Source organism: Scleropages formosus, chromosome 24, assembly GCF_900964775.1.
Source record: "Scleropages formosus chromosome 24, fSclFor1.1, whole genome shotgun sequence".
Lineage (NCBI taxonomy): Eukaryota > Metazoa > Chordata > Actinopteri > Osteoglossiformes > Osteoglossidae > Scleropages > Scleropages formosus.
This window is the reverse complement of record NC_041829.1, coordinates 15,000,969-15,144,142: the sequence shown is the minus strand read 5'-3', so window position 1 is coordinate 15,144,142 and position 143,174 is coordinate 15,000,969. Positions and strand designations below refer to the sequence as shown.

The 143,174-nt window shown below is 45.6% G+C and overlaps 5 protein-coding genes across 10 annotated transcripts; 1 reads left to right on the top strand and 4 right to left on the bottom strand.

Moving 5' to 3' along the window:
- Window positions 1–38,102: 38,102 nt before the first annotated feature.
- Window positions 38,103–43,782, bottom strand: mmp21 (matrix metallopeptidase 21). The gene is made up of 7 exons (XM_018760893.2): window positions 43,630–43,782; window positions 42,177–42,909; window positions 41,691–41,830; window positions 41,348–41,489; window positions 39,280–39,537; window positions 38,961–39,133; window positions 38,103–38,494 (listed from the first exon to the last, which is right to left on the bottom strand). Exons 1-7 carry the CDS (start codon window positions 43,780–43,782, stop codon window positions 38,189–38,191), a joined length of 1,905 nt encoding a protein of 634 aa, XP_018616409.2. The 3' UTR covers window positions 38,103–38,188.
- Window positions 43,783–44,644: 862 nt separating this feature from the next.
- uros (uroporphyrinogen III synthase) lies at window positions 44,645–52,717 on the bottom strand. 4 transcript variants are annotated; one of them, XM_018760858.2, is made up of 11 exons: window positions 52,677–52,717; window positions 52,231–52,264; window positions 51,790–51,873; window positions 50,960–51,043; window positions 50,746–50,842; window positions 48,325–48,399; window positions 46,790–46,864; window positions 46,473–46,556; window positions 46,194–46,279; window positions 45,529–45,627; window positions 44,645–45,061 (listed from the first exon to the last, which is right to left on the bottom strand). In XM_018760858.2, exons 3-11 carry the CDS (start codon window positions 51,850–51,852, stop codon window positions 44,939–44,941), a joined length of 786 nt encoding a protein of 261 aa, XP_018616374.1. In that variant the 5' UTR covers window positions 51,853–51,873; window positions 52,231–52,264; window positions 52,677–52,717; the 3' UTR covers window positions 44,645–44,938. The 4 variants fall into 4 exon arrangements, with proteins under 4 accessions (XP_018616374.1, XP_018616376.1, XP_018616375.1 ...); XM_018760860.2 differs by having other exon boundaries at window positions 52,241–52,264; window positions 52,677–52,714; XM_018760859.2 differs by lacking the exon at window positions 52,677–52,717 and adding an exon at window positions 52,620–52,651.
- A 302-nt stretch (window positions 52,718–53,019) lies between these two features.
- On the top strand, window positions 53,020–56,791 carry bccip (BRCA2 and CDKN1A interacting protein). 2 transcript variants are annotated; one of them, XM_018761259.2, is made up of 7 exons: window positions 53,020–53,216; window positions 53,319–53,393; window positions 54,217–54,297; window positions 54,521–54,616; window positions 54,796–54,983; window positions 55,711–55,879; window positions 56,368–56,511. In XM_018761259.2, the coding sequence occupies exons 1-7, from the start codon at window positions 53,094–53,096 to the stop codon at window positions 56,395–56,397; spliced, it is 762 nt and encodes a 253-aa protein (XP_018616775.2). In that variant the 5' UTR covers window positions 53,020–53,093; the 3' UTR covers window positions 56,398–56,511. The 2 variants fall into 2 exon arrangements, with proteins under 2 accessions (XP_018616775.2, XP_018616774.2); XM_018761258.2 differs by having other exon boundaries at window positions 53,023–53,216; window positions 56,429–56,791.
- An 85-nt stretch (window positions 56,792–56,876) lies between these two features.
- dhx32a (DEAH (Asp-Glu-Ala-His) box polypeptide 32a) lies at window positions 56,877–68,591 on the bottom strand. The gene is made up of 11 exons (XM_029248834.1): window positions 67,869–68,591; window positions 65,988–66,181; window positions 64,288–64,660; window positions 63,476–63,712; window positions 63,033–63,126; window positions 62,556–62,705; window positions 60,632–60,823; window positions 60,386–60,526; window positions 59,732–59,922; window positions 58,726–58,916; window positions 56,877–57,447 (listed from the first exon to the last, which is right to left on the bottom strand). The coding sequence occupies exons 1-11, from the start codon at window positions 68,154–68,156 to the stop codon at window positions 57,252–57,254; spliced, it is 2,247 nt and encodes a 748-aa protein (XP_029104667.1). The 5' UTR covers window positions 68,157–68,591; the 3' UTR covers window positions 56,877–57,251.
- A 1,976-nt stretch (window positions 68,592–70,567) lies between these two features.
- adam12a (ADAM metallopeptidase domain 12a) lies at window positions 70,568–142,754 on the bottom strand. 2 transcript variants are annotated; one of them, XR_003797310.1, is made up of 24 exons: window positions 142,247–142,754; window positions 128,595–128,701; window positions 126,749–126,822; window positions 104,527–104,605; window positions 101,996–102,072; window positions 100,754–100,940; window positions 98,654–98,719; window positions 97,354–97,425; window positions 96,578–96,747; window positions 96,132–96,216; window positions 93,645–93,793; window positions 87,069–87,246; window positions 84,786–84,875; window positions 84,445–84,640; window positions 83,871–83,979; window positions 83,018–83,216; window positions 82,700–82,777; window positions 80,059–80,167; window positions 79,525–79,663; window positions 79,243–79,351; window positions 78,258–78,497; window positions 73,173–73,339; window positions 72,633–72,871; window positions 70,568–72,486 (listed from the first exon to the last, which is right to left on the bottom strand). XR_003797310.1 is itself a non-coding variant. In XM_029248768.1 (23 exons), the coding sequence occupies exons 1-23, from the start codon at window positions 142,350–142,352 to the stop codon at window positions 72,802–72,804; spliced, it is 2,856 nt and encodes a 951-aa protein (XP_029104601.1). In that variant the 5' UTR covers window positions 142,353–142,754; the 3' UTR covers window positions 70,568–72,801. The 2 variants fall into 2 exon arrangements, 1 of the variants encoding a protein (XP_029104601.1); XM_029248768.1 differs by having other exon boundaries at window positions 70,568–72,871.
- Between the last annotated feature and the right edge of the window lie 420 nt (window positions 142,755–143,174).

Genomic DNA, 143,174 nt, shown 5'->3' with positions numbered 1-143,174 from the left:
AGCAGGACCTGGTGAAACCTGCCGTGTTACCGCACCCCTTCGGCTGGGATTCTTCTGCTGGAATTCAGAAGTGTGTGCTGAAGTTGTGACTTGTCACTATGACAGCATCCCCATCCCAGGGTCGCGGCAATGTCACACGATGAAGAGATTTATGGGAGGGAGTGTCTGAGCCATCAGCCAAACGGGACCGTCAGCGGGTTCCATCCGAAAGGAGCAGACCCCAGGAACAAGCGGTCTTCTGCCCCACTCTCTTGCGTGTAGTTTAAGGAATGGAATAGTGACGGATTTACGAGTAGAGATAATGCAGCTTCGCATAAAGATGACGCTTTTTATAGGCCCTCCAGTCACCTTCAGACGGGGAAAGAATCTCGAGTCTCTTATATCACATCATATATGTAGTGTCTTATAGCACTGTTCGTATTTGGCTTCTTGCTTTCACATTTACATTTATTCATTTAGCAGACGCTTTTCTCCAAAGCGACATACATCTCACAGAAAAAAACAATTTTCTGCACTATTCTTCTGGATACCAGATGACACAGTCCCTGTGGTCCGCTGACAATACATGACAGCATAGCAAATATTGTTTATGACAGCTGTGAACCATTTTAACCCACCCATCCATCCATCCATCCATCCATCCAATCGATCAATCAACCAGTCTATCTATCTATCTATCTATCTATCTATCTATCTATCTATCTATCTATCTGTTTGGTTGTTACATTTATTTACCAAATAGTCACACTAAGATTTCTTTCACTTTTTCAAGTGAGTGCTACCCAAGAAGGCAACCTAAGAAAATGTTTAAAATGTGTCCAATTATTGTAAGGGTTGTACAGTATATATTAACAAAAATGTACACGAGTGTTCCATCAATGCACCTTAGTTAAGTTCATCATTTCTGCCTTCTCGACCTCTGTAGTAGAGTATTTGGAAAACCCCGTAGAATCTGCCCAAGAGTGACTATAATAATTCAGTGAAGGCTCATATCCATAACAGTCTCAGAGAGAGAGTGTTTCCATCATGTGTATGTGCCTTTACTAAATTAAAGGCTGCACTTTGTGTGTCAGTGCCCCGCTCTGTTTCCGCACCCGTCGCGTGTATGGAAAGATATACTTCAATAAGCTTAAGCTAACTAATAAGCTTAAGCTTCCCCACAGAAACCCCGTTCATTGTCAAAACCCACCTTATATGCCATATAGCGCACAACCTGCACACCGTGCTGCATCGCCATGGCGCAACAAATTATTTTATTTGTTCACTGTTCTGTGAATTTCTTCAAGGGATCTACTACATAATGCAATATCAATGCACAACAACGTCTGATACAAAGAGTTATTACGGACAGCATGTGTGAAGCTCGAAAAAACTCCCACTGCTGGCTTTACATTTTCCCTCACTTCGCACGTGCCAGATTCATAGACTTCGTACCGAGACTGCAACGATAACAACTGCTAATTGCGCCGTATTTCTAGGCAGTTTCAGGGGATTTCATGTCATTCTGAAAATGAGCATTAATACAATGTGCTTAAAATGCTACCAAATCATTTAAAAAGGTGTCGTGAAATACTTATGTAGGTGTTGCGAAAAAGCCCAGATGTTCTCGAGTCTCAAAATATGGATCCGCTGTGTTTCTCGGAGAAAACCCGACGGGTCTTTTCGAAATTATGCTCTTTGGATATTTAGGGCAGCGTCAGATTAAGTAAAACAAGTTCCAAAATTTCTGATATCATCTGATGTCTCCGGGCAAATTCCAAATTGACAATAAGTCGTAATGCATTTGCAAAAGTGAGAACACCAACGCAAAAAAAAAAAGGCACTGAAAGCAAGAAAACAGTAAACGAATTGAAAACAGGACATCCATAAGCCTTTCGATACATCCGGCCCTTGTCTGCCTGAGTTTAATATTTTGCCCGCATGCTGCAGATAACTCTGTTTATTCCAATATCTTCATAGCTCCTTGAAAGTGTCTCTCCTATTGGCAGGGAGGACACCAGAGACCTAACATAGCGAATTCTGGTGCACCGAGTGCTATTCTTAATCTGTGAAATTGGATAGATTTAACTTTGCTACCTAATGGGATTAAATTGTAGAGGCTGCAGTTCGGCTGGGAAGGGTTTCTGAGTGAAAGGAGCCGATACGGATGTCACGGTATTAGGGGGCCTCCTCGTGCCCGGGGAGCCTAGTAGAGCCGGCGATAGGCCGGGCGCCGCCTTGTCAGCCGAGCGCAGGTCTTTCGCAGGGAGCGCGCGGGAGTCTCCCGGAGAGTCCGAGTCGCACCCGGGTGAGCCCGCGTCCGGCTTCGCTCCGTTTCCAGGAGCGCTGCGTGGGCCGGGGGATGGTCAGCCAAAGCAGGGCTTGGGGTACGGCCAGCAAGCGGGAAGAGAAGCGTTCCGCACACCCGTCCAGGTGAGAGAACCAAAATACACAAACAAGGCCCGTTTGTGAAGGTGTCCCCCTCGCAGAAGGATTTTTGCTCTGAAGCTGTGTGGATGGATGCCTGCTGTACTTAAGAGATCTGCCTGAGCCAAACGGGGGCTATAACAAGACCTTCTATTCTCTCTCCTACACATGGACGGGAAGTCAGTTGTTACGCCACCTGCGGGATACGACACGCTTTTCGGCTGTCTGTACCGTACCGACGTGGCGCATTTACGCTGATTCTTTCAGCTGATGCTTTTCTCCAGCCTAAACCCTACAATTACAGTCCCTACCTACAGTTATTTACCCATTTATACAGCTGGGCTATTTTACTGGAGCAGTTTTAGGGTAAGTACCTCGCTCAGGGGTTCTACAGCAATAGATGGGATTCGAACCTGCGACCTTCAGATCCAAAGGATCAAGCTGCCCCATTTTTGGATCAGTGCAGCATGTGAGTGTCGCCAAAGGCAGGAGGTCAGCCTCTCCTGGAGATGAGAGCAGCATTGAGACTGAGAGTCAGCAGGTGCTGAGTTTGAGACTTTGGCATTTTAAGTTCTTAGCGTTTTGAGGGAGCAACACGAAAGCGATCGAAACCCTCCCCCCCCAAAGAGAGGCAGCTAATCGCAATTTTTCAACAATCGGAGCAGTTGCATCACCCATTGCTCCCGAACATCTTCCTCTCGGCTGTTGCGAAAGCCGAGAGGTGCGCGGACGAAGCGCCACTAGAATATTCTCGCGGGCTCTGGCCAGCAACAGCCTCGAGTCATCAGAGGGAGGCCTCTCTCCAACGTCTGGAAGAATGGAAATATTCTCGGAGAAAATAGAACATCCTCCCACATGTCTAGAAAAGGGTGTTTTAATGATTGCACAAGATATGAAACATGTTTTTGCATATTTATGATACATTAGTGTTCACCCCGGGAGACAGCTGTGACCAAATTTCTTGCTTATGATTCACTAAGCAGCGTTGCAACATAGGTGAACGGAGATGAGTCCAGGTTCATTAAGCAGTCTCCCTGGCATTATGCGTTTAATTAATTAAGTAAAGCAACCTGAGGGTAAAGGGGTAGCTCAATACATACAGGGCAGGCCAATCAGCAGCCGTTCATTAGGAAACCAGACACCACGGGGAAAGAGGTGGCGCGAAAGAAGCCTAACAAACCGTGATGCAACCTGGTCACGTCAAGCCAAAAAAGTGGGAAAAACCTTTTTGAACCAAAGCACAGTTAGGCGGCATGGCGGAATCATCCTACGGAAGGAGGTGGGATTTGAACCTGCGACCTCTGAGCCCGGAGGCCGTCCTTTGAGGTGACTTGGAGACTATGTGTTAGCGAACGAGCGTGGGATTACCTTGCGATGGACTGGTGCCACATCTCCAAGACGTACCCTGAATCACGCCCTGCTTTTCCGGGATAGGCTCCGGCCCACCGCAACCCTGCAATGGACAAGCGGTTATTGGCAATGAATGAAGGAATTTTTCAATAAATCTACCCTGTAAGGCAGCAAGTTTTGGGTTGCCTGTGTTTTTTTGCTTTCAAAAGTGGGTGCTGCTGAAGTTAAATACCACAGGTGGGAGTTGAGGACAAATCAATATTTAGATTTTTCAACGCATTGACTACTCTTTAGAATGAAATCGGAGACCTTGAACACAACACGGCCCCACAGAGCACTCCCGAAACAACGAGTTCCGCTGCCCGCTTGGATAATTGAGGCCATAATGGAGAGACTGTCCCATTTTCTTTTGTTATAGCCCGTGGGTTTGGAGGGTGGCAGCGTGGGGGGGCTGTATGTGCGACACCCTCAGCATCGCAACCTACATTTTCCCCCTCCAAACATGCGACGGGTCTGAAACGTGAACGCAATCTGTTCCCCGCGACAGGACCGCGTTTCCATTACGAGTGCTGATGCCGGAGATTCCCCGCTGGTCCTTAATTGTCCCGCACAGTTTGTTTATTTCTGTGTTCTGTTGTTGACTGAGAGCACATAAATTACCGCTAAGCAAACATGTAGACACAGGAAAAATTAAATAAACAAATCATAAAACAAAAGGAAGCTCCTTCTGAGCTCCAGTAGATGCAGCCGTTCTTATCTCCAGGCTGTGCGGAGAATAATTTTTTCATGTCGCCACATTGCATTCTTTAATAATACACTTAGTCAGGCTGAATGGCATTTTGTTTAATATGAATGTTTTATCAGTTAGATTCATAAGGATGTGTGTGTGTGTGTGTGTGTGTGTGTGTGTGTGTGTGTGTGCGCTAGCGTGTGATGGGGGAGTAAAATGTTTTAGTTAGTTTTTTATTCTCCGGAGGATGAACCATCGCCATCCTTATCATGTGTGCATCTGCAATGTAAATTAAATTGAACAAGGGCACTGCATTAAGATGCAAATTAAAGGCCTTCCAAAACCATTCAAATAATAACAGCGGATGGAGACCAAGGGGGTGTTTTGAAAAGTATTGAAGTTTTGCCTCAATGCTTTTATGAGCCCTCATAACAATTTTCCCTGATAATTTGCACAATATTTATAATACGTTTTGTCAACACGTTGATTAGATATATTAGTTGTCTCTCGTTAAAAAAAAAAAGAAAGGAAGAAATTCCACTTCCAGTATTAATCTGTGCCGCTAATGCAGATTTTGAGTCACAGGAGGAATTATTTGTGTTCGAGAACTTCTGTTTAGCCTTAATGCAGGCAACGGCCCGTTCCACTTAAGACTCTATTAAGGATTAAAACTTTGCGTTTGTGAAGCGTAGGGACCTGATGTTTCTGTGTTGTTCAACTGCTCATCCGAGGCTTTTACTGAAATTACCTTGCACAACAGACCGTTTTAAACAATCTAGCCGTGCAAACAGCTGGAGCTATTTTCGGCGAAACGGACCAGGCGAATGCTCGAGATTGTGCTCGCGGTCTGAAACAATGAAGTCACGGTGATGGGATCGGCTCCTCGAGCATCTTCAGAGCCTCCGCCGCTCTGCAACTTTAGTAAATCCAGGCACGTGTCTGATGTTATGATGACAAGACAATATTTTGCATTGATTTTCTCGGTCAACTTTTCAATTTGTGTCGTGTGCTTCTAGAATCAGGTGTAGCGGGGAAGGAACGAGTTGGGAACGAAACCACGGGACCTAATATTGTAAGTTGCCTTGGAGAAAGACATCAGCGAAACAACGGCATGTTACAGTAAGCATTTGCCGCAGAGAGTTACGTAAAGCAAACTTAGATTTATTCATTTAGTTGACACTCTTCTCCAGTGTTACGGTTACAATTATTTACCTATTTATACAGCTGGGTAATTATTTTTTTGACTGGAGCGCTTGAGGGTAAGTACCTTGCTCAAGGGTACTACAATGGGAGGTGGGGATCAGACCTTGAACTTTTGGATTTGAAGGCAGCAGCTGTAACCACTACACTACCATTTCTGCCGAAAGCTTCCAACTGGTATGTTGACAAGGTCAAGCAGGGCAATGCCAGGCACAGAAAGATCTCGAATTCTGGGTTTCGCAAATGTCGGGATGCTCTCGCACCACCGGCCGACATCCCGGAAGCGAGAGCTTAAGCCCGAGGAAGCAGATTTAACGTCGCGCTTGCCATACCCGTCTCTGCCTGTCGCACGGTGGGGGGTCTCAGAGAATCTCCCTCTCTGCACTCCCGCAACCCTTTTGGTTACATCGTCGCAGTTGTTGCAGGTTTGCAAGTAATGCTGTTTATTCTTGAATATCCAGAAGGTCTCGAGCTGAGAGTTATTGTAACGGGAGGTGCCACGAAAGATGGCAAAGCTGTTGGAATATCGGCGCGGTGCGGCTGTGAGTGTGGCTTTCTCCCCGACAACACAAATCTCGAGATTATAAAGCACTCCCATGCATTTGCATGACTTAATTACTGCAACACTCTGAATCTTCTCGATAATTACGGCCCGATTAAAGAGACAATCAAATCGCCCCGTGAACTGAAGTTAGACAGATGGATATTTTCAATTGGACTTTTTTGCCAGGAGGCCCTGTAATTTCATTAAATCCGACATAATCCTGTTTGGTACCGAGTTGCTCCGCCGACTCTTGTGCAAACTTTGTCTTTTTGGGCAATTTTCTTTGCAGTCTAGCGCAGGACACCAGGTACTTTTACAGCTGCTTTTTGTTATTCCTCAGCCAACAATTCACAAAGCGACTCAAGACTTCACTGCAGTACAGCTGTACATTCATCCTGCGTCAGCATCGGTTTATTCATTTGTACTAATTTTTCTAATGATGCTTTTCACGGCGATGCACTTCACTGCTTATTCTTTGCAGGAGTTGATTTTGTTATTGGTCTAATGAAGAGCACAGGAGGGAACAGTCCACTGACAAATGTGCACACATATAGAGCGAGGGCTCACCATCAAAAGGGTACAATTTATTGCAGCTATGATCACATAGCGCTTTCTGATAAGTTCCGGAAGGGTCTCCAACATTCCAGAATTTATCAGGATTGTCATGCAAATCAAATGTCAGTTTTTCAGGTCAAAAGTAAACATTTCAGTCATCCACATATTTATGGAGGGAGATTCTGGTGTTGTAAACAGGATTAAAATACATTTCTTTGCCAAATGTGTAAGAGCAATTAGCCTACCCATCAAAACATCATGAAAAAAGGAGTTTGAGTTGTGATTTAACAAGACAATAGTTGAAAATCAGAACAGCATTCTAATGTTTTTGTGAAAGGTTTCTTGGATAGATGTGTTTACCCCCCTCCAGCAGGGAATAATTTGCATTCGGGTTCACTTGGCTTTTCTTTTCATTTCCTCCGAAAAATCACCCTGTGACAACTTGTAAGTTAAAATGCACCTCACTAAATAAAGCCCGATTTTACATTTGCATCAAGGCCGGAAACCTCTCCTCATATGAAGCTAAATCAGATGTTTGTTTAATTATCTTAATGGACAGAATAATTTTATCTCACTAATGCGCTTTTTTCTGGCATAAATTTCAAATCAAGTCATTCCATGCTTATGAAGCAGCCATGCGGTATGGTATGAAAACAAGAACACAATAATTGTATAAAACTGAGATGGTTAAAAAAAAAAAAAAAAGCCCACTCAGATTCCGGGGCACCTTTGTTTGTGAACAATCTGCAGCAAAGTGTAAAAGAAAAATGAATTAGAAAAAGTGCACTTTCATGAAGTAATGGTTATCATTTTGGAGCAGAACAAAAACTGCACTCTGTTGTGTGTTTTTCCATCCCAAAGAAAGTTTTTTAACAGCTGACAGGGGAACATGAATGATTTGATTTCAAATAAAACGTGATACGTAAAATACTGTCTCCCCGTGTCCCGAGCCACTGCTCTGCACGTGTGTCCTGAGTGTGTGTTTTTTCTCTCTCCAGCTTCATCTCCAGTGTTCAGACGCGGCTGGAAGTAATACTTAATCAACCGGTTCACCCCAGCCAGGCCCCTTCGCTCATCTATTTCTGCTCGCTTGGTGGTCCCGCGCACGAAAGGCAAAGCTCGGAGGTTCTCGGTTCTGGGTCCGTTGTGGTGGAATGACCTTCCCCTGTCACTCAGAACTGCGGAAACTCTGTCTACTTTCAATAAGGGTCTGAAAACTCACCTTTTCCAGATCCACTTCACCCAAGATCTCTCCAGATCATTTACAGTGTAACTGTTCACGCATCGTAACTCCAGAAGCATCCCTAGATACAACCTTTATTCAGCCACTACTCCGGCATTGTATTTGCTTGTTTGTGTGTCTTATAATATTAAAAAAGAAAAAAACAAAATTGGTGGGAGAGTATCAGGATTTGTCTATCCTGTGTTTTATGCACCTACTCGAACGATGAACATCGGTGCAGCAAGTGGTAGTTAATGAACTAGGTCTGCTTGAGACTCATGTCTGCAGCTATGTCTCCTTCCCTTAATGTAAAGCATAAATTCTGCCTTTGCCGAGATGTACGTCGCTTTGGACAAAAGTGTCTGCTAAATGAATAAATGTAAATGTAAATACCACGTGGCAGTTTTGGGTTGATAGTTGATCTGAGTCAGGAGAACGCCACATGAGCAGAAAAAAAAAAAAACATCTGATAATCTCACTGCGCTCCTTCTCACATAAATGTCTACATATGCCCTTGGCAGAAAGAAAGAAGAAAAGGAAAAAAAAAAAATAGCAAAGTCACTATAATATCGGTGATTCTGCCGTGTCCTTGTGACTTGAGTGAAATATTTTGCCCCGGCGAGAGGATGAGATCACTTTAGCGAGCGTCATAGATATATCTCTCAGTTAATCGACCTGGGAAAAAATATTGCATAATCGTTTAATCTGAAATAAACTCCGCGTGAACTTGTTAGCCTCGTAAATTTAAGATAAGGCCGACACTTTCGGGTGCGCTTCTCGGGGCTGTGCTTTGCGATGCATCCGCAGAGAACAACGCAAGTTTTATCAACAGGGAAAACGAATGGAACAAAATAATGGTAGAGGCAGTAAATACTGATATAGCTTGGAGGGAAACGAGAAGCATAATGAGCTGATAATTACAGGATTTATCAAAGGATGTTAATTGTGATATGATGTAAAAAAAATGTACTCTCTTATCAAAGCCCACCTTTTCTTGTCTTACTCAAGTATTGCGTCGTTGATGGAGTAGCCCTTAATGATCAGCTTAGTGGGTTCCCTTTCTTGGAAATAAACAACGGAACGTTTATTTGAACTGTGTGTGGTGCTAATAAGGGCTGCATTTTTTTTCTTTCCTTATTTTCATATTATAATTATTAATAATTTATTCTAATGATAGGCAAGACTTTGAGCGACTCAGTTTGGTCATTTGCAGAACCTAGTCTCGAGTCATCCAAGTAGGCGGGATCCTAGCGGCATTTTATGGTTATGCAGAGACATGACCCTGCGGAGGTCATAAAAAGCAAAACGGATGCACTCGGAGTGTTTTTAAGAAGCGTTTCGCAGATATGAATGAGACAAGGAGAACTTCCACTTCGGGACAGGTGACCGCGCGAACTGGAAGACTAAACGTCCGAATTACGAACAATTCAACTCGCTCCCAAGGAAGTACGTCTAATTGCACATTAATCCAGATGAGCTACAAAGCAAAGAAAGAGCGACGGCGCCGAAATGAAAGCTCTTCAGGACGATTCAAGGCAGCAAGTGCAGCTGCACGAGTGTGAATATTGAGTTTGGGGGTTGTGTTTAATTGTAGCACGTGGACACTGTGTTATTTAGTGGAAAGGCCTCAATTACAGACGTGGTGAGGGTTAACCACCATGCAGTGGACTGGAACCGATGCAATGTGCCCCGAATGAACTAATCACAGTGTGCCATACAAGAAGGGTGCAAATGGGTGAAAGCCACCGACGGGGTAGAGTGCAAAGGGGAGGTGTCAGAGGCTAATGGCCTGGAAAATGCGGCTGACAAGCAGGGAGCCGTGTGGGCACTAACGCGCGGTGAGAGCGCCTGCAATGTAAACGCCACCGACGCCAGACTGACTTCTGGACTCGAAAGACCATAAATGGTGAGGGATCGCAATCGGTAAAGTGTCTATCTATCTATCTATCTATCCGTCCATCCATCCATCCATCTATTTTGTTGGGTGAGCAACTTGGACAAGGAAGGAAATCATTACCAGCCACTACAGCTGCCAGGTGCTCCAGATGCAGAATGAGCAATAATGAGAAACAGAAAAGAAAAGGCAAGAAACCTGGAAAAATACGTTATCGGTGTAATCGGAAGGATCTCGGGAAGTGCTGTTCTTGTACTCAAAGCGCCCGAGTTCATATCCTTACCCCTACTGTAGCATCGATGATTAAGGGACTTCTACTGAACTGAGAGTAAGAATTACCCAGCTGTAAAAACAGGTAAATAACTGTAAGCAGCAGAACATAAAAACCTAACATTGCAAGTAACTTAGGCAAAAAGCATCTGCCAAATGAATGAATAATAGTTTAGTATTTTAATTTGACCATTGTTATCCAGTATTATCCGGAACTGTAAGAAATCCATATTCTTTTCTTCGTTAAACTGGCCTGTGGGCAGTTTTAAGTGAATAAGTGTAAAAAAATTGGTTTGAAACAGTGTCTCTTCACGGTAAAATACAGCTCAGCTGTAAGTGTGGGCTATGTGGGGACAACGCCTACTGGTAGTCCCTGCCCCCCTTGTGTGGGGGGTTCAGACGACTCCCGAGGGACTGTCTAAGGCAGGCAGACACAACACGGCAAAACCCCCCCTCCACCCCCCTCCCCCCCCCGAGCCCCACCCAAGCGTTCAGGACACAGCATGTGCATCCCAAAAAAGAACCCTCTGCACGGAAAGAGACGCCAGCCCACAGTTCCCCACAACATTAGCATTCAGATAAAAATAAAATGTCGGGATTCCTTCAGAACCAATACAGAGCTTCTTCACCATAGTAAACCAGTCACTGATACCTCTGATGGTCCTTCAAATAAAGGGCAAAGATGTTAGTAGTTATTACCTTTGTTTATTTCAAATGTAAGTGTCCATAAGCATAAAACATCATAAAGTACATGATATAATGTGTCACGCACTGTCCACACGTTGACAAGCATTTGAAATATTACGTTTCTGCACAAACGTGGTATTTTACATGTCGGATTTGTCCACTAGCGAAAGGCCAAGAGTTTTCCATGGCGCATTTCCCTTCCACGACACGCCACGTTATTTGTGAGCTTCAGCATGCTGAGGTCCCAGGGCTGCCCCAGGATGACCCGCTCGTATTGACTTCAGCCCCGGCAACGAGGGGTTCGGGTCATTAACGGGAGGTGGCGAAACCACGTGGCTCAACCTCACCGAATAGCTGCTCCCTCCTTCTAAACCCGCCACCCCCACGTTTAACGAACGATGTCAGCTATTATATTATTATAGCGAGAACAAGGTTATGAAACGGCCTTTGTGCGAAGAGTCGCACAAGTGTGGGGGAACGCGAGGTTTAAATCGGTCGTCGTTTTATTCGTAAAGAAAGGCGAGGAAAAACAGAAGGAGGAAGATGATACCCCTGTTGTAGCCGTTAGTCTTGGCACCAAAGCAAACAATGAAATTCTATATAATGCGCCGAGAATTTACAAAGCCATTGCCATGGCAACTCGGCTTTTCAATCATATCTTTAATGAATAGGTAATGACAGGAACAAAACATCCAAGACTTCATTACTTTAGCGATGCTCCGAAATGAAAATAAACCACAGAGCAGCTTTGATAGACGCCAGACTCGTTCGCGGCCGCGATGATCCAGATTTTTCGCCTATTGTGTTTATGCAAGCGGGGTGCGCTGAAAGACGGCCAGCCCCCCCCCCCGTGGTCAGGTGACTCCTCACTTTGCGTTTTGGGGGGTGGGGGTGGGGGTTTCAGCTGGGAGTTCACCCTCCTTCTTCCTCTCCCTTTCAAAGATGAAACCAGTACAAGTTTATTTGCCTACCTAATTGGAGCTCTCTATCAGCTAATCCGCTGGGATCCTCTTTTTTATCTTAATGAAAAGACAAGGTGATGAAAGACCCGCTTCGAAGGAAAATTAGACTAAGTGCCTGTTTAAATAAAAATAAGGTTTAATTAGCAATGAAAATGTGACATTTTGCTTCTGAAAGCCGCCCAGATATTCTGAAGCTCTACCAGGGGGACCAGCTGTCCTTCAAAGAGCTTCGCTGCAATGGAGGTTCGGAGGGACGCCTTCAGGGACCAGGAGGACACCGGGAGGGTTTGCGCCGCTGTGACGTGATAGGCGCAGCCTCGGAACCAGTCGCGGCGACGGAAATCCACTCGTTTAACGGGAACTTCGCTCCATTTTCACAGCATTTCATCAACTCACCAGTTTACTTTGCGGAGCGTAGCGTACACGCCTTACTGTATTACGGCATTTTGGGGAAAAAAACTGGTTATTAAGAGCATCTCACTTTTGTAATCCTCTTGCTACCTGAATGGTGCACCCATTAGTCAGAGTCATTCGGTCAAAATCGATCTCCTTAACGTGCCGAGGACGGCTGTCGGTCACCTGAAAATGGAACAGATTTGCGCCTCCTTGCCGTAGATGCAGCAAATTCCCACTTACGTGTGTCACTTTGGGCACGGAGGTTTGCAGATGAAGCGGAAACATTTATTCTGCGGACACGGGAATCTGGACTTTCTCCCGGCCTGCCGAGCGGACGACGACACGCGTTCTACGCAAATGCAAACCAAAGGACGGGTTGCAAATGATCGGATCCCCTTGGAAATGGCACGGTGATGATTTCACATTCCACATGTCTGTGTAATTGGACAGCTTGTCCTTGTTCGGGGTGCCTGTCAGCGGAAATGAGACGTGCTTTAAGACACGTCAAATATGAATTCGTGCATCTCGCCGCAGCGTAATTTACACAAGCCGTGGTGCCCTCATTATAACAATAACCTTTGTGATCTGACTGTTTTGTGAGCGGTAATGATGTGCACGGCATCCCGAACCTGATTTCTAATCTGTGCGATGGGGGTCCAGTCGGTGAGGTATCAAAGTGCTTCTTGTTTTCCTTCATCAGAACGCTGACGTTGCCCCCCCCCCCCATCCCCCAGTGGCCTTCCAAAGACCCCCCCCCTTTACCCTCCCCTTATACATGTTGCATAATTAGGCAGAATTTACTGAAAGCCGGGCAGAACACGTTTCCGTGGAAAGACCCCCAGGGCGCGCAGCTTTGGATCTCCCAGCAGAACCCCATCATCCCTCCATCGGCAGGGGAGTCTCTTTGCAAACAGAACTCTTTCCACTCGGGCCTTTAAATGAAGGCTTATTTCATAAACCCAAAGCAACCCCCGGTGCTTGACAGTTTGACACCTCATCACCATTTACAAAGCTGAATATTTGCACAAGTAGTTTAAAAATGAGATGATCCCCCCCTTCGGACTTCAAAACTGGAAACTGTTAACCTTTTGGTCTCCAAAATGTGGGCTTTCAAAATACAAGCCAGATTTTAGAGAAATCTTATTTACAGCGCTGCTTTAGCAAAAAAAAAAAAAAAAATCCGTTTTGCTTTTGCAACTATTGAATAATATGATTGGGTGAGACTTGTCAGATATGGCATCCAGAGCTTCCTGAATTCGTGTTCCCCAAACGTTTGTCGTTTTTGTGGCCTCTGTTCATTAATCGCAATGAAGGTGTCGGATGTTACGCTAGCGGCCTTTTGTAAATAACCCCAGTGGCATTAAGACACAGAGAGGAACTGATAATTCCTCGACCAGTTGTGAGGGGGCAGCGATGTAAAGTGGACATGAGCAGAAGAGAGTGGAGATGAATGGAGCAACTCGGTGAAAACTGCAAAGGTGAAAACTGGAGGTCTGGATGTATGATTCCCCGAACCCCATAGAGTCATTTCTTCTGTAATCTTCTCCAAATTCAGAGAAGGTCTAATCAATTGCTAAAGTGTCACATTTTAGATTCCTAGTTCTGTGTGTTTCAGTTAGAGGGACCCTTTTTATTCCGCTGTCGATTGACAAATTCTGTTCTTTGCCATAAACCATGCAGAGATACATATTTCAGCAGAATTACAGAACTGAGTTAAAGGCAGAAGAGAAAATGGTTAATTAGATCACCGGATTTGTGAACGATGACAGAAAGTCTGCCAGTAAAATTGTGTTAAATTACCATGTGTGCTTTACGTTAAATATACTGTAGCTCCTTTAGTTGAATCAAGAAAAGGACAGAACAAAGCTGAATGGGAACGTCGGTCTGATTTATGGACTTTTGCTATTAGATACATGTATGTTGGAGTAGAGCGGTGGGGCTTGAACGTCTCCTTGGTTGCCCTTGAACTTCCCATGAACTGAATTCATTAGGACCCTGTTACCACCGAGATTAAGATCTTGTCATGTCAGGGGGCAGCAGGAGCGCAGCTGAAGAGGCATCAAGAGCTCCAAGCATCCTTTAGCTATAGTGCTCATCCAAAACTGCTGGATTTCCATGAATACAGTGAAGGGCTTTTGTTTCACCATTGCTGTCAAATAGCAGACTAACTATCGAAGTGCTACATACTTTTCCATTTACTCACCACCCTAACAACCAAAAAGACTGTAGCAAAGAGATTAGGTTTGTTTCCATTGAGTTTCTACCTCTGGTTTAACATGCAGTGCTGAAATAATTATGCAAATCACATGAGGTCGTTCCTTGCTGGTTGCTCATGGACCTCATGGATGTGTCATGAGGAGATGTGTGCAAGTGCCCAAAGCCAGGAAGGACAATGCACGACTACCTCCACCTCTTTGTCCGCCAAGATCTCCTGAAGTCTATGAGCTCCGTCTCTTTACATGAGCTCAGTCAAGTTACATGATCTACAATCAACCGACATGGGCAGAACCGGTAAAAGAGGGAATTGGGATTTGCACTTCTGCATCGTCTCTCTGTTACATCTAACAGAAAACATAGAACATGCTTATTTGAGTTCTGCTTGGAGACCAAATTAGCAGCTTCGAAGAATGCACACTCAAAGCTAAGTGTGCCTCAAAATAAATTTCAATTTTGTTTATTGAGTAATTTATTTCCGTATTGTTTTAATAATTGAATAAAGCTAAACCGGCAACGGTGGTGCAGCAGGTAACAGTGTCAGAGGTGTAGCTGCCGTTTCGATCAGGGTGTGTAGGGTTTGCACGTTCTCCCGGTTTTCAAACCCAAGGGGTACGTGGAAGAAGGTAGTTGTAAACCACTTGCATACTCTCCCTTACCATGAAAACAATGTAATTAGTCTCTATGAGTGGAATGAGACATGATTGCTCTACTTAAAGGAGCTGAAACGAAAACCAGCGAGACTTCTGCATTAGAGCGAGAGTAAACTTGTGCTACAGAAACTACTGCGACTCCATCCTCAGCCCTTCAGAGTTGTAGAAAGTTTGCAGAGGACACTGCAGTGCAAAAAGAATTTGAGTGAATCTTTTTCCACTCCGAAACTGCATCTGAAGGTGACCCAAGATGAGCGTTCTGTAAATTCTAGCAGACTCTCACTGGCTTAATGGGGCATTTTAGCACTGGAATCGTTTTAAAGCTCTTTTTTCAAACGGCAGCTTGTTATATTTCTGGAGAAAAAACGTAAGGGAGTAAATTTAACACAGATACTATAGGTGCAAGTAATTTTTAATGGCAGGATCTTTTCAACGACAGGCGTGTGGTACCTGCCAGACAGATGTGTAGGGCTTTCTTCTGCAGTTTTGGGGGAAAAAAGTGAGAATGTAACAGAGGAAAGAAATAAAGTAAGACAGGTGCAGAAGAAAAAACTTCTAGTGGTCCAATCCAACTGACTGCCCTCCTGGGCATGCACTATATACAGCCACGGAAAAATTTTAGTGTCGTGGATGGACTAACCGAGATCTCCACCAGCCCCCAACCACCACGTTCTCAGAAATGGCAAACATTTCCAGGAGTTTGACCTATTGCTAGATTACTCGACTTTCTGCATTTTATCCCTCCCTCTCTACACAAACCAATTTCATGCATGGGGCTTTGTCCAGTAGCGCTACCTGAGACGAGCACTTGTACAACTATCGCACTCCACCCTGCCTGAAGCATAGCAGCTCCTTTCTGTTTGCCAGTCCACAACAGTACGGTCATGACTCAGGGACGACCGCGGTGAAAAGCGGCTGACAGGACATCTACATTTAAGGTTACCTTACATATAAGAGTCAAATCGAACTCCTGACAACCACTCAAGGAAGGAACTGATGGGGTTGGCAAGTGTCTTCTTCCATGTATGTCTCTAGGGTGTAGACATGGAGTGAAACAATCAAGCTCCGTCCACCTTCAGCTTGATTCGAACCCACCGCCAAGTTGCTACGGAGCTGTGAGGCTCCAGCCTTTACCTGCTCCGCCATTGCATCCCAAGACCAAGAATACATTTGACTCACATGCTAACCTCATCTCAATGGCCATCCACTGACAATATGAAAATAATGTGGGGGGCCCTAAATCCCCAACCCCCATCTCTCTAACCTAGAGAAAAGTTCACAGAACAAGGCCGTCAAGTTCTAATTCAGCACAAGGGTTGATTACAGCGGCCCTGACAGCCTGCAATTGGCAGTACGAGGCTCTTGCAGGCGTCACTGCCATTTACAGCCGACTGCGCAGCAATGTCAGACAGATTTAGGATTCCTTCCAGCAGTCCGCACTTTATTGATAAGCAGAATGGATTTTTTATTCCACCCCAAACCGAGATTGTGGAGCCGAGCGCCACCCCCGGCCTCCTCCCTGTTCTTCGCAGCCAATCAATAAGCCACCAGGGCGACGGAGACGACGTTAACACAAACGCTCAGACAGCCGCAAACGCGCCGTGCCTTTCCCAGGCACATGCGGTGTCGGTGTCAGCCTAAATTTCTCAGTCTGCCATCAAAGGCCGTTCCAGTTCCACTGCACGCTGGATTCGATCAAACCACACATTTAGCATAAAAGTGGAGCATTGCGTTATACTTGAGCGCACATGCACCCTTAAACACTCGCTATTATCAAAAAGGCATTCAAGGCACATGTTTTTTTTTTTTTCCCCCCTCCAAAATACTTTAAATAGTGACCTAAATGGGAAAACGCCAAAAGTACGATTTTACTTCCAGCAAGATTTATAGCCTATTCAACAGTCAAAATGCAAAAGGGAAATATTCAAAAGGAATGCGTGTTTGTGGGAAGCAAACATGCCCCAAACTAAATTTCAAAGATTGTTTTAGGATCCAATCCTTTAAGGCAGAAATGCTACAATGATGATTGAACCGAGGTTAGCTTTTCACAGACACCCTCCTTTATTTGACATAAAATGCATGCACCATACGGAGGAGGCCGTAACATAAAGCAATTTTCCTGCCACTGATATACATTCAGACATTTCTGCGGTGACATTTGTAATAAATGAGCAATGAAAGGCAATAATTTTGAGGGTCTTTTTTGAATTATATTCTTAAGATAGTCCCCAGACAATGTTCCCCCCTCTCCTGAACCCCACAGAAAGCAAACTGATTAATAGGTAAGCACTTGCACATCTGCTGTAGTTTGGCATTTCCATTCCGTGTATTCAGAATGCTTATTAGCATCACTTTTACATTATATTATTTGTATTCAAAAGTGGTTTCCGATACCAAGCGATGAAGGAACATATGAATAGAGTGTTCTTGAGTTCAGTAAAAGTCTGAACAGTGGTAATGTATATAAAAATCCATCCATCCATCATCCATCCATCATCCATCCATCCATCCATCCATCCATCCATCCACCCATCTTCTAAACCTTACTCTGGGATGGGTAATGGTGGAAGAGGCCAAGCAGGGCATACCTTATTTCCCTTTCCATGACAACAGTCTCCACCTCAGACTTGTCCATCCGTGACATTTGTATTATAAAGACAAATGACATAAAAACTGCAAATATCAACTGTAAATCACCCATTGAACTTGGTCCCAAAGGCCAAATAAAATGTTAGAACCAAGAAGGACCTTCACCACACTTAAAATGTGCTCCAAAAATTACTCATGTGCCCTTCGTATAAAAATAGCCGCACACACAGTCATTACATTCATTTGTGTTTCACTACTTAAAATAAAAAGCATTTCAATCAACATCCTAAATTGCCTCTAAATTCAACAGGTTGTCATCTGGCCACTGCGGGTAGGGTCGGGTCACTGGCTGTGGTATTTGTTACGGTGCTGATTTATGATACGTTCATTATAAGGTCTTTTAAAGCGAAGTTACTGTTTGCTTTTCGTCCCTGTAAACTTCAGTTCCAGAGAAGAGCACTTGTGTCAAACATCACACCAATGCTTTTGACAGTAAGATAAACATGTTTACATATTCGTGGAGTAATTTCTTTTCTTTTTCCATGCATCACCCTGTCATTGTGATATATTACATTTACGTTTATTTATTTAGCAGGCAATATTATTCTGACAAAGAAATTATCAATATATTCTTTCCCTGCTTTCCCCTCCTTGTATGTCTTGAATCACTGAAACACCGACCATTACAGCCAAAAGGATGATCAGAATATTTGCTGTGCGTTTACACCGATAGAACAGTTACGAGGTGTACGGTTTACTTTTTAGACCGATTAAAGCCTCAGTTGAAAATACATCCAATCGCAATTTTTTTTCTCACAGATGGTATCGTAGGGGCGAACGTTCACGACTTTCCGAACTTCACGACGCAGTGGATTCTTGAATTTCTCCGTAAAGGATCTGGATATAATGACAGGGGTTAGTGAAGATGAAAGGTCGTTGGAACGTCTACGCTAAATGCGTTGTGTTCCTGGCACATTCATACGGTAAAAAGCCAATTCAGTTCAGTGTTCTCACACACCCCCAGCAGCGTGCGGAGGGCTCCTGGGCCGCGCTCTCGGAACAAACAGCGGTCTTGCTGTCGACCGGTGAAGCGGGGCCTTATTCGTGGGGGGGGGGGGGGAGATACGGTTCATCACAAGGTAACCGACAACGAGACAAAGAGAACGAGGATAACTCCTTGTGCACATGACCTACAGCGTTTAACTGCTTCTAAAAGTGCGCTGTTCCATAGCGAGTTTAAACTGTACCTTGCTTGCTCACTTTCATTTCGCTTATTTTTAAAGCAATTATAAACAACAGCATTCATTACGTTATTTAGCAGGCGCTTTTCTCAAAAGAACGCTCTACAGCATTATCAGCCCATAGCTTATTCACCCAAGGTGACTTACACTGTTATATACACTGCTGACAATGAGTTACTCATCCGTACATCAGTGAAACACACTCTCTCGCTCACACATTGCAGCGGAACCCGAACAACACGTCTTTGGACTGTGGGAGGAAACCAGAGCACCCACGCGGACGACATCGCAAACTCCGCACAGACTGAGCGGAGATTGAACCCGCACCAAGGCACCGTGAGACAGCGGCGCTACTCGCTGTGCCGCTGTCTCACCTGGTGCACTAAAGGGACCTGTGTCACATTCATACCATGTGCTTTGCCTGTGGAAACTTGTTCACGCATTTGCATGATGCTTTTCTCCAAAGCAAGCTGTGATGTTAAACCACCTACGGTTACTTACCTGTTTATACAGCTGGGCTGATTTTTTTTTTTTTTAACTTCAGCAATTTAGGATAATTACCGCACTCAAAGGTACTGTAGAAGTAGGAAGGAATCAAATCAGCAACCTTCAGATCCAGTGGCAGCAGTGCTTTCAGGTGCCATGAGGCGGCACGGTGGTGCAGCGGGTAGTGCCGGTACCTCACAGCTCCTGGGCTTTGGCTCTGATTCACATTCAGTTTGTGAAGAGTGTGCACGTTCTTCACGTTTGCGTGGGCTTCCTCTTTGCGCTCTGGTTTCCTCCCACAGTCCAAAAGCATTAGTTTCAGGTGAATTTGTGATTCCAAATCACCCTTAAAGTGTGAGTGAACGAGTGTGTGTCACTACGTTTTCCACACCTGGGTCTTTCAGCTACAGTACTGTGTGTCCTGTCCAGTCCTCTGTTTGCCCTGTTGGACACCCTGGGGGTCCTTGAGAAGACTTTTGGGCCTTTCAGTCGTTTGCGCCAAGTGTGTGTTTTACTACTTTGAAGTCCCATCGTCCTTTTTCTCCGTCTGTTCTTCACGGTCCCTGATGTGTGTGTGTGTTCAGCTAAGGTACCGTAGTCAGGATAAGCAGGTGAAGCCAACACCCCCCCCCCCCCCCATCTTAAATCAGCACCTTGTGACTTGTATAAGCCATCAGTGCTCGGGTGGGCCAAGCATCTTCGATGTACCACACTGAGCCCAAACATTTTCCCATCCTGGAAAAAACATCCAACAAAGGCTTTCAGTAAAGTGACATCTGATTAAAGCTGCCCCACCCCCGTGGGACCCCTTTTGTGGTCTGATGCGCTTAAGAAAAGAAACGGGTCCAAGAAACAGCATGACTCTAAATAGGTAACATTCACACTAATGGATCAGTGTGCGCCGCTGCAGAGTGAGTCACAGCTGGTGAATATGTACACACCAAGAGTGCTGCTATTGTCTTTCTGTGTGCGTAAGCAGCCTCCAGTATACACCTGTGTGTGTGTGTGTGTGCGCGCGTATATATATATGCTGAATGCGGCATCTGAAGAAAACGAATGGTTTCGTCAGCTGCCGACCGAACCGTGTAACTGACATGTACACTTTGAATACAGATTGATAATGAGAAAACAAACGGCGGCTTAAGCAAACCGTTCTGCGCGCAGAATGTCACATCAATTCAGTTATCATTATCTCCTTTCCTTCCTGCCAACTCCTTTTCTCCAGAGCAACGTTTTCCTAATTTTTGCCGGTTTATACAAGCAGGGTATTTTCATACAGCAGTTACGGTTTAGTGCCGTTCTCAAAGGTACCAAAGAAGGGTCCTTCCTTCACGACTTTCTTGGACCGGGAACCTCCAGCACTTGCAATGCTGCTGAGAGCAGGTGTGTCAATGAGAGGTTTTCCTTGCGTCACGGCACCCCCACCCCCCCACCACACCCCAACCCAACCCAACCATCATCCAACCGCTGAGTCTCGTGTGTTTGTCTTGGCAACAAGGCCCGCATGTTTCCTGTCCGGCATCATTCCTGGGAAGCCACGAGTGGGACGCCGATAGACCTCCCCCCCTTCGCTTGAGGTTGTCACTCACGCTGACATCACCGACCGCATCGTAGGCTCAAATCTTATACCAAGGGTCAAAGGTCGTCCTGGGTGCTCGGTTGGGCCTCTTCTGCATCAGCGCCGTTCCACCGCAGAAGGCGAGTCTCTCGCTGTAGAAGCCGAACCACCTGTCGCCACTATCAGCATAAACATCGGCACAGATATTCTTGAGATGTTCATTATTTAAATCAATGCACATATAGACAGAGTTCAATTCATTTCAGTGACAATTATGAGGCAGAAAACTGAGCAAAGCATTTTTTTCCCCCCAGAAACCCATACTATCATGACCTGAACGATATTTTCATAATTACAATTTTTTTTTTAGTTATATATATTTTACGGTGGAAATGTACAGAAATGTAATGTACAGAACAAAATCCATTAGAGAGATATGATGCAGGTCACATTTTAAACTTCCTAGCAGAAGAGATACAGACACATGAGTCAGATGCATAATTCCGGAAGGAGCTCTCCTTTACACCATGGCAATAACGTATACGTTTCCGTGACAAGCATGTAAAAGAAAACCTGCATGCATTTCATACTCTTGGATTTAGCAAGTACACAAAAATCAACTTTGGTTAGTGATCTTTCAATAGTTCACTGAAAACTCTTCCAATAAACCTGTATCCTATCGCGAATTTTAAACCAGTTAATCAGTAAATGAAATGAATATAAAACATGTTCATGTTTCTTTTCTCCAAAGCAACTTCCAACGAACTCTATGTAGTGTTAGCAGGCCGCACACCTTATTCACCACGGTGACTTACACTGCAAGATACACTACTTATGATGGGTTACTCATCCATACATGGGTGGAACACACTCTCTGTGTCACTCACACACTATGGGGGAACTGAACAGCATGTTTTTGGAGTGTGGGAGGAAACCAGAGCACCTGAAGACTTACACTGCTAGATATACTACTTACACTGGGTCCCTCATCCATACATCAGTGGAACACACACACTCTCTCTGTCACTCACACACTATTCGGGAACCTGAACAGCATGTCTTTGGAGTACGGGAGGAAACCAGAGCACCCAGAGAAACACCACATAGACAGAGGGAGAACATGCAAACTGCACACAGACTGAGTGGGGATCAAACCCACAACCTCCCGCCCCACCCAGGGGCTGTGAGACAGCAGCGCTACTCGTTGCACCGCCTGTTGATTCTTTCTAGTGCCATTTAACCACCAGGCGCTGCAGGTCTCGTCCGTGGCTGAGTTTACCACAGATTCGCAGCGTTTTCCAAGTACAGCAGTTCCTCGGTCCACTTCGGCACACCTTCCACATCTCGGCTCGCGCTTCGCACGACTTCCGCGATCCGGCTATAATTTGTCGCAAAGCGAGCAGGGAAAAACGGCGCACACGCAAACTCGAAGTGCTGCTTATCCCTGCGACACTTAAGATTGACAACAACAAACAGTTTTTTTTTCCCCCAGGTAAGTGTTTGATGATAAACCTTTTGAAACGCTGACGTGAATAGGAAAGCGGGCCCACTTTGTCGGCGCTGAGGGAAGCGCTCGGTGTTTTCTCTGCTAATCCCGACTTGTCCGCGAGGCGAGTGGCGGTGCGTAAGCCCCACTTAAGGCCCCCCGTCAACAAGCGTGCGCGAGCGCGCCTCCGAGAGCGCATTCACCCGTCAACTTCGAACCCGAAGCCGAATCCGCCTTTCAGGAGAGGCTGAATTCCACGCTGATTACTGTGGATAAAATGCAGATCCGCATCCATAGGGCTCCGCGGTGAAATCACAGTCTAATTCAGCCCTCAATGCCTCCATTCAGAGCCAAGAGAGATGGAGAAAAGTACCAAAGTGCATTCTGTTAAAAGGAATCTTTCATCGCCCGTTTTCAGACCGAGTCAAAAAACGCTGAAGATCTGTCAGCCTTCCCCTTCGCCGGGGAAATAAACTGTATTTTCATCCTGTCAATAGTGTGCAGAATGCAGTCTGAGTATGTTTTCTCTCGCTGAATCACAGCTCCGAACAATAACTTATAATGCCCAATTTAGGGGCCCCTTGAACTAGATTATAGCGGCATTAGTGTAAAAAAGAAAGGAAAAAACTGCCGAACAGAGATTGATCTCAGCAATATGGCTCCAGGTATGGTTTCCGAGCTGTAAAGCGCATCACCGAGTGGCTGCAAACATGTATATGGATCAAATTACCTTAGTTTAAGCCATATATCAGTTATCAGTGCTCATAAAGCAGTAGTTTTGGCAGTCGGTAACATGCTATATAATTACCTGCAGCCCTCCTAAATTAGTCAGATAGATGAAGCATAAAATTAGTGCCATATGTTCCCCACTCCTGCTTTGCATCAAAACGACGGCAGTCTATTAAACATAGGTTAGGGACACCCGATGCACTGGAAAGAGGGTAGCCGGCTGCGGATTAATGAAGTTCCTGCGCAAGAGGTGACGTTTAGAAGAACTAAACTGGAAACGCGAGGCATTACGGCAGCGGGACGAGGAGAGCGTGCACGGGATGGCCTGTTGCGCACCCTGGCCCGGGAAGCGGGTATGAGCCATCCATCATCCTGCTGATACGTGCAAAATATGTGTAAGAAAAGGTAGATGTGGATGTTGTCAGGATCAGGTTCTTGGCTCTTCGTGGGGACAGGCAGCACGGGTTAGGGATGCCAGGATGTGACGGGGAACAGGTTTACAGGATCAGAAATACTTTATTCAGCTATTCAAAGACCATTAACACAAAGCTGGTCACTTTCTATATACCTGTTAAACCACAACCCATATTCTTTTTTTTTTTTATTTTGCAAGAATTTTTTTTTTTCTGTTATGATGTACAGCGGACGCTCCTTATAAACGTGTACTTAACTCTAGTGTCCAACATTCTGATACATAAAAGCTGACAACTGACCAGCGTCATAATTCTAATGAGTTTTGGGAGATCTGCTCATCTTTTGGGAACTTCTTAGACAATCCATTCAGATTTGGCTTGGAAATGCAGTATATAAGTATATAAAATAAAAAATTTTAAAATTAAAAAAAAAAAACTCTCCCAGTGGTGATGTACCTCTATACTTCTGCTCAATGAAGCCATGGGATTTGTTCTCCACTCAATTCCTGTTCAAGAGGAATTTAGTTTAAATCATTCATTGCCTACAGAGTTGTTCCCCCTGCTGGTGAAAATAGGGAATGACAAGTGGAAGCTGCTATTCCACCTCTACTGTTTTTGTCCTCCCAGGTACCTTATATGAAAAAGAAATAATGTTTCCAGTAATATATATAGTATATATAGACACATGCTATCTTTTTCCTTTTCCACATTTGACATGTTATCATACAAGAGTTCCTGAAAGTGACACTGTTTAAAAGTGTAGATCAGAACACACACACACTTTCTGAACCGCTTGTCCCATACGGGGTCACGGAGCCTAACCCAGAAACGGGGGGCGTAAGGCCGGAGGGGGAGGGGACGCACCCAGGACGGGACGCCAGTCCGCCGCAAGGCACCCCAAGCGGAACTTGAACCCTAGACCCACCGGAGAGGAGGACCCGGTCCAACCCACTGCGCCACCGCACCCCCTCCTAGACCGCAAGAGAAAAGGGGAAATCATAGAGTCACTTACATTCTTTGACATTTTAAAAATATTCCTAGGTAGAAAATGTTGCGACAGCAGTACAATGAATGTGTTGATAAACTTCAAAACACTCTTTTAGTAATTAAACCGGACAAGATGGCACAGCATCCACCTGCCTGGAGAAGGCATTAATATCATTGAGCAATACCCCTGATCTTATTATTCACCGAAAAGCACGACGGCATTAAATCCCGAGCCTCGAAGGGCACGTACCCCGAATGAGATTGAATTTCAACAGCAGACATGCGAGAGGCTCTGGGGCAAACGGATGGGCTGCAGTCCGCTGTAAGTTTGCCGGAATATAACTGTCAGTGCGGCGTCGCAGCCGAGCAAATGAAATGAAGGCGAACGTTATATCTGGATGAGTCTCTCCATGGAAACTGATCAATAACCCCCGGAGTAATGTGATTGTTTCCATTCCCGAGCCTTTTTCTGCACGCTGGAACCCAGAAGAAATCCATCTTTCTTTTTTTTTGACCAACAGGAAAACTGTGTGGCGAGAGAGGAGTGGATTCCACTTATTTTCAGAGGTAAGGCCTCGGGGCAAAGGATGTGGGCTTGAGTACACATTAATAAGAAAGAGCTCTGATGAAGGAGGACTCTGCTCTCGCAGGAATGGTTTGCAGCCCCGGCCCTTTGATTTTGCACAGTCCTTCTACATACATAAACACGCATTCATTTGCATTTACATTCATTGCTTTATCAACCGACATTCATCAAAGCCTCTCGCACTGATTTTTTTGTTTTCATTTAAGGTCAGTTTTAGTTTCACTGACCATATAATTGTACCAACGTTCGATGATTAATTACCTTCACGGAAGCATCGTCGCCACCGCCATCGTCCCGCTCATCATTCTTCTCATTGTTGCAGTTACTATGTTTTCCAGCCAATGACCTTATCCAGTGTGACAAACTGGCTGATATTAATTACAGATCCTGACTGTAGCTAATATTCAGTCCTTATTAAATTACGCTGCCCCTAAACCTCCAAGAAGAGCACAAAATGCACAAGGCGCGGCAAAATATGTATTAACAGACCCAACGCAAAACAGAAAACCGGTGCTATTAATTGCCTTTGAATAAATTAAGATATGATTCTGTAAATATAACCTTTTCGAAAAGCTCTCAGGAAGAGTGAAAGCTGCAGAATTAAACGTTAGGAAATTATCACAAATTCGGATGTGTATTTAGATGTACCTTCATTCCTTTTCCCCCCAGGGGAAAACAAACAGCAGCATATCCAGAGGTATTATGAAAAACATGCAGAAGTGCTGTATATGCTACATTGTACTTATTATCGATTTGCTTATGTGGTCTACTGTTATGTAACCAGCGCATTAACTTTTAAATCTGTGAAAATTTAACAAACCACCGCATGCTCCTTTAGATCTGTGGAACTTCACAAAAACACTACATTTTCTCTCTACATTTCAGATCCAGGGCTTTGCCAAGCTCTGCGTCACAGCGCCAAAGTTCATGCAGAGTTCCGAGCGTCCGCGTGAGCCGCGGCGAGTTCCGGCGGCCCGGGTCAGAGGGACGTCATTTAGCCGCTTTAACGGGTAACTTATACCAAACTGCGTGCTGTCGATTTTTCACACCAGTTTTGGGCATCTTGAGATTTTTCTGTTAAAAGGTGCCGTGTGGGTTGTTATCAGTGATGCTGCTGCTCGGTTCCAGCAGGCGAGGAGAGAACCAGCTGAGAAATACAGAAATAGAAATTCCGAAACGGCGTTATCTAACATCCACCTTGCTCGTACACCAAGGTTGTGCCAAACGCTTGAACATTCTTCCCGTTCCTCCTGAATAAAAATCGCCATGTTCTTTGGCAGTAGCCGGAATATATTTAGTATGCGACTCCCAGGCACGGTCTTCTGTGAACATCAGTGGGACTGGAGAGATGAAGACTCTCTCCATATTGACAGATCCTATGAAAAACACACACAGCTGTGGCCACATTGCCCTGCTATTCATAACCGTGGGGATAAAAAGTTCAGGATGGATGGATGGATGCATGGATGGATGGATAGATGGATGACTCTGATTTTAACTGCAGGATGAAGCAGCCAACATGAAGGTCCACAGATGGTACTGTGTCTGGTCTCATATTCAGCACGTCTTTCTTGCACTCATCTAGTTTATGAACACGAAATCTAAGTACAAACTAAGACACGCTGAGCAAAATAGAGAGGTGCATTTTAACGTGACAGGTTGAGTAGCGCAGCTGTGCTAAACGTCTGGCGATTTCAGTTTAGTTACTTTTTCACCTGACACTTTGAGTGGAGGTAAATGACTGCGATTTTCCCAGGGGTAAATCAAGGTACCCAAGTATCTCGATCAAGGGTATTACAGCAGGAGCAGGGACCTGAACGTGGGTCCCTTTGATTGTGAGGCAAGAGCTCTAACCACTACGCCACCTGCTGACCATTGAGAATGCTAAGTTTCTCACCTCTTCCAAACTTCTACACCTGCAACTTGGGCCGATAACTTATATTAGAGCAAACATGAGGACAGGAGGCATCACGTTTAATTCATACCCAAAAAACTGATGAAATGCAAAATTTGTATTCCTCTGCATGCAATTCAGATGCATCTTGGGAAGCTGCTTTCACCGTGAGGTCATCGTACGGTCTGGATGTATCTCTCAATGCATTTGACCCCCTTCACTTGTCCCTGGTTGGTAACACTGCAACCGATACGAACAATCAGCTCACAGCCCAATGGTTTTCATCTCATCATCAGATTGCTTACGTTTCCGTTTATTTATGTAGCCAACGCTTTCCTCCACAGCGACTTACAGCACTGAGCCACTTTCAGGTATTTACCCATTGATTCAACTGGTGAACTTTTACTGGACCAATTCAGGGTAAGCACTTTGCTCAAGGGTACTACAGCAGGAGGTGGGATTCAAAGCTGGGTCCTTTGTGTCCAAATGTGATGATTCTAACCACTATGCCACCTGCTGGTCGTTTCATGACAGCGCACGCCCATGAACCTTTGTTTGCACACACTCTATTTTCAGACAATGGCGTTTGAAGACATGGTTCTACAATGTTCTTGTTTTTTCTTCATTGTTACCGACAGGTCCGAGGTCAGCAAGGTATCCTATTGCACAAATCATTCCTAATGTGAGGAACCGGACAACACCTCTGCTTTCGTCATCTTTGACATCGCAGCAACATCTCAGCCACCGCAGTAGGTATGGCGGTGCTGAACATAGGAGAACAAGAATCCTCTCAGCATTCTCAATCTCTTCCCTCCACTGCCTCCCATTCCGTAACTCTGCTTGTAATTGATTTTTTCCTAAATTTATTAATAATCTGGGGGTGCATTTAAAGCTTAAAGCTGGTCATTTGAAGCCCACGTAATCTCATAGATAATGTTAATAGATGTGTGAGTCCCCAGCAGCAATGCACTTAGTGCCAAATCAATTTTTTTTTTTTTAACTTGAGAATTCAGCGAAAAAAACACTAATTGTAATTAGATATGTCCACCCTGCATTTAGTCAGTGTTTTGCGTGTGATGCTAATAGGAGATCTCCAGGTCCTACTAACTGCGCTGTAACTAAGGCTCAACGGTGGTGAAATTAACCACTGTGTCTGAAAATTCAGCTAATCACAGCAGGTACCAAAGCGAAGATCTCATGTCTCGCCAAGTCTGTCCGCCGCTTACAGTGTCCCCAGCCTAGAGGCAGTTCTTGACCACCAGCACATTGAGGGCATGCAGGTTAAAGGGAACCTACCTAGTCTTCACTACAAAATGTAATGCCTTGGACCAAGGCTGCGCGGTGCCAATCCCTCCAAGTGGTTTCTGGGTAAAGATCCTCCCCACGGGCCACGAACTGACCGAGAGATGGACACAGCCTCTCGTCTTGAACCACGGCAGGTCACTTCGGCACGCGGCCACAGATTAAAAGTGGATATGCGACCCTGACTAAAACGTAGAGAAAGGGCTCCCGGTGAAGCCCCCCTCCCGCCTTCCCAGACACCCAGAGCTCCTTGAGCTACTGCATTTTTCATGGCTTCATAAAGCATTACAGGCTCTGTAACAGCAGAACACACTATCGCAACATCAAACCCCCCTGCTCGGATGTCTGTTTGAATCAGTGCCCGGATCGTAAAATATAAAGCATGTGCATTCATTAATCAAACAAGCGATGTATTAGCATTTTAAACCTTGAGATCAAAAATCACTCGCTCGTGGCACTGCATTTTTATAGCCTCTAAATGTAAAATCAAACGTATCCACAGGGTGTCAACATGAATTATTTTTCATTAAATTATTTAAGTCATTCATTTATTGAAGTCAGTCCTTGTTTAATTAGACTCACCATATCAGATGCTCCGGAGCCGTTTCGTGCCCCAGCGCAGGTTATCATGAATGGAATACGGACAGTCTCTGCCTCTGCTTTTGGAGAGAGCGGATGGCTGTTTCTTTAAACCCTCATGTACTTGAGCATTGTTACATATTTCAGTGTTTCCGAGGTGCGTGTTTACATGCCGGAGAGCTCCTTCATTTGCATTTAAGAGGTGCCTTGGAAGGAGACAAACCCACACAGGAAAATATTCTTGGAGAGTTAAGATTATAATTACTGGACTAATTGAACCCTGAGATCTGCGTGGGCCTTCTGAGGTTCCGCTCCGGTTTTTGCGGGTCATTAATGGAATAAAATCCATTCCAAGGCAATTGTCCTGCGGCGGCTTGGGAGAAATGATAACCTTGGTTGGCTTTTATAGACATGTCAGAAATGCACGACTTTTTGCATTTCTTTCAATTCCTGTAAGGCCATATTTTCAACTGTTCTTCATCGTTGCACCTTCTACCTGCTCAGGGTCTTTATACAATGTAGTCATGTGCCCAGCATCAATGGAGGAGACTCAGTCCTATTTGATGGCCTTTAGCCTGTACTTTGGATATATTCCTGCCTTTCTGCATGAGGAAACTCAACACAGTGTAGGCAATGAAATATTTTATAATAAAAAAAAAAAAAAATCATATGCAAGTAGAAAATGACCATATTTCAGCATACTATAACAATAATTATACACAAAGAACGGAGTGACATCAAATCAGCATTGATTTCTGGTCAGTTTCACTGATCAGTGGACTTCAGCATTGAGTCGACATCGATTGCGGCTGGGTCGCTCGGCTTCAGATTTATTGGAAAAGCTTATTTCGAATAAACATTGATTTTTGGTTTCGTTTTGTCGGTCTGAAAATTACTTGAAAAGCTGACATTTAATTAGTATTGATATTTAAGTGGGTTTCTGAAGTCAATGCTGTTTTGATTTCTGGTCTTACTGGCTGAAAATAATTTTGTTTATGCCAAATTTCTTCAACTTAGAAAATATGGAAATTGCTGCAGTTGCGTGAATTCAAAGTCATCATTATCACAAATGGTACTGTTTCTGCATTCCAAGAATGTATTCCCAATTTAAAATGTGCTGCTCTTTGTGCAAGGTCAGAATGAAAATCACACATGCATTAATAAATAAATTATCTTTAATTAACAGGTGTGCAACAATATTCCGAGATATCCAAGCTACTAATTAAACGCAACTACAAGTTTAGCACGAATTGCCCTAGGAAGTACAGACAATATTTCAAGCTTAAATACTTGAACGATAACGAGTTAAATCACTTTGGATGGGACCTTTGTTTAAACCCAGTAATAATGGTAAAAAGGGAATGGAAAGGAGTCGAATGTTTGTTATACATCTATGTCAAATATGTGTGTGATATGGGCTGATAATATTGGGTTTTTGGCACCCCTAGGCAAGAATCAATCCAGCACCCATAAATTTCTCTCTCTAAATAAATTAAGGTACACATACATACATCTAGAAGACACTTTTTCCTTTACATATAGATGTATACCAATCAGGGGGCGCAGTGAGTTGGCCCAGGTCCCGCTCTCCGGTGGGTTTGGGGTTCGGGTCCTGCTTGGGGTGCCTTGTGATGGACTGGCGTCCCGTCTTGGGTGTGTCCCCTCCTCCTCCAGCCTTACACTCTGTGTTGCGGGTTAGGATCTAGCTCCCCGCAATCCCGTATGGGACAAGCGGTTTGGTGTGTGTGAGAGAATCACGAAGAAAAGTAAAAACAATTTGAAGTATAAACAAAATCTGTTTTTCATGTAATTGCAATAACATGTACAGTATGTGAACATTAGATATGCTGAAAACACAAATTTATTCTTTAACAAGTGAAAACAGACAAACATTTTCAAGACTGAAGCTGGATAAGGGAATAAACAAAAATCTGCTCTTTACTGTGCAGATAGGGTGTCAACGTGCTATACCCTGTTTACACACACACACACATTTTCGGAACCACTCGTCCCAAGCAGGGTCACGGGGAACCGGAGCCTACCTGGCAACACAGGGCATAAGGCCAGAGGGGGAGGGGACACACCCAGGACAGGACGCCAGTCCATCGCAAGGCACCCCAAGTGGGACTCGAACCCCAGACCCACTGAAGAGCAGGACCCGGTCCAACCCACTGCTCCACCGCGCCCCCCACCCTGTTTACATGATACATAAAACAAGTCTTCAGTTTTGCAAAAAACATTTTTTGCAAAAAAAAGTTTTACTAAGCAAGGATTTATTCATTTTTTTCCCCCAAGACTACAATTATTTTTTGGTTTTACTAGCAAAATTTGGTGCCCCCGACTTTTGGCACCCATAGGCGATTGGCTAGTTCACCCAATTATACGTGTTACACGTGTTTGACGCGTTCCTTGCCTCCTATAAATAAACATTTATTTACTGACTCTCCTGCTTATCTTGGCCAGGAATAGATCATAAAATTAAAGTTGTATGAGCATTTTCAGCACTATTGAAATCCTTTGTGGCAGGATTAAAATCAGTGTTAATGGTGATGGCAGGTTCAGCGTTGGTGACCTACGCGGCAGTGAATGCGATTACACGGCGCTAAAGAACCCGTGTCCTGGTATTACTACAACAGTGGCCTGATTTAGTTGTTTATTCATACTCGGCAATTTTTGTGATGCAACTCCATGAAAGTTCACAGGACTTTGTTGTCTAAACCTTCCAGCAATATGTTCCACCAGTAATTTCTGACATTGTAGGGATTTCATACATGGATATTCAGTCTCCAGGTCTAGTTTGCCACTCCCAGTGTGTTCGGGAAGCTGTGTGTTCCTGCGGACAAGGCTTCTGCCACCAAAGCACAGCGAAGCCCTTGGCAAGGTCTGCGTACCACCACATGGCGCTCAGCATTTCCTGATACTGACATCACATAAATAGATCACATCACACATCTGAAAAAAAAAAAAAAATGGAGGTAAATATTCAGTTTAGATTTTTGGTACCTCTTTAGTGGAGTTTCATGCATATTCATGTTTTTTGTATTATGTCATTCAGTTGTGGAGATGCCAGAGGAAGGATTTCTCTGGTAAAATAAACTTTTGTGTTTCTCTTGTCTTGTGTAGCCATGACCTCTTCAACTATGTGTGCATCCTCTACCTGGGGGCAGTAGGTGGCATAGTTAGAGCCATCACCTTGCACTCAAAGGACTGAAATTTGAATCTCTCCTTCTACTGTAGGGTCCTTGACTGAGGTACTTACCCTGCATTAAACCCAATTCTTCATTCTTGTACTTCACTAACTCATCCCAATTCATGTACTCACAAGTGTCTGCTCCTCTCTCTCCTTTCCCTGAGATGCCTTAAAGTCTTGGAACATCACTTCTCTGGTGTGGCCCACAGTAACACCAGTGTACTGCTGCCCCCTGAACAGGTGGTCACCCATTGCTTGGGTCTGTTGATAGCCAACAACAACTACCAGGTTCTGCAGCTGGAGTCCATACCTACCTACCAATAACTAAAGAATCAACAACAATGGGTGTGGACAACAGCTTCAGCATCCTTGGATGATAGGGCCAGCATTTAGACATTGTAGTCTTTTGACTGGATACATCACAGATTCATTACCGCAATAGAATGTCCAGGAATGGAGAGCACTGGTTCAGATGGTCACCAAGCTTGACAGTCAGACTACAAACATTTCACCTCCAATTAAAGTGATATCATCAGTACTTCACTCATGTAAGGCTTATTTGAATGTCAGTCTTTATATTGGGTCTGGAAGCCGGAACCCTCCTTGGCTTCGATTTGATTGGCTGATTTGAGTTGACCTTGAGCGTTTGGATCCTATTCTACTTTCTGCTTGGCTGATCACTGGAGCTGTAACCAGTTCTAAGCCTGATTTAACCTAATTAACCTGATTAATTAACCTGATTTATTAATGAACCTGATTACACCCTACCCGTTTAGTTTTTGGTTCACGTTGGGTGGTCCTTTGGTACTGGTACTCACTACTTGCACTTAGAAGGGGGGCGGTGAGTGGTGTAGCAGGCTTGGCTGGGTCCTGCTCTCTGGGGTTCGAGTCCTGCTTGGGTCGCTTTGTGACAATCTGGCGTCCTGTCCAGGGTGTGTCCCCTGCTCCTCCAGCCTTGTGTTGCTGGGTTAGGCTTTGGCTTGTCAGGACAAGTGGTTTCAGACTGTATGTGTACTTGTACTTGTCCCCAAGTCATTTATTTTTCTGACATTTTCTGCAAGTGGGACTTTTTTGTTTTCCTCACCTCGACTGCCATCTGATTTATCCTCATTGTTAGCTATGTCTGTCCACTTAGTAAACGAATGATCCCCGGGATTAATGGCTGCCCATGAATATCTGTATTGGACCATTCCCTTCTCTGCTTTAGCACTCACTGGAACTATATTCAGGACATTGTGTTGCTCTAGTGAGAAGAGCAGTCTATAAAAATAAACTGAACTGAAACAGAATGGAATAACTCTACTAAAACTACCTCACCATGTAAATAACTTAGTGTATGAAGGTAACATTTCAAGTCACCTTACATTTATTTATTTACGTGACACTTTTCACCAAAGCAACTTACAATGTTAAGCTATTTACAGTTATTTACCCACTTACATAACTGGACAAATTTATTGGAGCAATTTAGGATAAGTACCTTGCTCAAGGGTACTAAAGCCAGAGGTGGGGATTAAAGTTGCAACTGTTGGATCTTAAGGCAGTAGCTCTAACCACTATGCCACCAGCCATCCCTCACACCTCCCAAAGAAGTCAGCTAAATAATGGTTATTAGTAAATCATTTCTCATGTATAGTACATAAAAAGGTAAGTGATGTATGGAAAGGAAAGGCATGTGCAGCGCATTCTCTCCTGTTTTCGCTGTAGTCTTCAACGCCTCCTACAAATGACCAAGTAATACCTTGGTCTCATGACAGGAGATGTGACACTGGACAGAGACTTCTAGCTCATCTGGCTGATGATATTCCCTGCCGCTGTAGAGCACCGTGGACTATAGCAACGTGTTTCGGAAGAGCGAACGATGTAATCGAGCAGCAGACAGAAGAGTTCAGGTTCACATTGTCTAAAGGCTTAAGTGGCAGCACAGTGCTGCAATCTTTCTTTTGGTGTGTAGGGTAAGTAATGATGTCACTCTGAGGGTGAGTGAATGAAGACACAACCTCCCATCGCCCCCACCCCGAGCAAATATCCAACACTCTGGAGCACTGGCTCCAATAGTTTTCCAGCTTTCCTCACGCCTTTGAAGAAGTCAGAAGTGAGTTAAATGGGTTTGATCAAGACAGTAAGGTGAGTCCGGCAGTCCCTTCACCAACTGGACGGGGTCTTTTAGAAGCGTCAGTTGAAAAGCTGTGCAATACAGCATCTGCTGGTTTTGATGTACTATGGTGACTCCCAAGTCACATCTCGGAACAAAAGAAACGTTGTGGTGCGAAGTGAGCGTCTGGACTCCGCTTTAAAAAAAAAGAAAAGCGTCTGCTAGGCAACTGTGTAATCCAGTGTGTCACGGTACGGACAGAGCTGGTTGAATTAGCGCTACGTCTGCGGCGTGGGATGTGTTGGATTGCGGTGCAGCCACAGCATGCCGTGAAAGACGAAAACCGGGCATGGGAAATGCATCGTGGGCCATGAAAAACAATGTTGCGGGCGGGGGGGGAGCTCGGCACGGCTCAGCCTGGCAGCGCTTAATGGGAGCTCTGCGTTGGGAAGAAATCAGGTAGAAGGTACTGGAGCCTGCTGTTTGCAGTGGGCTGCACAGTATCAGCATGGGGGGTGCTATTAAGCATCAAAAGTGTTTGGTTACTCATTCCTTTTAAAAGGGCTGTTTGGCAGTGATATAAAAAGTGTCATGACTGAAGTTGCCGAGTGTTTTAAAAATTATTACAGCAGGAGACAACGTGACAAAAACATGTTTGAGATCATTTATCTAACTTACACTTGCTACCGATAAACACAATGACTGCTGGAATGTAGTTTGATTATGTAGTACTAGTATAACTAATATAATGTAATTATGGTGGGGGCACAATGGTGCAATGGGTTTGGCTGGGTCCTGCTCTCTGGTGGGTCTGGGGTTCGAGTCCTGCTTGGGGTGCCTTGCGATGGACTGGCTTCCCATCCTGGATGTGTCCCCTCCCCCTCCAGCCTTACGCCTTGTGTTGCCGGGTTAGGCTCCAGTTTGATGCAACCCCGCATGGGACAAGCAGCTTCAGCTGCTGTGTGTATAATTATGTTGTAGTATTCACATCTGTAATTTTGTGGGTAATCGACATTGTGTCATTATTTAATTTCTTAGTGAAGGCTTTTATCTCAATTCATATATCATTTTACACAGCTGGAGTAAATCAGATTCATCTACCTTTCTTCAGGGTAAAACAACAGGGTCTTAAATTAATAAGTCAAATATATCCATCAAAAAGATACCTTTTTATTTAGCCACATATTTATTAATTTATTCTTCTTTTTCTCCCAGCTCACTTACAGTGTTATACTTGTTTACTAACATACTCACAGTTATTTATCCATTTTTACAACTGGGTATTTTTTAGATCAATTCAGGGTAAGTGCTTTGCTCAAGGGTACAACAGAAAGAGAGGGGGCTGAAATCCAAGCCCTCGAAGGCCAAGGTTATGGCTCTAAGCGCTATACTACCTGCCTGCTGCCCAGCTACTGTACCTCCTTTATTACTGTTATTTCTATATATACCATACCGCAAAGTCATGATGGGCATTGTTACACAGTGGTACAGAGGCAAACGGATGGGTCTGAGCCCCAGACTGCCGGTTAGGACCATCATGAGAGCCACAGACCCCCTGCTGAGAGTGCCGTAGGCTCAGGTTTCCAGGTCATAACCTTGCTTCCTCCTGTGTTGAGTTTGAAGAAGTTCCCATCTGCTGATGCCAGACTGTTTACCGTTCTCCTGTCGGCAGTTTCTTCTCTCTTCTACCGATATTAAGCTCCGATAAAAACAAAAGGTTTTTTTCTGCTTTTCTCCTTTAGCTGAAGCACATCATGCAATTGCCAGACTACGTATTTATCTCACATTTTTCACCGATTTCTGTGCGCATGGTTTTTGTTTCCAGAGAAGGGTTCAGGGTATCCATGATGCTGGGCTGTTACAGTTCGTGCAGTGAGAATATTCCCCCTAGAGTTTCGGAAACATGTACTCTCATCTGGGTGCAGTCCTTCGAGCTGCACCATGAGGAAGGAAAGCCACATATGAGTCTGAGTTGATCGGCCCTTTCTGCTCATCAGTTAATCACCCCAAAATCCCAAGGCTTCTGTTGGACACTGCTTGCAACACATCAGTTGTGATAATATCTCTTGTCTTCATTGCACCAGAGAACTGTGATACATCAGCAGAAACATCTGCCATTTTTTTCCCATGGGGAAATCTTGTTGAACCTATCAAGGAATAGCAGGAGATGAGATTAATGTGACATTTGGAGGGAACTGGGCCAAAGTTTAAACTCGATTTCAAGCTGCTTTTTCAGCGGGAAGATTGTTAGGGAAATTTTCTACTTAACTCTACATGCTTGTCTTTCCCTGTTTTGTTGATCAGAGTCAAATGTCGACTCAGTCAAGATCTTGGTTGGAACCACTGTCCAGCTGGGAATGAATAAATGAATGATTCGTTGGATGGATGGTTGACTTGGGGTCTGTGGGGGTTTAGGATATCTGTTACCTTCTTTGCACATCCAACCTCCCTAGACTAGAAGTGGCTTCATTGTGTGAATATTTAGTACGATATTCCTCTAAAACGTTCTACAGCGCTCTTCCCCGAACCCGAGGGCCATCTGACCCACCAGACGGAGTGCTCGGACGGCGCTCCGTTGTCATGACAACACCCTCAGTCAGGTTTCCCTCACCTGCACCTCCTGTCTCCCCCCCAAAGCACACAAACCTCTCTCTGAACTGAGAAAAGCACACATTTCCCTGCCAGTAGCTACATTGTGTGAGGACAAAACAATGTTGATTAAAGGTTTTTGTTCCTTTTTTGTGAAATATATTTATATATATTCCTGTCTAAGCACGACAGATTTCAGATCACGCTGAAATGAACACCTATATCCTTTCAGAATAATTAATTTTAAAAGAAAAAAAATCTAATCTCACCTATGCAGCAGTGGAAAGAAAATATATTTCTCTCATACTTCTCATCAAACCAGGTAATAACCAGGCATGAACAGGTAAAATGTCAAAGGCTGTGTAAAAAACATCATTAAATTATTTATTGAAATGTTAAATATATCTGAATTTTAAATGAACAACTGGCATTTTTATGACACATAATATATGTGTCAACTGAAAATATAGTTTTACTGTTTGCATACATTGCAAACTGGTCAATTTAAAACATAAAAGAAAAAGAATAAATAGGACACAAAGGGTTTAAGCTTGACTTGTGAAAACAAGTGAAATAGCTTGACATTTCATGAAATACTCACTAAAAATTTAACTGACAACTAGTAAAAAAAACAAATCTTAATTAAGCACAAAGATATAGGGTTTGACAGGTTTGCTGTAACATTTTAAAAAATCTAATTCTGTTCTTCGTTAGTTTTTCATCACGCAGATGAAGAAACATATTCCCACATATACTCCAGTGTGCCAATAGGCACTTGTCTTAAATTTCTGTGCTGCAAATTCATTACCACTGTATGAGTCACTGCCCAAATTATCCAGCTAACCAATTAATCAGTTACTGTCCTTCATGGCTGCAAACATGTCTAATGAAAAGATGAAAATGATATTCTGAGCCACAGCCTCACAATTTAAAATTATATCCAGATTCATATTCATCGGATGTTGGACATCTTCCTCGAATTTCTACTAAATATTTCATTGGGCCCTGCTGGCTCAACAACAGAAAAATCTGAGCACCATTAGCATCTGAGTAACAATTAAGACTTTTCACTGAAAAACTGGTTTATTCCACAGGTAACCTAAAAGCTTTGTCAGGTTTAAGTATCTAAGAACTACCTAGCAGCTGGTGTGAAGGTCATGGGAAAGATGAAGCTGCGAATCTGCATCTGTTGGTGAAATGCACTTTCGTTTTACACCGTTTCGGAGAAAAGCATCTGCTGAATGAACGAATGTAAATGTCAGGAAACGGAGGTCTCGATCTGAAGATATTAATGAAGAATGAAGAGCTGGCCTAGAGTCATGGTCTGTAGTTTAACAGATGACCGCAGCAAGGGTTGGTCTTCAAACTCTCTGTCCTCCTCCTATGCTGACATCTTGAGAGCAGAATCGTGCACGTTGCAGATGTCAAACCATTGCTGGTCCACCTGCTGGCCAGGCAGCACACCGTTGCGGGGCAGGGAGGGATGGAGCCAGCGGTCTCGGCTGCTCACCAGCCTCCAGAAGTGGACGCCTTTCAGCAGGAAGACCGCGTTGTGGGTGTAGGAGAAGTAGGATGCGTCCAGGTATCCGCCGGGATGGTCGCCACGTTTCACCGCAGGAAACACTTCTGAGATTCTCTGTGGGAAGCCACTCGCCACAGCGTTGGTCACCACATCGAAACTGTACACCTGCAGGAAATGGTGTGCTTTTCATAATCCTTCTCGCACAAGGAAACCAACTTCACCACACAAATGGCAGAATCCACGTAAAACGAACCACCAAGACGAACTACACATCGGTGCAGCAGGAAATTCAGGGGAAGCAGGTAGCTAATGGTTAGTGTTGTTGTCCGACACCCAAAGACCCCAGGTTCCCCCAGAGTGTCCGTGATCAAGGTAAAGTTAGTTAAAGGTTACCCATCTATAGATGGGAAAGTAACTGAAAGTAGCTGAGTACACAAAACTAACCCTCTAATTCACTTTGAAGAAGAGTGTCACATAATAATAATAATTATTGTTCAGACTAAAATAAGAACATATACTGTGATCACAGGCGATTCATCTTGCGTATTCTGTGCTGCTCCTCATCAGGTCTCAATCTGCGGTGACTGATAGTTTCTCCTCATGTTAAACCTCTAATGACTGAAGCACTTACATTCATGCCCTTGAAGAAGTAGATATGAGAGTTCCTCCTGTCAAAGAAGGCGGTGTCAATGGGACTCGGGACGCCGGGGAAGCCCTCAGAGATTAGCCTCGGATATTTACGTCCCTCGGAATCCTCCGCGTACGCCTGGTCGTTTTCGCTGTCATACCTCCAGTACCGAGTGCCTGTCGCAACCAAGAATACATGTGGGTAAGAAAGGTTAAAGGTTGAGAGAGATGTCTCTGTGGTGAGGAGATGCCGTTTCTGACAGTGCCGTAATTTGATCATTCCTCAATCATCCCTCACGACCCGGGATGGAAGCTGCACTCACCTTTGAAGAAATACACGGCATCAAGTGTCCAAGTCCACACATGGACATAGGCGTCCACCCCGGAGGCTGGGATTCCATGCCAGCCCACCCGCACTGCCACGGGGTCTCCGTACCGTGTCCGGTTGCTCCGGTTCTCATAGAGCCAATACCAGCCGTCCCGCATGAAGTAGGTGTTGAATCGGATGACGATCTCGCCATAGGCGGTCCGTTCCCTCCTGATCCAGTCAAACACCGTGCTGAAGCGGCCTTTGCACCCACCTGTTGCGAAGGCACGCGGGCTTTCAATTTAGCAGTGAAGATGAATGCACAGCTGAACAACATACCACATTTGTTTTTACTGACAAATTAATAACTGCGAAGAGCTGAGCTATTCTAATGACTACATCGTTGTTTAATTCCTTAACTGCAAACACCAGCTAAGCGTTCAGTCAGACAGTCACTTCCCCTGAATTTTTATACCACTGCACAAAATGAATTTTCATGAATATCTGGCGAGATCCTGAAGTGTAAAACTACTATGGATCATGATGCACTCACTTATTTTCATAGCAACTTGTGAAAAGGTTACTGCTTGGACAGACTTTTGTTATTAGACAATGGTAAACACAGGATAGGATAGGATAGGATAGGATAGGATAGCTACTTTATTCATACATACAACAGCTTAACGAATGACACATAACAACAAGGTTCAAATAACACATGAGGAAACAGAAACAAAGTAGATAATTACAAATTACAGTTATGTTAAGACAATTAAGCGCAACAACTTTAAGGACAGGAAGTGGGTGTGGTGGTGCAGTGGGTTTGACCGGGTCCTGCTCTGTAGTGGGTCTGGGGTTTGAGTCCCGCTTGGGGTGCCCTGTGATGGACTGGATGGGTGTGACCCCTCCCCCTCCAGCCAATGCCCAGTGTTGCCGGGTTAGGCTCCGGTTCACCACGACCCTGCTTGGGACAAGCGGCTTCAGACAATGTGTGTGTGTTTGTGAACTTTAAGGGCGAAAGGCACCTCCCTGCTCTTCTGCGTTGAAGACCCTAGACGGACATTATGGAGGGAGATGGCTGTTGGTTGGACGGACCGCAAAAGCACCTCTTTGTACAGTGGAATAATCCTGTGGCTAAAGGAGCTCAAGAGGATCGCTTGTGGAGGGGATGTGAGCCAATGTCCATATGGATACTGACTTCCTCCACATCCTGATCTCTGCCATTGCCTCCATGGAGTTGGGGGTCAGACCCACAACAGAACCCACTTTCTTCACGGGGTTGCTGAGGCTGCAGGTCCTCCGAGACTGAAAGTTCGATTTATGGTTAAGGTTCTATGAGCTAGCAGAAAGTGGAGCAACTACATGGACCCGGTACCTGATCCGTGCAAATTCAGCTTAATGAAGACCAACTAGTGGCTGGGAGGGTAACTAAGGAAAGGGCTGAAAAGGCAGACTGAGGGTAGAGCCTTGAGCAGAGAGGAGAGGAAGCGGCGAAACACTGCACTAGACTGCCCTAAGTTTGCCGTTTGCCATCTTTGAGCATCATTTTTCTGTTTCTCCAGAAAGGGGTGTCATCCTCAGTTTTAGTTACCATTTTTTAATCAAAACCTGTATTTTGGAAAGCCCAGTGTTTCGAGTTTTGTCATGTTCCATTCCCAGAAGGCCACGGGTCCTTAAGAGCTAATGATAGATGTGGGCACATGAGACTGACGAGCTGGAATACATTTCCGTGACACTTGCACACTCTTAAAAAATAGCTTCGCTATCATCATTTATGCAGAAGTCTGTGCTGAAATATGAAATATGAGGAAATACAGCATACGGTACTGGAACACCTTCCACGAACAGGTGGACCAGCCTGTCGATTCACTTTCACGCTGCCTTATTTGACAGGTGTCACAGCAGGCAAAGACAGATAAGGAAACCCTTTGTCACCCCCCTCATTTTGGCAAGGTCAAGTGGTCGAGATGCATTTCAAAGAAGCCACTGCTGTCTATATTTTGAGACATGCTGTCTGTCTGCGTGTCCCTTGTGTGTCTGAGAGAGATCCTCTCCCGTACAGGGAATACTGAGGAACGTCTTACCGTACAGCTGCTGTATGGCCTTTCTGTCGAGCCAGTCGAGCTCAAAGCTGGAGTCTTGCGGCAAGTAGCTGGGCTGCATGATCGAGCCGGGCCTGTAGATGTGCGGCAGGCCAAGGACATGGCCGATCTCGTGCACGGCCACCTGGAAGAAGGAAATCAAGCAGATATAAGCGATGCCCGAGGTCACGCATTTCTTCTCACACTTGCTCAGCAGCTCTTCAGCATTTAGTCACTGCCTAGTATTTACTCGGCGCCTCTGTTGGGCGATGAGTCAGGAGTTCTGTTCTGAATGAAGCCGGTTCCTCTGTAAGGAATCTGCTCGCTTAAACTATCTCGGAGTCACCTTAAGCAGGCTGATCCCGGTGCCAGCATTGAGGCCGGTGAAGTGTTCATCGTCATCAAAGTGTATATCTCCAAGGAACCACGCGTGTGCAAATTCTTGCCCGGCACCGTCGAAAGTCTGAGCGCAGCCCAGGTGCCGACCTGCGCGACACACACGGGTTTATTTATTTACTTGACACGTGCCTCCAAAGCAGTTTACAATGTTAGGTTTGCATGGTAAGCTGCTTACAATTTTTTGTCCGTTTACACAGCCGGGCAACTTTTACTCGATCAGTTCAGAGTTAGTACCTTGCTCAAGGCTGAGATTGAAACCTATGTTCTTGGAGGGCGAGAGCCCTAACTACCAGGCTACGTGCTGCCCCGTTCGATATTGCTTAGTGAATTCCCAACACAAATGTCAGTCTTTCCACCTGCAGTCAGAGCTGTCACCTCAATCCCTGTGTCAGCTGTCAGCTCCCAACGGCACCATTAGTGCCGACCGGCGCACCTGTTCCGAAACCCAGCTTGATGTCGATTTCCTCCAGAGGCGAGTGTGTGTCCTCGGCAAACTCCAGCGGGGACACCTCACTCCACATCCTGAAAGCGAGCTTAAAGATGTACTTCTGGTCATCGATGGACAGCTGGCTGCTGTAGCCCTCGCCAATAAGCCTCCATGTGAGCACCTTCTTGGAGAAAGCCATCAGCCCCAGTTCGTCGCCCGTTGACCTTCTCGGCCTGCTCTTGGACAACAGCATCGCAAGGTGGCGCTTTTTACGGGAACGATTCGCATTTGGGGACTCTTGGTCATGGATGCGGCTTGCGGTGTCGTTGGCGGTATCACGAGCTGCGCTGTCAGCTGTGCTCTCAGTGCTGGTACGGGCTGTGATGGGACTTGGAGCCCAAAGGGTGGGATTCTGTGTCGAGGTGGGGCCGGTGGGAGACCCCCGGTCCGAGACCCCACATCTGGGCTTGTTCATGGCAGCCTTAGTGGCATCATCAAACACACCTGTGACAGGCAGGCCAGACATCATCTGAAACTCCTTGAGCGCCGAGATAAAGTTTGAGCTTTCGGTGGGATTATCGCTCTCGCTGCCTCTCCGAGATGAGGAGGTCCCTTCGTGAATCAAAGGCACGGTGTCCTTGACATCAGGGCTCTCGTCACTCAGAAATTCTGCTTCTTCGGGCAGATTCTGCTCGTCCCATTTGTCTGACTTTAAGAAACCATACTTTGAGAGAAATTGCTGGAAAGACAAATTGGCAGGAGTAAAGAGGACAGTAGTAGTGTGTGTAGCTAGAAAACCTTGAAGACAAGAAATTATGCAGGAATTTAGCATTTCATATACGTGCATTCCGCGAGCGAGTGAGTGAGTGAGTGTGCGTGATTGCCCTGCAGTGTAGAGGCGCCCCATCCAGGGTGTACCCTAATGTTTCGGTGATGATGGCTGACGGTGATGATTGCGGACAACCGGAACGCTGAATTGGACAAGTGGTTATTGACAACGGTTGGCTGTACGGATGGATATTCCGTACCTTAAAAACGGAAATATAGAGTGTGTGGTTTTGATTATGGAAAAGTAGAACACCTCTATCCTCTCCACTGAGAAAGGTTAATGGAACTGTGATTAGTGTCTACAAGTTGATGACTTCTCTTCACCTAAAATGAAATTACGATGATAATGAAAAAAGCACATCGGTGATAACATTTTTCAGAATCGTTCCTCTTTTTTTAGCCGGCACTGAATGATAAAAGGGGTATGGTTCAAAGGGTGAAATTTTTAAACAGGCTACATGGAAAAACACATTTTTATACAAACATAAAAAACTTTAACATACACGATGTGTAACTGTGAACCATTTTATTATACAAGTAAGCCTACCGACCCCCTGAATGTTACGTAGCTGGATCACTAGCTTAGTACTGGTTCTTTTCCACTAGTTTAGTGGGAACAGTGAGGACTTACCCATGCAGTGTCCTTGTCCACCACCAGGTCGGCGTGGTGGTGCAGGGTCATGTCCACATCAGCGTGGTCTCTGCTGTGAAAGACCTTCTCTGCCCCAGCGGAGCCTGTGTTCACGAACAGAAAGAGGACCGTCAGCTGAATTGATGTCAGCATCGTCGTGGTTCATCGAGACCTGGCTCTGGGGGAGTCTTCCTGCTCTCAGAAAAGGCTCTGTCTGAAATAATGGCACAAGGGCGCACATTTATTTGATCTCCAAAGGAGACCACACCTCTGGGGAAAAGTCAGCACTTGCTAGGTACCTGAAAATGCACTGGCTTTTTTTTTTGCCCGGAGCCTATTGCTTACCTTCTCCAAAGGCATCACGGTTTGGTGCGAAAACCCCTGTACACCTGTACTCGTTTTAAGATTACAATAGGAAGCCTACTGCATTTCAGAAGTAAACATCAATTGTTTCCACTGCACTGAACTCACACTGTGTCATTATTTTCTATCCCATTATGAGATTTGTTTGAGCTTATTGTACTTCTGTTGTATTCTTTGTCATATAGTGAATATGTGAACACAAGTACAGGTCTACTAAGAGTAAAACAAAGGCAATGTTGTCACTTTAACCTTTATATTTATGATTAGGTGAAGAATTTTTGCACAGCCCATAGTGTGACAGTGCAATAAATATGATTTTATATCGTGCCACAGATGTTTAATGTGTCGATGATTTGTAGATGTAGTTAAATGCACTTTGACTTGTGCGTTGCTTTGAAGAAATGCATCTATTCAATGAATAAATGTAAATTTAGATTCTCTCATGTTTCATTATAGCATAATATGCTGCTTTGGAAAACATTTAAAGTATGTTAAATTGTGTATTAACAGTTAACGTATTTCATACATGCATTACTATGCATCTTTGAATAACACTTGGTCTCAGATAGGAGCTTTTGAAAACGCTGATGTTATTTACACACTTATCTATCACTGTTTGCTTGGTGCTACACTGAGGAGACACACAAAGTGAAATAAAAATAAAACTGTGTTCTTTATTATTACATATGAATACACAGATTCCAAAAGCAAATGCACAGTGAACATTCACAATAATCCAATGTCCAATGACATTATACTGTATATTTCAAGCACTATGTCCTTCGGCAAATATCTAACATATCAGAATACATATTAATAGAGTCTACACATGTCCAATTGACTTTACTGTGGATCTGACAAGGTACATCTTTCATGGTATACAGAGAAACAAATACCCATGAAAGGAAGGTCTGGGACAAAGAGTGTTAGACGGAGTCCTATGCTATCACTGCAGTGACCGTGCGATTCCCTCAGCCAGGTGTTGAGCTGTGGGCTTTGCTGCAGAACAGTTCACCTCCAGCCCCTCCGCAGCAATGGCATCTGCTGTCGTGGGTCCAATGGCTGCAAACTTTGTCAAGAAACGGTTTCACTCTCAAACGCTCAGGACACACAAACAACATCAATGGCATTCAGCACCTCATTGGAAATACTTATTGATTATTACATAGTAAAACTACATAAGTACTATCATTTTTCTCCTTTTTGGTAAAAGCATTCTGTGGCAGTTTATTATAATTTTTATATTTTTATATATATATATATATATATATATATATATATATATATATATATATTTTATTTTATAATAATTTCTGTTTTTCCAAGTGCTATGACAGAAGAATGAGATGATCCAAAAATCATTACGTGGAAAGGTTAACTATCTCATGAGGGTAGTAAGAGTCGCTTGTCTGTGAATGCTAGTAGTTTCCAACTTTCACTTTATCTTTACATACAATATAGAACTGACCGATATGCAGTCAGGCTGTTCTGACAGTGTCCAAAGCAAGGCTTATCCAGGTTTTCGGCAGCTTGTACCTTAATGTGATTCAACTTTGGACCTGAGAGTCTCCGTATGGTCTCTAGGCAAAATTTGACCCCTGAGGGGCTGAAGAATGCGATGCTTGCTGGAACACCCTGTGTTTTCAGGAAGAAAATGACAGCGGAAACAGAGAAAGGCTCAGACCAAAAAAAAAAAACATCTTAACCTGTTTGTGTACAAATATGACTCCTTAGATTTTACAGAAAGAATTTCACAAAAAAACATTACCGTTTCCTTCATCTGTCACTTTTGACCAAAGTCACTTACAGTATTAGGTTTATATACTTGCAATTATTTACCCATTTGTCCATAAAACATATTCTCAAGGTTACTCTATGCACCACAACTTTTATGCATAAAGCATAAAAATGCATATAATTTATTTTAAGCATAATATAAGTTCATGACAAAAACACTGGCACTCAAGCCGTGCGATTTTGGAAAAAACTAAATTCATAGCTCTGGCTTTGCAAAACCCACAGTGCGCACACCGCTTCTGAGCCACAAAATGTGGTACAAATACCTTATGTAGCTGATATTCGGTACAGTGTGGTGTGTTTGTGTAGCTTAGCGTCACCAGAAGAAGTGTACGTCATTGGGGTAATACAGGAACAACAGGGATCAAGTACTCTAATGATGGACCTGACGTGGACCATCCTACCTGGTCTGTGAAATAGTCTGTCAGGTGTTTCTCCAGCTCAGGATGTTCAACTGTCTGATAAACAGTCAGAGTTTCCAGAGGCACACCTGGGGAAGAAAGGCAGGAGTCACAACACATCCCAGTTGGATGACCTCTACTTATAGCGCTGTCAATATCGCAGACACATTGAAACTGGCAGAAACATATTCAAAGAGGACTAAATTTGTCACTGTTCCCAAGCAATGTGTCAGGAAACAGCAGTCTTCCTGAAGGAAAAGCAACAAAGCTATAAAGAATTACCATTTTCTTTCAATGTAGTGGGCAGGACTTCTCTTTTGAGCGATCCACATGGAAAGAAGAGTGGCAGCTTACGGCAGTTCTCCTCTGAATTGACAACATGGACACAACAGTCTTAACAGCGGAGAGCACACTGCTGTGCATGTTGACTGATGTGACCCAGTATACAATACACCTGTATGTCATGCTATACAAAATACATCTACCAGTCACTGGTTTAGTTGAGTAAAGCACAGTAAAATCAATTCAAACTTCAAGATATTATGATAAATAGCATATATAGTCTTACAACATGCAGCAAGTGTAACATGTCTACATACTTTCAAGTATAAAGCGTGAAAGTACAGTCGCTGTTCCAGAATCCTCTCCTTGTGGGTTCAGACCCAGGTTTCGCACTAGGAAACACATTTACCATGAATAATTAAACATTTCATAAGAACATGTCTAATGAATAAAAGAAAATAAAGCAGATGCACACAGTTATTCTTGATGATATTCATGATATTCTTTTGCCATGACGTCTTGAAATCCAGATTTCTTAAAAGTTATTTTGGATGAAAGCGTCAGCTAGGGCAACTCCAGCGAACCAAAAAAAAAAAAAAAAAATCACTCAGATTGTAAGAAAACACATTACATTAACTTCTCATTAAAAACCAGCAGGGACACGCTTATTAAATATCTCTTTCAGGTATCGAGCCGAATTAAATTGAATTTAGCCCTAATACCCTTTCAGTGCTTTAATTAGTAATCAAAGAGAATAACTATTAAGTGATTTAGTAACAGTTGTCTAGAGGAGAGAAAAACAGTGAACCAATGCGAGTGCCGAAGGACATAAACAGCTATTTGTCATAGTGTGTGTGTGTGTGTGTGTGTGTGTGTGTGTGTGTGTGTGTGTGTGTGTGTGTGTGTGTGTGTGTGTGTGTGTGTGTGTGTGTGTGTGTACACGTACAGACCACTTGTCTGGCTGCAAGTCGGGTAACACACGGAGCCTTGACAGTAAACTGCCACCTGTGGAGAGCTGACTTCCAGCTTCACTCAAGTGGGTGGAAATTGCCAAGATCTCAATGAGGAGTTAGTGAGCAAATGTATTAAAGACCCAAATATCAGGGACCTGCGACTCCTGCAATGGGGTGTGAGAAGTGTGTGTGCTGGGGAGAACACTTCCTTATCTGAGGCAGATCAAAGACTGAACAGCTGCAGAGCTGTATGCTGGAGCCTCAAGTTCTCGACTTTAACTTCTGTCTCCGATCATGCAACCAATTTATCCCTCAAGGAAAATTTTACAAACTTTCTGCAACGTTTTGCAATCGAGGATAGCATGAAAGTCTACGAACAACATGGAGACGCTGATATTCCCATTTGGACTTGGATTTTTGCACTGACGCATTCTTAGTTACCCATTACTGTAGGTAAGGGTAGGGTAGCTGTTGTTGAGCCAAAGTCGACAACTGGTGACCACATTCAGGGTATAGATGGGGTCTACCATTGCCGCCTTCTGTGCATTTCTTTTGACTGTGGGAGAAAACCCAGAAGTTGCTGTGAGGAAACAGTGTTACCTGTTGTGCCACCTGCTGAGAAGCTTCCTATTATTGACAGAGAAGAGTCTTCTTGCAATATACACCACATGACCTTTGATGCTAGTGGATGCAACACCATCCTGCCTCTCCTCCAGCTTGTCATAATGCTTATTATCATGGACCCCTGCCCATAATTTTCTCAGCTCCTGCTACCTACTATTTCTGAGAAAGGAGAGGGCTCTATAAAAATAAAATGAATTGAAAAAAGGAAAAAAAAAAAAAAACACCACACACTCAAACCCGCACCAAGGGATTAGATGAAAAAAGCTGGAACCAACCCAAAGCAGCAGTTGCCTTCCCAACAACATAGACAGACTTGGAATTCCATTTGTCCTTCACAAAACTGTTCCACTCTGCAAAAAATAAATAAATAAATAAAAAACAAAAAACATTACGTAACATTAATATAAAAATGCACTACTGAAACAGCATATTGATTCTGGAGAATTTGCTTCATTAGATAATTTTAACTACAATGCCTGTAATTTATCTATGAAGAAACTGTACATAATAAAATTTGTGAGGGTAAAATAAAATTGCATAAGATACGTATAAGAAGATATGACACTCCCTTGGGTTTCACTGAGACTAGAGCAAGAAATTTCCCCCGCAGTCAGCATTTTCAGCCTTCATTAAGATATAATGCAATAATAATACCTAATTAAACCACAACAATAATACTTAACACTAACAGTGAGGCATAACTTCCAGATCTAAAATGAATTACTGATTACACATTTCTGAAAAGGCAAATTCAGAAATACATAGCCATAACATGATTGAACAACTGTCTTGCACAACTTTCCCTAACTGTTTAGTTATATTTGGGTAATTCTTATTTCAACAAGGTGCACTGTGAAATGGAAGCGTAATGAGTTTACATAAATTTACATATATTTACACACATTAATCCTAATATGTCAGGAAGTACACAATTTGACAGCGGTGCGGTTTGTCGGAAAAGGGGATGGACTGTTTCAATTCAATTCAAATGTGATGCAAAAGCTTGTTGTCACGAGGAAACAACGGAATTGTTTGAGAGTGCATTTTTAAGATAAGCAACGATGTTCAGTGCTGAAACAAACCACAGAAGCAAATGGGTGAAAAACAGCTCCGTCTCTATTTTTCACGTTGTCTTGATTCTCTTCTTTCCAAGCAAGCTGTGGCAGTGTGAAGAGCACAATAAATAACTCAGGTGTTCATTTACAAGGCGAAATCAACCCTAAAAAAACACCTCTGCCAGCCTTTACTGATAGGAACACTTTGAACACAAACTGCGAGCTGCTCTTGAAAGGAAACCTACAGTGCAGTGAGCGTAGCCAAATTGTACTGACAACTCTGGAGAAAAGAAAGGTAATTTGAGTTAATCGTCATGAAGGTGCTGATGAGAAAGAAACCAACACAACCAGACATGTGTGATCATCAATTTACATCAGTACAGAAACAGCACAGAGCCAGAGTTGTGAGATTTCATCACGAAGCCGCCAAGCGGAGTTAACAAATGACACTGGCATTTACTGAAGGATCACAGAAAAGATAAAAATTATCGCTGTATTTTTCATATGGCAACAAGTGGAGTGGACAGAGAATTTTCATTCACATCTTTATGCAAATAATCTTTTTGAACTTACCACCCTAAGCAAAAAATGCATATAAAAATTCTCAACTTCACACAGAAATTGTAGTATTAATGGCAACTCATACAAACTATTCCTGAAAATCTCTGCCTTTTGATTAAAATATTTTACACATAAAATCTGTATAACTAGGTTAATAAAGTATCTCTACTGACAGTTCCCTGAGGTTTTGCTTTTAAGATGGTACATGCCTCTGTGTTATGACGACTGTAAATATTTAATGTTTACATCTTAAGAATTACACACCCAATTTAGTTTTTTTCTATCAGCAAAATAATAATAAACATATACAGTATTTAGAATCACATGCAAGAACCAATTAAGGGAGACAGGAATATAATCATATTACACTATAGCAAGCAAGAAATTCAGTGAGACTATAAAATGCCTTACAACAGAATCGTGCCGCACAAAGCTCAATGGTCCGAGAAGGTGAAAAATTGGAATCCTAGGTTAGAAAATTGTTATAAAGTGCAATTAAGAAGATGAATGTGTTATAACATCCCTATAATTAAACACACATCAGCAGCTTGTGGCACAGCCATTAAGAGTCAAAACACCACTGGTTCAAATCCTCCCGCCTACTGCAGTACCCTTGATCAAGGTAATTATCCTAAACTAATACAGTAAAGATTATTGAGCCATACAAATGGGTAAATAACTGAAAGTAGCACAGGGAAGCTTAAAAAGTGTAACCTGAAACAAATAAAATAATTGGGTTTCTATTATTGATTTTATGACAGCAGTTTTTCAAAGTGATATCATGTCTACTGCGTTCAGCACAAAGAGAGCTAAAGAGAAACTCATTATGGTTATACAGCATAAGAAAAATTGTGTACTGACTGAAATGTAGTTGATGCTGACATCTATGGGAAATTCACAGCCAATGCAATTTTCACACAACGATTCACTTGCTTGTCATAGAGGCGCCACATCACAGATCCTGTTAAGGCAGTGAGTGTGTCTTCAGTGTGTTTAAACAACTTCAGTCACATTCCTTGTCCAGCTCTAGTGTTCTATATGTGTTGCGGTAAGTGTATTCCATACAGATTGTCCACTTACTCTCAGTTTTATTGGCAGATTCCAGGCACATGCTCACAGCTTCCACTGCCCGTGGACTGGTGAAGATAAGCCCCGCATATTCTTCTGGCTGACGGAGCTGAGTGTACATGAAGAGAAGGGTCTGCAGACATCAGCCAGCTTCAGCTCACTTTGGCTGAAGAGAAAACACTTATAAAGGAATTTGGTCCGACATGAACGAGAGACGAAATGTTACCTTTTCCCAGAGTCTCTCGAGGGACACAAATTTGAAGGACAGCACTGGAATCAGGGTTGCTTTATGTCCAAATGACCCCAGCTCCTAAAATACCAAGTAAAAAGGTCATTATCACACACAGGAGCATACATACATACATTTACAATACGTTTACATTTATTCATTTAGCAGACACTTTTCTCCAAAGAGGAAAATACAATGAGTGCATTACATCAACAGAAGAAGAGACTTGGATGCAGACACGCAATTCTAAAGTACACTTAATTTGTCACATTCCACCTTATGAACCAGTATACATCACATGAGTAGCATATACTCTTAATACTGAAAAATTCCAAAATGCTAATATTATTGAACAATGGAAATAATGCTTAAAATTTGACAATATAAGAGAGCTACAACTGCCTGTCGAATGAATTAAAAAAACCCATCTCAGATACTCAGCGCACGACCTACACATAATATGAATCTTAAAAGCATTAAGCATACTATAAACGTATTGATTTATATTTGTACGATTTATAAAGAAACTTGCTTCTAATGACTTGCACAATAAAAAACATATAATAGGACAGTGGGAAGTCTAGAGGTTAGGGCTTCCATCTTCTAACCTTCAGGACCCGTGGTCAAGGTACTTACCCTAAATTCACACTGTAAGAATGGTCCACTATATAAATGTACCCATTTTTATATATATTTACCCATAAATGTTAACCAACTGCAAAAAAACCGATAAACATTAAGTCACCTTGGACAAAGGTATAAGGCACGTAAAAATCAACAGTACCGTGCCGTCATCAAAAAATAACTGAGATTTAATTTACAGCTACCTTGACGTAAGGGTCAGGACCAGAATCATCCTCTCTTGGTTCCTTTAACAGCAGGACATTCATCTTGACATTAGACACAGTACGCTGTAGAAAAAGATGAAAATAACTTGTTTTATTCTGAAAGGACTCTTAAGGAGGAAAATGAACGCCCCGCGTCCTGTCGAGAGCGTTGGGGGGGTTTACAGGGTTCAGAAGAACAGCAGGAGGGTGATCCAGGTTACACCCAGCCTGCAACCCTCTGATAGCCAAGGGTGTCATGGGGACACTGTAACATTGTAGCACTACTTACATTAAATACAATGTGTCATGCGGACAGTAGTAACATTGTAGCACTACTTACATTAAATACAATGTGTCATGCGGACAGTAGTAACATTGTAGCACTACTTACATTAAATACAAACAAAGTGGCATGGGGACAGTAACTGTAGGAACACTTACATAAAATTACCTGACTTTACTATCCACGTTATACCTGGGAAAAGAAGGAAAAAATAGGGAGCTCGGGGCATGATAATAATACACACAATGGGAACAGTCATTATTTAAAGCTGCTTTAATTTAAAGTTTAAATGGCATAAAATGCGCCTTTGCACGCCAAAAAGAGCAAATAATGAATAAAGAAAAATTTAAAAAGTAAGTAAACGAATAGTTTGTTGTAATTTTTGTTACTACAGCATTTTAATAAGAAAAAAGACATGTCATGTGACTGACAACTCAAGTTATGAAAACATGATGATTCTAACTGTGTCACGCAACAACCACTTAAAGAATGAGTATTTGTCCATATGATATGAGTCATTTCTATATATTATTACGTTTCAGCATACAAAGAAACGGAGCTCATTTCGCTGCACGAACACAAACTTAATAGGAAAACACTCTACCGAAGGCGCTGCGGTGCAGCTACAAATCTCCACTGAACTCGGAAGCTGAAACTGGGCAGCTCCATTAGCGTTGCCACAAAGTGAACACTTTCACTTTAATAAAAAAAATAAACCACAGCGAATACATAATGAAATTGTGCTTCATTTAATATTAACGTGTCTTAACTGTTTCGCACGAATACATATATCCATGTTTTGATTAATATTTCTGTGACCCCTTTTTAACGAAATGGTTCATGCCGAGGGACATTGACGAAAAGGCGGCCATTGCGGCTCTGCGAAAGAGCGGAATCGACTTGATGATGTAGGAACGATTTGAGCCAATATGGCGGACAAACGTTCTCAGTTACAGGGTTTGTCGTCATTGTGACCTTTGCCCTCCGTGCCGCGCTACGCGTGTCGCGTGTGTTAGGCAGCATGGCTTCATCGGCGAAGCGGCGAGCTGTGGGACTTGGGGAGAATCCGGAGGAGGGAGACGGGGAGTCTTCGACAGAGGAGTTCGACGAGGAGAGCGAGGAGTCTGAGGAGGACATCAACGAAGTAAGTTCCCGAAAAGCCTCCGGCCTTGGCTGTACGTAGCTAGTTGGTAGTTATAAATGAGTTGTTTTTCACTGTTGATGCGACGTGTCGTGTTCTGTACAGGAGGTAACTGTGGATTTCGAGGCCCACACCATCTCGGACAACCATTTCAGTGGGATAAGGAAACTGCTGCAACAGGTGAGTAAGTCCATGCTAACAGTGACATATTCATGATTAGCTGACGCACTCAAAGCGACTTATTTAGTTACAATTTTCCGGTTTATAATAATAATTCTACTGGAACAAAAAGGTAAAGTACTCTCAGGTTCTCGAGCTTGAGGTGGGATTCGAACCCGCGACGCTACCAGCTCAGCTGCCCCGGCTTCACATCTCTAAAAGTGTGATGTACAACGGAAATTCGCTTAGATTTTCATCATAAAATTCATAAAATTTTCATTTTAATAGACAATTTGGATGACCCAAATTCCATAACTTTCTATTAGCTGTTTTCATATTGCGGGGAATCATGTGCCCATTCAGGTGGGGAGTTTAATAAAGTTGGTGTGTCGGTTATCCCAGAATGCTTTGCGTCTAAATGTCGGAAGTATTAGCGTTTGGTATTTTACTTTATTGAATTAATTTTTCTGTTTTAAAAAGCTTTGTCTGTTTTAACACAACATATTGCGTTCACTAGCTGTTTTGAAATATTATTTAGATGTTGCGCTTGTTCTAGGGTGGCAACCGTCAGTCAGAAGTGTTGACAAAATAATTTGTGCTGGGAGAAGTTATGTGGTTGGGAGATATTTTCTTTTACATAGACTAAAACAGTATTATTATTGTGTTTTAGTTGGCAGCAGCTGGTAGTGTTGTGGTTAGAGCTGCTGCCTTTGGACCCCAAGGTTTGAATCCCACCTCCAGCTGCAGTACCCTTGAGCAAGGTACTTGCCCTATTGTGTTTTAGTTGATTTGTTGAACTAGTGAAACCATCCTTAACCCAATTATGTATTCTTTATTTTAACAGCTGTTTCTGAAGGCCAGCGTTGATGTTTCAGAGCTGGCTGATATCATCATACAGCAGAACCATATTGGCAGTGTGGTCAAGGTATGATTACCAATTCACAGTATGTGCTGGGTTTGAGATTCGAGATTGTCACATTGATTCGTTTTTAAGAGAATTTGGTGTTTGTGTGATTTCAGGGTGAGAACACTAATTATCATGTTTTAGTTTTCTAGTTGAGCTTGTTGCTGTACAGCTGATTAACCGAAACGGTAGAAAATGTGTTACCCGGGCTTTGCTGTCTCATTATTTACGCATTTTCCCTCAGCAAGCAGAGATACCAGAGGACAGTGATGATGATGATGATGATGATCCAGATGAAGTTTTTGGATTCATCAGCTTGGTCAACCTCACTGAAAGAAAGGTATGGTGGAAAAAAATTTGCTTCATGAAATGGTAGAATTTTTTTTTTTTTTTTTTTTTGTATCCAACAATCCAGTGTAGTCCTGTACAGTGTTAAGTGTAGCTCGGTGAGTACTGCTGTATTTTTGAGTTAGTTTTCTGTAGCTCACTGCTAAATGAATGGCCTCTGTGTTCCATCAGGGTGTTCCATGTGTGGAGCAGGTGAAGGAGCTTCTCCTGAGCCAGTGTGAGAAGGTGTGTGCCCAAAGTGTCACAGAAGAGCTGGAGAAGCTCCTGAACAACACTGACAGACCAGTGGGCTTGCTGCTGTGTGAGCGCTTTATCAACGTGCCACCACAAATCGCCCTGCCACTGTACAAGCAGCTGCGGTGAGAGCACTCATCTGCCCTAACATAATTAGTTTCCCTCCCTTCATCTGAATGCATTCACTGCAGGTGAACATATATAGATATTAATATATATTCAGATATAGTCATGAGAATGTTGAGCTTCTGAACCTTTCCCTCCAGAGAAGATGCTGTAGTTGATCTGAATGATGGGATGCTGACACACTCAGATTTAATCAGATGTAACAATGTAGCGCAGTCCTTCAACAAAATCCTCCAAAGTGGCATTATCATTATGATAGTTGTAATAACATCCCCCGTTGTTTCATTATTTTAGCTTGCACGCTATTATCTGCCCAGTTCTGGTGTTTATTCAGTGTGCTTCAGCATTCAGCGCTCATGTGGTCACGTGGACTTGTAATCTGTTTATGCAACCATGCCCCATAGAATTAGGTCAGGCCCTGACAGCTGGGCCTCCTTGCATGTAGGTTCTGAAAAAGCTCTTCGAAGTGTTTATAAAATGAGATCTTGTTTTTCCATTTGCTCACTTATCGTGTTGCATAGCGCACACTTATCTAAAGCAACATACAGTAATGTAACCATTTATATGGCTTGCTATTTTACTGGAGCACTACAGTGGTAATCACCTTGGTCAAGGGTAATAACAGCAGGAGATGGAAATGGGTCCTCAACCAACAGCCCTCCAGTAACAAGACCATGTCCTTAAGTCATGCATACCTCCTGCTCCCAACAATGTCGTTTAATACAGAGAGGAAATAGCTGAAGCCCAGAGGACCAATAAGCCCAGCGGGAAGTGCCACTACTTCCTCATGATCAGCAAGACCTGCATGGCAGCCAAGAAGAGCAGTTCCAAGAAAGCTGGAAAACAAGAGGAGGAACTGATGTTCTCCAACGCCGAGGAAGAGTTCTTCTGCGAGGTACTCTCGCACTGAGTACGCTGCACCTCACAGTGTTCCATTTGGATGTCAGCCCTTTGTCTTTTCTTGCTTTAACATTTTTCTATGACAATGTGTTTATTCCATGTTCCGTTTCAAAACCCTGTTTGAGTAGTTCAGCACATACAACTATGAATTTTGCAACATCGGAACATTATTGGTGCTCTTCTGCCACACTTTACCAGGAGGACTTGGCTGCTGGGAGCACCCCTCTCCAACCTAGCTATGTGTTTACAGCCTCCTGGTTACTGTCAGGAAAGACATCCCCCTCCATCAGTTAGCTTTCCTGCATTACACCCATCGGGGGGGGGGTCATTGTCTAAGTTGTAACAGAAATGGGTTCTTCTGGTCTGATACAAGATCATAAGCGAAAAAATTTTCTCTATTCCAATATTATGCCCATCCTCATGTTACCAAACGTATTGGCCATAAAATTATATTTTTTTGAAATCTGATTTTTCACATTACAGAATCATTGTTCACCTACGGGACTAAAGTAATAAGAACCTAAATGGAGTCTTGCAATTGCAGCAATCCACCCTGAAGTTCAACTACTCGGTCCAGGAAGAGGCCGACTCCTGTCTGGGTGGACGCTGGTCTTTCGACGACGTCCCCATGAAGCCATTCCGCACAGTGATGTTAATCCCCACGGACCGGATGGGCACCATTATGGAAAAACTCAAGGAGTACCTGACTGTGTGAAATTTGGATGCACAATTGAAGAAGCCCATCACGTTGTTTGCTTTGTGGCACCCATTATGGACAGACTGAGCATCTTGTAACTGGGAAGGGTGCAGGAACTCATGCCATTGGCTGTCATTTGAAATTATAAGTATCTATGAACTTCACATGTTTGTATGTAAAATATTAAATTCTTGGACAAGATATTCTTATTTCTAAACTACCTTAATTTCTGTCTTCAAAGGTGATTTTTATGTGTGTGGCACCATTATAACTAGGCATTGTAAACTTCAATATTCACAATTGCAATGATTAGTGAATCCCACACCTAATCCTTTAAGTTGATCATATCCTTTCAAGGCATAACTGAAATAATTTATTTCTCCATAAAGCACATACTGAATATATTACAGGCGTGTCAAATTGTTTTTGATAGTCATTTCACTATTAAATGTCAAATTTGGGAACATTGACCAAACGCAAGGTGAGAGGGGGAGAAAGGCTTATTGTATTATCCGCACACATGACCCGTTATGTGAGTCTTAGTAATAAACCTTAAATATGATCAATATCTAATGTTAATTTTTATCTACTACACAGACTGATGTAGAAAATGCTGTCTGACAGCCGCGCCATACTGTGTTACCGTGGGAACAGCGGACCACCAACACTTTCACTGTATGATGCATCGCTCGTGGGATTGGCTGGCTTCGCAGTCACCATGCGGTTCGCTGGCAAGTGCGTGTGTCTTCTGTTTCTTTTCTTTGCAGTGCATGGACCCAGTATGGTCCAGGATGTGCTGTAGAAGGTCTTTGCTCTCGCTGGAGGGCAGGTTGTAGAAGAAATACTGTGGCACCATCTGAATGAAGCTTCGAAGAAGAAAACCCAACAAAAAGTCATTTTTGTACGAATAATACACACCAAAAAGTTTTAATACACTGTAGTTTCTTTACTGGTGCACTGGTAATTTTCAGTGAGTTCTAAGCTGGGAACCCAGGTTTGAGTGCTTCACTAGCCATCTGGCAAACACAAACTGACCAGCTGGGCGCCTATAGGGCTGCATATGGAATCAAGCGAACAGCACTCTCCTAGCGCATGATGTCACCTGATAAAGCTTGCAGTGCGCGGAGGAACATGGGCCCAGGAATACAGGCTCACATCTTCTCTTATGTCACTGCATGCTGCCTAGCTCAAGTGCTATATTTCACAAGTGGACTTAGAAATGTAAAGTGTCTAGGTTCTCGCTTTTGGCCTTGATGTGATGGCATGAGCTCCCTGTCTCCCTCAGAACTGCTGTGTCCCCATGAGCATTCAAGAATGGTCTCAAAACACATTTCTGACTCGTTTCTTTCCTGGTTGCCTGACTGCTACATAAACGTACATCTGTCATGATCATCAGCATCAGGTGCCAACGAAAAGTGCACTTTACTCTTAGCTGCACATTGCTGTGAAGAAAATCACGTGCCGAACTTCACACAAGGCACGTATTATGGTTCCCGAGATTCTTCAGCAACAGACCCGTCCAGCCGAGCTGTTGGTGCTGCCTTTTGTCCATCAGCAATGTGCCATCTGTCCTCACATTGTTGTGTTTGTCTGGGTGCGGTATACAGCTAGTGCACCGGATTCGTTACACCATCCATACCTTGTTGTACCCATGCTGCCGTAGCCCAGTGCAATTTCCTTTGTTATCAATAAAGCATCTGCCTACACTTAAATGTAAGAAATGGGCAACTGGCTACAACTAAACTAGGAGTGCATAGAACCAGTAAAAACACTATACTATGCCATCAAATTGGAATGCGGTCCTTGCACTCTTGTGAATCCTGACCTACTTTCATTAATTCGGGAAACCTTCTCCGGTTGTCCATAAACAAATCCAGTCCACCAGACCACAAATCTCCCTCACTGCTCTATGACTGCTAATCTTTTGCTAAGAGTTGCAATGCAGGATTACCGAACTCCCGGCCATCACGTTAAAACGAGTGCGTATGTATTGGGTTACGAAAACATGTTTACAGAAGACTGGAGCTACCGTCTCTTTCGCTGGACTTTCTCACGCTTTGGAGATATCTGAGCCAGATCCATCAAAGTATCTGAGCGGTAGCTTATTGTTTTCATTCAGAACGGGTGCGAGGCGGCTGACTTACACCTGGGGGGATATCTCCGAGACGGTGCGCACGCGGTTGTTCTCAGACAGGCTGTATTCGTGGAACAGCACCCACTCAGGGAGCCCCAGCTTCTGCGCCTCCGTGCCGTAACTGGACAGCGGGTGCAGATGCGCCACGTGCTTATGTGTGAGCATGAAGTAGTTTCCCGATCCGTCCACGTCCCTCGCGATCTGGACGCAAGCAAGAAGACAAGGTTCTCTTAGAAGAACTGTGCAGGACACCAGGAGTTTCAGGACTAACAAAGAACAGTGTCTGTAGCCTCTGGATCATTTTCCCTCCAAAAATTAAATACGATTGCAAACTTTTGCTAAACACAATATAAAACTAGCACTTGTGACAGGGTTTAAGAGACAGGAGTAACCCTATTTTGGAACAGCAAGCTCATATATCTACCAAACAGTAGCATGGAAGATAAGACCCAAAGCCAAGCCCCATCTCCTAGCCTGTGAGACAAGGCTTGTTGAGGAAAAATGAGCACCAGGTACAGCAAGTTACCCCAACCAGGAGTCATGGTGAAGGAGACCAAGTTTTTTGCTTTTTTTAATTATAATTCAGAGGTATTTCTTAGTCTTTTGGTATTGACTTAAAAAATATGGGACAGAAGTCTTTTTAATAGGAGGGTGCAATGGGTTTGGCCGGTGCCCACTGTGTGGCAGGTCTGGGGTTCGAGCCCTGCTTGGGGTGCCTTGCGACGGACTGGCGCCCCATCCGGGATGTGTCCCCTCCTTCTTCAGCCTTGCGCCCCGTGTTGCCGGGTCAGGCTCCCGCTCGCTGCGACCCCGCTCGGGACAAGCGGTTGTTGACGTTGGTCGGTTGGTCTTTTTAATACCAGAAGTCCACACACTGCCACCCCATATCTGATCACAGCCCAGACCAGACATGCCCGGGCAGATCAAAAACGGCTTTCGCCAAACAAAAACCTATTGTTGACGTTCCACAAAAGCACATGAGGAGTCACCGCCCTTCCCATTTCCATGTACCTTACCTGCATGAAGAATCCTGCAAGCAGAGCCCTCTTTATGTTGAGGGTATTGCTTTTCGTCCCAAAGGAAGGCTCCGAGATGGGAAGCTCAATTCTCCTCAGTATGTCTATCAGCTCGGACCTGATGGCTTCGGCCGTCCGCAAGGCTGAGTAACTGAGGAAATAATCCTGACACCACTTCTCAAGGCATAAATCTGCAAGAAAAGGGGATTAAAAGTATAAATGAATGAAAGTGGCAATGTGAGCAAGTTGCACAGATCTTTACTGAACCGTGAAATTAGTATTCTGTGGGATAGTAACCTGGAGTTACCCTAATCTGGTCACATGCAACAAAAACATGAGTCATTTGTTTAATTAATGTACTAAGGAGGTTTATATCGTTTCATACCTGACTCATTTACTCTTCTGGTTAATACAGAGAAAATTCACATTAAATGGTTCAAGGGTACAACAGCAGTATCCCAGAGGATTTGAAACAGCAGCTTTTTGGTTGTGTGTCCACCTTCAGTACTACATTTCCCAGGTTGTCTACAATAGTCTAGAAGATTCTGTTCACACTGGAACAAGGTGTCTTGCAATGAAGAGGCGTCTGTATCGGGGTCTAATTTGTTCACGTAGTATATGATCCTCAGGCACCATTCCGGACCCAACACTCACATGGCTCACGTTGGCTGCGCTTGAAGGCATTGTAGATGTTGACCAGGGTGAAGTGATCTCCCTCGGGATGCTGGAACTTCAGGTGGCACTGCGCGGCTTCCTGCCTGCTACCGATGGGCGGCTCTAGGAAGCAGCCGGGGGCTGAAGGAGACCCAACTGACTATATTAGCACAAAGTCCACCACCACCGTTTTATGACACGCTTTGGATACCCTACAGATATCGAGGGTCAACGGGGCTTGCTTGCCTGTGAGCATCGCCGCTATGGTCACCACCTCGTTTACACAGTCAAACTCGCAGGAAGCCAACACGGTCTTGGCCATCTGCGGGTCCAGGGGGAACTCGGAGATTATGATCCCGATCTCGGACAGGTTCCCATCGTTGTCCAAAGCCGCCAGGTAATCCAGCTCCTCCAAAGCCTGCATGAGGCCCTCAGGATCTGCAGCGAAGAAGATGGTTGCGTTTCACGTATAAGTCTGGTCTCAGCTCTGAGCTTGCAGAAACGGCTTCGAACCCTCAATGCCTGACCTCAGCTTGAATTAATCTGTGCCACCGTACAAAGCCAAATGCAGTTTTACTCCTCTCGCACGTTTCTTAAGTCTTCACACCTACACTCTAGAACCATAGCATCTTGGAAGCGGACACTAAAACTGGATCTCAAGAGCAGGACAGATTACAGAAGTAGCCTTTTCTTTCTATTATGTTCACATATAAAACATCATTCCCTCTCAAGAATAATCTTATTTAGCAATGAGAGAGAATTACACAAGCATAACTCCAAAGTTCAGCTGGATCAAGGAACAAAACCAAAGAAGCACAATTACTTCCATCATTCCTGGTGATCCTGGTACTGGTAGCATTTGTTTTGTGGTAAGCGGAAGCTTTACAACCCAGGAACACCCAGCAATGACACGACTCATGTGCAGTGTTAGAGCGACCAGCAAATCCCAGTGTAAAACTGTCCTAGACAAGCAGCACGCACCACACGTCCAAGGAGCTCGTGCACTACGGCACCACCCTGGCCAAACTCGGAGCAAAACATTCCTGCTTCCTGCTCGTTACGGCAAAGGGGCTGACGAAGCAAACGGCGGGCTCTCTAATGAGCCGGCCTTCCTCGTTCCATCCTCCGCGGCACGGCAAACATAGGGCTACGCGAGGGCTGAACCGCAACGCTGGCGTTTCCCACGCGGGGAGCCGCCCGCCCGGCGGGGTGCTGTCAGCTCGGGTAAAGCACGGCTCACCGAGCCCAAAGATGACCGATCCGGGCCCATCTGCAACGCGCACCGCTTCCAAGCGATCCTCCGCTGACCCCTCCCAGTTCCCCTCCAACACCACAAACAAGCACTACTGTACAAGTACAGAGTCTGGGGGGGATTTCGCTGTTCCAGGACTCAGCAACATTTTATCTTATTTATCACTAGTGCTGTTAATTATTTTTCATGAATATCTAATCACATACAGTACAGAAATTTGTTCTATGAAGACATCTGAGGGCACCGCATAGTGGCACAGCGGGTAGTACTGGGTGTAGGTTCAAGTCCAGTTCACTCTGCGTGGACTTGGCACGTTCTTCCTGCGTCTGCTGGGATTTCTTCCCACAGCCCAAAGGCATGCGTTTCCGGTGAACGCACGACTCAAAAAAAAAACAATGAAGGAAATTTTATGTGAGTGAATGAGTGTGTTGCCTGGTCCTGTGATAGACCGGCATCCCGTCCAGGGTGTACCCTGCCTTATGGCCTATGCTTCTGGAATAGGTACCAGACCACCACAACCCTGCATTGGATAAGCAGGTACTGAGAATGGATGGAAGCTGTTTTTTGAGTTTGCTTGTTTGTTTTTACCCATCCATCTATCCATCGCCTTTGTATTAGTTTAATGAAGAGCACAAGGTCCCAGCAACATACAGGTAGAGACAGATCAGGTAGAAATGACAAATATGTCTACAAACACAGAGTGATGGCTCAAAGTCAGAAGGTTCCAATGATTAATTCACAGGTTCGATCACACAGCACTTTCTAATAACCTCCGGAAGGGTGTCCAGACATTCAGGAATTCATTAAAATTCTAACGCAAATCAAATGTCTGCTTTTCCGGTGCGGGAAATCGAAACACTTCAATCATTCACACGCATGCATTTATTTATAGAGCGGGATCTGGGTTGGATCACTTACCTGGGCGGTCGATGAAGTCACACTGGCCAAGGCCCGCTATCTCCATCCTCTTCAGGAACAGCACGGTGGATGTGATGTTGGACTCCAGGATCCGGGGAGTTATTTCTTCAGGCAGAGGGGTCTCCTCGGAGTACAGACAGAAACACTTTCCTGGGGTAAACAAGAGAGCACATGAACACGGAGACCAGTGTCTATCAAGCTTACTTAGGGAAATGCACTTGGAGCAGGTAACCAAATGCAGTAGGATGCCACATTTAACTTTAAACAAGAGGTTGATTTACAGGTGCCATTCAACACACGTATTCCGATAATATTTCTGGCTATTGCTCACGAAATTGTTCAAATGATTTAAACGAGAACGCAAAACGCTTGTCAAATTCAGCAGAATTAAAAAAAAAAAAAAAAAAAACACGTTACGAGACAGACCTTAGTGATCTGGAGACGTTTAAACGGAAACGCTTAAAGGGGGCAGCCCACCTGTCGATCCCATCAGCTGCTTGCGGATCTCCGCCTGGCACTTGCTGATGGGTCGCATCACTGCGGAGTTCCCTCTGATACGTGGGTTGTACACCTAGACGGAGGAGACGAGATTGGTTTAAGGGGCTTTGGACTAAACCTCTCCGCAAAACGAGAACGACCACCTTCCCTGGGTAACGTGCAGTAATGACTCATTTGGTTCAGCAGTTATTTCCCAGTAAGTGTTTAACTGTGCTTGAGTTTATATCCATGACTTGTGCACCGACTGGCTAACCTAAAAATGGCCCATATAAAGAACCGAGTGAGGAGAAAAACTGCAACGCGCATCCGAAGGGCAGGTGATGCGACCTGTTCCTGTGCCGCGCACTTTGCGACACGCTGCGGTGCACGTGGTGAACTTCACCGCACAGCTACGGAGCGAAGGTAAACCGTGCCACACTCACGTATCTCTTCTCAACCCCCGGGTCGATGACGAAGTTAACCGAGCCCAGGGCCCAGAAGAGATCCTCCCCGTGACTGGAGGTGAGGAAGACTCTCCTGGTGCCTCCCATCTCCTCCCCAGGAAGCGGCAACCCGCCAACCTGTCCTGGAAACAGGGCCACGGGCACCAGCCCCTGCAGACTCCTCCCGGGGAGCCCGGCACCCTCCTGCAGAAGAATGTTGTGGGCACAGTCGATCTCCTGCGGAAGAGAGCACAAGGTCGCTCGTTCACACCCGTGACCCCCATCCTCGGTCCTCTCAAGCTGCCGTCCACGCAGCGCGTCGGTGTACGCGCGCATTGCGGAGCACGCGTGTATCGAGTCGAGGGGTTCATCGCCCGGAGGCTGATGATCCCGAGCAGGGCCGTCCGCACCCTACCGGTGGCGTTTCTCCCATTAAGCTGACGGGAAACCCCTGCAGACACCGGCTCGGCTCGAGCTCAGCGGACCCCAATTTGCCCGCAAATTTTGTAACAGAATTCACATTTACATTCACGCATTTAGCAGATGCTGCTCTCTAAAATACGGGGGGTGTAGTGGCGCAGCGGGATTGGCCTGCACCTGCTCTCCGGTTGGTCTGGGGTTCGAGTCCCGCTTGGGGTGCCTTGTGAGGGACTGGTGTCCTGTCCTGGGTGTGTCCCCTCCCCCTCCAGCTTTATGCCCTGAGTTGCCGGGTTAGGCTCCGGTTCCCCATGACCCCATATGGGACAAGCTGTGTGTGTGTGTGTGTGTGTGTGTGTGTGTGTGTGTGTGTGGCAGGGGTGGTTTCACTATACCTGCGAGGAGGCCAGAAAGACAATGATGTTGCCATTCTCCTCAGAGCGGTGGATCTCGAGCACCAGGCGCAGCGCGGCACAAAAGTAGTCCTTGGGGCCGCCGTTGCTGTAGACCACTTCGGCCGGGGGCGCGTCCTCGAGCCGCAGCAGAGGGGCGCCGCCGAGACGGGCGAGCAGCTTCGTGGGGACGTGCGGCGCCGTCAAAACCACTACCCGCAGCTCGGGCCTCTGCGGCAGGACGGCTCTGAGGAGCCCCAGCAGAACGTCCGTGCTCACGGTGCGCTCGTGGGCTTGGTCGATCACCAGCACCCCGTAGCGCTCCAGCAAGGGGTCTGACATCATCTCCCTGAGCAACACGTCATCTGTGCAGTACCTGTGGCGATTGGGGAGGAGTATAAGAAGATCTCTGGAAATATTGAGGAAACTACCAAACCCATGTCCCCAAGCGTGTGAAATAATTTAAAAAATCACTGAATGTCCTCTATAAGGTACATGAGGAGCATGTGCAGTGGGAGAAGCGATTCGAAATATACGTCCTCTACAGCGGACGGTGCTCCAATCTCGGCCTTTCTAATGCCCTCCGCTGACTTGATTGGTTTAATGTATATTTACTCCTTAAGCTGGCACTTTTCTCCAAACTGACTTTTAGCTCGAGGGTACTGCAACAGCAGGTGAGATTTAAACCGGCGGCCTTCACGTCCGAATACAGCGGCTCCGACGCCGTTAAGTCACGTCATCGTAAGAACGTAATCGTACGTACCATTTCTTGAAAACCACCGTTGCGCGATGGACTTTTTAGACATATGGCACAAAGAACAATTATCCCTTAGAAAATAAACCCACCCGACACTGACTGCACAAATATAGTAATTAAACAGGAGGAACCAGCCAAACCTTAATCCCTGTACAGTGGGTCTGACCTGAGCTCCGCAATATTTGAGACACAAGCTAATTTTTTCATATTTCTTGAAATAATAACGTGATACGTGTCCCCCATCAGGCACCCTGACTCTGTGTCCGCTTTTATTCGGCCAAGGAAGAGCCTGCGATCACCAAAGACTATTTAAACGGCTCCTCGGCCCGATCGGCGCTTTAATACGCTTTTTCTTGTTCTCCCTGTGGCCCCTCGGCCATTGTGTCTGCTTTCTTTGTCCTTTGCCCCGACCCTAACCGATACTGGTGCCGGGGGGGGGGGGGGGGGGTGACATACGGCTGAAGGGCCCCCCCCCCAAAAGTGCGCAGCTGCGCAACGCACCCTCACAGCCCTTTGATGCCTATTCTTCTCTAGGACACATGGCTCCATCAGAAAGAAAGTTGCTGGGGGTGGGGGAGGGGGAGGGACCAGTGGTTACTGCAAGCCGCAGTATTTACCCCCCACAGTCACGGGACTGAGCAGGCTTTCGTACCAACCCTGTGGGTAGTTTGCCTAACACATCAGTTTTCCCAGAGCTCCTTAGTTCCGCACTTTGCAAAATACCCGACAGCACAGATAAGCACCGGGACCGTAAAAACCATACGATCGGCGCAGGGCTCCTCCTGCAACCAGGGAGCGTTTGGTGGCCTCATTCTTTGTGCACTGTACGCTAGATAATGCGTGCGAATCACATTTTACAAAAAAAAAATTTTTTTTTTAAAAAAAAGTAACATAAGAAAGATGAGAGCATCCTGCGTCTGCAGCAGGTGCGCTTCGGAAGTCGCACCTGAGCACGGTGTCTCCGGAGCAGCAGGTCTCCAGGGGGATGCTGTAGCCCACTTCGTGTCCGATGTTGACGTCCATCTCGTCGGCCACGCGCAGAGCCAGGTCCACGGCCAGCTGCCGGTGCGTCTGCGTGCACGCCACCACGCCGTGCCGGTACTGCGCCGAAAGGCAGTACTCGGCGCACCACTCCGGTATCTGGAGGTCGGCAGCCAAATTAGTTTGGCACGGAACGCAAAATTTCAATATTTCCCAAACACCTTTTTTTTTTTTTTTTTCCTCCCCCTCCCCTCCAAGATTAATTTCGGACGCTTCCCGAGGAAACAACAAGTGGATGTAATTGCTGCGGATTACGAACAATGCTCTCAGGAGCGGCACGGCTGAGCGCTTCTCATTACGTACATAATGCAACCGTACTGCAAAATCGTTCCGGCGGTTAATGACAGCTTCTGTGCGTCGGGAGCTTATCGACGGGAGGCTCTCTAAAACCCATCTCGTGCGGTGAACAGCTGGACCTTTGTGCCGTCCGGCTGCGGGCCCTGGAAACGCTGCCTTGTCACAGAGAGCGAGAGGAGCAGCTGCTCATCTGCTTATCTTCCCATGATTTCCTGAACACCACGGTATACTTCTGAACAAACACACATTGTACATTTCAACATTAATCCCAGGGTCATATTGCCATAATAAAAACCACGAAGAGCTCCGTCTTATAAAAAAATGGAAACAATTCACGTAATTCATGACGACGAACATTCCAAAAATGTTTCCAACTGACCACCTTTATTAAATTGTGGGAAATTGCGGAGCGGGCAGCGTCTGCCTCCTGATTCAGAAACACGTGTCAGTAGAAAGAAACCAAACTTCCAGGCTGGGGCTGCTTGCCTATAGAAAAAGGAGTGAGCGAGCAATGAAATAATGGACTGATGGACACAAGCAGGGCAGCCCGACTTAAGTTTGCAAGAGGAACATAAAAGCAAAGCACTTTGCATGACCTGAATAATAAGGTCTACTCATAACCAGGAGTAATACTATACAGGCCTCTGTGTAAAATGACGGTAAAGTAATACTCCCTTCCTGGAGCCTATATTTAGTGCCTTTTCAAAGCCTGACAGCTGCAGTTCAGGCAGAGACATTTAAGGCAGGTCTGTCCCACTTTCAACTGTAAAGCAACGGGAAAAACAGCTTCAGCTACCTGTTGGACATTGTTTTCTGAAAAAAAATGGATTCATAATGCATATATAATGTCAAGATTTGAGAGCAGTGCCAGAGCAGGAAGAAGGCTGTCTCACATCAGCTGGGTGGTGCGAAAGGACGTGGGTTCGATCCCCGCTCAGCCTGTGTGGAGTTTGCACGTTCTCCCCGCGTCTGTGTGGGTTTCCTCTGGGTGCTCTGGTTTCCTCCCACAGTCCAAAGACATGCTGTTCAGGTTCCCCCGTAGTGTGTGAGCGACAGAGAGAGAGCGTGTGTGTTCCACTGATGTATGGATGTGACACCCAGTGTAAGTAGTGTACCTAGCAGTGTAAGTCACCATGGTGAATAAGGTGTGTGGGTGGGTAACACTACATGGAGTTCACTGGAAGTTGCTTTGGAGATGAAAGATGTACTGAAGATCAATTGCTGTCCGAGGAAGCAGTGGCGGATGCCCAGCCCCCAGGTGCGGAGTTTGCAGGTTGTCTGCGCGCTCAAACTTTGCGCACTTCATCCTTCCTAGTTAATCCGCGCGCTGTCACGGATTAGGAAATCTGTCATCCAGTCTCCCCAGCAACACGCCGACCATGACACGACATGCTGCTGAGGAATCATGGATTCTGTAAATCCCTGGGTGGGAATATTAACAGGTCAGGTGCCGAGGCGAGGCGAGGAGGGCCATCGCAGGAAAACCCACCTGAGAACTTTTCCCACTCTTGGCCGCACCGGACACCATGATGACCTGATGGTGGAGCAACGCGTCCAGGAACTCGGAGCGCACCTTCCACACCGGGAGGCTCTTCCTTTCTTTCAGTAGCTTGTAGTATCTGGATGAGTAAGGCAGTCCATCGAACTGATTGAGCTCCAGCTCGTCCCCGAAGTCGAGAACCTCGTCCAGCGCTTCTTCGTCGTCGTCATCATCATCATCATGATCATCTACCCCGGCTTCGGAACACGGCGGATCCCGCGACGCGCACTCGGCCATGGCGGCGGCGGCGCGGCTCACTCTCTCTCTCTCTCTCACACACACACACACACACACACACACACACACACACACACACACACACACAGAGAGAGAGAGAGCTGCACTCCGTTAACTAGTGGAGAGGAGCGCGGGGCTCTTCATCCCCACAGACGGGACACGACCCTAGAAATCGCGCACATCCACGCAAAACCCGCCCCGCAGCCGACGATTAAACTTTACTTTTAAAGCACCCGAACGAAAACGCGCTCTTAGAAGAATAAAGAAAAAAAACCCAAAGTAAAGCGTCCGATATTTTCTCCACACAAGAAGAAGTTGTTATAAATATGTGTCGCTCTTCCCTTTCGCTTCCCAGCGCACGACTTGCTTGCGCCCCTCCCGCCCGCTCGGCCGTCGGGACTATTGTGTCCCTCGGTGCGGTCATGTGGCCCTTTAATCCCATTATAATCCCGCGCGGGACGTCGTTCGGAGGGGGGGAGGGGTGACGCTGACGCTGACGCTGACGCTGACGGGGAGCGACAGCGCGTGGGACAGCGCGTGCGACGTGCGGCTCCCTCACGCCGCCAGCCTCTTGGATATAATGACATATAAGAGCAAAAAGTGTCTATCACATATACTCCTCCTCCTCCTCCTCCATTTATTAACTTGTACACAGTAAAACAGCGCCGCGTGTCAAACTAGTCAAACTGCGCTTTTCAGTTTTTGCTTCAAAGACGACTTTTCTTGAATTGCGCGACAATGTTACACATCATCATGGAGCGAAAGCTCGCTCGTCTGTACTGTACGGCCACGTGGAGAAAGAGAGTATCACACATTCTAATTCCCTTCTTGCGGGATATTCCGTGGCCTTTTTTTTTACTGCATTGCTGATAATATTAGTAAAAAGTAAATAAAAGAAAGGAAGAGTTTGTCAGAAATACACAACAAAGCAGCTGTGCCTTTTGTGAGAAGACAATATCACGCGCAAACGCGTTTGAAGTGGATCGCGGTGACACGACATTTGTGTTTCCTGCTCTTAATATAATGTAAGAGTTATTTTTTCAGCTTTGAACGCCTTGCGGTGAAGTGGTGGACTGTTTACACTTGTGTTTTGGTCCGTGTGTGAAAACACACTCATTTATACACGTTCTCTCATCGCGGACAGTCCGCGCGTAGCGACCTCTAGTGGCGTCTCACTGCACTGCCACGCATGTCCGAGAGCTTTAGCAGTGGGTCCACTGAGATTTATTATTAATCTTTATTGGGCTTGGCATGTTTGTTCAAGGCAGCTTACAATGCCGGCTAATCAACTTTGAAATTATTTACCCATTTATGTAACAGGGTACTTACTGGAGCAGGGCAGTGTAAATACATTTATTCTTGTAGCTGTTACGATGTTGAGCTCCCTACAATTACATTTATTCATTTAGCAGACAACAGCAATTATTTATCCATTTACACACCTGGGTGATTTTACTGGAGCAATTTAGGGTAAGGACCTTCATCAAGTGTACCGCAGCTTGAGGTGGGATTCGAACCTGTGATCTTCAGGGCTAAAGGCAGCAGCTCTAACTATTACCAGCTGCCCTAACAGCTACTGCCCCAAGATTTCAAGTTGACCCTAATTGCTACACTCGTTGCTGATTTATACTTAGTAGGAATTATATTATTTTTTATAAAGGTCTTTAATAAACATGTGATAAAGAAGAGCAAAGGGCATTAGGTCAACCTCACTTTTGTATGGAAGAGGTAGGTTTCAGACCCTCTCGCACTATTTACTGTATACAAACTAGTAACAAATATTAAAAACTGGACACTGTGTAAGAGCAAAGGTAAGTAAAGCAACAGTGTCAATAACCGAGCCTTTTTGGGACATTCTAGAGGCCATGTAGAATTCCCAAAAAATATTAACTATGTATACTAAAAAAAATGTTTTTTTAAATCACATTTTGGAAATGTTAGAAGTAACAGTAACCTAGAAGACAAAGTGTGGCAAAAATAGAGCAAAAGATTCCTATTTATATAAATTAATACAAATTAACAGTGTTAATTTGCCAAATACGTATTTTTTGACATAATCTATTGTTAAATTATATAATGCCAAAGTCCATTATACAAAACAATGTTAGATCCTTCCTGTTTGTTGTCACAGAGTCAACTGATAAGTGAGAGAAATAAAAGAGGGAAAAACATTAATCTTTACCTGTTATCCCTTTGTGAGAAAACTCACATTATCCTCTTTAAGACAAAATTTATGTTTGTTGACAGTGAAACATACATACCAGATAATAAAACAGATTTCAGTAACTTTTATAGATTAAAATTATTGTCACCATGTCAGCATTTCAGTTCTGGTATTTGGTATCTCTTCAGCATTGTAACTGGGGAATTGATGTACACCAAAGACGTCTTAGATAAGTATGCATCTAGTTTATTGAACGAAGAATATTTTGCACATTGTTGTGTTCGCCTGCAACACTATAAAGAGAATTACAAAAAAAAAAAAGACAGAACAATCACACAGATAAACGTAAACTGGTGATAGGGTTCATACACGGTCTGTAACATGGGTTTTGAATATCATAGTAAACAAACGCATATGTCTGGAACGTGTTATCAAAAAGGTGGTGCGAACTTTACTGACAGTGGTGCTGAACAGTTTAATTTTTATGCTTCACAGGAAAGTCCTAAAAGTACAAAAGGAGAATTTTTTTTTTATGCAAAAAAATTTTTTTTTTTTTTTTCTTTTTTTTTTGCAGAACAGCTTTCCTCCAGTACAGGTCCCGGTTCCCAGCTTTATTTACACAAGGCAAAGCTATATTATAGAATAAGCGTACAATATTCTGCAGAAAAAGTGAACTGTTAAAGACATACACACTGTAAAAAAATTAAAGCTAAAGAACAAAATGACACTGTTATAAATGGCCCAGACTCTCAGTTCTGGGGAATATCTTCTCAAAGGCCATCGGTTAAAGAGTTTGATGGGAAAAATCCCAGATAAAGTGAGCTCACTTCAAGTTCAAGAGCACTAAGTAATCTGTCAAGTATGTAATTCATTGTCTCCGGAAAGCGTTCTTTCTTCCTTCCTGCATCCAGAGGTGTCTCGGACCACACGTGCCAAGGACGCAGCGCTTGGCAGATGCGTCTTAATGTGGGTCTTATGCAGCAGCGGAGTGTGTCCGTACGAGGCGGCCGAACGCTCGACTCCGTTCGTCCCCCAGGGCTGCTCGGCACGGTGGCAGGATCTCCTAACGGTCCCCGCTGGCTCTGCAGGTACCACGGTTACAGATCTCAAGGCTCTGCAGGTAGCGCGGCTAAAGATCACGGGGCTCAGCGAGAATTCCAGTCTGAGAAAAAATCTGCAGATAAAGTCGGCTGCGAGCGTGGAGAAACCCGCAGGAACCGGACGGCGGTATCAGTCGAAGTGTTTGATTTTGCGGCCCACGTTTAAGTCTAAAATAAACAATCGGGGAGCTCATCAAGACTTTGCCCACGGGGGTCTGGAATATTTAAATGAATATATTATTAAATCGAAATGGCCGCGCTCTGATGGGCCTCAGATGTATTTCCAGAAAGCCGAGGTTCCCCTTGAAGGGCGCATTTCGCCAAGATGCACCCTGGGCTCCGACCGCGGTTAAACGAACTGGCCGGAGGGGACCGAGTCTTCCTTACAGCGGCTGTCATCATCCGTCATCATCACTCATCATCCTTCAAGCCTGTGAAGCACCTGCCGCTTATGTGAGGCTCACGTTCTTTTCTGACCATCTGGAGAGGCTGGGAATCGCTTGTGCGACCGGGTTGGTCTGGCTGGGTTTCCCGACCGTTTGGGTGTGTTTCACGAACTACCGCCACAGTGAAAACGTCATGGTTGAAATCGTATTGCATACCCAGTCATCATATACATGCGGTATATGTGTCGGCAAACCTGTGCCGTACCAGTTGGAGGACTGCGCTGTTATCCGCCGCCAATCACTTCTTCTGTCTCAGTCATTAGGTATGAAACTGTGTGTTTTGTTCCCGTAAGCACATGTCCCACATCTCATAGGGGAAACAAAGCTGGGCCTGTATTCTAACCCATCTGTGGTGCAGATCCAGTGCCGATATTCCGTATAGCGGTTGTTCGCATAAAGTTTCTACACGGTGCCCCAGGAAGGTTGCTTCCCTACGTTTCCCTTTAAATTTCCCGTAACGGCGTGCGTGTTTCGTCATCGCGCCTTCACAGCATTCAGGGAGGGGTGTTCCGTCTCTTTGTGCTTTTCTCGCCCTCTCCCGCTCCCTTCCGCGCGACACGCTCGATGCGAACGCCGAGGCGAGTTAAATATTCCATCAGCCGCGGCGCAAATTACCAGACCTCCCGAGTGTTTGTTGTGTTAAAAAAAAAAAAAAAAAAGAAGACAACAGTAAATTGCTGCTGAAGCCGTTGTCAAAAGTGTCTACCACAGTGCACTGTGTGTTCTTTCTTTAAATAAATACACAACATAAATAATTTACAAGTACCTGAACGGCCTCGCTTAATAGCACCGTACGGAGACCCGGCTGGAGGCACGGTCCCCTTTGTCAAAACTCACACACCGCATTTCGATGTTTTTTTTTTTTTTTTCTTCCCTCCAAATTTGGTAGTGCAAAGGTGTCTTCACGCGGCGGCCGGGCTTCCCGCGTGACCCAGTCAGCTGGCGGTCTTCGCGTCGGCCGGGAGCCGAGGCCTGGCCTGTTTCGGAGGCTTCGCGGGTAGGGGCCTGAAATACGGAGAGGAAAGTGAGCCCATTTCAGGTGCTTTTCCGGGCTTTTCTTCCGCGGTTCAGCACTTTTGAAAACATTCTGCATTATTTCAGCAGACCGTGCTATTTCGGAGCCCCTTTTTAAGAGGTGTACCTTCAGCGGTGCATTAGCAAAAGCTGTTGGCATTTTGTCAGGCCCTTCCATTTCTGAGCATTTTTTTTTTTTTGTTAAAATATAAATAAAGAGTATGTGAGCAGTTCTTAGGCAACAGCGCTTCTGCAGACACGGCAGACACTGCAGACGCGGCGCGTCGCTCACCTGCTGGCACGCGGCATGGCGGGCGTAGGCCTGGGGACGACGGGAATGCTGAGCACGTGCACGGACAAGGGGACGCCCGCGGCGGAGGGGCTGCGGCCCACCTGAGAGCTCCGCACCACGGGGTCTGCCGGGAGGGGCTTCCGCGGAGGGCTCGGCTTGTCCGGGTCCTGCGAAGGAGCGACGTTGACGCGAGCTGATTAACGGCATCCGACAGTCAGTATCCAAAATCGACCGAGTCTGTTAATTTAGTTTTTATTGCTCTGGAACCATGAGGGGGCGCGGTGACACAGTGGCTTTGGCCTGTGCCTGCTCTCTGGTGGGTTTGGGGTTCGAGTCCCGCTTGGGGTGCCTTGTGACGGACTGGTGTCCCCTCCCCCTCCAGCCTTCTGCCCTGTGTTGCCGGGTTACGCTCCAGTTTGCCGCAACCCTACTTGGGACAAGCGGTTTCAGTCAATGTGTGTGTGTGTGTACTCTGGGGTGGGGGGTGAGGTCTGGGCTGGACGTCCCCCTCACCTAGGGAAAGTGCACGCGCGATACATCACCTCTCCTTCCCCGTGTAGCGATCACTGCGTGGCCACCGTCCGGTTCGCCAGGCAGGAGGTTGCTGCAGACGGCCTCTCCTACAGCACCGCATATCCATAGCAATGCCTTTTCGTCAGCACCCTGTTTTCAGAGAGCTTGCTACGTCACAGTTCGACTGAGTGTCCGGCGGTATAACTGGATGGGTAGGCCAGACTCGTTAGCCTTGGTTGGCAGCCAGCCTAAGAGAGGACGACTCTGACTCCAAACCCGGGCAGACAAAGCTTGTTATCCCTGTCAGGCCATCCATCTAGGGGAAGGACACCCCGATATACCAACTCTGACCCGGGGACCTCGCCGTCACCGTCCCACCTTGCTTGGCCATGGCAGATGAACCCTAGGTATAAACAGTGGGGCCCGTACTGCACTCCACCTAAAAACTCCACTGCGCAAGCCTGAAGGGCATGCCCACGTCTACGAGCAACATCATGAACATCAACCCCTGCAGCAGGTTGGAGGATCATCAGCTGCCCAAGATTGTGCTGTATGGCGAACCCACCGCTGGCCACTGCGACAGAGGGGCACCGAAGAAGAGGTACAAGGACTCTCTGAAGAAATCCCTTGGTGCCTCTTACATTGACCACCGCCAGGGGTCTGCCCTTGCCTCCGACCGCGAGGCCTGGAGACACACCATTCACCATGTCCTTCGAGAACACGCACAGGGCGGGTCTTAAGGGCAAAAGGAGACGGAGGAAGAAATGTGACACCGCAGCCCCAAACCCAGAACAGACTTTCCCTTGCAGCCGCTGCGGCCGGACCTGCCTGTCCCGCATTGGCCTCGTCAGCCACCAACCGTCGAGCTCGCAGCAGACGTGGGCAGCCCCCTTCCTAAACCTTCGTTCGCGAAGACAAGCCACGATGTCTCTGGAACCGCGAACTTCGTGGTGATTCGGAACTCATGCAGTGTAAATGGTATGTATTAACAAGCCCCCAGACAAACCCAGGACTAAAGGAATTGCGGGAGAGAGCTGTTACCGCCAGTACGCCGCTCATCCGCGTTGACCACCAGGGGGCGATCGCACTCTGCCACATCTGCCCGACGCTCCAAGTAAACCACTCTACACGACGCCTTCGTTGACGCGATGTGGTGAAGTGTCGTCATGTGTTACTAATCTTCTCCGGGAAGATGAGATAATATTAAACGTCTGCTACCTACTTCACAGCTGTCCTGCGCTGATTTGCTCAGACAGGAGTACAACCGTTCCCAAGCGCAGGCCGCGGAAAGGCGCCAAACGCCAGCGTCTCCTACGTGAAGCGGAGCGTTCATTCAAGGAAAAGCTTGGCACAAATATTTCTCGTTTGGATTTATCTGTCTGTTGTTACGATGTTTATTCCCTGTAGTGTCGTAGGACCCCCCCGCCCCTGCCCCCAACCGCTCCACCGTTGCCAATTGTTTCAGGATCCGGAGGTTTCCCAGCCAAATTAGTGCAGTGCCTTTGTGTCTCCTTTATACTGGGTGTGTCGACGACTTCATAAGAGTGATTAACGTCACTGGAGCAGAGAACTTGTGCTTTAAGAGGGGAATGTCAGCGTCCCAGCACAGCAAAGTTTGTCACAGTTTGTCTTTGCAAAAGAAGCCTGGAACTGGGTGGCACTGTTGTCTCACAGTGCCTGGGTGGCGTGAGAGGACGCGGGTTCGATCCCCATTCAGTCTGCGTGGAGTGTGCATGTTCTCTTTGTGTCTTGTGGGTTTCTTCTGGGTGCTCTGGTTTCCTCCCACAGTCCAAAAAGATACTGTTGAGGTTCACTCATAGTGTGTGAGTGACAGAGAGAGAGCGTGTGTGTTCCACTGATGTATGGATGAGTGACCCAGTGTAAGTAGTGTATCTAGCAATGTAAGTCACTGTGGTGAATAAGGTGTGTGGGCTGATAACACTACATAGAGTTCATTGGAAGTCACTGTGGAGAAAAGCATCTGCTAAATAAATAACTGTAAATGCAAACTGCAAGGGGACAACAGCATCCTTAACAGGGAAGACAGCTGACTGACGTGACCCATCTCAGCAGCCCATTATGACCCTGGGGCGTATGGGCATGGGATCACTGTACCATGTGGTGAGAGCTGCCTAAGGTACATGGGCAGCTGTGAGGACATTAATCACACTGGACTTGATGGAGTTTCACTGAGGATGGCAGTGAGGAAACTACTCTACATTTATACTTCTTCATTAAGGTGATGCTTTCCTCCTAAAGGGCTTACAGGACTGAGTTAAACTACTTACAGTGATTTACCTATTTATAGAGCTGGGTAATTTTTACTGTATCGAATTGTACAGTACTGCAGCAGGAGGTGTGATGTAAACCCAGGTGGTTTAGAGATCTAACCACTGCGTCACCTGCTGTCCCAGCTGTTGGGGTTGGGGGCGTTGCTATGGACAGGTGCTTTGCTTGAGGTGTGTGCAAAACCAGTGAGGCTTACCTAAGGAGCATTTCTTTTTAAATTTCTCGATAATTTAGCAGTTTGAAAGTTTGACGGCAGCTTCATGTAACGCGAACGGATCAGAGAGGAACTGAAATGCCGCCGAAAATCATAACACGAACATAAATTTGATACGAACTCTGACCCAGGTTCTAACGTGGCGATAACAGCAGTCACACTTGGCCATGAGCCGCATCCGTAGGCCCACAGGAGCTCAAAACAATGTTCTTTTGCTTTTTCTTTTCTGCACCACCGGAATGTTCGCGTTCTCACTTGCTAGCTGTTGTTACAGAAAAAGCAACTAATCCCAGAACAAAGTGTTCTGTAAATAAAAAAGCAATTTTGTAAAATGGGATCTCTCATAGACACTTGGAGAGTCTATAAGAAAAACAGCATCTTGAGTCAATGCAGCCTGCCAGTAATATCGTGCAGTAGTCGTACATTACCATCAGTTTTTGGAACGCGAAATTAATATAATATCATAAGGTTACTGGGACGGCTACCGAGGTAAGTGTCACGTCCACGCCCACAGCACAAGCAACAACACCTGACTCCGCACTAACTCACGAGTAATCACTCACCTTATAAAGACCCTCTGCAGCTCCCGTACCGTCGCGGAATCTCGTTTGGGACAACCGCCTTCCTCGTGTCACTACACTCTCGCTCTGTCCACGATCTCCGTTTTTTTTTTTGACTCTTTGCTTCGTTCTCCGACCACGTCCACGGATCCTCGTTCCTGTCCCGTTCGCCGATCGACCGACCCTTCGCCTGTCCCTGGTTTTGAGAACTCGCCTCTTCCCTCAACTTCTGACGAACAACGCTGCACTTGGATTCAGCCATCCCGGCTCCCTGTGTTCCGTGTGACAGTAAGTCACATATGTCGCTAAGTCGAGGACTAACTGCGCCTTTGCAAGGCATAATGCCATGGCATGGAAAAGAGGTTGTAGCTCTTTGGCTCATTGGCACCACACACGCACACACACACACACACACACACACACACACACACACACACACAACACATTGGCTGAAGCCACTTTTCCTGAGCGAGGTCACGGTGAACCGGAGCCTAGCCTGGCAGTACAGGGCAAGGGGACACACCCAGGACGGGACGCCAGTCTGTCGCAGGGCACCCCAACAGGACTCGAACCCCAGACCCACTAGGGAGCAGGACCCGGCCAAACCCACCCACCCACCCATATATTCAGTGGCTCCACTCATTGACAAACCTCTTACACAGTCGGCCCCCGCGTTGTCCCACGACACACACTTCGGACACGTAACGGGACTTGCTCAACGGGACAGTGGATGCCGGGTCACACTGGACAGTCTCTTAAACCAGTAATCCGTTCACACTTTCTTTATTTCCGGAAGAGTTTTAACTCCTCGTGAAAACGTGAAAGTGAAACGAAGTTGGAAACACAGCTCTTGCACAGAGTAAAGAGTAAAACATAAGTTCTGAGATTTATTTGAGGACTTTTGCCTTTGATTTTAAGGAGAAACAACGGATGCAAGTTCCGAAGCTCGATAATTGTGCCCCATAGAGACACGGCTTACAGGAGTTCCTAAACAGATCAAACCTAAGCGTCTGTAATAGAAGGAACAGCGAGCAACTCAGTGCTTTAGGACACACATTTCGAATCAGAAAGTCCAAGGAGGGGCACTGCCATTTTACCCTTGGGGAAATTACTTAACCTGATTTTTTCAGTAAAAATAAACAGCTGTATATTTAGGTCAGATGAAAAAACGTAAACTGTGTAACTCAGTTCGGACCAAACTGACCCAGTAAAAGGTGATAAAAATAAAAATGCGGTATGCCAGCTTACATGTATTCGTTTAGCTGATGCTTTCCAACTTACAATTTAAGCTACTTACACCTATTTAGCCATTTATACATCTGGGTAATTTTGCTGGAGCAATTTTACAGTACGTACCTCGCTCAAGGGTACTACAGCAGTAGGTGAGATTTGAACCTGCAACCTTGGCAGCAGTTCTAAGCACTGCGCTGTCAACAGACATGTTACAGTGCTTCGCCCGCTGTTAGGGCAACAGAAAGTGGATGTATGTTGAGGCACAGAAGGACTCACCACATTTGCACCGAAAGAGTTCTGCTGTGGAAGACTCCGGAAGGGTGTGCCCTTGGACACCGAGCGGGCGTGGGAGGGAGGGTGCCTGTGTGGAGGGGGTGCCGGAGGCTTTGGTTGAGGGTCGGGAGCCACGGGGATGGGGTGGCTGATGTGGATGGGCTGGTACTGAGGCAGCCGGCGGAGGCCATGGGGGTGGTAGTTGTGCGAAGGAAGAAGCGGCTCGGATCCACGGTGGGCCGGCTGCGGACGGACAGAACAATCAGTGGGTCTCTGCTTCCATCCGCAATGTCTCCTGCGCCCCTGTCTCGCTGCCAATTTGTGCCAACGGGATCGCTTTGTTCAACCCGAAGCCTCTCGGAACCATCCGGCCCCTCCTGACCCGGAGCACATGTTCGGGTGCAGCCGACAGACCTCCACCCGCCACAGAATCTGTGTCACGGGTCCATGACCCATTGCGCCCAGGGTCACCTTCCAACAAGCCACTGCCCTGCTCCATAGCCACATAGCTAACCACCCACCCTGGAAACCAGACAGGAAATTGATGCCGTCGTTCGTGCTGCTTTAATAACACCACGATGCTAATTGCCATCATCGGCACGCTGGCCGTTTGCTTGCTGAAGCAAAAGGATATAAAGCGTCGCGGCTCCTCCAGAAACAAATTGCTCCACCAGCCGGCGTCTTGACCGGACTAAGTAAAAACAGAGCTGTTTGTGTTGAAAGCCTCCACATCTGCAAAGTCCACTTCAAGAACTCTTCCTTGTGCCCCGATGGGGGGTTATGACTCAGCAGCCTTGTTAGCGGTCGAGCTAACACTTGCCGCAAGAGCCAGCTCGGGGCCGATGGAAGAGGTGAGTCAGCACCGGCCTGCAGACGACTTGCGCCTCATGAGCGAAAGCGAGCAGACAGCAATAGGAAAACATCTTGATCAAATCTGGAGTCATGCTGAGCCCGTTGCTGGGAATTAGCATGCAAGCGGCGGACACACCTTGTATATGCTGGTGCTCTGGGGTCGGGGCGGTGTCTGGCGAGCGGGGGAGGCCAAGAACCCCGAATGCATTTGGTTTGGGCTGGACGGCCTGTTCTGGCCCACAGATCTGCAGTAAGAATGGAATCAAACATGGTGACGAGCTGTATCCGCACGATCGTCCGCAGCGCTCGGGGCGTGGAGGCCAGCCAGCGTCCGAGAGACGCACGGCTGGCGGCAGGGGAGGACGGAAACCGGGCTTCCCGTCCGAGATTCGCACGGAGACTCAGAGTGACAGCTTACCTTAGCTTCTCGAGGGTGTTCTTCTTGCTGCTGAAGAGCAGCCCAGCGAGGGTCTTCCTCTTCAAGCAGATAATGAGACCACCAGCCAGGAGGCTCAAGAGGGCCACCAGGATCCCCACCGTCAGACTCCGGCTTTCTCCTGGCATCGCAGATGGCGTCGCGGAAGACATTTTACATGCATATCAGTACTCAAACCGTTACACAAGTTTCGGCGTAGTTCATTTGTTAGACTTTTGTAAATTATATAGCGATGTAAATGTATAACGTAACAAAACTGACCTACACACGTAAACGAGACGACACGTTACGCAGCCCTCTATGACAGACATCATTCCTACATAAAATTCATCACATTAATCAGAATTCTAGGCTCATCACAAAACGATTAGTGGTCGACCTATATTGCAGCTTTATTATAACAGATCTCACAATATAGATTTAACAGATGCTTCCGAAAGGAAAAGGCAGATGGAGAAGGTTCCTAGAGCACCCCTCCTCCCTCAGGTGATACCGGGACATCGTCGCGCTCCGCACCTGCGAGTCTCATGGGTCCGCTGTCCATGCTGCCGCCAAAGCCGGACTTATCGCAGAACGGGGGCGACCAGTGCGCTTCACAGTGGCAGTTTTTGTTATTGTTGCAGACCTGGCAAAGAGCAAAACACATATAACTCTTGAGGATGCTTTCCACGTAAGAATCATTCGTGTCACAAATGCACGTTGTAACATTTGCCTTTCCATCTCGAAAGCAGCAGCACAACATCCCCCTCGCCATCAGATGCCTATACTGTAACACACACCTTCCCGCAACAAACTTGCTTTAGAGCATAGCTCCTCGCTGCTGCAACACACTGGGGATTCCGACATCTGCGCTCCATCCGGATGCGACATCGTCTCATCTGCTGCATTGCGCTTCACCTGCATGTGTTTTCAGAACATGTCTTCTTTCGCAGTAGCTGCACAGGTATCACACTGGTGGAGCCACTGCGACGGTGGTCAAGAGGTTGCTAGTTCAGATCCCAGGCGTGGCCCTGCTGTTGTGGCTTTTGGAACAGCACGTTTCCCTTGCGCGGCTAACATTCGGTTACGAGAAATACCAAAGGACATTTCGGCTCAAAATTGGTGCCTTGGTGGTGTTGCGCTGGAACAGCAGTAGAATCCCCTCCCCGCATTGGAAAAAAGGCGTACATGCATTAAAACTTAAAGTGATAAAGTATGTGGAATTAATAGGCAATGTCATTATGAATCACTTCACGGGATTTGATTTACTGTTCGTTCAAAAGAAATGACACTTTCCCAGTCGGCAGAGAGCAGTTACAAGCATTACAAGGAATTACAGTAATTATGAGAAATGCCTCGTTAGGTAAGTAAGTAGTGTTAGGTAATAATAATTTCACGTAGCTCATTTAAAAGCAGCTTCTCTGACCATTTTACAAAAAAGAACAACGATGCAGTACATGGGTGACAACTGTGAAACAGTTTGCCATAAAAATCAGCAGTTAAAATTTACTGTAGTAAAAGAACAACAGAATGCATCGATTATCAGTAAGCATCAGTGTCTCGGTGGTCCAGAGCGCATCCAGGAAGCACAGGGTATAAGGAGGGTACCTCCCGGATAGTACATCACAGCAACCACACATACACTTACTCAGACATAGTCGCACAATAAGGGCAACTTAAAAGTCACCAGTCTATGGATTGTGGGGGGAAACCAGAGCACCCGGAGGCGACCCACAGAGACACGGGGAGAATCCGCACAAACTGAACTAGATTCGAACCCATTTTCGAAATCGAAGAGCTGAAGTTTTGAGGGACCTGTTATGATTCGTACCACACAAGGTCAGCAGGATAAAAGCAAAAGTAACAATAAGGTAAATAATGACATGGATGGGGTTATAAAAAAGAGCACTTAAATGTGTTGCATATAAGTAATCTTGAGCATGAGATTAAGCCTGGACATGTCCAGAGCAGTTCTGAAATTCTGGACTTTGTGCTGAATTATATTTTCACAAACGATGAAAAAAATAGGCTCAGTAAAAGCTCATCTGTTTTTTTCATTGAAATTAATGGTAGCGAGGAGCGTTTTAACGAGAATTACAAGCCTCTTTACAAGCAGGTCTTCAGGAACAAATTATCCTTGTTAAGTGAGGGACGCCTGTACTGCGTGAGCAAAGCGATAAATTGCAGTCGGTGTAAGCCAACCAGCTGCCCAAAGCCATGTCCAAAGTCACGCTGCTCTCGGAGAAGCGCGAGAAGTTCCACCGTCCCTCCACCTTCTCCCAGGCAGAGCCAAGCCCACAGTATCTCAACCCTAGCGGGGTGGGATCTCCCAGGATTCCCCAGGGCCACAGTAATCAGGGTCAGCTGTAAAGCTTTCTCATTGGGGGTGGAGGCGGGGGCATCTTGATTCAATCTAGAAGCACACGGATCCATTTCTGGGGAGTTGCACATCCTAACAGGCATCAAGTGCCTCCTGCACAGGAACACACTCCCTCCACTGGACTGGAGTGTGGGAAAGTGGCTTTTGAGCCAGAGCTGGAGTTTCAGCTACATCCGAACCCAAGCCCGCTCTGTGCGCGCACTCGAGGGTGTGTCACAAACACCCACGCCCCTCACCCCATCTGAGACTGTTCACACATAAAACAATGTTTTTTCCCGCACTGATGTTATTAGCAATCCATCTGCATATATCTGTGCTCAGTGACCTTACAGGAGGATCTCATAGGTTCGGGGGACATATGATGTCGTTCGTTTTACAACACAAGACGAAAACCTCACTCGCCATGTGTATCTGTGCAGCGTTAACATGCAATGTTCACGTTAGAACGAGCAAGGCTGGCAGGAATTTGCCAAATCGAGTTGGACTTCGGGTTTCAGCACATCCCAAGTGCTGTCAGCCTCGCCTGTGCCCAGAAGATGATGAATGGCCCCTTAAGTAGGACATAAATGAACCCATTACGTCTGATTGATTGAATCTTTGTGGAGCAACGAAGATTGATTATTATGTGTGGCGTAAGAGCTGCTGTAATTCATGGTCTGGTGAGGATCTCGAAGCGGCACCGTGCGGAAGTGCAGTCGATGACGCGAAAGCGAAGTCGGTAGAAGTCGGGGCCGGTGGCGGGTGCACCTGCACGCCTGCTTCTGCTTTGCCCGGTCTGCTTTCCCCCGGTTAACTCACCCCTCGTCCGCTGCACTTGACGGAGCACTCGTGCACCCCGAACACGCTGACATTCTGGCACCGCCGGTTCAGACACATCTGGCAGGAGGACCAGACACAGAGACAGCTTGAAAACACGTCATCTAAGGAGCAAAGTGCCAAGCGTTGCAATCCTTCCCTTAAATAGTGTTCGGTACAAGGAGGATCTGTGTGTGCGGTCATCTGTGTGAGGGGAGAAGCAGCATTTGCGTGGCTCTGGAAGTGGTACGAATGAAACGGTACAAGAGGAATAAGGGACAGTAAGAGCAGAGTCTGGGAGACTCCAGGAACATCTCTCACCATGTTCTCTCCACACTTGGTACCAGCCAGGACAAGGCCTGGATCGGGCATGTCATCCCCCAGGTAAACGTGCGTTCCCCGACACAGGATACGCCCACCTTCCTGCAGAGGGATGTTTGTTTCTATGGAGACAGCGTTCGTACCGATTACGGGCCGGTTGGCCCCACCTTGACACTGAATTTTGCCACAACTAGCATCTCTGCAAAAACACACAACAGCACCCAGTGAATGAAGTATTCTGTTTGGCGTGACTCCTCACACAGCCATTTCAAAGTAATCTTCACAAAAAGGTGTCTGTAAAGCAGAAAAGCATTCAATTATTTCACTGTACCCACCTGGATCTCTCAGCTCGCACGTTCACAGAATCGACAAACCTCTAACTTGTTCAACAATGGCGCTTTTCAATCGCTGCTTAATTGCATATTGGAATTTCTCGCCCGCTTGTTTTTTCGGACTCTTTCCAAAATCAAGCTCAACGCACGGCCTTAGCGCGGCCATTGTGACTGAGGCTTCTGTTTGGAATGACTGCACTGCCTTTGTTACTCTAACAAGCCCTCGCTGACATTCCGTCAAGTCCCATGTCATTAGAGCAATTACATAAATTACGAAATGCCTGATGAAGGATTTACAGAAGAGTCCAAAAACCCATGAATGAAGGCTCAGTAAATAAACAGAAAGGATTATCTGTGCATCCTGTGAGATTACGGCAGTTTCAGATGCTCGTTGTAGGTCACATCCTGTTGTTTGGGCTGGATCTATCCCTGTCCCGTCTTTGAGTTCAAATCACACTTCCTGTTTAAACACAGTGACCGGAAAAGCAGTATGAAAACATGTGCCCCAGGCACACCCTCACCGTGCCTCGCATCTCGCAAAAGAACCTTTTGGGTCCTTCCCACAGTTGCCATAGGGGTCTCCAGCGGAGTTCACCCGGCGGAAGCAAATCTCCGGGGCTGGTTTGGCACCTGTGGAAGGGGATGGCGATACGGCTATATCAAAAACCACCCAGAACCCCTGCCTGAGGCTGATGAGGGGACTGACTAATCAACCAGTCAAGATCAAGGTCATTTTAAAAGACCGTAAAGATCAGGTATATCCTCAGCTACATGTTTTCAGGGTAGTCGTGCTCTCCAGTCCATCTAAATCTACATACATGCATATATTTACGGTAAGAACAGCTGGTAGCGTAGTAGTTAGAGCTACTGCCTTTGCGTCTGAAGGCCGCGGGATTGATCCCTGCCTCTGGCTGTAGTACCCTTGAGCAAGGTACTTACCCTAAATTACTCCAGTAAAATTACCCAGCTGTTTAAACGGGCAACTAATTGGAAGTCGCTTTGGAGAAAAGCGTCAGCTAAATGCATAAATGTATGTTTGTAATCTGGTTCCAAACAGTCCAAAACCTGCTGCTCGGCAGGAGGTGCCGTACTCACCCGGGCCCCACAGCGTGATGCACTGCTGCTCGTGAGTCTGGCAAACACCATTGTAGCAGTAGCCATCCACGTTGTGACACGCGTGTCCGTCATGCAGGTAGACATTGGCGGGGCAGTGGGGGTTGGCACCGGTGCAGAATTCCGGCAGGTCACAGGAATTGCTAGCGTCCCGGCACGGCGTCCCTGCTGGCTTCAGCTATGAGACATGCAGCTGTCATTCGTCCATAGATCTGGACCGAGAACCTTCATTTCCAAAGGCTTCCACGTAGAGTAAACACAGACACTCTCTGTCTGGCACGAAGCAGAGGTCAATGAGACAGCGGGCCACATGGGAACCCTACCTGGCAGTCTTCGCAGCATTGCCCATGTGCACACACAGCACCATCTTTCAGGGTACAGGTGGTGGCATTGCAGCAGGGATTCATGCACTCCTGTTGGGGGGGGGCGAACGGGTAAGAGGACCACAGGTAGCAGGGAGAACGACACACAGAAGTTATTTGGAATCGAGTCACTTGCCGACAGCTCCAGTGCCATTAGAAGGAACACTATGCTGGATTTCTCACCCTGTAAACCCCGAGTCACAAGTTTCCAAAGGAGATTTCCCCTGGTCATTGACCTACTCCTAGCATCATAAAACAGCCGCAGAAACAGTTAAGGGCAGCCTGCAGTCCATCAGAGACTTTGAGCCAATCTGCGGTACTCAGGCATGTCTCACTCATACCAGCCCACGCTATCGAGTGTGGGAACGTGAACTGAAGGTGAAAGGTTGCGTCAAGGACAGGGAAGCTACCATGTTAAAGGCAGTCTGGCAAGCCGGAGTCCCAACCCTGCACTGTGTCATGAGGCTCAGCTCTGATGGGGGCGGGTGGACGGGGGTTCGTGAAGAGGAGGTGGGGGGCGGAGGTGCTGGCAGGCGAGAGGAGGTTGCTGAGGGCTTTCAGAACTCTTTTCAAGATTAAATACGTTAAGCTCCCTTTTCCCATGCCACGGGGAGCCGGAGGAGTCACGCTAACGGGGCGCTTGTAATTGAGGGAGAAGAGCCCAGGTTTTGTTAATGAGCCCCTGGTGGGCCATGTTCTGGGGCTGGTGTCAAACAAGGCAACGAGCAATTGGAGCCAGTTACACAGTGATGCTGGTAGATGTGATGGTGGTGGGGGTGGGGGGTTATAGGTCTGGCTACAGCACCCTGGGTTTGATATCAGCAGTTTTATTGCTGAAAAAAGAGCGAAGGGCGCTTTCTTCCCTTCCTCTGTCGGGTACCGGCCCTGTTCCTTTGCCCCCAGTGCCCCCAGTGGCACTATCTCAAGGCCTAAAAGAGGTCTAACTAACAGACACACCTTCCTTCGCCTGGATTTCTAATGGGCCCCAAAAACGGTGTGTTTTGTCCTAGTTTCTGTCTCATTTTGAGGTATAGGATGCGTCATCTGTGAAGCTGGGTCACAGTAAGTGTAAATGCCTCCACTTTCCCCATGATTTCTGTTTTTGAGGTGTACCCTCGTAGAACTCAGATCCTCCCATCATTTTGTCTTAAACTGACAGAACATTACATGTACTCAACACCTGTGCGTTTCAGTCGCTCATGATACTTTGGCCCTAACCATAAGCTGAACGTGCTGATTACAAGACACGTGAATCACGACTCTGGGAATACAGTACCTCAAACAGCAAACAGTGGAGAAGGGTTTGGGTACGATGAACCTCTTATACAATCTCCCACAAAACATCCTGAGCTATAGCAGAGAGATCTCTGATTTGGGAGCAGTGTGACACAAACTAACCAGATGGGGCAATATTTTTTTTCGTTTCCGTGGAAATATATCAGTTTGTCTTCTAGTTCTGATGACACAGCTAAAGTGAATCTTGTCTTGATTAGATCTTGGCTAGTTGTACGTTTCATGGGGGACAAACTTGGATTGTGAGCTACAATTCTATATTTTTTGCATGTATTCCAGATTTTCAGTCTTTATCAGACTTGGCTCTCCCCCATGTACCTCTTCCCCGACCCTGAGAAATGTTAGGGAAAAACCATAAAAAGGCATTGAAAAAGCAGCCGTCCTGTAGCACTTCCTGTTCCCAGTTTCTCCACCAATCAGGCGCTGCCTAGCAGTACCAGTTGGCCCTGATTGGATGAGCGGCTCGTGCTTCGGCCGAAGAAGGGCACCACTACAGCAGGCAGCCAAGAAACCCCAGCTGACTTTATATAGTGCTAATGATGTTCCTATTCAGCCGGACACATTCGCTGAGTGAAATATGAATCCTAGTTAAGGGTTAGGGTTAGTAGGCATGTGCAGCAGAAGGGCTCTTCTAACCGACCACACCACTGCACTTTATTCCATAGTGTTTTTAGTTTCGTAGTTAGCCATTGTGAATTGTACTGTAGTAGTAATAGTATATGTTGTATATGTTGTCCTCTATGTCACGCCGTGATCCAGGAGAAGCGCTATTTCGCTCCGATGTACGTTCTGAACATATTGTGGAAGTGACAATAAAGTTGACTTTGACTTTCTCCAAGCCAGCACCCAACGGTAAAGATGACCACAGATCGCGTGGAAGAAGAACACAAAATGTTGGTTGTTCATCTCTATGGAGGCAGATGTAGTCCTTGTGCTGCAGTCCATTCCCACCTCTAGCTCGCCACAGTCGCACTCCTCGTCCTCCTCCACGTAGCCGTTGCCACACTTCTGACCCCCGTAAAGCACCTTGACCTCAGGCATGTTGAAAAGGCACATGCCGACTCCCTTCTCCAAGCTGGCGGCAAGGTCCTTCTTACTGCAGCTGCTGAACACCGTAGGAAAGGGGTACCTGTGTGAGGAACGGGGAAGAGGCTCAGATACCCCCGACGCTATCGGAACCTTGTAGTCCCTCGGTTCCTAATTACCTGGGAAAAAACAAGAACAGATCGATTTGTCCACATGGTCCAATAACTCAGTTTGGCCCAATTAATTACAGCTTTGCGTACAGTTTAGGAAACCACCGCGACAGAGCCAAGGAGAAATTTATGGCACCGAATCTCGTAAAAAACCCTCGCTGACAACGAGAATGGCAAAAACCCGTCAATTAAAAAAAAGATGGCGCATGTGGATAATGTGTTTGTAATATTCTGTCTGGATGTGACAGGGAGGGAGCACTGCTCCGTGGAGGAAACAAATCAGCCCTGAACTCAATCTGCCAGCGCTTTGTTATGGACGTCAAGCTGTTTTTATTGAGCTGACAAAGGCGTACGCTGGATGGAAATCTCCGTGTGCCCATTATCGCGCTTGCATGTGTGTGTGTGTGTGTGTGTGAGTCTGGGTCAGAATTCCGCCTGTTTCCCCGACGGGGAAGGATGTGCTTGACTTGGGCTTCCTTTCCCAATGGCTCAAACCTCAGCACTCGACGACCCCTCACATTAGAAGGAATGGGGTCTGGGGGGGGTTCCGCATGTTGTCCCGAGAATTGAAACGACAGCTTCTCGGACGTGACGGGCGAGGCCTGATCTCTCAACAATGCCCCTAGGGTGCGAATCACGATAAAGCCGGCGCAGCGAGACTGTTTTGACGACACACGCTGTCAAACGACACCACTGCCACGTCCTTCAGCGATGCTCTTTTATTGCACTCTTCTGAAAGCAAGAGCAGGAGCGATGCTCGACTCCTCGAAAAAAGCAGAGCGGCCCGAGTCTGAGAACAAGCCTCTGTTAAAAAAAATTAAAGGAGCTCTACACTGTTCATTGACGGAGCCCATGAATTTTAATGGCCTGTCGACATCCGGTGTGCTTCAGAGATGTTTACAATTCAGCGGAAAAAAAGAGTCACCCCAAATGAAGAGCGGGTGAGCAAACAACAACGCAGATTATGCTTAGTCTGCACACATGCGGTCAATACATGTCTGAGGTTCTCACCGAATTGTGTCTTTGGGTCTCAAAGGAAGTCAAGAACACTTTAATTTTGGGTGAAAATGGTTTTGGGAACAGCAGCAGGTCATGAGCCTCATGCCGTTGACCTCCATTTCGATGTATATCATTATCCTGCTGGAGTTTTTATCTCTGATTCCAAGACTGTTTCCTATGGTTCGGAACATCATGGCTTTCAACTGCAGCTCCCACCTCCTACAGATCCCCTTTACATGTTGGTCCCCAAAGGCAACCTCCCAGAAGCTTCTTCTCCCCATTCCACAGCCTTTTTGCTGGCAGTTCAGTCTTCTCTAAAAGAGTAAATGGATACCTGTCACACTAAAGGAAATTGTGAAATCACAGGTATAACAAAGGCAGGAAGGCAAAACGATTTACACCGGACAAGTGGCACACACTTCACGTTCAGGTGCTACAAGCCAAAGGGCGAACAGCCAAAATCGCCAGCGGAATTAATGGTAATTATGCTCTGCCGCTGCAGGACTCCTGGCCGTAATCAGTCAATGACATCTGAATCACTCTCTGAATCGCTGGACCGATCTGTAACTCAGCGCCCTCAGAGATAAACCTGATCAAAATCAGTGTCCAAAGAGAATACAAAACATACGTGAAAACCTCCAGCCCCCCAAAAAACAAACCATTCAGCTGTTCTTTGAAATTATGCACGAATGTTTCACAGTTTTTGCTTCTTCACGTTATACAATAACAGCCCCGTTTGAGGAAAAAAGTGAGGATTTAGCTAGCCAGAAGCAAAATAGTCAGCAATGTAATTTATTTAGTGTTTATTGTGCATAAAGTGAAAAACGAAAGCTACACAAACCATGACATTGATATGAGTTATAATTTTCCCTGCATGAACAAACTTGTGTTTCATTTCCCCATGGTTTCTCACATAAAGGTAATGCGATGATGTTCTGACACTCCGTCATCAAGTATTTAGAGGTATCTCTGATATGGCGAATGGAGAGGAAGAGTACTTTGTAAAAAAAAAACAGTGGCATTAGCCCCACAGGCTGCATTTTTAACCCAAGGCGCTTGGCATCTCACCAAACTTTCCTTAATGCTCTCTTTTCCACACATCCCAAATGATTGTGGATTAGAAACACTTGAATTCTTTGACATTATGTCACAGCACACGCAGTGCTTGCAATTCAGCTGTTATTTACTGGAGGTGGTGAAAATGTATAATTGTTGATTTTTTAAAAAAAAAAAAAAGAACTCTGTGGTTTAGTAATGAGTGGTGCCTATAGTAACCGCTCTACGAGGTTGGGGATACCAGCAAAATGTGCGAAATGAGGGGCGAATGCCGCTGGAATTACACCGATTCACATGATGCACTTTAAACTATTCTAAAGCTAAACCACACGACGGAGAAGTCAAAAAGAAACTTTCTTAGGAAATGCCAAGAAATTCTTGAATTACCGTTTTGAAATATAATCTGGAAGTTTTAGTGGTATTAAATTTCTGTCTCGCAGTCTTTTTTCCTGATATTTTTTCCCCTCTTTTGTAGGCCCTTAAAATATCATAGGCCCAAGGTACTCTGCCTGCAGGGCCTAATGGGAAATCCGGCCCTGGGTCTGGGATTCTGAGAATCAGAACTGCTGAGTGTTTCGTATATTGGTCCTTTAAAATCAGATGCATGCTGCCAGTTTCCTCCTGCTTGTTGCAAAGGCGTGGCTCATCTGGAATTAGCTGGCACATTAAAAGTGGTAAAAAGTAAAACGCCACTCGATGGGAAATAAAAAGAAAGAGAACAACTGAGATCATGCAGTTGACCATTTTTGTACCTTAGAGTGCACTTTCACTCAAGCTGTGTATTTAGGATGCAGCACACTTTCCTATGTAACCCCACAACCTTCATGGTCAAGATACAACCTTTACCAGCAGACATTTACAGGTATTGCAGATGACTTTGCTACAAGGGGGTTATATTGACAGGTTCATGCTACACAGAATGTTTCGTATTAAAACATGGTCTGCACGTTCGTTCAGTGACGATGTAGGGATGGTGCATTGAAATAAATGTTGCAGATGAAAATACATGTTACAAATACAGATGTGGAGCGTGCTGCAGTGTGAGTTGTCAAAAAAAAGGTGGGAACGGAAGCAATAACTGATGAGCATCCAGAATGCTGAGTATTCTTTCAATGTAAAGGAAAAAATCATCACTGATTCACAGGCAAAGGATTCACCATTGAAGAAATAGCAGTTAAGTACAGAGTGAATCCATTAAGTGGCATGATGTAATGCTTTTTACAGTTCAGAAAAGTCTGGAATACAGATACAGCAGCGGACCTTTCTGGTGATTTCCCAGGGGATGCTGGCAGGCAGAGAGGGTGCGCCCGTTGTTTGTAACAGATCCAATTTCTATCCATCACCTTGCATTTGGGAGCATTTATAAATCCCTTTGGCCTGATATTGAAGCTGGGGTTACGATGGCGACCACTTCAACTTACTTCCCTTTAGAGGTCATACACACCCAACATACTCTGTCAATGTGTGTCGGATGACGTCTTACTCATTCCCTTGTAAACAATACTCCCTTGTAAAAAAAATGGGGAAATCTGATTTTTACCCTTTGAATTGTCATGAGAAGCCTATTGTGGTTTTGATTATAGTCAGTCACCAAGCAGACTTTTTTCCAGTACCACGGATTACAACTTACTTCCACTTTTCCTCATACACACAACTAAATATTTTAGTTAAACAATTAAACTAACTGCATAGGGGTACAATCAGGAAAGCTTTGGTTGTGACAACAGCTGGTAGTGTGGTGGTTAGGACTGCTGCCTTTGACTCCTAAGGTTGCTGGTTTGAGTCCTACCTCCGCTCCTAGTACTCTTAAGCAATGACCTCACTCTAAATTACTCCAGTAAAACTGTTCACCTGTATAAGTGGATAAACAATTGTAGGTAGCATAACATTGTTAGTCACTCTGAAGAAATGTGTTGGCTGAATGAATGTAATTTTAACAGGTAACACCTTGCCGACTCCAGTTCCCTAATCACTGTCACGCGGAACCGAGGGAGCCGGGACGGCTGGACCCAAGTGCAGAAGTCGTTCATCTGGAGTCAAGGGATCAGGCAAGTTCTTGGTGTCGGGGACAGGCGAAGGGTCGGTCGATCGGCGGTCGGGGTCAGAATGAAGATCCATGGGAGTGGTCAGGGGACGAAGCAAAGGGTCGGTCGATCGGCATTGGAACGAGGATCCGTAGACGTGGTCGGGAAACAAAGTGAGGGGTTGATAACTGGAGAACGTGAACTGTGAACTAGGATGTGTGTGAACGAGACGTCACGAGGAAGGACGGTTGTCCCTGATGAGATTCCGCAAAGGTATGGGCGCTGAGGAGGGTCTTTTAAAGGGTGAGCAGTTAGTCAGGAACTGGAGTCAGGTGCTGTCAACTGGGTTGTGGGTGTGAACGTGACAGCTACAAATGCTAATGCTGGTAAATGCTAGCTCCTACACTACTTGCTAGAATCTCTCTGTTAGCACTTTCTGCCGGAGTCTCGTTGAGGCCACTGAGCTCTACACAGAAGGGTCTTGATAGATCTACTTCAATTCAACTTCACGATCTTACAAGTGCTACGCGGTAGTTTCAGTAGCTAAGCCTCCCCACTGCTGGCATCTTGAGCTAACATTTTAGCAGAGGTATTTCCCTGAGATAAGTTGCTGAGTGTTTAAATAGCCATGTTACATTTTCTCTCAGAGGCTACTGAAGGTTTAAAAGCGCCATGACCGAGGTTCTGGTTCTTGGAACATATCCTGGGGAGTTTTGCAGTGCTCAAACAAACAGAGAATTCTTTTAGAAAAACAGTACAAGAAAACATTGCAACTACAACTGTGCGTGGTGTTTACACTTGGCCAAGACATATTGAATCCTCCCAGCACTGAGGTGATTTACAGTGTATCTCTGTGTGGTCCTGTAGCCTCTTTAGTTGTAATAAACCACAGAATTAAGAGCCAGTACCCTGGGAGTCTTCCCACAGATAAATATGGGTCAAATTCTAATTTCTGACCTCAAATTAACTGAGAGCAGGGCTTCTCCACTCCTAACAATCAGTATTGTGTGGCTTAAGCTCTTAAAAGTTAGACTTGTTCTATATATGCTCATGGACTTTTTCAAGGCAGCAGCTGAGGACCAAAAGACAAGGGTTCATAAGTGTATACCTTGCAGAACACTGAAGATGTATCTCTGAGCGAGGAGTTTTACTTCACCAAAAAACTTATTTCAAACATCTATTATGAGCTGCTATGCTTCGTTGTGCACCGAGATGTTCACTCGGGCTTCTGAAAGATTTTTTCCATTCGACGGAACTAAGGTCATCTTTCAGGATGAAAGAAGCGTAAATAAACGTTTATGACATCGAGACCCCAGAGCAGTCCAATGTTCCCGAGTGGGCAGATGAGCTCAGATATTCAGAGCAGACCCCTTTTGCTTGGAGATGTTCTTCGTAATAACCATTTCTGAATAGCTCCCTTATGCAGAACACATCCATGGACGAACATGCTACACACAAGGCAATAACTGTTTCTCTGCTTTGGCATGAGCCATATGTGACAAGAATACTGAAAACAGTTTTCAGTCCAAACGCAAAGCTTTCAGACCTTTGACCTAGCTAATATGGGTAGTGAACCTGTCCACTCTGAACATCCTCTCTGCCTAGTTTGGACCACTGGACAGCCACGAGCTCTCGGCATCAGCAGCGTTTACCCTCCAGTGGCATTAAAACATCCTTTGTAGTGTTTAATCTGGTATATATTATCTTCTAGAGATTCTACTGGAATACATCCAGAATACATTTATCACAATCCAGTGCTTGCTATCTGGTAATACGCAGTGTCTTCAGCTCAAGGGAGAAATCCCACCGTTAATGGGGTCTGAGTGCTTGCTCCAACACCCAACCCCAGGCGATGTCCGTTCCACTGCAGCTGCTGGTTTGATGAGGCCAAGTTTCGATGCATGACCAACAGTAAGTAGCGAAATTATGTGTGTACAAATGTTTCCATGCAATGGCAATCAAGTGTTTAGAAATTAATGGCCAGTTAACGTTTCATAAGTGTGGGCTAGCGTGAGGTTAATGGCTCTTTGATAATTCGCTCATTTGTAAAGCCTCGCATAATGGAATTCTGTAGGGAGGTACAAGTCAGTCACCAGCAGGTTGTCAATCTTTACAAAGAGAGCGGGAATAAAATCACCCAAGCCTGGGAAGAGCATAAGTTGTACCTTGCCCAAACACAAACCTCCCATTTGTATCCAGAGGCATCCCCTCCTAGATTTTTAACATGAAATTGCCCTTTTCACAGCACTCACCCCGTGGAGGGAGTCATAATGCAGCCTCCTCGATCCACTGTCATCCGACAGCCACAGCCCCGTTCCGGAGTGTCATGGTTCATCCCAAAGTTGTGCCCCAGCTCATGAGCCAAAGTCACCGCTGCCCCCAAGGGGTTATCCGAATGATCCTGGGAGGGGATGGAGAAGAGTCAGACATACAACCCAAAAGAACAGATTTCTCCCTTTCAACATTAGAATGAGATTTAATTTCTCATCCTTCCATTTTTGACTGTTTAAAACACACTTCCACTATTCTGTTTACTATTCCAAAGAAGTGGCCCAGAATAATAGGTTCTGTTGCACCATTGCTGATATTAGATTCTTACCGCCATTGAATAATTGCCATTATTTACAAACCTTAATTGGATTTCACACATGACAGAAATGTGGAAAATGATCAATAAACAAAAATAAACAGGGAAGAAGCGCAACACTCACACACAGAGGCAAATAATTACTTTTCTAAAAAAATCCATTTTGGGGAACAGAATGGCAAACAGAATATTGTATTTCATTATGCATAATAGCTTCTGCACTCAGTGGGATTCAATAAATTGTACAATTAGAATATGACTGAACAGTAGGTCTCTTTCCCAGCAGTCTGTAGGACGGCCATGGAAGGTAAGAGCAGGCAAGGGTGCAGCGCACACCTCGGAAAGGTAGATTTTGGTTTGCGTTGAAAGCTGGCAAGTGACCGGGGTCCTATGAACCAGTGAATGAACACAAAGGTAGAGCTGTGAAGCTCCCTGCAGCGGGGCCATGCTCCAGGCCAATATGCATTATTCAGGCCTACACCACTAAGCACTGGAATGCCAGGGGGTTAGGGGGTGTATCTGCCCCTCTTCTGGTGGAGTGGGGCCCCCTCTGTGAGCACCAGCGTCACCTCGCCTTGCCTGTGTTGGGGGACTGCTGACTCAGTACACCGCACCCATGCCACTGGGGAGCACGCACGACCCTTTCCTTACAACATGCTGAATTTATTATTGTTATTATTTCTTTATTTAGCTCACTTTTTTTCAAGGCCACATCCAAAACCAGACCTTGTTCCCATGGTGATTTCATTCTTCAATCATCCATGAAAGATGTATAAATAAGATGCACAACGTTGCATTCTTTCTGCAAAAATAATGCTTACCTTGTTTTCTAAGGGAAGGGAAAATTATCCTGGAAAAGTTTTTGGTCGTGGTCAAAATCTTTCTTATAGAGGTCACAGATATCATAAATCTCAAATAACCAGCCTTTAGGAACAATGTGAAGTTACATTATTTTAAAATTTATTTCTTCAGATGTTAGGAGTAAGTTAGGAGATTAAATATTAAATAGGTAATTAAATACCTTGTCAAATTTACTGAAAGTTGTTACTAATACAAATAGCAGGAAGGAGAAATGTTTTTTTTTTTTTTTCTGTAGAACTGCAGTGGAAATTTTAAGTAACACCCCATTTCCTTTGACATTATTTTCAGCCTGCAAGCTATAACCTGTTTTCAGATATTATCCAGAATTTTTGCCTAAAATACCTTTGTGGTGGACATTGAAACTTAATTTTTTCCTGTGAAAGTTGTTTCCAAATGCAAGAGGATGAAATTCTATCTGAAGTGCTTTCAGATGAAAGAAATCACAAAAAAATAATGTATAGGGTCCACAGATGGATGGTTCAGCTCTATAACTTGATACCTCGGCCTTTAATCACCGGACTAAACTTTATCGCCTGCTGCAAATAAACGTGGTAAACATCTAGAAACAAGCCGTAAATGTGTCACCCTTTAAAAGAAAAATATACATATCAAATGAAAAAATATGACTGCAGGGAGGGTAAATGAGAATGGGTTCCTCGGTTTTGAAGGGGTGTACAGTTTCTCACAACAGTTCATCAAAACACTTAACACTTCACTTTTTTTTCAGAAGAGCGCTGTGCTCCTATATATGAGACATAATTTTTGTCAAATTTATTGTCGTTAAAACGGTTACGATATTCTGATATTAATGTGAGTCACCTAGTGTAAGTAGTGTATCTAGCAGTGTAAGTCACCGCGGTGAATAAGGTGTGTGGGCTGGTAACACTACATACAGTTCATTGTAAGTCACTTTGGAGAAAAGAGTCTGCTAAGTGAATAAATGTAAATATAAATTACCTTCAACAGCTGTAAAACTTTTGGCACTGTGAAAACACAGTTACCTCTATCATTACAACTGCTGATGGAGCGATTAATATAATATGGATTATTGACCTGGGGGTTAGTGGCTTGAATCCATTACTGCTTTAGGATTAGGAGCCCTTCAGGAAATGTACTAATTCAATTATTTTACAAGCTTGCTATCTAGTTTACAGACTTTGTTTATTTAAGGTAAGGGCTGCTTATTTAACATTACCCTCATTTACACTGATGTACACATTATTATTCTCCTGGAAGAAACAACATGTTAGGAGCAGAGCAATATGAGCAAACCCCCTGCGGCTGCACTCACCATGACGATGCCCCCTGACTGCTCAGCTGTGCACATGCTCATGATGGGTGCCATACCGATGGTGGTGCCTTGGAAGTATACTCCACTGAGGAAAGACACAGACACAGGCCAGGCTGAGGATGAAGTCCCTTTCCCGAAGGCCAGACCCATTTAGAATTAGAGGTTCTGTCTTTGTCCTGGCATCCCCCTGTGTACTTCTTGAGAGATCCAAATTCAGTTTAAACCAAATGGAACACCAATGAAGTCCTTAAGTAATCCAGTCTTTTGCAAAGTGTTCTAATCATCCAATGCATCCAAAAGGCAGCTCACTGACGACGTAATTAAGAGTTCAGCTGGAATAATGAAAAACTGTGATTGGAGGATGATGCAAGGACATGGGCTGGGTACCACAGATGCTTTGAGAGAAGTGATGGAATCTGAAGACCCCTCGACCCAAATATACCCACCTGACAAGCTGGGCATTGTCATGGGGTCTGTGGGGCAGCAGTTTAAGTTTCCTCCAGTCCAGGAACTCATGCAGAGTGGTGAAAGGGTCTTGTGTGACAGAACACCTGTCCACATCGCTCCAGACTTCCAGGCCTACCAGGGCAACGCGGATGTTCAGGGCCCTGTAGAACTGGGGAGACAGACAAATGACAAAAACTCATTTACATTTACATTTATTCACTTAGCAGAAGCTTTTGTTCAAAGCTACCTACAACGGATACTATGTAGTGTTGCTATCCCACACACCTTATTCACCAAGGCGACTACATTGCTAGGTACACTACTTACAAGGGGTTACTCATCCATGCATCAGTGAAACACACTCACTCCGCGACACTCACACACTATTTAAACCTATAGTCTAATGCAGATATGTCAAATTAAACCTCAACTCTAAACAGTTCTTTTGACATAAACTACTGGATTAGTATAAGAGGAAATAATTAAAGTCTGTTCTGAAAACAGGTATGACTCTGATCCTCTTGAACCACTTTTCTACACCTCTGGTCTGCTCCATGGATCAGTCAGATGTCATATATACATATGTAACTAAACCCATCCATTAATTTCTTCTGTACAATAAAAAGGTTGACAAAGGATCTGGGGAGAACCTGTGAGATACAGAACTTCTGGGTGTATCAAATAAATAAAAAACACTGGTAAAATTAATAATTGTGACATATCCGAACTGTGGAAACAGCCAGCAATTTTCACCACAGTAAGATGCCGAGTTTACCTTGTCCACATAATTGGCAATCTCAGCCAGCCTCTGTTTCACCTTTTCCACATCCTTCCCTTGCTTCTGAAACTGGAGATTGAAAACAGGTTAGCGCCGTGGAAGACCAGGCCTCATCAGAGTGCTTCAAAATTACGCACATCCAGGGCATATAAAACAATAAACCACCCCGGAAAGTTACACGCAGCACACCGCTGGTGGATATTGTCCAGACATTACAGCTACATCTGCCTTTGAACACAGACAGCGTACTTTGCTGAACATGATGTCATGCTGTACACCAACAGCTGGAGTAAGTTTAGAAATTTACAAGAGTGCCTGTGAGCCCACTGGGTCAGAGTAAATACATACTGGCAAGGTTATTTAGGAGACTAGTTCCTCTGAACACTGAGTGTGAAGGAGGGTTAAAAAAATATAAGCAGGACTTGATGAGGACTGAAAATGTACCATGCTATGATGAAGCCAAAAGAACACCTGCCCTTCTGTCTGGGGGCAACAAGTCTGTGGAGCAAATGAGCTTTGCTTCTGTGTTAGGGAGGGATTTCAGTCAGAGCGTAGATGGAATGAAGATTCCAGGCATGTGATTGACCACACACAGATCTCTTAAATACAAACCTTTCTCAAAGCTCTACAGTAAGGTCTTGAAAGACTTCATCAACCACATCTGAGACCGTTTACTGGTGTATGTGAAGAGGTAACAGGGTAGCTGAGGAACTGGTTCCAAATTCAATGCCCAGCAGGGTTCTCCTGTTGTAACCTTAGGCAGGGCACATAATCCGCATGAAGTGCTTGTGAAGTTCTTGAGGAGCATGTCTGCTAAGGAGCTAAGTGATGTGGTAAGGCTTGTTAAGTACAGTATAAAATTGCAGGGCAGTGGGACCACGGATAATCTGGCGCTGACCTTACAAACCCGCATTTACACACAGAGCTGCACTGCCACCATGGTGTTTCCTCCATTCTGGTCCATCTGTAGAGGAAACTGCACACGGTTTCCTGTGAAAATCCTTCCCTGCCACCCACAGTTGCCTACTGACCCAATTCTGAGGTGATAAGCTTTTCCTTTTCCATGTTTTTTCCGCCATTTCTCCAGGCCTTCCTGGCAACTGGCACTGGAGGAGGACCCAAGACCTTGCACCATGAGTTTTACTTCCCAGATGGGATCCTGCTGCCATGTATCTTGCTACAGCTTGGTTAGCCAGCCAGCAACTGAGAGGACAGGAAAAATGGTCCTGTTCCAGCAGCTACCTCAGGCCTCACGGGAAACAATGGGCACCAGAAGAGAAACACACGCTCAACCTACCTCTCTGTTGTCAGCCACAATGATGAGCTCCACGTACTTGGTGGCTCTCTGTGCGTGCCTCTTGTGCTGCAAACAGGCCAGGGGGGAAAAGACATGAAGGTTTAGGAGGCAGAGGGGGCCCATCTTCACTCAGTGGAAAGGTCAACCTAACTATAGCCACAACACTTCGCACCCTGAGATGGAGGTCTCCTGGGTCAGGGGCTAGGGTGGACTTGCAAGATCACACTTCACCGATGAAGGAGCGCACAAGGAGCGGTGCTTAGTAACATCAATGGATCTGAGACTACGTGATTTCTATCTTTAAAAACCATGGCATGGACATAAGTTGTGCTTTTTTCAAAGCTCGGCCCTGTTTGTCAGCGCAAGGACACTTACGCTGAGACTTACTGGAAAAAGGGGGTGACTTCAGCAAGGAGTAAACACCCATGGATATAACTCACCTGTCACTCAAAATGCACTTTGCTGGTGTATGCAATCTAAGAGCACACTTACTTATACCATTCCAGTTCTCTATTTAACCCACAGTCCTAAAAGCAAATATCCATTTCCCTGGTGACACACCGACACACGTGTTCTAGCGTGTTTTTTTTTTCAAAGGGCCTACAGGTGACCTTCTGGGAGCGTAGTCCAGAACACAGACCCCCTTTGCTGGGGGAACAGTTTGTGGAGAGAGCTGGACCTCTGAACGACAGCATAGCACAATGCTGCACATCCGAGAGAAGGAAGGCCCTCTGTCAACTTGAAAGTCACCACCCCGTCCTCCTCAAAATCAGCTTGCACTCCACAAATGTTATACCACACCCTCATCATTGCAGTCAACATCCTAGTTTTGATGATAAAGCCTCATGAGCAGCCTAAAGTCAATGGGTTTTATCCTGGCCCTTCATATTGATGCATCACCCCGCCCCCCCGCCAGCTTCCTCAGATCTCCCTGCAGATTATTGGGCCAGTTTCTGCAGGAACGTGCTTTTTGCTTGACATGAGAGTGATGACCAGCATATCAAAGCTGAAAGTAGCACAATGTCAGGAGATAAGGGCCAGCAGAAGAAACAGAACACAAACAGTAGGACCTAGGTCGTGAGGCTCAGCATGTTCCACAGACTATCATAAATCATAGGAATTGCTGCGGCATGAACATGCAAGTTCCATTGTGCTCCTGTCAGGACACATTAGCCGGCCTGAATAATCAGAAGGCTTTTAACAATACTGCATTTTAAATGTCCCCTGGAAATAGATATGGGTAGAACAACTGGTGTCAACTTAATCTTCACTGCACTCATGAGCATTATGCTACAATATTGGAAGAGGGACAGCCATCATTTAAGGCAGAAAAGACCCTTGTGGGACTGAATATCTAAATGTAATGATGTAAGAAGCACTTCAGAGCAATTTTACCTGGATGTCTATGAGGTCTAGGTGAATGACGAGACCTATCTCTTCCCTGCAGATAACATTGGTATGCAACGCTGTTCCCAGATGTCTTTGGCTGAGATGTGATACCCTTCGGCGGTAAAATTATGAGTGAGGGCCGGTAAATGTCATACACATTACGTGGGTTTACACTGCTGGAGCTGGTAGCGTAGTGGTTAGTGCAGCTGCCTTTGGACCCACCTCCTGTAGTACCCTTGAGCAAGGTAGCTACAGTACCCTAAATTGCTCCAGGAAAATTACCCAGCTGTACAAGTGGGTAAATAACTGTAAGTAGCTTAACATTGTAAGTCATTTTGGAGAAAAACATCAGCTAAATGAATAAATGTAAATGGTTTCTCATTTTAACTATTCTCAAGTTGCTCAGTTTTGATGGTACAAATATCTATCTATTAACCATTAATTGATTATAACTTAGCGATAAAAGTGACTATATTTAGGAACAGAAATAATTAAAAACAAACTTCCGATCCCATGTGTTTTTATAAGTTGAAGAGTCAAGGCATGGACTTGTTCACTATTGGTTGGATGTTGATGCACCATGTTAATCACCATGATTTCTCCTTGCTCCCGCCTTTAGAGTATTGGCCAACATACCTGAATTTGTTTGAGCAGTGTCCAAAAGTGAGAAATGCGACCCATGTTATTAACTTAACCCTTGCGGTTCATTACCCTGGTGCCAAATGCGTGAGCAGGGCCGCCCACGGTGTCCAAAACAAAGTGCGAAACATTGAAACCATGACCACAGCTCCCGGGGGCCAAGTTGAGATTCTCTCCTCTATAAATCCAGTGCGTGCCATTGTCGGGGTTGAAAGCTGGTTCCAAGACGAAGGTCTTATCTTCCAGTGCAACAAAGCCCCTGGGAAGAACAGAATCTGTTGCATTAACACAGCATCTGATGGGCGGAAACAGGGACATGCTATTTATTCACACCTCAACAAATTAGACGAAAGGGAATTTCTTAGATCTCTTTTACAGCTGGAATCATTAGCCTGCATTACTGCAAACAGTTGTACAGCTATTGCACTACTGCGATATCCAAGGTTTTTAATATTCAACAAGTACATATTTGTCAAATTACCAACCGTTGATTTTAATCACGTTGTATGTTGATGAATTGAAACACTCACAACGAAAGCTTAAATTAACAAAAAGTGTTAAAGCAATACAATGATCCATGACGTTCGTGATAGATTAACTGGACCCCGGGCTTCACAAAAACCTCCTAACGTACTTACATCCACTTAAATTTACAGTAAAACCCCCAAAGCCCAACTGAGGCCAACTAAAACTGAAGGCAATTTGTTTTGGCGCACATACGAAGCAACATAGTTCTTGTCAAAGGAGATATCAGCATCTATCTGTCTCAAGACTTTGAAAGCAGGTTACGGAAAGCTGAAAAATGGACGGTGTTCAAGGACAGCTTGACAATTACCAGGATTGCTTCTTGGAGAGCAAATGTGTTTGTTGGCCGACATGCAATAAAATTCCCGAAACTGTCCAAGAATTTTTTTCTATGAAATTACTGCCTGCTTGACATGGCCAACAGTTCTTCATCATTACATCTTATTATGAGGTTATAGCCTGCATGGTAAATTAAGTTTTACTCATGCAGTAGTGCTGTGCACATGCAGTTGTGGAAAAATCGGTCTTGGGGCGTCCGTGTCTTTGTTGACGTTTAAAGAGCGGAATCACGGCTTCCAAGGGATCATTTGCGACGCTGGATGATTGTGTGAAAGTGGGTGAGGAATGAGAACATTCAACATGATGAAAACACCACTCCATTAGAGAAACTGGTCCTCTGTGTTGGCTCATTTAACAAACCACTGGATCCTTTGTGTTTGAGGTGGTGACAGTTCTTGTCCAAACTGTAAGGGGCTGAGTATTTTTCGCAGAGACCCCTCCAAAACTGACCTGAGACCAGCACAGGTACTGAGGCTAACATCCGAGTGTGTGTGTCCAACGACCTTGCCATGGTAATAGCAGTTCACCTGTAAAAAAAATACAAAACATTTACAATTTTATGTACACACATGTACAGCTTAGAATAAATTCACTGGTAAGATATTTCAAGGACTTTAATAACCCAAGAAGGTACATTTTCATGAAGAAAAACTGAATGCCAATAAGGCAGTCTATAGCAAGTCAGGAAGAATAATGACTTCTTGGTCTACAGATCTTGTCAAATAGTTTCAAGCTCATTTCTGATGTTTCCAGCAATGGCATTTTTGTGATGTGTTTCTCACCCATTGTCTCTGTGACCTCGACAGGAACTACTTGCTCACCATCTCACACATTCAGTGTTTTGGAAACTGAATAACATGCTCTTAGCTTTGCCAAATCTCACACCAGGGGTTTTCTTGGTGAAGAAATAAAAATTCTACATAGATCCTGGATCTTGCGGCAACTAGACCCTTCATCTTAGCAAAATATCAGTTACTGAAGTATGGGCTTGCAGCCTTGGAAAAAAGAAAGACGAACGTCTCATTACATGAAATGTGAAAGGCGAAGCGGTAAGTCTAGAATGTATATCAATACACAGTGTACTGCATGATGGCCCTTTAATGCTGTAATTATTGTTTTACAATAAGAAATGAAATTCAGATAGATGTTTTCCAGCCAGTGAGAGGTATGAGCCAGCAAAAGCCATAACTTTTCATCAAGAATATCCCGTTGCCATTTCATCATTTGAAACTGGGCTGAAGATAAAACAAGCTTATCTGCGGCACCAGGGCAAGCTTTATCTGTGATTAACTGGTTCAGGAGAAATGCTGCAATGATTACTCAGTACTAGATCAGGATTAACTACAGAGCGGGAAACGACTGCTGAGGCGAGCTGTGAGCTTCAGTAGTATCACGGAGAAATCCCAGGGTTTCCATGATCCATCTGATGTGTTTCCTAAGTGCGGCAAATTTGAGCTTTTGCAGTTTCCTCAAGGAGAGGCGAGCAATTTGGCAACAGCTCATGGTCAGTCAAGAAGGGGATTGGATTTAATACGCAGTGAATCACGCCAAATATTTACCAGCAAGACCGTAAAACTACAAAGGAGTGGAGTATAAGATTCAGATATGATATGTGTATTGCTATAATTTGTTAAGACTAATGCAAGTCTAACTTTATACTGCAGCCAATATTTCAGGCTTTGCCATTGCCAGTAAGTTCATAAACTATTATCGTTATTTATTTTCGTTATTCGTTCTTTAGCTAACGTCTTTGTCCGATGTGACTTACAGCCATAGTCTAGTACAAGGCAAAAAGTACTGAAAAGCTGAATGATTACAATCAGTTGATGACTGTCTAGGATGAGATACTGTGTCGCAACTAACACCAGATTAACCTAGCACAGAATCAAAAATCATTTATCAGGTAAAAAAAGTGATAAAGAAAGCAAAGACAATAAACAAAGGTAGTTGCAACTGAGCTATTCTAAAACAAGGAATTTGATAACTGAGGAAAGGAAAAAAAAACTCCTAGGTCAACAACTGAAGAAAAATAATTCTCTGGGGGTCCAAGTTGCAGCCCATCCCTCCTGGGACTTCTAACGAAAATGGCCCTTTGTGAGGTACCTCTATGGCTAAGACGAGACTCGTTAGGACCATTCTCGTCAGAAGTCCCGGGAGGGATGGGCTGCAACTCGGACCCCAACTTGTACTTGTTTTGTCATCAAAGTAGTTGCTTCATACGAAGTGCTGTTGTCGGAGTAGGTCATGCTGATGGCAGCTGGGATTCGGTCTCCTCGTTCAGTTCTGTGCTCGTGTTCAAAGAGCTTGTAAATTAGGCTGAATTACTGCTGCTAGGATACACCTAGACAATGCTTCCAATCAATCCACGTGGCTGTCCTCCCATTCCTCCTGTCTTCCCACATTGTCTTTTCCACAGGGGAAAACCCACAATTGTTTCTTCTGTACCAGGAGAAAAATTTCAGTCTCACTACACTGGCTTCTGGTCAGTGGTTTCTTTGGCTGAACGCTGCTCGTTTTGTGTGTTTTCAATGGCGATGTAGCTCAAACTCTTTTTCCCACAAAAGTTTTGCCTTGTGCCTTTTTATTCTTCTTTGTTAGTTTGCCTCAAGGATCTTTTTTTAAAGTACACATATGTAAACCAATTTTTCAGCAGGACACGTCAAGGACTTGACGAGCTGCACCCCCCGTGTAACCTCCCACTGGTAAAATACACAAATCTGACCAACTAAGCCTTTACTTTGATGGCAAAAGAAAACATATAAAGTACTGTTGTTTGCAGGGAACCAGGGAAGATGTGAAAAATAAAAAAATATCCACTGATGGCCAATCTGGAGCGCTCCTGGGCATCGTGGCGTGGCAGGAGATTCCAGCACCCCACAAAGTCCCAATGGTCATGCATTCTGCCTTCACTGCTGGCTGGATAGCAAAGCCTACGGTTCTATTCAGGCGACAGTGTCATGACAACCCCAGAGCCAGCTTACCGTGAGGTTCTGAGTGGCAGTGACCAAGCTGCCATCTTCTAGGTAGTGTGTTTCTGTGTAATGGCTTGCAAACAGTCCCCTAGGGGAAAAGAAGACAAAGCAAAAATAGTCAGAAGAAGTTGCTGTTTTGGTGTAGTTCTCAAACTGTTTCATATCTGAAACATTGCCCATTGTGTTAGTTTTTTTTTGAAACAGAAGAGGAAAATTGTTTTTATTTTCAACTTTTTTTATCCCGACAAATGAGGTTGGTTCAAAGTTAAAATCTTATGAGTCATAGGACAATGTAACAAGTCCTTTCTTTAAGATCCCAGTTACCATTCAAGTTTTTAAACAGATTGGAATGACTATACAGAGCTCTAGGTCCTATAGCTGTGCAATCAAGGGAACTGGTGTTTGTCTGTCTGGAATTAACAGCTTTGAGAGAAGTATAATAGCAAAAATCTGGGTAAAATGAAATTAATTTGATTCTGCAGATGTCTGAGCAATTCTTTTTAACTCGGGCCTCCACGAGCTGCACAATTATGGCTGTGACAAATGGAACTGTGGGTTCGAGGCCTTGACGCGTATTCACGGAAAGCTCGATGACAGAATTCGGCAACGGTTCCACAGCACAAAACTGTCACGGTGTTTTTCATGATGTTTTCTACAACTAAACCCAGGTGGCTGATGTCAAAGCTGCTGAATCTCCTGCCACACAGCAGAACAAAGAGGCTACAACAGAGGCGTAGAGCAGTGAGAGTTGCCCGTGTGATCTCTGCAAACGAAAGTCTGCAGTGAACCCTGCTTCCTTTAGACAATCACATAAACATGATGCAAATGAAAAATTCACCAAAGATGAAAGAAAAAGAATCACAAAGCAATGCTGAAATAAATCTTATTGCAATGAGTACGATATAGACTAATATGCTTTTGACTTTGCGTAAAAAAAGATGAATTTTTTTTGAACCACAATTGTTTCATCCGTGATGACAGGTGAAATGATGGCACTTACAAGTCCATATATGCTCAGAAGAGTGGAGAAAAGGGGAGGATCGGCAAGTATTTATCCATCAATGACAGTAAGGTCACCTAAAAAGCTTGCTGCCATTGAACCCGTTTGGTCCAGTGCATCACATTCAGACCTCACAAGTGACAGCCTCCATGCCCATTGTGAGCAGCCAAATCATTTCATTCATTCATGAACCACACCAATGGAGGTGCTGCGGGAGACGGGTTCAATGTCTACTGTGTTTTTTACGTTTGTTTTCAGTGACTCCCGCTCCTCCTTGAAAACCGTTAAAACGGAGTGCTGGAAATGGTCACGGATGAAAGAACAGAAACTAAGAGCAGCTTGGCCCATGGAGCAGGGATTTTTTAAGTATAAGTCTTAATTAGACCCGATTTATGTTTCGGATAGGCAGAGATGGAACATCTGCCCACTTTTTGAGAGCATATGCCCATTCCTGTGAAAGTTTTACACTCGGGGGATCCGAAACAGCAAAAGTCTTGAAATTCATAGCAATAAGTAGCTCTGTGAAAGATGTCATTGCTTTTATTACCTTCAGGGAACATTGACAACAGGTTAACGACAGTGTCCAGTACATACATGTCAGTTAACATAGTTAAGAGGAAGGTTCCAGACACCAGAAATACTATGTTCCTGAAGTCTAACTATGTATCACTTAATTCAAACAGTTTATATTGTAATAACTGTTTCTGTTTTCAAATCCCGACTTAAGACTTATATGTTCACTCAGGCATTCCACCTCATAATGTAATTCTACCTGCCTTGGTTGTTTATTTTATCACCTTTACAAAAATGCATTTTAAATTTACTTAAGTAACAAATGACTAACTGTCCTATCTTCTCGTTGAGCACTACCTCGCTACATAAGACCTGAGGAAGCTGGCCAGTGGTGACAGACAAATCCTGTGCTGACAGAGGATGATGTCCATCTGCCATGACAATCGAGACGTTCCATGCCATTACTTGTTAAACACTGGCTTACAAATTGTTACTTTCTAGAATGCCCAGGAGGGGTGGGCAACCACTGGCCCGTGGACCCCCAGAGGTTTTTTTCTCCCTCAACCTTCAGTTGGGAGTTTTTGTTCCTTTCCCCGGTGGCCAGTAGGTATACTTGTAGCTCTATAATAAGTTCTTCATTACGGTAGCCGTTAGTTGACTATCTTCTTTGTTTGCATCAATTTTTCTTGCTTTATGCCTGTGTTAAAGCGCTCTGTGTCACTACATGAGAAGAACGCTCTATAAAAAATAAAAATAAATAAAAATAAATAAATAATATGACAGACCAGTCTGTCTGCTGTGAATTATGATACCACCAGGCTTTCAAGGTTGGAAGTAGATTATCAAAGGCAGCGGGAAACAGTGGCCTAGTTTGCAAAACTGTTATTGACTCGAGATAACCAAAAGTTTTGAACCCTAGACCTGGCAACCCTCTGTGTGTGCTGGCGTTTGTTCCAGCTGAGCTCATAATTAATTATGCAGAATTTAGCTGTTGATTAAATAGATGCAAGTAATGTTAAACTGAACACATTAGCGGAGAACTCAACAATCATTGTTTTTCATCTCAAATTTCTTCTTGAAAATGAATAAACCAAACCAATGGTTATTATTTCACTTCAACGGGCATTACAAAAATTATGTTTCGGTACTTAATGCTTCTTAATCTTTCAACATTTAAGTAACTAAAGGAGCTATTAACCCAGTTTTAACAAAATTTTATTGTTACAAAATCAAATATACATATTTTTATTTGGGCAAACACATTTCTTCATTGAATGTCTACAAATCATATTGAGTCATGTAGTGTGTTCAAGGTCAATGTGGACTGAAGCTTGATATTCTAGCTTGATCTTCCAACAGCGAAATCACAACAAATTAATTCAGAGTTTAGCTAGAAAAAGAAAAACCTCATTTGAGTGGAATTACTAGGACCGGGAATAAAAACTTCTACCACTCAAAAACCCAACATAGCATCGTCACCTAAACATTGATTGCCCTTCAGCAGTCTAACAGTACAGATATTCCTAACAGCAAAAATGAAAAACAGAGGAAATCATAAGTGTAATGAACAAAAGATATGAACCACCTGGGAATGAAGTGAGGTAATGTTGATGTGATTATGCCGGTAGTCTTCCAATGGTAGAAATGAGCACTGAGGAGGAAAAGGTTGCACAGGAAAATGAACTGAAGGAAGAAAAACACAGAGCTGACAGCATGAGGAAAAATGATGGCTCAAACCCAAGTTGAAGAGTCCATTGAAGGCTGATGTACAGGTTTATGTAACTGGCCAAGCCAATATAAAGAAAAGGAAGAAAGAAGACACAATACCTCCAAAAAGAGGGAGAATGTTACTTGCAAATAGCAGAGGAGAAGATATGGGACTCTACCCTCTGAAGTCAGGTGAACACCCGCTGGGCACAGTGTTTCAATGTGTTTTCAGCTGCTTTTCACTTGGATATTCAGGACTGTCCTGGTTTCCAAACTCAATTGTTCAATGTGGGCGTTCAGTCAAGACATGCAAGGCTCATCCCAGCTGAGCCCCCATGTCCATCCAGTCTGTCCATCCTCATGCTGTATGTACAGTGTGTGCAGCGTACTGTACAAAGTGTTTATGGTTCAGCAAAGAAGAAAGATGAAGAAGAACAAGATCTCACATCAGATAACATGAACCACAAGGAAAAATACGACTCTTCTTGTTCGTTTTGGTTACCATGTTGGTCATGAAGGGTTTTCCAAAATTACAGAAAAAATCTCCAGAAGTCATTTTTTCCTCTTAATGGAATCCACATATGCCCTTAATGTCAGGAGGAGCTCATGCCTCATTCCTGGCACCAGAACCTGTTGTATGTACCCCATAGCCTTGTCTTAAGGCCTGCTGCTTTACTTAGAATCCTGTTCAGCAGAAGAACACGCCAAGCTGTCTGAGCTGAACGACACAACAAATGACAGAACGGAAGCGAGCAGATCTTCTCGGGCTGTGACAAAAGAAGTGGCACAAATGTTTGTTCGGTAGCTGTCATGAGTTAGGGACGTGCTTGTAACTAGAAAACTATTAGGAAGCCACACTGATTTCAGTAAAATGTGACTCAGTCAGACGTTTTCTGTTTGTCTCGTTTATCTCCGCTCTCCTTCTCCATCTGCAGCAAAGATTTTGTGTGAAAGCCTTTTTGCATTTGAGCTCAAATAATCTTCACTTAGTACTCAATCCACAAAAAAGTGTCTGCAATTTTAATATTGCTTGGCATGATGTTCCTTTAGCTCACATCAGCACGAATAACATGTCTATGATGTGTCATAATTTAACATAAGGTTTCATTACCCTTTTCAAAAACTGGAAAGTTATGTTCACTGTACTTATGGTTTTTTGGGCAGTTTTAATCACAAATCCTCATATATGGAATTGAAATAATTTTGATGACTAAGGCTACTTAGTGTTTTTTGCATACTTTTTCTATTACCTACATAGCATTTATTGTCCACCAACAGCAAAAGTAAGGCAAATGGTGTGCGGGTAATGCAGAAAGTAACAGTTTCATTTGTTTTTTTATAGCCAAGGGCAAATCAAGCAGAACAGAGCAACTGAATCCATTCAGTCCAGTGAGATTTACTGCATTTCACTAATTTACACCAGCAGTACTTTTACGGCAACGTTTATCTCTTCTCACAAACAGAGCTGGTGTTGCAAGACACCACTGACAAAAGTCTTAATGTTTCCATCACTCTTGATTATAGAGCCGAAGGTGATGAACAAAAATGGAAAAGATTCTTCGAGAGTAGCGATTGCAGCTTAACAGAATGTCATTAACTGCTCGTTTTGCTTGTTGATTCATAAATTAATTCTTTTCCTCAGAAGGCACTTTCTAGTAGGACTCAAACCATGATGTCATATGTGACGGTCTGAGCTGTGTGTTGTAATTTTAGCTTTCTTAGTAAGTACTGCACATCCCTGGTATTCCTTTGGTAGGATAAGACACCTGAAAGTGAATTAAGGCAATCTGTTGAAACTGTGAGACTTTTTGCAACCTTAAAGGATTCAATCCAATTCAGAGACAAGAAACATTTTTCTGGTACATTGATCATAAGTTAATGATGTTTTTCAGCTGAAGTGAAGTTCCAGTAGGTTAAGAAGTAGGTGAAAAACACAAGCTTGACATGGATTCCAGTCATTTGTCAACTAAAGTATTTAAAAAAAAACACAGAAATGAAAATCAAATGCTCCCATTCCCAATTTGTCTGTTTTTAACATTCTTACAATTTAATTTTTCAGTCCTCTTTGACAGGGGTTGTAATCTGATATGAAGGTTCTATCATCTTGAAGATACAGCAGATTTCTACGATGGCACTTCAATCTATTTTTTTCGTAATTGTTTAATTTTTAATAGAACATACTAAAACTCTTACAGAAACCCAGATGCAAACATAATTTGTAAATAATTATTGTTCTGATGACTCATCTATCCTCATTAACACAACGGATAATGGACTGAAGAATCACTGATGCAGAACATTACACTGCAGATAAACAATACAGTACACGCAACATGGAGAATAGGTTGAATATCATACACAAACGTCTTCAGACAAAGTCTAAAGAAAACCTCACAATTTTCTTGCTTAATATAAATAGGTTTGAAAAAAGTCCACACACCGCATTGACAAAAATGCAAGTTTTTTCCTCTTCCTCCTCTTCTTCCAGTTAACCGACAGAAATGTGATTTATTTCAAATATTTTCCTTCATATTCACAAACATTTGTCATTTTTGAATGAACAGCATCTTGTGAAGTTTTTAAGCACTTTGCTTGAGCTAAATTTGTCTCTAAAAGTAAACAGATAAATAATACATGACAGCAACACAAGGCTCAGTCTGCGTAGTGCATTTCCCAAGTAGGTTCATAACAACTCATCCAAAATCATATCACTTCACTGTAGCCAGTCTGAGTTTCTGACTACAGCTGGCTTCAACAGCAGTTATTTCCCTTAGTTTGGATGGCATCTGTTCAATATTTCCATTTTAGATCTGCTCACAAGTACATTTCGGAGAGAAGCGCAAAGCTAGGTATTAAATGAAGTCACCAGGTCACAGCACAACCACTGAAGTTTCGTAGATATGCGATAATAGCAAGTTCATGCATGGCTATCCTTGAAGGTTTACACGTCTTTTTAAAACAGGAATTTAAGTCAGGTTGTCATGGAAAGGAAATTTTGGAGTGCTGATTTTTGCATGGGCAGCAACAATAGCCGCTAATAGCAGCACTCTCGCCTTGAAACATTTTTCTATGGCATAAGCGATGTGAAGCCTGGAGCTATTCTTAGCAACAGCCTTTCTCCTCACCATTCAGAAAACCTTTCAAATACCTCTGGTGACCAAAGAATGAGAGGACGGCTGCTCTTGGGTTACTTTGGAGGAAACAAAATGTGCCCAGTATGCGCAAAATACAAAGAAAATGGTAGCGGACAGGAGTTATGCATAGTTGTTTGTAGGTAATACCCTGGGTTCCACACTCTTTTTTTACATCTCGCATTAAGATTTTTTAGCAGATCTTCTTCTTCGTGTAGAAAAAAGCCAGGACATTTTCTGTGGAAGTGCTTTTACTAGACAACATGCGCTCAGAGTCTGAGGCAGGAGAGCAGTGCGGCAACATCTCAAGCTCCAAACGCTAGGAGTGACATCCGTCCACAAAGCACATCATCACTGTTTCAGTTGTTCCAGGTGGGCCTGCTGAAGGGGAACAGCAGACAAACGAGCTAGAGCCAAGGAGGAATGGAAAAGGAAAAGGACAGGAGAGAAAAATAGCATTTTGAGGAAGAAAGGAGGATGAATGGGGGAGAAAGGAAGCAGAAGATACTGAAGATAAGTGGAAGCAAACCCTTCATGGAAGTAAAAGGAGGTAATATGCAGAAGAGATGGAGCCGACCCAGCTGCCATACTTTTGGTTCTTATTTGACTTTTGAAAGTTGCTGCACCCCAGACTGTCACCAAGGAGTCTGAGAACACCATCAGCTACCTCCCCAACAGCCTAGCAACCCACCCCACCCACTCATTTATGTAGAAGCAAAGGAAGTAGAATGAGAGCAAAGACAACGCAGCAACGACAAAACGATGTGTGGAAACATTATTTGCTGCTCTTTGTCTCAAGCTGCGAACGTCTGCTTTTGGAAAAGAAACCGGGTCACAGCTTTGAATTGTGTGAACGCTTAGACTCAGCGGCCTTTCGCAATGATGTCCCTGGTCCCTATGCGGCAGGCAGGGGGGTGTGGGTGCCGGAGTGGGAGGATAGGATAACTGTTAGCAGTATGAAATTACTGCCCTGCCTGCAACTTCTGAGACTGGAGGGTGACGGTGCTGAGCCATAGCAAATCCAACACAATGGAATGACATAAGCTGGTTTGGAAAGTCTGCAAAATTCCCACCACGTCTAATTTCTATTTAATACACACTATACCAATTTACTCGGCCTCCATGATTGATATCGGTAAACAGTATCTCGCCAATACTAATTAGAAAAACAGCACAATCAGAATCTTAATCAAGCATGGCAATGATATTGCAACAACCCGCGTTACCGAGAGTTTGAGCGGGAAACCTGTTTAATGTAAATAGGTGCATTATGGGGAATGTGAATGAAGTGTGCAACCACGGGAGCGGACTTACAGGCAGAATAAAGGGGTGTCTGTGTTTGAGGTAAGGAGAAAGAACAGAAAGCCTGGGGGTGTTAAAGAGGCTGGGAAAGCTGGCTTGAGGCTCAGGTCCTTGCGGAAACGAGGTCCTCGGACTGAGAGTATTGTTTCTCCGTGTGCCTGTGTTCCAATAAATTGTTCACAATAAACACTGCCCGTGCATCCTTTTTCTTTGCCCCATCCATACCCAGAGTGCTGCATGCCACAATATGATCGCTAGAAGGCAGTGATCACTAGGCGGTAGTCCGAGGTGCCCCCCAGAGAGTCCAAGACGATGCGGTGTTCTCCTTTCCAACATCTCTACGTCCTCTGTTTGGCTTCTCTATAAACAGCCCATTCCATATGTGCATGCTGAGCAGAGCAGCGCAAAACACATCTGTCCGTCATCCACGGAAACCACAGCGAGAGAGCTGTGTTTAGGGATATCTCTGTATGGAGCAATGTGAGAGTGTCATGTTGTGCAGCAGCACAGCTACACGCCAAAACAATGAGAAAGCGTGACTATCATCTGTGACCACTTTGAGCTGGCAACACTGCAGAGAAGTGGAAACCATCAGCGCAAAGAACCTGGTTCCTTTTAATTCCCACATCACCTCTAATACAGGTTAGTGACCCTCATGAAGATAAAGAAACAGTGTATGACGGACATGCCTCTCAGCGTTGGTAAATTTAGCAAAACAAACATGGAGTTTAAGCACTTATAACCAAACATTCAAAAGCACGGATTACATGAAAGGGGCATCTGGGAACATTTATGGTCCTCCTTTGTTTAAAAACATTTCCCAACCACAATCATACAAAGTACATCTATGAATAAAGGAAAAAGGAGAAAGATCAGCACCACACCAAACTGTCAAGTCACTGCTATAATGTGATATCAGACCCCTTCCAGAGTCTGATGAGCAGCAGATTATTTACCCCCACCAAGACATGGGAAACACAAAGAATGACTAAGTCAGAGTTGCTCCAAAAGTGAGGGGGTAATGGGGAGACCACAGGCACGATTCAGCCTGAGACTAGAAAACAGCTGAACAGATGTGGGGCTCAAAAGAGATAGAAGGAAAATGAATCAAACTCCAGATGTTAGAACACTGGGGCTGAAGCTCTGGGGTTTGTTTGGGCTGGGCAATACAAGGATGCAGGGTGTATGTGATTAGGGCACAGGAAGTAACACCTCCTCTCGGGGTGTGGTGCCATCTATGTTTCCAGACGTGAGGGATCGGTGAGGGTGGTCCAGACAAGATTCCCTTCCTGCCAGCAAGTTCAGCTTCAGCTCTCGCTGTTTGGCTTGGAGACCCTTCTCAATACAGAGCAGAAAACTGCTTCTTAGGTTTGGGAGCTGCTCGGACTGCGCGGGTCTGCTGAGCTATGACCATCCGTCTTCTTTCACCCCAGGAAACATCAGTCACTCCATCTCTTTCTTTCCCTTTATTGGTGAACACATTTAAATACATTGGAGCGGAGCTCAACGTCCATCATACAGTCATAACTGGTCACAGTCAGGGTCTCTGATGTACACGGTTCACTTTGTATGCAGTTATTCCTCACCCTAAGTGAGCGTTCAAGTGGTGTTTTTACTTCATGTAGGGTTCATGAAGGCCTGTGGGGTCACACCTTCAGATCCTCAAGTTCTCTGGTCACAAGTCTAAAATTTGAGGGTTGCTTGAGGACATATTGGCTCATTCCAGATGTTTTCTTGCAAATGCTGGATGCTGCTCTTTGCAGTTGCATCTCGATGACAGACATCACATGGCTGAGAAACCGTCTCCTACATCTTTGTATGCCAGCCCCTAAATTGATCATTGAAGTCAGTGCTTGAGTAAAAAATGAGCATCTGCTGACTTTTGCTTTTTACAGTTAGTTGCAGGTTGGACCTTAGCCCAGTTAGTAAACGATTCACACTTTCAAAATCTAAGTGATTTTAGGTTCTACCTAGGCAACGACCATAATATACTAAATAAAAAGAGGGCAGAAACCAAGAGGCCCACAGAAGTGACTGCCCCCAGGACAACACCTGCTTCGCTCTGCCAGTCTCTTCACTTCTCTGAGTAAACATCTGCCATCCATATTTTCTGGTTACCTAAAGGTACTTTTTAATGAGGAATAGGAGGGTGTACCAGTTCCTGGGATCTTGCACTGTTCCATTACTCTTTCATATAAGATCTAAAACACATATACCAGAGGCACTCAGTGGTAGCTGAAAGAACAAGACATCCATATGAAGACTCACCCTAAGCTGTAGATCATGAAAGAGGAGCTAACTCTTTGAAGCGGTGCAGTGAGGGTGTAAATGGTGTGATGCTGCAATGAGTGGGCGACACTGGGAACTATTTATTTGTTGGTCTCCAAAATCTTCACAGGTTTATAAGTGTCCCAGAGTGAGGGAATAAATGCAAAACAAATAAGCATTTTCAGAGCAACACAGTAGATGTGTCTCGCTGTGAAAACACATATGCATGGGGACATTACAAAGCTTCACAGCAGTGAAACTCGTGTGAGATTCTTTCCTTGGGGGGGGGGGGATGGAAAGGGCAAAAACACAGCAGTTTACGAAATGTGTCTGAGAATACATCCAGGTTTGAGGAGTCACAAACACTAAATAAAACATCCTAATGGGTTTTCATCTGTCTACCCATCGCTGCTGACGCTTGAATGGGCTTCGCTGCTTAATTGCACTTTGCTAAAATGTTCAGCTGAACTTGAGTTTACAAATGTGGCTTGAAGAGGCCACATGCCCCCAGTTGCTGCAACCATCAACCATGAGACAGTACCAGCGTACCAACAGATGATTTCCTCAACGAAGCCCATGAGACAGCTTTGACGGCAAACGGGCTTATCGTTGAGGTAGAAGGTTCTGAGAAAAGCCACAATACTTGCATGTTAACACCCCTCCACATCCCAGAGATTCACAGACATTTTTGTTTTTATCCCCCCAGTCACTGTTCAGTCCGTAGGGGTTACCCACATAATGGGTGCGAGGGTTGCCACATGCTGAACAGTGATGAAATCAAGCAACTTCAGCCTCATCGCTCAGACAAGCAGATGCGCATATGCATTGAAATCTTCCTGTCAAAGTTAAATCATCTCCACATTCTCCGTATGAATCACGTCACCATCACAGCAGCACTGCTCAAGGTTACCGCTGTTAGGATGACACAACAAGCGGGATGTGCAGGGCAGGCACTCCCACATCCACGGTCTCGTGGAGGGAAGAGGACCGAAGAAGACCCGTGAGAAACACTCCGCCACCATCCTCAGACTCCAAGTGCTGATTCGGGCCCAGAGCAATCAGATGATGTCATGCTGCCTATTTAAAGGTCACACTTGGCCATCAAAAATTTAAATTCTGCTCCTCTGCGTGATCACTAGGATTCATGCTGTGAAAAAAAGACCATCCGACACACACGTGGAGAGACGGAGTTCTCGGCCTGTCGTGCCGCATTACCGCTTTGCTGTCTTCTGCCCTTAATGAGATGCATACATGCAAATGTTTATAAGGACCCATCACAGCAGCCAGGGACACGAGTAATGATGAGGCTCTGTTTCTGATCTTAACAAGCTCTATTTTCCAAGCAGACCAATTAAAACTGCCACCTGGTCATGATGTCACCCTTGCCCCCCGTATCAGACCCATAGAAGAGGAACGAAATACAAACCAAAGAGTAGGCAATTCCAAAGAAGTTTTAAGCTTCACAGAAAATCACACCTTGATGCAAATCACAGCCACATACATCCACATATTTCTCATTCTGACAAAGTAAAAATGTGTAACCTTTCATCTGGTGTGTGATCACATCGGGAGACGTGGCTGCAGAAAACCATCGCACATCTCACGTAAACCAAACACGTGATCAGTCCCTTCTGTACTCTACAGATCTGCGCATAATTCAGAGATCATTTATTCAATCATTCCTGTCTTCATAGTTCAGCACACATATGCTAGTGCTTCGCCAGCCAAGAACGTAAAGATGTATGTTTTATAGCTTTGTAACACTAATAACCAGCCATCCATCGTCAACAACCACTTGTCCTGAGCGGGGGCCTTACCTAGCAACACAGGGCGCGAGGTCGAGGGGAGAGGGGACGCACCCAGGACGGGACGCCAGTCCGTCACAAGGTATCCCAGGCAGGGCTCGAATCCCAGACCCGCCACGCCACTATGCCACCATACCACCAATAACAACATGTAGAATTAAAATAACAAAAAGGCTTTTCCCAGTTTCCTTTTTGGAGTGCAGGCCAAAGAGGGTGATTGAAGTCCTTATCTCAGTCAACCCTTGGCTCCTTTAGCCAGGAAGAGAATTCCCACAATGCACCCTGCTCTGGAGGGCTCACTTCCCCTCCTGTTTTTCTTTCCCCAAGGAAGCCTTCTGCTCGCTTCCACTGGGGTTTCCTTTTCCATTGGTGGTTCTTTAAATAGTGCCAAAGGTGTCACTGTCTCTTTCCTTAACACACGCTCCCTTCCCAGAATGCATCTGGCCCATTCAAAATAGTTCATTTCAGCGGTGGGGGACATGATGCAACTTGCCTCCTGCAATTCTGAATGGCCATTGCATCGTTGCACAAAAAAGATCTTGTCACTTTGAAAGAGTATATTCTTTGCAACGGACAGAAATTTCCAGAAGGGTGTCCGAGGGCTCTTGCGGCCATCACGCAGCACGCTACCTAACTTGAAGCGTTCCAGTGTAAACATCCAGCTCTATACATGGCTCCAGCGTGAAAATGTAAAGCATGTGCTGAGCAAATGAAAAGAGACTGCAAGTGGTACCGCGGCACACGAGCCGAACTCGCGGCGAATGTTCGCCGGGTCATGTTTCATTCCTTCCGTTCCACAAGCTTCTCCAGCCTGTGCCAGCCCTCAGACGCAGGCAACGTGGTGGCTAACACCGCCGACCCTCCGCTTGGTCTCTGTCAACCCTCCGCTGGTTCGAGTTAACACCGAAGGCAGGGAGGGAAGAACACCTGAGCGGCAGGACTCATGTGAAGCCAAGTAAATAATGAATTGAGTTTCACCGTTTGAATCTTTTATGTCTCCCGGCTCTCCTGCCCACTTCTAATTCTCGGTTCGAAAAAAGAGCTGAAAACCTGCGATTTACAGCGAGGGTCACATTAACGCAGCTCTTTAGCGTACGCTTTGAAGTTGTGTTTACGCGTCTCTCTGATTTACCTCAGCTGGCCTGAAGCCGGATCGTTGCGAGTCTGCATTCATAACAGCTTCATAATGGAGCTAATGAGCAACTTGGGAACCCGAAGTAATCAGGCACTTTATTCCTTTAACGCACAAACGTTCACAAATAGCATCCCTCTGATTAATTTAACCTGTCCGCCATGCAGCGAGCCTCTTTTCAGGGCTCTGCTACGGTGCTCCGCACTGGTTTCTTCAGGGAAATTAAACAATTACTGGCCGAATACAAATTTCCCCACTTGAGAGTTTTTTGCCCTTTTCGTGAAGTGCCTTGCTGTATTCCGGTTCCAGCAGCGCATGATTTATTGCAGTTGTTTCTGGTTACAGTTGAGGACAATGGTTTCCAAACCTGCTGGTGCATTCACACACACACACACTCTACTATTCCTTGTTCACCACACCTACAAGGCATAGCTGGCAGAAGAAAAATGACAGCTACCAGCAGGCAGAGAGTCTCAGATTCAGAGAAATGTGATCTGGGGCAAGGTCAGGCAGGCAGAAACAAAGCAGAGGGGTCCCCCGCGATCGATCTTCCATCGTGGTCGCGAGTCATTAGGTCCCCGCCGCTTCCTCGGTCTCCACACGCAACGAAGGAGCGCAATCTATCGTTCCACCGCTCATTAAACAGGAAGCGCTGGAGAGTCCACGGCGCCCTCTTGGCCTCGCGCTAATGTATTAACAATGCCGATAATGACGAAGAGGGATTTTCACAGCTCTTTGCATCGCCATGAAGGAAACGACAGGAACACGGTGGCAGCCAACGTCTTGCTCGAGTACGGCTGCGATGAGCACGTACACTATATTCTCTCCAGCTACTCCTTCTCACCTTGGCTACTTTGCCCAGAATACAAAACGTGTGGGACGACGGAGGCTTCCTCGTAGAAGGTACAGCTCTCTTTCAAATTGCTGACAGCCGAGTGCTATCACTCACCGGGTCAACAAAGGCGGTTTCCTTTCCCTTCCACAAACAGATGCATGAGAGCGTTCGTATCCCTCCTGTCATCAAGTGCCCATCTCCTGTCCATCTACTGTCCATCTCTATCACTTTCCAGCTGTAGTTCTTAGACCCAACAGCCAAAACTGTTCCAGTCTGTTCAGGGAGTGTTGATGTCGTGGAGGGTTTCTAACAAGGTCATAGCAAAGGGTGATGGTGGACAGCAAGCATAGGAAGAGGCCAACATAAAGAGTTTTTAACCATATATCTCCATGTCAATCTCAACACACCCCACTCATACGGCCCTCCTGGGAGGATATTAGAGTCTTTAGCTCCACCAGTGACACGACTGTCACTCCCAACCACCCAACCCCTCTTTTTCGTTCAAATCCCTCCGGTTGAATATTTCCTGCAGCTGTTATGTCTACATCGCTCTGTCTAGCTAGCCCTTGGCGATGTTTCTCCGTAGATTCACTGAGGACTGTTCTGCAAAGAGCGACTCAAGGTTAACAGCGACACTGACGAGACAAAAACATCTGCTCAAAGCTATAATCCGGAAGAAGCACCATGTTTTTGTAATTTTCTTCCGACGTACGTTGGGCACATACATTCAAAGTCAAATGTTAGATTTTTGACCCCAAGTGCTTCCAGAATGTGTTTTTTGGTTGGTTCTTAACACCACTTCAGCCACACTGGTGAAGCTGATGCTAATCTTTGTCTTTTAATGCTGAGGAGAAAGGAAAATATCTTTGCACACATTAATGCAATCAGTGCTTTTTTAGTTGTGAATGTGTTTTTGTGAAAAATGCCTCTTGTGGGAGTGCTTTCATCTTCTCTGGTCAACATGTCCATGCTGTTGATTCTCTCACATTCATTCATCACTGGCCAGGGTCAAACTCAGCAAAGTGTGTATGCAGGCCACAATCATCTGGCTCACAAAGGACACTCACTTCCTCCTTTGGCTGCTGACCTTGAGCAGAGGTCCATAAGGTCAGGCACAGAGACATTGTGGTAACAGGACGTAGGGTAAGAAGGCTGAGAGTTCCTGTCGCGGAAGGGAAGCTGACTCACACGCAGTCCCCAGCGACTCCGCCGTCCAGCGGAAACCGTCGCACCATTCCTGGTCCCTCTCAGCTCTGCCTGCAGGGTCTACGACCTCAGAGCCGCACATCTCCCAGCGCCGTGTGGAGACTTGAGTTATGGCTCACATCACTGCTGTCAATTTCCCATGGCCTGCGCTGGTCCAAAAGCTGACTCAGGACTTGGAGGGTTTTGCGGAGGGAAGTGGGAATGGGGTCTGAGAGGTCACTGGGGATACACAGAGCAGCATTCTGTGCTCAGCAGTGCTTTGTACGATTCAGACGACTGCAGAAAGGCCTGTGCAATCAGGTCCGTTGGCTCACATCTCACACTTACCAGGCACTCACCTGACGAAGGGCACAGGTCACACACTATTAGGGTCTTTTCTCAGACTTGCAGAAGAGAGTTGCTATTGCACCTTTGTTTCACCTGTTTAGGCACTGGCATTACCAAGTATCATATCCCACCTCTAAATCCATAAAAAAAAAACACATGTTGTTAATCAGCACTTGCACATTTTAATCAGTGACCAGATTATCAGGCAAGGCTTTTAAAATTTCTCCCAAGGATCTCACATAAAAGGACATCCAATTTACAGGATTACTGCGGACGAACAGATACTTTTAAAAGGACTGAGTGTCTTCTCTTTGCATGTGTCTGACAGTAATTTTAAATGCTATAATTGTGTCTCCTGTAACACAATGATCACTGGTGACCTTTGCAGACATCTTCATTCCAGTTATTTGCTCGGAATTAGGGGGAGGCTTACGATCTTAATAACTCATGTAGTTATTACATTGCCCTTGTGGTCTGTATTATTGGGTTAAACCACATGTCAAGAGAAAACACCAGTATCTGAACAAAAATTTTCCATTAGGAATAAAAACATTAAATCTCCTGCAGTGAGACATTTTAACCATATAGTACATCTTGTAAGCCCTCCGTATTTTATGGGTCTTGAGGCTGTGAATATGCCAAGGGTGCAAATGTGCACCTTCGACCGAGTGATGCGTAATTTTTAGAAACTGTAAGACCAGTTTTAACCTCTGCTGGCCAAAGTATCCATCTACAATGAGGTGTTTATGACATTACACCAAGTCACCTGGTTGCATGGTTTCTGCATATGCGAGCTGAGCACAGTATTTACACGCACACTTGTAAAAATAACAGTTTTGCAGTATCTAGAACAAAAACTGATGCCTATTTTTATTATTCTTGAGTATTATAAGTACATAATTTATCTATGTTCACTTTTAATGAGAGCTTATGACCTAACTTTTTATAAAGAATGAAAGAATATCCTAAGAGAAAGGCAAATAAAAAACAAATTAAATGGGGAGAAAGTAGTTTTTGTAAATTCTGCAGTAAATGATGGACAGTAACAGAGATGTTTAACCACAGTTTCTTCTTTGTTCATTTCTACTGAGGTCAGATCCTCCAAACAGTGAAGTGAGAGATTTTGGGGATCATTGATAATGATAACACTGTGCGGGTATAGGTGGCAAAAATAACTAGTCAGCGAGTGGAGGGGACCCTGGAATATTAGCCATAGTACTCAATGCAGTCATACACAAATACTGGGAAGATACATTAGGCTCCCCGTTAAGTTTACATTGTTTTGAAATCATGCTTTGTGCTACTCATTTACTCTCTGGTGACATCAATAACCATAAATTAATACCAGTTGCAATAAAGGTTTAGAAAAATCTGAAATTTTATCTTCTTAAGGGCTGATAGTTCCAAGACTGAGGAATCCTTCCAAGAATAATATATTTAAATTTCATGAAATCAGATTATTGGTGGTCACTAATATAAAGCAGACATACATTCAGGCTCTGGGAGAGCTGGAAAAATTTTTTACGCTGCGCTGGTAAATGTTTTTGATTAAAAAAATCTGAGCATTACACATTATTAACATTTACATACAAAGTAAAGTTTAAAAAAAAAAAAAAGCAAAAAAGCAATTTCACACTTGTCTTCCAGAAATATCAAACGTTTCTGGTAAAGTTTGGGAAAAAAAACAAATGTGTGTTGACATAGAAACCCTTTCATGGTTTTTATTTGAAGCCATTTGTTTGATTTAATTTCAAAATGATGAGTTCAAAGATTGTGTGTTCCGTTATACTGCTGTTGAAATGAGATATTTAGTTAATTAACTGCCGAGCAGATACCTCAATCCAAAGCTGCAGACATAGCTCACAATTTCTCCACATTTTTATAGCCCGAAAGAAAGCTGTAATTCACGTTAGTAGTGGTCCTCAAGGGTACAACAGCAGCAGCTCTATTTGAAAGTGCAAACCTTTAATTACACATCCAGTTCCATAACCACAACAGCATTGGTAAGTCCCAGAGATATCAGCAGGCTTTGGCGGCGAAGCGCTTGCCGTCCACTGCCAGGAGTCATGGTCTGATGCTTTATCATCTCACTGGTGCCGGGGAGTGTCAGACCTCACTGGCCGCAAGTGGAAAAAACTCCCCCACAATGCCGAAGATGTCGGTGTTCAGCCTATCTGTACTCGGTCGGCAAAGGGACAGGGTGGCTGAGTGGGTAAGGGGGGACTCGCTGTATCAGGTGGCGGAGGCACTGTGTCAGTTCCCTGTGGGGACGGCTTCCGGTCCTCTGGGCTGTACAGCAAATGCACTGTCTGCACTCTGGATGACTCTGCGGAGGCGAATCTCGCTCCGTGTCCCAGAAATACGTCCGACTCGTTCCAAGGGCACTTGCACGGCATCGGGTCTCTCCTAATTAAGAGGGAATGTGGAGAGGCGAAGGCTGTTTTATTAATTATGGCTGTAAGCTGGGAAATAATTGAAGCTTGCGAGTGAAAGTAATTCAGGAACGGGAAAGTTCATTCATTTGATATCAGCCAAATTGCTACGAGGAAGGTGGTGATGAGCAGAACCCAATTCCAGGTCTCTCATTTCAACCAGGCAATTGTAGGCTCCTCCTAAGGGCAGGTGATGAAGAATGGGGAGGTTTTCATGTACCAACATCCCCGATTCTGTTAATTCCACCTGGTAAAATGAGGTAAGCCCCCCACCTGAGATTAGGGTGACAGCTGTCTGCCCCCACAGCCACAACTGGAGAGGTCAAAGGTCAGTCTGTGGGTCTGCACTGCATCACAGCTACGATAAAGTCAGACTAGTCTGTTCGCTTGGAAGCCCATTACTGCAGACAGCTTGCTCAAAGCTTTTATGTCAGCCCTTTCACTGCCTGTTGGCTGCTTAACAGGTCACTGGACAAAAAATAATGCCTTCTGGCAGAGCCGGTGATGCTGTACACAACACTGACTTGTCTGCGTTCCTCTTCCATGATCAGAACTGTCTGGGTCAACACAGAGGTAATGAGCATTTGTGCATTTGTGGTGGTAGACCTGACAGCAGCGGACAAACATTCACAAAGACCCAAGAATTGCCCCTTCGTTCAATTTCGTCAAGACCTCTTGGAGGTCGGAGGTCGTAACCATGGGGAAGCCGGTCTCGATATCGGCAGCTGTTTGGCATACCGGTTCTTTCGCCTCTCAGACATCGCTTTGCTTTCATTTTCAATTTGTTTTGACAGCCTGAAAATACCAACCTTCTGTTCTTTCTAACTCGATTTTATATCTAACTGGCTATGGTGTATCAATTTATGTTAAACATCTGCAGAATTTAAACTCGCTGCTGAAAGGGCTGGACACTTAATCTTGATGGATGATGTGCCATGTTGTACTCTCAACTCTCAGTCAACGTAGAGGACAGAGTTTGATGGAGTTGGCTGGCTTTGACCAGTAAGTTGGGTTTTCCAAAAGCACACTAGAGTACTATCCACTTCAGAATGGGACTATGTTTCCACCTCATCTGTTCCCCAACACTTGCTAACCTTAGACCATTCTTTATGTCAGCATTTGGTCTTGAGGAAAACATTACATATTGCCTTTGCATTTGAGAATTCTTACGGAGATACTTAGACAGGACTTGAGAACTGAGCTGAAGGTGAAATCAGCTTGTAGCCAAGAAAGACAATAAAGTCCGAAAATGGGGCAAATGTACTGATTTCTTTCAGACCGTCTCTTGCGTACTGCATACAGGATTGTGTTTCTCAGTTACAGTCCAGAGACTTTGGGAATATCACATCTGTGATCTTTTTCCGGTGGTTTTAAGAGGGCTTTGTGTTGTTTAGGATCTACCAATCCAAAAAAACACCAACACTGAGGTGCATTCAAACTAAAAGTGATTACAGTGAGCAGGAAAGCAAAATCGTACGCACGCATCATAGAGATTTCAACAATGCCCTGGGTGGCTGCGAAAACAAAAACCGAGAATAATGAATCATCAGTCCATGTTTGTACTTGAGAAGATAGCATTAGACCCAGCTGTATCTGCAGAACATTCCAGCTTTGTTTGGACCATAGTCAGCGCTTGTGTTGATGACTTGATCCACGCTCACACTACTGGAGCCTGACAAAATCCGTCAAGTCTGTTGTGCAACGTGTACACTTGGGACTGGATGCCATAAATGAACGCACTTCGCGCCAAAACAAAGTGGTTCAAGTGCGACCTGCAGCCAGAACTGCAGGTTTCTCCATCTCAAACTGAAGTTATGGAAACAGAACAATGGAAAATGTCAATGGACCCAAGAAGTCAAAAGGTCCAGGACTTTGGATAGTGTGACAAAGAGGTCAGCTTCCTCTTGAAGGTCACGCACTGCTTCCCTCAAAAATAGAGCTGGATCAAATGCCAGATTGAGCCGGGTCTTTTGTGGAGCTCAGAGCATCAACATCTGGGCCTTTAGGGCCATATCAGGCACAGGGCTGAAAGTCAGCCTTCTTGTGTACCTAGCTGTGCTCCAAATCCCACGCATAGAGTACAAACAGAGCTCCACATGAGCAGCTATTCACCTCACGTTAGACAGAGCAGACAAAATCCACAACAAATCCTGCAGGTTTTATAGGAAAACAAAAGCGCAACAAAATTGTCTCACTAATTATACACATACAACCTCATATTTTTTAAAAAAACTGGCATCATGAGTCACTAAAAGTATGGATTTTGACAAATAATTTCATTACGATAAATGTCAGCGTACTAAAATGTGTCTTTTACCATTTCATCCGCCTCTACGCTGTATTTCTTTAAACGATATGTGCTGTTTTCAAAAGAAAAAAAAAAATTCAGCAACGCTCAGACGATCAACCATTGAGGAAGGGCCTTCTCCCGAACGGGACGGAAACTCAAGCCCGTGTTTCCATTTGTCCACTTTCGTTCAACAGTCTCTTTTACTTCTCCCTTCAAACATTTGGCTGTGTTTTCACAACTGGTGTAAATCAGGCACACGGGTCCACTTGCCAAGAGTCTCTCAGCTTTGCGTTCATCTGTCTGACGTGCACGATTCCACGCAGAGTTGAGGCGGACTGTTACAGTAAAATCAGCTGCGTACCCCATCCAGCCGACACAGTTCCTGAGACGCTAAGTAAATTACATGAACCCGCCAGACCTTGTTTCCAATTTTATCTGCGCAGGGAAAAAAAATGACTTTGCCCCGAACTTAAAAAGCCATTTTCCTCATATAAGTTTTTCACTTATATATTCTTCATGTTTTACGTTCACATTATTAAAGCCTTTGTGGTCTTCTACGCATTCAACTTCACAAAACATAATAAGAACTCATCCCATATCAGCAAAGCCTATTCAGTAGAACTCTTTTATTTGGTCGAATTACGCTTAATCCAAGTGATTTAACATTTTCACTGCAGGGGTGTCCTATTTCGGCGCGTGAACAGAATCGGCTCTTTAAACGCCGAGCAGTGAGGATGTGTCTGATGGCACAAAACTAAATACAAATTGCCCCCAGCTGGAAAGCAATTTCCCAAAAGGAAACAGTAATACAGTCAAGGGTTGATAATGGTTAGTCCTACTTGACATTGCTTCGAGAGTGTATTTAAAGACCCTCGTCAAAAACATAATCCTTGACACAAAATTGTCATGCAATTCGAAGATGTTTGCTAACATTAACTGGAGCCTCTGACTGAAGCCAACTGCTGTAGAACTGCTCGCTAACACTCCCTCAGATTTCAGAATTTCCACCTTCTTTCTTTAGCTTTTGGACATTTCCGAAAAAAAAAAAAAATTGGATATCAGGCGAGCGAAGCTTAAATCTGCAGTGACTGATGGAGCCACGAGGGTTAATGCTCCGTCAAGACGTGTGACACCACACGCTACAACAACTTTGTGGGAAAAAAAAGCATTCGCTCCGATGGGGAGGTTGTTAATACTGCGAGCGGACGGTCAAATCTGTCATGCTCTTTGCGGTTATGCTTGAGCAGCTATCCGTCGTGCACCACATCTCAAACGCCTTGTTAAGCATTTGCTCAGTATGACATCTTCAATAGCAGTTTATTTGTTGTGCTAAACCCAGAAGACCATCTTCAGTTTATAGATCTGCTGCAACTTTTAACCTTCATGAGATGTGTAACAAGCACAAGTGTGAGGGTGGGTTATGACTACATTCAGCTCCGAGTGTGACTGATCAAAGAAATGATTAAGAAATCAGACGCAAAAAAGTAGAAAAAAAACACAAGTAGTAGATATAAGTGAACCACTAAAACCTAAAGTTAGAAAAATGAAATCCCCAAACTCCAGAACAGCCCTAAAACTTAACCCACTTAAAAATAAAAGACATATAGGAGCATGGACTCATGTCAAATACGTCACCTCATTTCTCAGGCTGGAAATCAGGTACAGGCTAATGGTTGGGTTGAGAAAAAAAAAGGTTAATGACAAAGTTCTGAGCACGATCTGAGGACGAGATACGAGAATTACGCTCCATCATTAGGTTCGGGCACTGACAACGCGTCCTTGCGACAAGCTTCTAGACTTGATTCAGGAGGATCGCGAGTCTGATGAATCGTCCAAGTTTGATGGAGCTTCGTGATGAAGCCTTAATGGTTATCTTCACAGTAGGCCAACAACAGGGTGCCATCCCAAAGCAGAATGCAGTATCGGTGGGATAGAGTCCTGCTGCCACCGTGAGACCCACCTGCAGGCCCCTTAAAAAGGAGGGACCAGCCTTGACAAGGCAGCTCATCTCTGTATATCTTCTGGCATATAGGCACAGATAAAACCACAGCATTCTCCTCATCACTGGAGCAAATGCTGATGAAGAATGAATACAAGTGAATTTCCTACACATTTCTTCCCCGGACTGCAGAGTTCGACCCCATGCAGCGCATCCTCAGTTTTCCACGTCTACAGTTGTAGTGTCAAAGCCTCCGAAAGCCATTTACAAGGCTGCAGATATGAATTTTTGCAGTTGTGGAATTTTCCCACTTTGGCGCACGTGTGACAAGTGGAGGAACTTACTCATTTTTCTCCAGAACGAGAAGCAGCTCCTTCCCTTCAGCTTCAATCAAGAGCGTCAATGATGCAGGATGGCTCTGAAATTAGAATGGGCCAAGAATGTGACTTGAGGCACCCCATCCTAAAATACAGGCTGAAACCCTTTAACTGCACCCCCCGTTCAGGATCAACACCTGATCACAGTAACACGATCCATGAAAAACTGACCGTTTTATGTGCGTTCACACTGGTTTCCTCTGAAACACTTTGATCTACTTTATTCTTTTACTGCCAGCTCCTTGGCAAACCCTGATCATTTCACGGGGGTATTGTATTTGGTTGCTTATTTCTTTGAGAAGATGTAGAGCCATGGAGAACGACTGTGAGAAGCCCCAAGGACTCATCTAGCAGACACTAGCGTCAGTGCTTAGTATGTTTTTATGAGCCAAGCAAGCACTCTTGTTTTTTTAGCACCAGAGCACAAGGGGATTATCCTTATTTTTCAATTTTAAGTGACATTAATCTTGCTACAGCTCCAGACTCTCGGTGCGTGGGAGTTATGGATTTTTGTGTTTTTATGTTTTGTGGTTGTGGTGGGGGTTCCTGGCAGGGTGAGGAGTCTGTGGCGGAGGGACTGCGGATCTCCAGGGTTTGTGAAACATCATGACATGCACTTAGCCTCGGGGGAATGCTTCGGAGGTCTGCAACCCACCGACCCCCTCCCCCCAACCAAAGCTGTCGGGCCCGTGAGCCAAGATATCATGTTTGTCCTCTGATTGTCAGAACTTTTCATGGACGGGGAGCTAATCTGCATATTTATAACCACATCTATGTTTCGTTAGCTTCTCCCTGCACAAGCACCAACCTTGCCATCAGTCAAGGATGGGGAAACTGTCCCCCCCCGACTAAAACTCCCCCTGCAACCTCTTCCCCAACTGGACTTGAAAATATGGTATGAAGCGACATTGAACCTAGACCGAGGCACAGCCTCCTCCAGCGGAACACAAGAGCGCCGAACTCAACCCTTTTCACACATTGTGAACGTGCGGCCAACACGTTCCAAACTCAACTTCCCTCTACAACCGTGCTTCCTTAAGCCAGAACAAATGAATGAATATATGAGGCTCCTCGGTAATCATCCACAGAAACGCTCCGCACCCATTTCATTAACGTGCGCGACGGGTACGGAGAGTCGAAACCGCTCATTAACGTTACAGAGGGCCACAGTGTGCTTCCCTGCAGACCGCAGGTTGGGTCGTAAAACACAGGCTACTTTGTACAGGTTCCTCTGATATGTTTGCAATGTGCTGAGTTGGAGACTTCTGATTAGCGCTCCGCCGCCATGCCTTCCAGTGTGCTGTTTCAGCCGGGAAGCACAGCTGAAATGCGTAGGTACGCTGTAAAAGAGTCGCGAGGAACACCTGTCCAGACACATCCCTCACACCCAAGGATCGGTGCATCCGTGAATAGGCCTTTGTAGTAATTTGGCAATGAGCCTAATATTAATATTATTTCAGGAATCTATTACAAGGTCTACACATTTTCCTAAGTCTGTAAATTGCTGATCGGGCTCTTTGCTCCATCTGTTCCACGGAGCAGCGCTTTGTATAACATGACTGGAATAACTTGAAACTCAGCACTTGTTCGTGTTGCAGCGAGGGCTATTTAAAAGGTGAGGCAGAAAAAGTGACAGGGCTGAAGCGAACGCAACACCTAGACAAATCTGAAGCCTGATTATGCCGGTATCACAGAGGTATGCTAATCTCTTGACGTGAGCTATTTTTTTTATTTGCACCGAGTTTATCGGGGGGAAGCGATCCCGTGTCAGGGTGTACAAAAGCGAGAGGTGCGTGCAGGCCCAGACACTTACCATGGACTGGAGGAGGCTGACTGGTCTCTTCACACCCCGTAGCAAGAGGAAAGGCTCCGTCGCGTTGTACGGCGCATCTTCGCGGCGGGTCCTACGAGGACCATTTCCTGCGGGTCAGTGGTGCCGTTAGAACCACCGGGTTTAATGTCCCTGTTTGGTTCAGTCTCACGGACCCATGATGAATGATGTCTCCAATGATTTCAGTAACTTAGCCTTAGACAAGCCACCAGTCTTTGTTCAGAAAAACAATGACTTAATATTGCAATTGTTGACATTCTTAAGAAATATCACTTAAAAAATTAATTCTAAAATACACACACACACACACATTGTCTGAAACTGCTTGTCCCGAGGGGGTCGTGGCGAACCAGAGCCTAACCTGGCAACACAGGGCGTAAGGCTGGGGGGGGCACACCCAGGACGGGACGCCAGTCCATCACAAGGCACCCCAAGCAGGACTCGCACCCCAGACCCACCGGAGAGTAGGCCCTGGCTAAACCCGCTGCGCCACCGCGCCCCCCTCTAAAATATATATTGTCACATTTCTTATTAAAAATCTCATTGCTGTAATATGCTGGGATTTAAAATATCTATAATCAAAAACATATAGTTTTTTAGATATCGGTTATTTTGGTAAAGCACAGAGGTTCTGGCTTCGTTGTGGTGGAACGACCTCCCCCAGTCACTCAGAACTGCTGAATCTCTGTCCACATTTAAAAAAGGTCTGAAAACTCACCTCTTCCGGGCTCACTTTGCCCATCATCTCTTAAGTTTATGTAAGGTGTAAATGTTCATGCACCTAACTTCATGATCATGCCCGGAAAAACCTTCACACAGCTACTCCTGTAATGTACATAAATGTTTGTGTATCCCAAAAAAAAAGTACCAGGAAGGTGATCGGGAATCGTCAATATTCTCAGTTTTATGCAGCTGCTCGTGTGATGAGTAGGGTGTTTTTCACAACTTAAAAATGTCAATGTTTACTGTAACCCCTGTAACACCATGAGTTCTCACGACTATATGGAAATCTTAAAGATGTTAAAACGACTAATCATTTAGAAAGACATTAAAGGTCCGAAGATGACATGACAAATTTTTTGCTAAATCGTCACGGCTGCCACCGATGTGAGTGCAAAGAATGTGCAAAATGCAAAGAATTCTCATTAATGTAACAGGCAATTTTCCCATCTGGTTTGGTTTAAAGTTCACGGGACTGAACGGTTGTAACTCACATATCGCACCAACATGGTCGCAGGATGAAAGGACCAGCAGAAAAGGAGAACCAGCTCTGACTACCAGGCCTAGCGTCGCTTCTAAATTTGCTTGTAAAAAATACCGAAAAATTCCCGCTTCTGCGTAATTTTCGTAAACAAGTGCACTGATGCTCCGAAGTGTCACGATACACTCCATCTGCAAGAGCGTAAAAGCATTTTTCTGCATTCCACTGCTTTTACTTTTCATGACTGCTATTTAACTAATGTTTTATTCCCTTGTTATTTGTCTCTTTGTCACTTTGTGTGAATTGGTTAAATGCCAGGTTTCCTCTCACAGTTCTCTGAAACGTTATACATGCAGTGAGACGTTAATTCACATCTCGGGCCACCGCTTAAATTCCCTGCTCCTCTACGTCCCGTCACTTCCGTATAGTAAAAGCAAAGTTCGAGCGCGCCTAATTAACACCTTTAAACGGGGAACGGGCGTTTCGTTTTGTTGCGAAAGCCGTCAGCACCCTCTGCTCGGCAGTTTTTTCAGCTGTTTGCGTGCTGTGCACACGCATATTGCTCCCGGCAGCAAGGAGCCCCAGAACTCGGCACCAGAACATCCCCTTGTCTCCGCGCCGATGACATCACGGCTCGTGGCCATATTACAGACGAAAGACGAGGGGGGTCGGGGGGGGCGTCTGGCAGTAGACGGGGACTGTCGAGGTCACGGACTGCCAAGGCGCCTCCGTCTTTGTGCGGAAGCACCACTAAAGTCTCCAAAGTCTTGGGCACCCTTCCAGCTCCCTCTACAGGGTTCTCTCCCCCCTGCTTCAGAGCACAGAGACGCTCATACAAGAGCCCAGATCAGGAGGGGCAGTCTGCGGTTAAGGGACCACAACCCCCAGCCTCCCGGTCACAGCCACGCCGCAGGTGACGGGCAGGACGCGTCAAAATGTACCATTCAAATCAGGAAGAACCTACAGGTCAGCAAGAAGCACCGCTGGCATCCGGATCATCTTCATCACTTCTTCTTGTTCTTATTGCGCTCCGTTTCCCTCTTTTCTTCTAAAAACGTGCCTTCGAGAATTGTATCTGTATTTTCCCCATCCCCGTCACGAGGTTTCCTTTTACGTGTATTCCTTGAGCTCGTGCTTTTCTCCAAAGAGGCTTACAGTGTCAAGCCACTGGCAAGGATTGACCCCTTTGCAGAGCAGGGTAAATGTCTTTAACTGGAGCAATTCGAGTAGGCAGCATGCTCAAGGGCACGGCAGCAAGACGCGGGAATGGAACCTGGGGCCTCTGTCCTACCCGCAGCCTCGCATGTCTTTCCACGTTTCGGTGTCTGTGTGTCACGGAGCAGCAGAGTAAGACAAAGCAAACACTCTTCGGGAAAGGCGCACTGAGTGGTAGTTAGAGCAGTTGACCGCCGAAGGGAAGGTAGGTTTGTACACGTAGAGGAATCCGAGCGTCTCAACCAATTGCTCCACCGCGACGTCCTTTTCCTGAGCCGTAGCTCTAGCTGCACCATCCTGTTGGCTCAGCTTCACCGGCCTCCCTTCCCTCTAACCTTGCGCTGCCAGGGAATTCATCCATCTACCAAAAAGAAGTCCCACCTTCCCGGCTTTCCACGGCGGAGGCTGACGCGCCCGGAGGGGGGGCGCGCAGTACGAAATCCGCGAGGCAGCAGTAAACGCATCCGCTGTTGAAACAGCTGGAGGAGCGATGGCTGGAGTCGGTCTGCGAAGCCTCGTTCTCTTTCACCTTCCCCACGAGCCCCCGGTGCATTCAGGAGCTCCGTGTCGAATTAGAGCACGCACAGCCAACACGCTTGGGTCACAGCAGCCTTCGCTTACATCCTCCGACTCTGGCTTCCCTTTAACTGCGGAGTTAATCTGATTTCCTCCGAAACGGGTCCGCGGCAAAGGCTCATTTGTTGCCGGAGCATCAAAGAGACTACGGCAAGGGTGGTTCTGTTAATGCCACGCATGCAAAGTATTAATTCTCACTTGTAAATACTGTGCTGAACACAAGATGGGACTGCGGTCTAATTCATTTTCCATGAGCTCAGAGCAAATATCTTAATTTTCCTCATGGAACTCAAGGTCTTGTTTAAGTGTGCTGTGAAGGGCAATGCAAAAGGAACCTTAAAAGTGACGTTTCGGCTCTCTGTCCTGAAACGCTCCTTCTTTGCTGTTATTATTAACCATTATCTTGCCGACACCTCTGTCCAAAAGCGACTTACGGTGTTAAATTTACATTTATTTGTTTAGCAGATGCTTTTCTCCACAGGAACTTCCAACGCTATGTAGTGTTATCAGCCCACACACCTTATTCACTGCTGTGATTTACAGTGCTAGATACACTACTTACACTGGGTCACTCATCCATACATCAGTGGAACACATTCTGTCTCTCACTCACACACTGTGGGTGAACCGGAACAGCATGTCGTTGGACTGTGGGAGGAAACCAGAGCACCCGAAGGAAGCCCACACAGACACGGGGAGAACATACGTCCTCTCACATCACCCAGGAGCTGTGAGACAGCAGCGCTACCCGCTAGTTTCTAAGAGTAGGTACCTCAGTCAAGGGCATCACATCGGAGGCAGGGTTTGAACCCAGCTCCTTCCACTGGAAGGTAGTGGCTCCAGCCACTCTGGTGCCAACTAACCCTCGTTAACCGTCCATGTAAAGTGGGAAAAAACTCATGTTTGACCTGGAAACAGAAACCTGTAAGATCCACAGTCATCGTGTGAACTGGAGACGTTTGCAGCGGTGGGCATGTTTTGGAAGGACGAACAATATCATCCAAATACTACGTTTCCCCTCTTTTTTAATCCTTCCTGACAATTTTATCTGGGCTGCTGAAAATTAGACGTGCGTAATTATTTTCGCAGGCCTGACGCTGTGAGCGAGAGCCCCCGGGATTTGCAGAACAGGCTTCCCATGTATCTGCAGTGGCAGGCGTGCCACGGGGCCCATTTCCCAGAGGCCGCAGTGAGCTACAAAGCCTCCCACTAACGTTTTATTAAACCCCAGAGAACTCCATGCGAACCGTCCAACATTTTGTCGCCCTGACTAGAATTCAGAAACAATAAATTCACAGTGGCCTTTGTTTTTTGATATATTTTCTGGAGAATGGAGGGGCTTCCTGGCCTGGAGCCAGAACAGGTATTAGTGGCTTCAATTCCAATGGAACTCGTGACAAATTACTCATGCACTTGAAAAGCCGCCGGTTGCGCCGGAACTCCACGCGAGACACTTCCCGCCTCTGGAGGACGCCGCCTCTGGCCACTCTTTCGAGTGTGACACTGAAAAACTGTATCTCTGTTTAAAAACAATCAAAGTTTCAGACTGTATCTTTCCATCCAGTTAAGGGAGTTGCTTAAGAAGGGCAACCTGAGCCCCCTGCTAAAGACCGACTCTCCGAAGCAAATGGATCCAATCAGCAAAGGCAGACAACGTTTGATTGGATTAAAACAGTATCTCAGGGAGGATAATTTCAAGAGGTAAGATACACGGCTCTCCGGGGCGCAACTCCGGAGGTGCGCGGCCGACGTGGCTAATTTATCTTGATGGCTCTCGCCCGTCGCTACCTCCACAACCTCGGCATCTCAACGTGTAAGACATGGTCTCCTTAATGGGCTTTGACATCTGTTAAGTGTAGCGTCCACTACTCTGCGCTCGAAAGGCAGAACGGTTCTGCTCGTTGTCAGATGAGTCCACTCCAATCACCCCTCACGGCGCCGTTGTGAGCACCGAGTTGGCACACGCCTCGCGCTTAATGTATCAGCCACCCGATTAGAGACACAGAGCGACTTTGATCGCAGCATCGACCATCTTGGCAGCAACGCTTGCAGAGCTGATTAAAAAGCATGCTCGACAAACCTCTTCTTGTAGTACCGGGAATCGATTTACACGGTCCTGGACCGGGTAACGTCAACGGCACGGTGTAAACGAACGGCGTAAATTTTCCCCGCGAAGGGCGTTTACCAACAGGTGCTTTTTAAATATCTTGCGCTTGTGCTTGGATTAGGCTTCCCTGACTTCCCTAAGCACATTCATTTTGAAAGGCTCCCCCAAGGGTTTAACCGCGCACCTCAAAGCAGTGACCGCCGCCTGCAGCTGTACAAATCGCTAAGCGCTAAGTCGCAGGCAATTTCCTAGGTGAGTCTTTCAAACCGGCGGGTGCAACTCAATACGCCGTCCCCATGCCAGCAGACGCGGTCAAGGAACCCACCTCCATCCTAGCGGGATTTTCTGCGTGACTTGGCCTAATGCAGCGGAGCGTGGCCCACCTCTCAGGAACACGTTCCAAAGTTAGACCGAGGGGTTGTACGTGGACTTCTGCACAGGGACAGCTGCACATGGGTTCTCAGTGTATAGAATGACCGACTACACCTCGCTCGGTTTCGGCGGCAGGGGGATTTGCAGCTGCTTTCTTATTACCAGGGTCTTGCTTTCATAGCTGCGTGCCAGAGACCTGCTCTCGAGACCTAAAACTCTGCCAGCGGTGAAGGTACCAAGAGGACTCAGACAGCCAAGCCCAAGCGATGCTGGGGGCTCTTCCCTCTCTCCTGCTGGTCTGGAAAGGTTTGTTGCAGCGGATCAGTCGGAACCAGACGCCGGCTTGACCACACTCGACAGTCACTTGAGAGGTCTCTTGGTACGACCCTGGCATCCTCGCTAGCCAGTTGCGCACCTGATGTGTTCACTTCACACGTACCATGATCCCATCACTCCCCTCCTCCTCCTCCTCCTCCTCGTGAACGTGCCGAGCCAACGGGCACAGGATTCTTGCAGTTATCCGAGGAGCTGACGGGAAAAACAGACGCCGTACACTGCCCCCATTCCAACGCTCGCCGCATCTCTACCAGGGTGGTCCCTGGGAGAGATGACGAGCCAAGAGCTCAGGGTAAGGCGATCATATAGGGCACGAGGGGTCAACAGTTGACGAGCATTGCCATGGTCTGATTCCTACAGGGCATGAATAACCGCTCTCCCAAAGAACCTAACCACCCGGAGAAGACCAGCTTGTTTTCATGGTAGCTGGACAAGCTAACAGTCCCTCACTAAGGCGGCCTCCGTTTCAGGGCTTCCTCATTCATCCATCCGTCTATGAACAGGTACGTACTGTGTTTATGTCCTAATCTGTGTCGGCCTCAGAGGAACTCACCCGCCCCCCTGCTGCTAACAAAATGCAAACGTTTAGGGAGAGGAGCAGCTTTCACCGAACAGCACCCTCTGCTGCAGGAAAGGCTGCTCGCATTTTACCGTTTTCCCTCCCATTCCAGCCTCTCGCATCCTTTCCCCCGTCTCTCCGTCTCCTCGACGCTCACAGCTTGCTTCCAGCAGCACGGCGGAGTCTTCTGTGAGGCACAGAGATGCCCTCAGGACAGGTCAGTCCAAACACTTGTAAATGAGGACCCCGTCGGGCGACACCTTGGAGCGCTCTGCTCTGCGTCTCTCGTGCCCGCGGTGGCCGGAGTGCTTCGCCACTCGCAAGCTTCCTGGAGGAGAGCTCCGTGAAAGCCTTTAATCCGGACCTAATAAAAGGATTGAGCGCGCGAAAACCACTCGGCATCCTCCAGGTCGCGGGAGGCTCGAGTCTGGCGCAGGCTCAAAGCCAGCGGCTCTAGCCGCAGCCTGCCATTGGACGGGAGGCCGTTATCTCCTGCTCCACACGTTTTGCATGCGTGCAGCTGCGGTGTCCACGCGATCGGCTCAGCCGTGCCGATAAGCACGCCTAACAGACAGTGCGTGGCGGAGTCGGCTGTACGCTCCCACCTCTCCGATAACTCGGGATGCTGCACAATCCAAAGCCTAGTCCATTTCCACTGACACATGGCTTAGAAGGTCCTCGCTGACTTCTCGGAGACTTAACGTTCAAGTTCCTCCTTCTGTTTCCAGAATAAGTCTGCACGCACATACACGATCCCCTCCGCAAAGGTCCAGAACAAATTCCATTTACCCTCCGCAGACCGAGCATCATAAAGTGAAACATAGACAGAAGGAACACAGACGTGACATAAATGAGAAACGAGAACCTCGACTGGGACTGCTCCTGCCGTGCTTCCCTTGATCAACTTATTCCCTTACCAACCCTCAGCTGATAAGGTAAAAATTACCCAGCTGCATGAATGGGTAAATTACTGTAAGGAGTTTAGTGTACAAACCTAACATTGTAAGTCACCCTGGACAAAGGGGGCAGCTAAATGTAGAAATGTAATGTAGAGCTGATTGTAAAGCACCAACCCCGTGTGTGTGTGTGTGTGTGTGTGTGTGTGTGTGTGAGTCCTGGCGAGTGTGTGTGTGTGTGTGTGTGTGTGTGTGTGTGTGTGTGCGTGCACCTGAATCCTCGCAGTGCCCCAGGCTTTACAAAATTCAGCCGAATGACACCAAAAGCCCAGTTCTCCAGCACCGTGGAGCAGACACAGGACACCCAGTAGAAGGGCCAGAAAGCCCACAGCCTCCACCGTTTGCAACTAGAGGAACGGCACCAAATGCCCCACCGGGTTCCTGAGGTGGGGCTGCGATTGAAGCGGATGCAAGCCAAGCCACGGTGCAGTAAAACGTGGTAAAACCATCTTCCATCCCTTTTCCCCCCACCACTCCCAGTTCCCCACAGAAAGACTAAAGGCTACATTCGATGGATCCGAACTCAGAGTGGGAGCGGTGAGCGAGTGGTTAAACCGGAGAGAACAGCTGGGTTCACTTTGAAGCCTCCGCTCTCCTATAGCTTCTGTGTGGAACATTATCTCGGCACTATGGAGTCGAGACACCGAAACGAGCCGGAAAACTCTCCCTCTTATGTGCAAAGCACAAAGATTTCTTTTTTCCTCTGGCACGAGACACACTCCTAACACCTCAGCAGCGTAAATGCTGCTCCACCTCCTGACGGAAAGCCGTTCAAAGGGGTGTTGTTCACCCAGTGCTCTGAGTGCCGTGCCACGCGGGGACCCGGGCTGCACCATCCCCTAATGCTGCACAGCAAATTAAGTGGTAAGCACAAGTTCGGCACTCGGCATCTAATAAAAAATACCATCACCGACATCCTTTCAACCTCTCTGAACCCCGACCAGAATAAGAGAGAGAGAGAGAGAGAGAGAGAGAGAGAGAGAGAGTGTGTGTGAAGGGGCACAATGTAAAAATAAACTGAATTGAACTGATATGGAAAAGGAAGATGGAGATGTGACCCTGCACTGTGTGGAGCAGTGTGTGTGTGTGTGTGTGTGTGTGTGTGTGTGTGTGTGTGTGTGGGGTGGGGGGTGATCTCTGACTCCATTAGTGTGTGGACAGCAATGTCCAAAGTGAGCTCACTGCAATCGCTGTAGCGGCTCGAGGAGGGAGGGTTGGGGGAGTAGGGATGGCGCCGGTGGCTGAAGAGGCTGGTAAGGAAGCTCTGGGTGGAGGCCTTGGCGCTTACCCAGGCCAGGTAAGTCCACCTGTCCTTGATCTTCAAAGTTCAGCCCTTTCGGCTCGTGCCGGCCTCCCTCTCGTCTCAAAGGCCGAGCAGCCCGGGTTCAAAAAGGCTCCAGTTTCGAGGGATTAACGCTGATCTCCGCTCCCCGGCACTCCGCGGCAGCACGGGAGCTCGTGTGCTCTGACGGCATCGCGGAGAATCTAGCGGCAAAGAGCAGGTTCCTCACAGCCAACCCTCCCACATCCAAACGCCCTGGAGATAAAGCAGGCGGTGCGCAGGTGCCGAAAGGAGGAGGATCGTTTCCACAGCTGTGCCCAACGCAAAGGAAGAGCCCTCACCTGTGGCTGCCCACACAGCCAAAAACACTTCTAACTCTGCTCCCTCTAGGCTCCCTGGGCTCCTTCTGCTTGAAAACGTAGTGTTTTTTTGCATAATCACAATGAAAATGCAGACGTTCGGGCGAAGGGGGTCCGCAGCCTGGAACTGACACAAACTCAGGAGCAATTCCAAGGGAGTGGAAGAAATCGCACGCTGGACGCGGGGCCACGAAGCCCTGACGCCACACTAATAAAAGTGGGGAAACGCACGTCGAATGACGAAGCCCCGAGTCGCTGGACTGCGGCCTCGAGCGATCTTCGCGCTTCTCGTGAAAACGCTCGGTCGTTCCCAGAGCGCATCAAAACCCCGTGAAAATTCCACCTCTGGCTCAGCTGGACTTGGATTTTTATTAGTCCTAGAGCCGATATCATAACCAGTCCTAGCGGAGGTTTTCGAATTGCAGCGTGTCCACACACAAACTGTCGCCAGGCAACATGTTCCTACGAAACACACCCCTGCCATAATTATACGGGTCTTCAGTTTCACTCCATCACTGCTCTGAAGGGCTCAAATAACTATGCAGTTAATGTTTACACATCCATTTCACAAATAACACTTCTGCTATATAAGTAGGCAGCCCTGGTGCTTCACTCTCCTGGGCTGCGCATTCTGAACCGGGTTCGAATGCGGCTCAGCCCTGTGCGGCGTTCGCACGTTCTCCAGGCGCTCTCGTTTCCTCCCACAGTCCAGCGACGTGTGCGAGCGTGGTATATCATTCTGGTGTATAAATGGATGAATGACTGCAGAGAGTTTAATGAGGTGGATCTCGCAGCGCATCGGACAACGGCGTCAGCTTAATAATCGGTCATCAGAATGTACACTGTCGGTGTGCGTAAATTTAAACCTAACTTGCTGTACCTTATAAGCAAATGAGCCATACGTTAATGTAAAGTACAGCCATCCAGGAGTTTTCCATACTGTCTTAGAGGAGGCGTTTACAGCCTGCTGACCGTACTCCATGTGCGCCCAATAAATCCCGAGAGCTCTGTTCCAGCACATCCTCAGACAGCAGGGGGCACCACTGAGCCACACCTCTCACACGGGTGAGCGAGGGCAAGGAGGAAGACAGCAGCGCACGCGGCAACGGAGAGCGCCTCGCTCGGAAATCACTGGGCGCCGCTCTGGGACCGCGTGAAAAGGTGGAATGGGAGGCACGATGGGGCGAGACACCACCGCCCATACCGCACATGCGCCGAGAAACGTCGGCCTCCCCTGGAATCCCAGCTCGGCCGTGGCCTGCCATGATGGCCACACTTCTGTACTCCTTCCCATCCGTTTCGTGAGGAAGGGTCCACGTCGATCAGCGGGAATTGACCGAATGCATCTGTTGTGGAGACAGGGTGGAGGTGCATCGACAGTCTTTCTACCGGCGGAGCATCAGCGGTTTCTCAGCAACCCACAGCACTTGTTCTGTACCGTGAGCGAACCCCACAAGGATGCAATGTTCCTCTACCTCCGCCTGTCCGATGGTCTTCCTCAGAAATGGTCCAAAACCGAAATCCCTTTGGTTCTCCGTCCTGGCTCCGATGTAGCGGAATGAATTCCCTCCGTTCCTCAGAACTGCTGAATCCATTCCCGCATGCAAGAGGTGTCTTAAAACTCATCTCTTTCAGACCCATTTCCCTCCTAAGCTCCTGTTAACTTTGCAAATTAGTCTCGCCACCTGTTACATTTTATCCACCGACTTTCCCATTTGTCACTTCTTAAGAGCATCTGTTAAGTGGGTAAATTTCAACGTAAATGTGAGCACTGACCATACGGAACAGCAATCGGTTAACCTCGATTACGCATCCTAGGCACTCGCAGCGTGCAACGAAGGTTCAGATCCCTCTGCCGGACCCGGGGGCGTATTTTCCTAGGAGGGCCTGTGCTGAACGCACCGAAGAAATGGCAGTCGGAAACCAAAACCCTACTGAAGTGTCGTAAAGCTGCGCTCTCCAATCGCGAGTGTTTACGACGGCCAAGATCGCAGCAGCAGGGGAGCTGAGGTACCCAGAAAAGGCGGCACAGACGCTTCACGGAGCACCCCCTCGCGGTAAACCTGCTTGTGTAAGCTGTTAGAATCTATCAAAGGTCACAAAGCCACATCTTCAAGGAACGCTATGATTTTGTTTGCCTTTTCTACGGGATTTTGCAAAATGTGTGTGACGTGGAGGAGCGCAAGGACCACATGCAACCAATTTGGAAGAAAGCGGTGGAAAACCACTAAGAGGGAAACATCAGCTCCGGATAACAAGGTGAACTCCAGTGTGCATTTAATGCTCAATGAGATTTTAAAGGATTGCGAAAAGACTGGCGCACGCTCAAGCGCCAATTTTGTCATCGCATTCTGAGCACATCTCAGCCCGGTGCGGCGGCACTGCCAGCTGCACGATGGGATTTTTTTAAACATTTCCTCTTCTTGACTGATCGTTTTAACCGATGAGGTACATTATCATAACAATCGCCCACAATCTTGACTCCAATTTAAATCATCTTTTCCTCATCAGCTTATTATTATGGGCAAAGCTCTTGCTGTCGAGTCCCCCGCGCCTTGCATCACGGGAATAATCTAGACACGAAACCATGCGTCGCAACTGCTTCGACACTCGGGGGCTGTCAAAATAAAGAGTGAAACTAAACTTATTACTGCCAGTGCGCCTTCCGCTCAATGGTGTGATACGGTACACTCCGTTAAAGTAGGCGCTGAAAGACCGGGTGGAAGCCACCTGCGAACTCCGCCGGGTAAATAACAGCACCAATTTTTCACTAAGAAAAAAAAATAAATAATGTAAATGGCAGGCAGGCAGGGGGCGCGGTGGCGCAGCGGTGCAATGGGTTGGACCGGGTTTCGCTCTCCGGCGGGTCTGTGGTTCGAGTCCCACTTGGGGTGCCTTGCGATGGACTGGCGTCCCGTCCTGGGTGTGACCCCCTCCCCCTCCAGCCCTTTGCCCTGTGTTGCCGGGTTAGGCTCTGGCTCCCCGCGACCCCGTATGGGACAAGCGGTTCAGAACGTGTGTGTGTGTGTGTGTGTGTGTAAATGGCATGAAAACTCACACAGTTTATCAAGCCCATAAATCCATGAATAGATTATTATGTGAACTTTTTATTTGTTCCTCTCGGTTTCACTTGGTCAAATCCCACTCCCTGCCCCTGCTGTAATACCCCTGAGCAAAGTGCTCACATGTTCATCCCTTTACCTCTCTTACTGTGACATTTCTTTAGCAGATGCCTTCTTCCAAGCTGATTTACAACGTTACTGTTGACAATCAACAACGTGCTTTGCCGTTTTTTTACCCATTTATACGGCTTGGTCATCTTTACCCCATCAGTTCAGGCTAAGTACGGCGAACAAGGGTACAAAAGCAGAACCAGGGATTCAAACACAGATCCGCCGAGTTTGAGTCAATAGTGTTAAGCACTACACCACCTACTGGCCCCATCAAGCAACCTCAAGTTCTCTAGTAATCTGGATTCAGAGGCCACATTCTGTAACTTGCACTGGAAGGAGGCCAAATAATAATAATAATAATAATAATAATAATAATAATAATAATAAGAAATATGCTCTTCTGGACTCGAAAGAGGCGGTCGATGACACACAGGCCTCTAAATTTAACCCAGAGGAAAAGTTGAGCAGCCATTGGGCACACTGAGGGATTAGGGCTGTAAATCACACCCCACATGTGTTGGTCATTAGGAGCGAAGCTCACAGGAGCTAAAAGCCCAGCGACGGTCGGCCTGGAAAGAGCAGATAAACCGTCCCGGCGGTCAGTGACACCGCACCCCTCGCCATTGTGTTTACGCTGACCCATTACGGTCGGGAGGTGAAAACAGAAGCGGCAAAGTACGCAAGCGACGTGACTGCGGGCAGGAGAGCAAAAACAGAAAAGACTTTTTGTCTTAATGTGTGATTGATGGTGTAGAAACAAGGGTGTGTAGCTGAGATGAAGACCTACTGGAACTGTTTACACTGTTTTACACTGTCTAGCAGTTCAGTGCCTGATAACAGCTGGGTTCTTAACAATAGTCTTATATACACACACACACACAGAAGCGCATCCTGCAAGCAGAACATGGACAAGTTGACAAAGTTCAGTAAAAACAATGGCACTGTCTGTTTTGGCAATAGTGTTTTTTTGGGGGGTTTTCCTGTTCCCTCCTGTTTGATGGTCACCAGCTTTAATTGGCTCTTCTCTTCATTAACAATAAAAACGTGTCATCGACTTACCAACCAACTCATTCGTTTTACAAGCAGAAAAGACCCGTTTTATTCCAGCCAGAGCTCCTCCGTGCGACTTTATGATCATATTCATGTGTGACATAATAAAAGAGCCATTTGTGCGCAAAGCGAAGCATCATCGTGACAGTTGCCATGTGCGGCACAACCTGTGCAAATATTCCATCTAAACAATAAACATATACAATAATAATAATAATAGACTGGAATAACGCAAACTATATTATTATAATTTTCTTATTATTATGTTATTATTATTATTAATATAATTATAAAGTTATTATTATTATTATTATTATTATTATTATTTGATTCTGAGAAATTACAGCGCCTGGTACATGTAATTTTTAACAAATGTCACTTTTGACACCCCGCGTGACTGACAAGCGCTTCAAGGTGCCCCTCTGGGGGCCACATGATGACGCCTCACCTGCGCTCGCGCTCTGGGGGGCCGCCGTTACCGTTACGCACAGGGCGCACAGGGCGCACAGGGTGGCCAAGGTGGCCAAGGTGTCTTTCCAAAGCCGGGTGGTCATGGTGCCCGGCTTGGGGGGATCATGAATGGGCGGCCGGGGCGTCTCATCCACGGGTGGAGCAGCTCCTCCTCGGCTCGGGGGACCGACGGAGATCCTGGAGATGCTGGAGCTTCTGGACACGCTGGACACTCTCGGATCGCGAAGATCCCGAAGAAGATAAAGATGATGATGATGATGATGATGATCCAGTGGAGATCCTGGAGATCCCGATGCCACTGAGGTCCCAGCCGGTGACGGTCCCGCAGACCCCCCGCCTCTCGCAGCTTCATAAAACTTTCCGACGCGATTCAAAGCGTGACGGACACATGGGCACGAGGCGTGCGCGCCGGAAGAGGACGCACGCGCGAGCGGAGGCTGGCGACCCGGGTGGCGCGGAGACGATGAGCGTCTCCCCGACACACATCGCTGGAGGCTCTCATACAAGGGGCTCGAGAGCGCGCCTCTCGTGCGACCATGTGCTCGGAGCGCGGGCTCCCCCAGGTCCTAGAGCCCACCCGCCGCCACCCTGCTGTACTGTGCTGCACCCTGCTGTACTCCACCGTACCGTGCGGCCCCGCTGCAGCTCGGAGGAAGCGCTGCATTGTTGCGCTTAATCCACTTCTACCTTGTTTTACAACATTTCCTTCCTCTGCCATTTTTCTTATCTGCCTCTGCGCATTAAATATCTCAGAACAGATTTTGTCTCATAGTCCAGTGGGACACGAGTGTCCTTGTCTGAGCAGTGTGGCCGCGCACGTCCTCGCAGGAGGCGTCCCTCTCAGATGCTCTGGTTCCACTCTGTTTACTCGGGGCTGCTGGAGACACGTAATGAGCCACATGGCT

Excerpts from the sequence above, each read along its gene's own strand:
- mmp21 (XM_018760893.2), bottom strand. The coding sequence starts at position 43,782 with ATGCTGACATCAATTCAGCTGACGGTCCTCTTTCTGTTCGTGAACACA. Across the intron at positions 42,910-43,629 it reads TGGACAAGGACACTGCATGG|CAATTTCTCTCAAAGTATGG; the intron begins GTAAGTCCTCAC and ends TTGTCTTTCCAG. Across the intron at positions 39,134-39,279 it reads TGCCGTGTATTTCTTCAAAG|GCACTCGGTACTGGAGGTAT; the intron begins GTGAGTGCAGCT and ends TGGTTGCGACAG.
- uros (XM_018760858.2), bottom strand. The coding sequence starts at position 51,852 with ATGAATGTCCTGCTGTTAAAGGAACCAAGAGAGGATGATTCTGGTCCT. Across the intron at positions 50,843-50,959 it reads TCGAGAGACTCTGGGAAAAG|CTCCGTCAGCCAGAAGAATA; the intron begins GTAACATTTCGT and ends ATGTACACTCAG. Across the intron at positions 45,062-45,528 it reads CAAAGTTGAATCACATTAAG|TTTGCAGCCATTGGACCCAC; the intron begins GTACAAGCTGCC and ends TTCTTGACAAAG.
- bccip (XM_018761258.2), top strand. The coding sequence starts at position 53,094 with ATGGCTTCATCGGCGAAGCGGCGAGCTGTGGGACTTGGGGAGAATCCG. Across the intron at positions 54,298-54,520 it reads ATATTGGCAGTGTGGTCAAG|CAAGCAGAGATACCAGAGGA; the intron begins GTATGATTACCA and ends ATTTTCCCTCAG. Across the intron at positions 55,880-56,428 it reads AGGAAGAGTTCTTCTGCGAG|CAATCCACCCTGAAGTTCAA; the intron begins GTACTCTCGCAC and ends TTGCAATTGCAG.
- dhx32a (XM_029248834.1), bottom strand. The coding sequence starts at position 68,156 with ATGGCCGAGTGCGCGTCGCGGGATCCGCCGTGTTCCGAAGCCGGGGTA. Across the intron at positions 62,706-63,032 it reads GCAGCTGATGGGATCGACAG|GAAAGTGTTTCTGTCTGTAC; the intron begins GTGGGCTGCCCC and ends TGTTTACCCCAG. Across the intron at positions 58,917-59,731 it reads TTGCAGGATTCTTCATGCAG|ATCGCGAGGGACGTGGACGG; the intron begins GTAAGGTACATG and ends GCTTGCGTCCAG.
- adam12a (XM_029248768.1), bottom strand. The coding sequence starts at position 142,352 with ATGACCACCCGGCTTTGGAAAGACACCTTGGCCACCTTGGCCACCCTG. Across the intron at positions 96,217-96,577 it reads GACAATGCCCAGCTTGTCAG|TGGAGTATACTTCCAAGGCA; the intron begins GTGGGTATATTT and ends GTCTTTCCTCAG. Across the intron at positions 73,340-78,257 it reads ACTCTTTCGGTGCAAATGTG|GACCCGGACAAGCCGAGCCC; the intron begins GTGAGTCCTTCT and ends GCTCCTTCGCAG.